Source organism: Lynx rufus, unplaced genomic scaffold (genome assembly GCF_022079265.1).
Source record: "Lynx rufus isolate CCGP_SWC_20201006 ecotype Redwood Valley unplaced genomic scaffold, mLynRuf1.p SCAF_3, whole genome shotgun sequence".
NCBI lineage: Eukaryota > Metazoa > Chordata > Mammalia > Carnivora > Felidae > Lynx > Lynx rufus.
Window position 1 is genome coordinate 41,748,877 of NW_025814845.1, and position 144,179 is coordinate 41,893,055.

At 37.2% G+C, this 144,179-nt stretch overlaps 2 protein-coding genes and 1 pseudogene across 6 annotated transcripts; 2 read left to right on the forward strand and 1 right to left on the reverse strand.

The window, feature by feature from the left end:
* The first annotated feature begins 13,287 nt into the window (after window positions 1–13,287).
* On the forward strand, window positions 13,288–29,809 carry EXOC1L (exocyst complex component 1 like). The gene is made up of 3 exons (XM_047091040.1): window positions 13,288–13,408; window positions 23,345–23,475; window positions 29,543–29,809. Exons 1-3 carry the CDS (start codon window positions 13,288–13,290, stop codon window positions 29,807–29,809), a joined length of 519 nt encoding a protein of 172 aa, XP_046946996.1.
* A 7,737-nt stretch (window positions 29,810–37,546) lies between these two features.
* LOC124520686 (60S ribosomal protein L7a-like) lies at window positions 37,547–38,373 on the reverse strand (annotated as a pseudogene).
* A 14,137-nt stretch (window positions 38,374–52,510) lies between these two features.
* EXOC1 (exocyst complex component 1) lies at window positions 52,511–114,343 on the forward strand. 5 transcript variants are annotated; one of them, XM_047091121.1, is made up of 20 exons: window positions 52,517–52,634; window positions 54,265–54,473; window positions 57,078–57,211; window positions 63,551–63,681; window positions 66,778–66,937; window positions 71,579–71,766; window positions 74,296–74,523; window positions 74,728–74,860; window positions 75,723–75,832; window positions 83,685–83,834; window positions 89,385–89,490; window positions 93,819–93,863; window positions 95,374–95,537; window positions 96,091–96,198; window positions 97,956–98,032; window positions 98,561–98,789; window positions 106,798–106,981; window positions 108,806–109,005; window positions 111,371–111,565; window positions 113,410–114,343. In XM_047091121.1, exons 3-20 carry the CDS (start codon window positions 57,088–57,090, stop codon window positions 113,560–113,562), a joined length of 2,685 nt encoding a protein of 894 aa, XP_046947077.1. In that variant the 5' UTR covers window positions 52,517–52,634; window positions 54,265–54,473; window positions 57,078–57,087; the 3' UTR covers window positions 113,563–114,343. The 5 variants fall into 5 exon arrangements, with proteins under 5 accessions (XP_046947080.1, XP_046947077.1, XP_046947076.1 ...); XM_047091120.1 differs by lacking the exon at window positions 54,265–54,473 and having other exon boundaries at window positions 52,518–52,634; XM_047091122.1 differs by lacking the exons at window positions 52,517–52,634; window positions 54,265–54,473 and adding an exon at window positions 52,676–52,800.
* The last annotated feature ends 29,836 nt before the right edge of the window (window positions 114,344–144,179 follow it).

Consider the following 144,179-nt stretch of genomic DNA (forward strand, 5'->3'; position numbering starts at 1 on the left):
ACTGCCCCTCCTAGGGTTAGCTAATTTCTATGGACTCTTTTTTTTTTTTTTTAAGATTTTATTTTTAAGTAATCTCTATATCCAACATGGAGCTCAAACTCACACCCTGAGATCAAGAGTCACACACTCCACCAGCTAAGCCAGCAAGATGCCCCTCGGTTAGCTAATTTCTAAAGATGGTAAACAACTAGCCCATGAGCAAACCAACCAACTGCAAAGCCCAAAGCCCAATCATTTCCTTTACCAAACCCTCACTCACCAAGCCAATATTCCTCCTGCCCTAAATCACTCCAGGGCCGGGTACTAGATAGCTTCTATAGCCCAGAGCCTGTAGAAACCACCCAAACCACCCAATCCTAATAACATGCCCTGCCTTGCCTTTCTCAAAGACACCACAATAAAGGCTTGTACTCAGGCTTTCTCCTCCTTCTTCCACCTCCTGACCCACCCTGATGCTTCCCATGTTGCCCTGCATAGAATGCTGTCTCCTTTTTCCAGAGACCTATGAAAATGAACTTTTCTTCCTTCATGAGAATCATGTATACATCTGTGTGTTTTACCATGTCTGATTAAAAACAATCCTAAGTACATTTTTCTTTTTTTTAATATGAATTTTATTGTCAAATTGGTTTCCATACAACACCCAGTCCTCATTCCAACAGGTGCCCTCCTCAATGCCCATCACCCACCCCCCTCCCCTCCCTCCCCCCCCCCCCACCTCGCCATCAACCCTCAGTTTATTCTCAGTCTTTAATAGTCTCTTATGGTTTGGCTCTCTCCCTCTCTAACTTTTTTTTTCCCTTCCCCTCCCCCATGGTCTTCTGTTAAGTTTCTCAGGATCCACATAAGAGTGAAAACATATAGTATCTGTTTTTCTCTGTATGAATCATTTCACTTAGCATAACACTCTCCAGTTCCATCCACGTTGCTACAAAAGGCCATATTTCATTCTTTCTCATTGCCAAGTAGTATTCTATTGTATATATAAACCACAACTTCTTTATCCATTCATCAGTTGATAGACATTTAGGCTCTTTCCATAATTTGGCTATTGTTGAAAGTGCTGCTATAAACATTGGGGTACAAGTGCCCCTATGCATCAGCACTCCTGTATCCCCAAGTACATTTTTCAAGACATCAGCCAAATAGCATTCCTCCTCAGAGACCTGACTTTCAGCTGCATGGGGCCTCTTCTCTAAGTTTCTAAGTTTTAATAATTTCAACCTCTTTCCTTCACTTCCCCACAACTAGAGGGTGGTACTTCCTTTTGCAGCTGCTACATCTATGACACAGTGCTTCTTTTACTTTTTCAGTTAAAGATTCTTTTCCCCTAGTCAACAGCTCTTCATAGTAAACCTTCTCTGTCAAAGTAACTGTTATGTTTTCTGTCTCTTGACTAGACCCTGATGAATACACAATTTTATGGTTAATCCTGGCACTTGGGTTTGCATCAGGGCTTAATAATTTATCAATAGCTCATGAGATATTGCCAAGGTAGGGGGGAGGTGTGTGGAATAAGCCCAGCCAGTAAAAATTCTGGGAAATCAAAGAGATCCAGATTAACTTTTGATGTGTCATTCTCAAGAAAATAATGCTAAATTTCTCATACTTGCCAATTCCTCATCTTATGCAGCTATGATATTATAAATCTTCACCTTTTATTAAATCAATACAGGAGACATATCCAAGTCTCTATTGTCAATAAAGGTCATGATACATTTCTAATCTTATGAAAATCAAGAGGATTTCAAAAACGTATGTCTTTGTCAGTTGGGCCACTATAACAAAATACTATAAATGGGTTGGCTTATCAACAAACACTTACTTTGCACAGTTCTGGAGGCTGGAAGTCTGAGATCAGGGCACCAGTAGTCAGGTCCTGGTGAGAGCCCTCTTCTGGATTGCAGATTGCAGACTTCTCTTTGTATCCTCACATGGAGCGAAGACAGTAAGCTATCTGTCTTGCCTCTCCTTGTAGGGGCACTATTCCCATCAGGAGGGCTCTACCCTCATGACTTAAATACACTTCCAAATACCATAACATTGAGAGTTAGGATTTAACATATAAATTTGGAACATAAACATTCAGTCCACAACAACGTGTATAACATGACACCTATTATTGTGATAATGGGTAATGGGAAATACAGTTATCCCCAGGTTATCAAAAATTTGCATGAAGCCACTTTGCTTTTTATGAAGGACCTACATTATTACCTGTTTTTGCTAACTGAAAGAAATCCAAAGAATATTTTCCCTTTTATGAGAAGGGGATGAAAAAAATAGCATTCAGCATTTGTTTCCCAGCAAGCCATTATATAGGCAACGTGCACCCCAAGAAGCAAAAGTAGAACCACCAAAGTCCTTCCCCAGGAAGTACACTTGGCATCTCAGCATCAAGCCTCCATGGCTTTAAACTATGCCTGTGAACATCCGTATTTTATCTTGATTTATTTTGTGTATCCATCAGCAAATTGTGTCTCAAAGTATAAGAAAGCCTAAGAGAGGTTATTTTGGGGGTCTGGGCGTGCTCATATAAGTTAAAAATTGCCTCTTTGCTTTTCACCATTTTGGCTTATAAAAGGTTTCACAGGAATGTTCTACTTGCAGATAGGGGAAACATGTACTCTGGAGTAGGTGGCTAAGTGCTTGGGTTCTAACCCAGCTATACTGGGCATAGACTTGGTAACCTGAATTGGTAACCTTGGGAAAAGCATTAACTTCTCTGAGCTTCAGTTTCTTTATCTGTCAAATAGGATTATTAATACTAATTATTTTACTTACTTTATAGGCTTACTCGATTTCCTAAATATTTAGAGGTCACCTATAAACAAGATCTTATGGTAGGCATTCCATGATGTACAGAGACAAGTAAAACATGTACTCTGCCCTCAAGTTTATAATCCAGTATTTTTCTATCATTCAACAAACACTTGTAAAATACTTCCTACCAGCACCATGCTAGGAGCTAAGAATACAGAGATGTCTTCAAGGGGCTGAGAACCTGATAGATAAAATAAAGGGAGAGATAACAAGAACAAGAGGCAGAGTGTGCAATGAAAGGTTGAAACAAGTCAGTGTGACATTTAAAGGAATAGAAACCTACACCTAGTTGAAAAGGTAAGGAGAGGCTTTGTGGGTCTCATGGCATTTGAACTGACCATGAACAAAAACCTAAAAGAAGAAAAGATGAAGGGAATGACCTGAAGGGTGAGCCTAGTTAGGGGTCATAAGAGCTTGAAGTGGAGTGGAGATGGTAGAAATCAGACAGAAGGAATAAATATAAGTGATATTAGATGAACAATGCTTGGAAATCCACATGGGAAAATTATAATAGTAACTGAGAGTTATGGACGAGGATACAACCATGAATAAGGTGAGTGTGGCTGCTGTTTTCAAGGACCTATAGATTGATTAAGAATAGTAAAATTTTTTAAAGTTCCCCTAATATGGTCTCTGTTTTAAAATATAGTTTAGACATAGAAAAATTGGAGGTTTGGTAAGGCTGACAGACCAGGAAACAATTGTCATTAAAAAGATGGTTTGTTATATTCACAGATCCCAAGGGGAGGGGCCAAGCATGCCACACCACAGGGGGCCACGCAGGGAAGCCCCCCTGGGTCTGTCAAGAGGCAGAGGAAGAGGGGGGAAGCATGGGCAAGAGTCTTTACTGTGGTTTCCATGGGGAGAAATGAATGAGGCAGGGTAAGCAGGTTTGGGATTGGCTCATTTGATTAATTTCAGTGGGCTCTGGGATTTAGGAGCTGTCCCCAGATGCCTGGTACTTGGCCTTGGGTTGATTATGGCAGGTGGCCCTATGTAAGAGAGAGCCTGATAAGGAAGATAGTGAGGGTGTGACCCCTGCAGGGTCAATAAGGCTCCAGATGTCAAAGCATCAGAATACAGAAAATAAAACACATGATTAATACAATCTCCTTAAAAATAGGGGAGTTTATTTAGTTTTGTATCCCTGGCATCCACCACAATACTTTGCACACAATATGGAAAGACTTCATAAATATCTGTTTAATGATCAGGTTAACATATCCTAACTTCATGAGAGTTGGACAGCTCTAACACACCCTCGGGCATCAGCTCCATAGTCACTTTGCTTGGGAGATCTGTTCAGATTCCTCAGACCAAGCTGGGCACCCCTGCAGTGGATACTTACTGCAATGTATCTCCCGGATCCCCCTCCAGCATAGGAGAGCGGACAGCAGACAGCCTTCAGAGACTGCCCTCGGGAGATTGTGAATAAAAGTTAAATAAATAAATGATCCTTTTAAAAATTAAAGATACTATTAAAAACTAAAAATGAAAAGTAAATAATATTTCTTTTGTGGTAAATCTACTTTATATCCTAGTTAGTGTTCTTTCAATTTCAAGAGACAGAAATCCAACTCAAACTTGCTTAAGAAAAAAAGGCAGGGGGCGCCTGGGTGGCTCAGTTGGTTGGGCGGCCGACTTCGGTTCAGGTCATGATCTCGCGGTCCGTGAGTTCGAGCCCCGCGTCGGGCTCTGTGCTGACAGCTCGGAGTCTGGAGCCTGTTTCAGATTCTGTGTCTCCCTCTCTCTGACCCTCCCCCATTCATGCTCTGTCTCTCCCTGTCTCAAAAATAAATAAAACGTTAAAAAAATTTTTTGAAAAAAAAAAAGGCAGGGGGGATTTATTGGTAATATGACTGGAAAACTATCTTCAGTCATGGCAGCTCTCCACCTTCATTTGTCTCTCTTATCTATTTATCTCTATGTATGACCTCATCTTTGTTTTTTGTTTTTTTTTTTTTTTCCAACTGAAAATAGCCTCTCTCTGTTTGGGGACAATGGCCTCAAGCAGCTCCAGCTTACCTTATACTTAACAGCTCTTGATCCAGCAAGAGGAGAGAAACCATCTTCTTTTTTCCCAGAATCTCTATGTAAGTTTCAGAGGAAACTGCGAATCCTGTCTGGAGATAGAAGCCACACTGGTTACTTGAACAGAGAGCAGGTACAAAATAGCAGTTACTAACTTTAAACTAAGGATGGGTGAACAGTGAAAGACTAAGGACTAAAGGAGTCCCCTCCTCATCAAAAATGAGATTCAGGCCTCTTTGGAGAGGGCATGGCTAGCATGAGAACCAGAAGTTTAATGGTGGTCAAAGAAACTTGCCACAGGGTGCCGGCCAGGACCAAACAATGGAAGCAGCTTGCCATTGTGGGAGGGTGTAGTCCAGCTGCAACTGGTCTGTTAAAGAAATTAACTGTTGCCAGAGGGTGTGGGTGGCTGCAGAGGAGGAGAGCATGGCCTGAGGATATAGGTAGAATTGCCCTGCTAGCCACTAGGCTTACACCCTAAATAACAGTAATAATGGAGGATTAGGACCTGGAAGGGAATTAGCTTCCTGCTACTATTGCCTTGCAGGGTCACTCCATTGCCCTCTACTGATGAACTTTAACGTTCCACTAGTGGGTGGAAGAGAAATGTTTACAGGGCCCAACTTTAAGATCACAAAGCGAGGCAAAGAAGGATGGATTTGGAATTGACAGACAATGGTTAGGCACTTTCCTGCTTGGATCATATGTACAACCCTGAACCAATCACTGTGAATGAAGACTTTCATTAGCTAAAACTAAGCCAGGGTCACATGCTCATGCCTGTGCAGTGGTCGAGCAAATGGCAGCGGGAGCAGGCCCACTGCCACACAGGGAATGACTTCTCCATGGAAAAGATGGATTCTTCTACCAGAAGAAAGGAGAGTGCTAGGCAGAGAGAAAAAAATAGATACCCTTTGTATGTTGTATGTTGACCTATATATGTCCAGTTACATTTGGAGTTGCTGATATAGGAAAGGGAAAACCAAGGCCTTTCCCTAGGACTGATAGCTACATTTTAATTCATTTAAGAGACATTTATTAAGCACCTTCTATGAGAGGAGCTCATCTTACCAGTCCCAAACTACTGGCATCTTTGTGGACATGGGTTGAATTAAAAGGCCTAAAAATGAAAAGGCAGTTAAAAAAGGTTGAGACAAGAAAACAATACCTTTGTTTACAGGTTAAAATGTCCTAAGAAATATATCTACAACTGTGTAGCAAAGTTTTTAAATACTACTCCTGGTTGAGTTGGAACAAAGCAGTATGGCCCAGTGGTTCAGAGCACAAATTGTAGAGCAAGACTGCCTCCATTCACATCCAGCTCCACTACTGTGTAAGATTGGGCAAGGAATTGCCAACTTGTGTGAAAGTTTTCTCATATGTAAAACTGGAATAACAATAAGACCCACCTCATCGGAGTACTGGGAAGATTAAAGAAGCTAACATCTGTAAAGCCCTTAGAACAGCACCTGGCACATAGTAAACTCTATACAACTATTATGCATTTATTATGAATTGGCTATTATTAGTTAGATATCATATAATGTGATTTCTCTTAACTAATTTGAAGTCCCCTTATCTCCAAAATTAGAAAAAACCTTGCTTGAAAACTTAACTACTATATGTATATTAGCATCCATTCTATAGAAATAGTTTTATTATTTTCACTACCTTATGACATTGAGACATTCTCTTTATGAACATAAATCATATATTCTATGGATCCAAATAAAACCAAACAAAAACTTGCTCTTCATGTTATTCTGTAGCATACAGACGAAAATAGAAACATTTTCTTTATAACCATTCTTTAAATGTTTGTGAAATTGTATGAAAAGACAAATTTTTCCCTGAAAATAAATTTTTGTATATATCTTGTCAAAATAATATTTTTTATAAGAGTACTTTTGGAATTTCCTTTTCTTTTTTGCTTTTAAAAGGAAACTGCTTCTATAAATCCATTGTTTTTAAATGACACTAGAACATTCCGAGCAAGAAATGTACTCCATCTCTGGCTGAGTCAGAGAAACCCTCTCCTTAATGAGGACTCTGGCACTGACTGTGAACCACTGAAGCTATTCTATTGTGACATATTCTGCAATATTAGTGATAAACTGAAGTCTGAGGGATCAAGTATCTCAGCAAATCCTCATCAGTGAATGTTAGAATGTCGGGGAAGGATGGGCACAAAAAGAAGGAATTGCATTTCTTTTCCTTTCAGGGATAGGGCTGTATTCTCTGATAACTCTTACAACAGAGCTATGGGACCATGTGGAGCATCCATAACTGGAAGAAAACAAATGGAAACAAGACAAAATGCCAGACAAAGTACATCTATTTGGAATGTATCCTAAATCATCAGTGTGTGTGTGTATGTGTGTGTGTGTGTGTGTACACGCACACACACACACACACACACACACACACATACTGTCTTAGTCCATTTGGGCAACTATAACAGAATACCATAGACTGGGTGGCTCAAACACCAAACACTTATTTCTCACAATTCTGTAGTCTTGGGAAGTCCAAGATCAAGGCGCTAGCAGATTTGGTGTCTGGTAAGGGCTTGCTTCCTGGTTCTTTTCCCAGTGTCCTCCTCAGGGAGGGAACAAGGGAGTTCTCTAGTGTATCTTTTATAAAGATAACCCCATTCATGAGGACTTCAATCCATGACCTAATCAACTCTCAAAGGCCTTACCTCTTAATTTCATCACAATGGGAGTTAGGATCTCAACACATGAATTTCAATACATTCTAGTCCATTGTATACACACACACACACACACACACACACACACACACACACAAATATTCCTAAACTAGAATTGCCAAGAAGTACTTTGATTGAAGAACAAATATTTCTTGGATTAAGTAAGATATGATATGATACCATAATAGAATTTTTTGTGTAAAAAAGATTAAATATTTTGATACTAATATTGTCCTGTTTCCTACAAATAAAAGTTTGAGAAATCTAACATAGAACTGGCATTTTTCTTTTTTTTAAATATAATTTATTGCCAGATTGGTTTCCATACGACACCCAGTGCTCATCCCAACAAGTGCCCTCCTCTATGCCCATCACCCACTTTCCCCTCTCCCCCACACCCCTATCCACCCTGTTTGTTCTCTGTATTTAAGAGTCTCTTGTGGTTTGCCTCCCTCCCTCTATGTTTGTAACGATTTTTTTCCCCTTCCTTTCCCCCATGGCCTTCTGTTAAGTTTCTCAAAATCCACATATGAGTGAAAACATATGGTATCTGTCTTTCTCTGCCTGACTTATTTCACTTAACATAATACCCTCCAGAACTGGCATTTTTCAATCTGTATATAAACAAACATTAAAAAGCATCATGTTCAAGACTCTCATAATGGAGAAGATTTAGTTATAGTAACATTTTATTACTAATGACATTCTTACCAAAGGTAGAAATAATAAATACGGGACAGAGATGCATTACCCTCTTTGTCAAACATTAAGGAGAGCTAAAATGCTTCCACAGAACACTGTTTCCTCATGGGGAAAATGGGGACAATCATATACCTACCTCTTAGCTTTGCTGGAAGACTAAATTAAACAATGTATATTGCAAAGGCCAACATTCAGAGTCTGGCATTGATTAGTGCTGATAAATAGTATTTTCCCTCCTCTCCTGGAGGGCAGTCCAGGACTTAGTGATATGAGGGCATACACAACCACAGCCTTGTGCTTAAGCAAAAGAGATTTGAAATACGGGTCTAGAAAGAAGACACAGAGTTGGGGCCCAGCCTGTATTCACAGTGTTTACCACTACTTCATCGTGTACCTAGAGAGCAGCCTTGAGAAGAGCAGAACTTTGGCAAACAAACTCCCAACTCGGCAAACTCTGAAATTCCAGAGGGCCAATTAACTACTTGAGCCCTGAGCTCTGTGCAAACCGACACTCCTATAATTTGTGAATGTGCAAAAGGGAGAATAATATTATCATTTGTGCACATTATTATCCTGTAACTTATGGACAGGTAGACAGGTAGAACACTTACTCCTAGCTATTTTAAGCAAATAAATAATTCTATGGTTGCAAGGGAATGTATAATTTTAAAGACTAGGTTAGAAGGTGATTAAAGCAAAATTCCAAAACTGAAAATTGAAAGCAAAATAGTTCTTTAGTTTCTGGGAAAAAAATAGTAAGAATAAAATAGATCTGGACTATTTACAGATTAGATTTTATAGTCCACTCTTCTAGTTGTGGGTCGTGTAGAAACCAGGCTTCTGTTCCTCTGTGAGTCTTATATGCAAGAAGGCCTTTTCTTCTGAGTAATCTGTCTCCCTGTACACCAACTGGGCTATCTCTATATAGACATAAGCTTCATTACTTTACCCAGGATGGTGGACTGGCTGGGCCTCATTAGTGAAACAGTAGCTACTAAAAATTCCTTCTCTGTAGGAAATATATTTAGGAGATATTGGAGTTAAAAATAATAAGTGTTCCCAGAAAAATGCCATTTTTCCCAATGGTTTCTTCATCATCATCCCCATTGACAATTTCATAGCATTTCAGAAAATAAATTTACAGACTAGAATAGTCTTTGGCCATGAGGAAAGAATGTTTTTGTAGCTCTATTAAATATTTCTTTAAAAATTATTTTTTAATGTTTATTTCTTTTTGAGAGAGAGACAGAGCATGAGTAGGGGAGGGGCAGAGAGAGAGGGAGACACAGAATCTGAGGCAGGCCCACAGGGTCTGAATTCACAAACTGTGAGGTCATGACCTGAGCCGAAGTCGAACCCTTAACCGACTGAGCCACCCAGGTGCCCCAGCTCTATTAAATATCTAAAAAAAAAAATTTTTTTAAGTAATCCCTATGACCAACGTGAAACTTGAACTCATAACCCTGAGATCAAGAGTCACATGCTCTACCAACTAAGCCAGCCAGGCACCCATTATAGCTCCCTTAAATATCCTAATGAACACATTTGGGGGTTGTATTTGTTACTTTTCTATAACATCTTCTGTTGATGCTAGTTTCTAAAAGTTTAGTACTCTATTCCTCTGAACTGACAAAGAACTTAGGGTCTTTAAAGATTTTCCTTATTTCCATTGTTGATGAATTCATCAACAATGGAAATAAGGAAAATCTTTGAAGACAATTCTTTGAAGGTTGAATCCTCTGATTCTTTATAACTTAGATAATGTTTTGATAGATTGGTCTTATAGGATGATTTAGAACCTTAAAAAAGACATTTATTAGCACTTTAGTATGAATTTTTCCCTATGACTGTCAAATCAATACAATAAGAATATTCACACCAATGGCAAATCATTCCTGAACACACTTATTGATAGCAAACATTTCAGTTTGGAACTAAAAGGTCACTATGTCAGTTCCTGAACCTCTAATTTCAACATTATTTAAAACCATGCTGGAAAACATAGCCACTCTTTTTTTAAGAACTTTCAGAGAAAGTTGTAGTATTTCCTTCAGAAGTGCAGTTGAGACTCTCACAACTAATGTCCATGCATCCATGGCAACAAGAACAAAGGGATATTGACACAGGATAAATCACTGGTAAAACTAATAGCTGTCTACTCCAGCTATGAGGATATATAACTGCAAAACCAGCTAGGCAAAAAAGGAAGGAAGGAAGGAAGGAAGGAAGGAAGGAAGGAAGGAAGGAAGGGGCAACTGGGCCACCTGGATGGCTCAGTTGGTTAAGAATCTGACTTCAGCTCAAGTCGTGATCTCATGGTTTGTGGGTTCAAGCCCTGTGTTGGGCTCTGTGCTGACAGCGCAGAGCCTGGAGCCTGCTTCAGATTCTGTGTCCCTCTCTCTCTCTGCCCCTCCTCTGCTTGCACTCTCTCTCTCTCTCTCAAAAATGAATAAATGTTAAAAAATTTTAAACACAAGACTGATTCAATTATTTGTCCTTTTAGTAAATATTTACAGATAAATTGAGTGAATAAATAAATGCAAGGATGTCTATAACATGCTAGACACTGCATATCACATATCCTGGATGTATGGCAAGCAGGAAGAACATGGTTCCTGCTCTCATAAAACTTACAGTCTAGCAGGAGAGAAAAACATTTTTAAAAATCACATAAATAAATAAATATCTAATTGAATTTCAATGACAATGCTGTTGATGAGTGTTCTGATTGTCATACCAGTTTTTTGGGTTTTTTTATTTTGTTTTTTGTTATTGTCGTTGTTCTCCATAAGGGAAGTAAAACACCCAGGAAATAATTTTTCAAGTGCAAAAGAGGGAAATAATGTCTTCTCTGAAAGTCCCCTTCTGTGATGTGGGCCCATTATCTCATTCTCTAGGTGGAAGTGGAAAGTAGTTGTATCCTATTGACTCTACCTTCCACCTTTCACATCCAATTAGGTGCCACAGCTTATTGATATTATCATCCAAATATATCTTATGTCTCTATATTCATGCCCTTTTCTCCATTTCTATATCTAAAAACATAGTACTAGTTCTTCAGTACTCTACCCAAAGTGTTTTACTAGACTCCAAAATCACAAACAGAATAGGAGATATTAAAGTAGGAAAGGACCCCAGAGATCGTTTTTCAGATGGGAAAACAGAGGCTCAGAAAGACAAGTGTCTCACCCAAGATCCCACAATTCAGCCTAGCCACAGCCATGTCATTAATTTTTCTTTAGAGCAGCAAATATGGAAGCCATGGAACACTATTCACTGCATGCTTACAGTCACTCCCAGACTCTTCTTCCTTGTTAGAAACTCCCCTTTCCCATAATAGGAACCAAAAATGACAAATACTTGCTTGCTAAGGATGGCCAGGTGACCCAGCTATGGCCATCAAGATGTAAAGGGAAGTCTCTGTCTGGTTTTTGAGAGTTGCTTCTGACATAAAGAGAAATCAAGAAGAGCTACCAACCCCTGACCCCCTTTCTTCCTGTTCTTGGAGCTGAACAACAGCAGCCTAAGGACAAAAAGCCAACAGCTGAGAATTAGAAGGACACAAAGCACTTGGGACCCTCATCTATAAGCACTGAGCTTGCCTTGAACCTGCCTACTTGCAGGCCTCTTATTATGAGAGATTTTTTTGAAGTCTTTCCTACTTATAACTCCATGTCATGTGTTCTGTTACTTGCAGCTGAGTGCACCCTGGATGGTCACTGCTTTATTTCTTTATATTCCAACTAACCCTCTAAGCTCTACAGGAGCAAGGAAATGACCTATTTTTTTCATTGTATATTCCCAGTTCCTAGAACAGATCCTGGCATAATATCAACACTTGAAAAATATTTGTTGAACGAATGAATGTCTAAAAAAAAATCTTCACAGGCTATTTCTATAGAATAAAGTCCAAAGGATTAATCAAGGCCCTTCCTGATCTGGCCTCGATCTGTCTTTCCAGCCTTGTCTTTTACTTTCATACATGCTACCTCTCAGGAAAACTGGACTAGTTCTCGTCCTCCCAAACACACCCTGAGCATTCTGATGCAGGGCTGTGGCTCACAGTGGCCAGTCTGTGGAATAGGCTCCTCCCCCTCCTACACTTCAATACTTTTCTCTCATCCTTCAAGCTCCAGATCTTCTCCCATAGCGCTTCCTCTGATACTTTACAGGTACAGATATCTTTTCTATGTTCCTTTTTCTTCTGTGCCATTTATCACTTTTAAACATTCATGATAATTATTTGGTGTACTCATCTCAATTAGATTATGAGCTCCTTGGGGACAGAAAATCCACCTTCCCAAGAAACAAACATAAAGCTTTGTCCCGGCAGATACCTAGTACATTTTTCTTTGTGAGTAGGAGAATGAACAACATTAAAGTGAGCCCATTGAAAAAATAATTTGGACCCAGGAGTTGGTGCTGACTTTTGCGGAAGCAAAGGTCTGGATGAATTGCAGGAGGGGAGAGGAGGGCAAGGGACTTGTTGGAAGTGTCAGGAGCAAGCACTGATGCTTTGTCTCCTGCCGATGACAGCAAAGTTCTTAATGGAAGATGATCCCAATCAATAGGGCCAGACAGCTGATTTATATAATGGAATCAAGCTGAAGCAGTGGTCTTCCTCTGCAGAGTGATGTGAAAGGGAAAAGGCTACTAGACGAGAATAACCAAGGGACTCCACAAGTACAGCTGCTGGTGTTCAGAAATGTGTTCCCCATCAGCAAACCACAGGAGAGCTCCAGAGAGCAGCCTACTTCAGCCTGGATGCTGAGGAGGGACGGTGGGGCGAGTGTTGCTGCTGGATTTTGGCTGCAGCTGCCGCTGCCGCTGTCATTGGGCACGCACCGCAGTGAGGGGTCTGACCGCATAGACTGTTCTGCGGAGCCTGGGTCTGGCCAGGAATGAGAAGTTAAAGGGCGAGGGCTGGGAGGAGCAAACCCAAACAAGAAATCTAGGGAGCAAAAGGAGAGAAAGGGTGATCTCGAGCCAAGACATCAGGCCAAGTGGAACTGGAGGCAATGTCATCATTGGTAAAGGAGGACTTGGAGAAGAAACTGTTTAAGCCACTCTCCCAGAATCTGTACGAGTTTATTGAAATAGAGTTCTCCGTCCAGGACAGGTATTACCTCTGTGTGTCAGGTAATCTATTCTTTCTGTGATCACTTCAAAATGTAAATAACCCCAAGGTGCCTGGGTGGTAGAGGGACATTTCTGTGTTTGTTTTCCTGTAAATTAACAGCACGTGTATCTTCTGATGATAGAGCTTAACTAACTATGCCAAGTTTAGGAATTTGGATGCCACAGAATTTTGTTTTCAGTGCTAAAATGGAAGACAGAAAAATAATATCGTATCAAGAATATTTTGATTAATTGTTCAGAATGAAAGTGGGTTTGTGTTTTCCTGATTTGATTATTTTGCCTCCAATCTTTTATTTAATTCACTTGCATGGTATGCAATCTTAATGTGTAAGAGCTCATCTTAAAAAATTCAACAGAGAGCTTTCTGTATATTTTTAAATACAGTGGAGAATTGAGTTATACAGCTCTATTTCCAACCAGTTCAGACAACTAGGATTCTCCTTTTTCATGCTAGGAAAAAAAAAAGACCTTTATTTTTCTTCCTGGTAGTTTATTTTGAAAGGATTTTTAAAAATCCTTTCTCTTCTAGGAAGTATGCTCACAGAAACAATACTCTAATCGTAGAAATTAGTTCATGAAGATGGTAAGGGGCTGCTCTCTATTTAAAATATGGATTTTTCCCCTGTGTTTTTAAAATTCACAAAAATTGTCCAAATGTGGGAATAGGCTTTTGCACTTAATTATGATTTGCTTAACCTGTAATGATTATGCTGAATTTAGACAGAAATGCTTGTGCCATTATCAAACTTAATGTACAGCATTCCCTTTTCCCAATCCCTGTCTTTTAATACTTTTCAGGGGCTTAGGAGGAAAGAGCTCAGAAACTCTAAGTGTTCATTATGGACTTTCTTTTTTTAAGGCACACACCTCAGTATTTTCAGAAAACAACTTATAATTCTTTTCCTGATAATTGCCTCAGAAGGACTCTCTAAAGTTGTCAAGACGGAGTACTGTGAGGGAAGTAGAACAGATGTAAATGAAGTGCTAAGAATTTTTTTTAATTCTATCATTCCTAAATTCCTAATAAGAACAATATTTACTCAATAATAAGAATACTAATATTTATCTAACACTTTACTTAGCATAGTTTGCTGTATAAATATAAAGTTTGGGGACTTGGCATATCAGCAAGGTAAAAAACTTAATTGGCCAGGAAAAAGAAAGAAATCAAATTATGGAAGAAAAGTCAAGTGAAATAATTTTAGAAACTGTATCATACCCATGAAATCACTATATCTTAAAGCATTTTGACTTACTATATTAGAGAAGATGCTTATTCCAACATTAATATTTAGTAATTGTATTCCTACTATGATCTTCTTTATAAAGTTAATTACCCATCATGTATCATTAGCATACACATATTTTTAAGGCAAACTTATAAAAATAAAATAATCATAACAACGTATCTAACTTACCAGATATATCTTAATTCCTCCCTGCAACCATATAATAAAATGAAATTATTCAATCTGGCATGAAAAAAAAATCCCCTAGAATTAAACTTTTGAAAATGGATAATGTCTTTTCTTTCTGTTGTCATTGAGTTCTAGGAAAAATACCGTGGGCTGGGGTTAACTGCTGGTTTTTGTGTTTTTTGTTTTTTTTCTCCATAAGTGACATGAATCCTTTTAACAAGGATCAGAAGGTCAAGGGATTAGCACTGTTAACATGGGTGAAGGCACCCTCTTTAGGGTTCAATTTCCTCATCTGGCAAATGACCAAGTAGAGAAGGTGATCACTTTTATTAGTAAAATTCAATGACTCTCCTGTGTAAGAAGAAAAAAAAAAACCCACCACAAGGTCCTCTCAGATGTGAAGAGAAACAATATTGTGATATTTCACATAAAAGTTAAGATTATTAGTCATATTTGTTCACTAGTTTTTCATAACTCTCCTCTATATCACATCCATCAATCTGAGAGCATTTTCCCTAAGTATAATATCTATTTATGACCATTTCAAATACATACAGGCAGAATGGTAATCTAAAGTGAAGACCAATGATGATTGATAGACTTTAATCTTTGACCCTGCTTTACTCAGAAAATTTCTATCGATATGAATCAAACAGGTCATATCACAATTATCGAGGCAGGTAACTCCAGATCTTGGCCACCTTCGCAGAGTAGAAACACTCATAGTTATAATTTTCTCTTTACATCCTATAATCTAGCAGTTATAAATTTGCAAGAATCAAAGGCTAGAGTAGCTGAATTCCATCATGCATTTTTCAAACTAAAGAAGATATGTTTCAAAAAGTTACATTTTCTTTTTCTTTTCTTTTTTTTAATTTTTTTTAATGTTTATTTATTTTTGAGACAGAGAGAGACAGAGCATGAACGGGGGAGGGTCAGAGAGAGAGGGAGACACAGAATCTGAAGCAGGCTCCAGGCTCTGAGCTGGCAGCACAGAGCCCGACGCGGGGCTCGAACTCACGGACCGTGAGATCATGACCTGAGCCGAAGTCAGACGCTTAACTGACTGAGCCACCCAGGCGCCCCAAAAAGTTACATTTTCTATATATCTGATCAGAATCTGTCTTTTGGAGGGGTCTTACAACCAGATGATTGTGATTTACTGTTATCTTGATCTTTTACCTAATTGGTGTAAAAAATCAGATGTCATGAACCAAATCTCCCTCTCTGTATTTTGTCAGGATTCACATTGAGGATTTACTGGCACCTCAGAGTTTGTAAGGTCATTTCTCCTTGGGATTAGCTTCCCCTAGCCTAGAACATCATTATCCACATCGGTTAAAAGCAGCACTTCTTATGGAGGAGGGAGGAACCTATAATATGCAGGCACTAGAAAGGGATAAGTCACTTGTGCAATGGTGAGTGCAAATGAATTAAAGAACTTTTGAAGGACTTGAAAGAGTATATAGAGCTTTTGCCATAATTGAAGGAGAAGGGCGTGGTAGAATGGATCCTGGAATGCTTGGAGTCAGTCAGATCTGGTATAAAACCTGACTCTACTTTGCCCACCTGCCAGCTGTGAAATTCGGGGCAAGATAATTAACCTCCCTGGTCTCAGTGTTGACATCTCTGAAATGGAAATAATAACACCTACATATGCACATAGTGCTCTCTTATTAAATCCTAACTAGGAAAAAACAAACGTGATAAATTATGCTCCAAAGAAACAAAATAAAAGGTAGGGTTAAATTTTTTAAATATACAGAAAAATATATTTACTGTGAAAATGTATGCTGAGATATAGTTATATAGTCTATACTATAAATACTTTAATAAAAATAAAATACATACTGAACATGTATAAGTATGTATTTAATATATAATGAAGAATATATATTATATATTTTATAAATAAAAATTATATACATATTCAGATGCAAGTTATTTCAAGTATTCCTATATACTTAGAAAAACATTTTCATTCATAAATACTAATTTGAAAATAAATGTCATTTTCTAGATATGAAAACAGTGTGTATAAGTTCTCTATACATATTACATTTTAATGTTAGAACAGAACTTCTCTGTGAACCAGAGAATCTAACAATTTTGTCAAGCCATTGACAACAAGAATGGTGACAATTAGAGTGTTAAATAAGAATAAATTAACAAGAAAAAACCAAAATATTAGAGACTGCGTGGCTTATAAACAACATTTATTTCTCACAGTTCTAAGAACTGGGAAGTCTAAGATCATGGCACCAGTAGATTCAGTGTCTGGTGAGGAACTACTTCCTCAGAGACCACCATCTTCCCCGTAGCCTTACATGGTGGACAGGGCAAGGGATCTTTCTGAAGTCTTTTTGTAAGGGTTCTAGTGCCAAATCACCTCCCAACGTTTCTGTCTCCTAATACCGTCATCCTGGGGGTTAGGATTTCAAAAATGAATTTGGGGGAACACAAACTTTCAATCTATAGTACTCAGTAGATCCCCAAAAATGATTTTATTAAAATATTTCTAGGAAAAACATTATTTGAAAGTTGCTTTTTTAATGAAATCAATAATAGCATTCTCAACAACCCCAAGACATCATCAATATATTGAGACATTTTCACTGAGACTTTCTATCTTTTATCTTGTGGTAGTTTTTTCATATTACTTAATTTCAATGATGGAAACAATTAGGTGATACTAGGATTGTAAAATAACAGTCATTTGTTTATTTAAAGTGTTTCTGTGCAGCTTAATCGTGAGCTACTGTTTTTCTTCTATCCTGTAAAATTATATTGGTTCAATTAGCCAACGTTCTTTCCATTTAGCCTTATAAATGATAGTGACTATTTTACCATAGTAATAGAGGCAGTTATTCATGGAAGTGTTTATTTTGAAATTAACAGTGAAAATAAATGATTGGCATGAAGTTAAGATCGTAATTCTGAAAATGCTAAACTAAAATATTAATATTGAAACAAGTTATTCTGAAGTTCTCTGGGTCTCTAGATATTACTCACTAAATCATAATTACATAATGACACCTCTGATGTTACTAAAACCAACTCTGTAACATTTTGACTATATAAACACATTTCTGTTTTAAGACAATGTGATAAGTTTTCACTTTGCCACTGCATTAATGTGGATATGGCCATTTAATTTTAGCCAGCAGCAGAGCACAAGTATGGAAATTAAGGATTGGGTCCACTCCAGCCTGAGTAGACTTCTTTGACTCTTGGCTGAACACAGTTCCTGGAGCCTCCTTGACTCCAGAGGAGGCTACTTTTGCCAAATTAAGTAGTCTGTACTGTCTCTCTGCTGCATCATTGTATCAAAAGGTTAACTTTTAAAGAGGCTTATTTTCTTAGTTTGTTAGTGGGACAGTAACCGTTAATGTAAGAAAACTTAATAACCAACAGATTCTACCTTCTCAACATCTCTTTTCATCCTTTACAGAACTGCCCAAGAAAACTTTCTAGAATTTAAAGCTCAGCCTATTTACCTAAAATCCTTCAGTGACGTCCCTCCCCCCAAGTTTCCCCTCCACTCACAGAGCTCTCAGATTAACATTTGAACGCCTTAGCTTAGCATTCTAGACCCTTCTGGAACTCCCTCCTGCCTAACCTGCTTCCTACCACCTATCCACCCTCACACTTCATGCCAACATACCAGATATCTACCATGACTGAAAAGGGTCAAGTATTTCATGCTTTTGTACACATACTATTCTAAAACTTCCTCTACCCCTTTCTTCATTCTCTTAACTCCCACTGCCCTGTACAACTCAGATTACCCCCTTCAAAAAGCTCTCCCTGACCCCACCAGTCGGATGAAGATGTCCTTTCTTGATTTTCCTGTATTACCTGGTCCATGTCTCATTCATGGCACTGTGATACTGTGTTTTCTTTCTAAGCCCCTACTCTCTGTAATCTCAGGGACAGCAGGAATGGTGCCTTATGGGAATTCACTTTTTCCATGCCTAGCACAGGGCTTTGCACAAAAGGGGCACTCAAATATTCATCAAAATAATGAGATGAATCAGTGACCCTATAGACAATTGGCTAGTTATCAAAACATGTAGATGAGGCAGCGGAATTTGCTTCAAATTACATTTTCATATAGTATCCAGTTATTTCTCCGCATAAGCATCCTCTCCCACACTCTAAATAGCAAGTGAGACAGCTAGCCAGAACAAGAACATTGTCCTTTGGTTCTGAGGTGCAGCCTTTGTCTGAACAGACACAATGTCTTCCTGGTGGAAGGAACTGCCTTCATCATCTTGTCCTTAATAAGTATGACAGAATCAACTCTGCCTCCACTGCAACGCACCATGCTAATGGCTTCTTTTCTAAGCCTTTCCTCTTCCCAAAACTAACATCTAGATCAGTGGAAAGGGACCTTTCTAGAGCTGGAGAAATGTACATGGGCAGGAACCCACAAATTTTTGCACACCATTTGTTTTTTTGATGCCAGGTTCAGGTCTTCTGTTCTGGATCCTTTCCGGGACATGCCCCTCAATCACTCCCTTTGTCCCCCAAAATACACGATCCCTACTCTTCCAAACTCTTGGAATATATGATCTAAATCATAGCCTTTAGTCTCTTTCTGTTTCTTGTTTTAATCCTACCTAACCCTGGAACTGGCACACAGTAAGCTCTCAGTATTAGTGCATGATGGAGATTCCTGCAAGTTGTCTCTGCCTTCACCATTCCAGAGAAACTGCCTTCAGGAAAGAAGTCAATGGCATTCCCCACACCAGATTCGGTGTCAGGTCTGAACTCTGCTTTACCCAACAAAATGACTTCACGGGATGATCTCCAATTTTTTAAATTCTCTGTCCTTATGATTTTCATAGCATTGCATTGTTGGGCTTGTCTCTTCCCACATCATCTTCTCAGACCTCTCTGCTGGCACGTTTTTCTTCTCTGCTCTGTCTCCCTTCTTTGCTCTTTTCCCTATGAACTTGGTCTTGGAAACCTGTCCACACAGAAAAATTCCAAGTCTGTATCTCCATTCCTAAACTACAAACTTCCAGAGCACCTGGGTGGCTCAGTCAGTTAACCATCTGACTCTTGATTTCAGCTCAGGTCATGATCTTAGGGTTCATGAGTTTGAGCCCCACGTCAGGCTCTGTACTGACAGTGCTGAGCTTGCTTGAGATTCCCTCTCTCTCCCTCTCTCTCTGCCCTTCCCCTGCTCATGTGCATGCTCTCTCTCACTCTCAAAAATAAATAAAGTTAAATTAAAAAATAATAATAAAGATGCTGCCTAAACTATAAACTTCCATCTCCTTCTTTTCTGAGATAGTTTATGGACACCTCATCTGTATGTCAAAAACTAAACTTATTATTCTGCCCAACCAGCTCACCCTCCATACTTCCCTGTTTTGGTTTCCATCAGGTGTTGTCAGTGCCTCGTTTGAAATCTTACTCGGATGTGCCATGTCTATTTCCATTACCCACATCCTGTGCCTGGATTACAACAACAGTCTCTTACACGAAATGAAGCACTTTTAACAATTACAATTACTGCAAACCATCCATCTATGTCCTTTATATACTTTATCTTAAATTGTTACACCCTGTGAGTTTGTAGAACTCTGATGTCTACTTTCCAACATGAGCAATGGAGGTTTAATCTCTCCAGTCTCCAGACATGAAGTCAATTACTCAGACCACACTGTAAAGAGTGGCATCATGATTTGCATCAAAAATATCTAAAGCCAGGGGCGCCTGGGTGGCTCGGTCGGTTAAGCGTCCAACTTCGGCTCAGGTCATGATCTCACGGTCCGAGGGTTTGAGTCCCGCGTCGGGCTCTGTGCTGCCAGCTCAGAGCCTGGAGCCTGTTTCGGATTCTGTGTCTCCCTCTCTCTGTGACCCTCCCCCATTCATGCTTTGTCTCTCTCTGTCTCAAAAAAAAAAAATAAATAAACGTTAAAAAAAAATTAAAAAAAAATATCTAAAGCCAGAGCCCACTAAGTCTTGATGCCTTTTCCAGGGACCTCTAGTCCCTCCTTCTTTTCTTCTTCAATGTATCTTGTGCATTGCTGCTTCCAGAAAATACTCCTTTAATGGGGGCACCACTGTACTAGCCTCCTGTTCAAGGAGAAAAGAGACTTATGAATGTGTATAACTGTATGAGCTTTCACAGAAAAACTGACAGAGTGCCCTCTTCTTAGATTTGTCAACCTGCTCAGACTCCCCTCTCTAGAGGACTGAACTCACTCAGCAGCTCTAAGCTCAACTGGTTCCCTTAATTTCAGTATCATTTGCACCTTCAGAGGATGACTACCCTCTTCCCCAGCCCCAGTTCTGGAGCCCTCGCTGCCCAGGCCAGCATCACAACACTTCCACCAGGCAGAGGATTCAGATACCGCAAGTCCTCAGTGGTTTCTGTCCCTTTTCAAATCCATAGATTTTCAAAACATTTTCACAATCTTCTCAGACTAGTTAATCCTATTGCTCACCATATCCTAATACCAACCAATCTATACACTCCACTTTCTCTAATCCTACCTGGTGATGTTTAGTTTCTATTGTCCATTCATTTCCTCATGCTGTCCTTCACCTATAAACACCTTCAAGTATCATCTCTGCCTTCCCAGATAGGACCAATTTTAAATCCTGTATCAAATTCTATTTCTCCCATAACTATAGTTATTGTTTGTATATAAACCATAACTGTAATTATATAGTATATATAGTATATAGTTATATAACTATATAGTTATATAGTTATAGTTTCTCCCTTAACTATTCCAATCCTCCCCCTTCTCAGAACTCCTGTTGAACATATATAGTCTGCTGTACATTGCTTATCTATCATTATGATTATATCACAATGTATTGCTTTATATCTTCTTAACTAGGAGGGCATGCCAAAGTGGCACTTTCCAGAACCAAAAGAGAGTTCCTTAAATACAAACTCCAGTCTCACTCTTAGAGGACAGAACCAGCTTGCAACTTTCTAAGATGTCTAAGTGACATCCATCTTGAAAGAAGTTTATAGATATTCATTTCCCACAGCTACTTCTTTGTAATATACCTGTATACTTGGGGTGCCCTTGTGGCTCAGTTGGCTAAGCGTCTGACTCTTGATTTTGGCTCAGGTCATAATCTCACAGTTCATGAGTTCCAGCCTGGCATTGGGCTCTGCATTGACAGCGTGGAGCCTGCTTGGGATTCTCCCCCCACCCCCTCTGCCCCTTCCCTGCTCGCTTTCTCTATCTCTCAAAATAAATAAATAAACCTTTAAAAAGTTTAAAAAATAATATACCTGTATACCATTATAATATATATTTTATGTGCCTCATGTGTGTTAGCAGTCTAGAGGGCAGGAACCATATCTCATACTTGTATCCCTCTGGCATCTGTAATAACTCTATCAGGTAAATAGCAGGTACTCAGTAAATACTCCTTTCTTAACTCATTGATAATTTTCAATTCAGGAGTTCTAACATCAAATGTTGATTCTTCTAATGTATTGTTATGAGACCAAAGACAATGTTTTTAAGGCCAAGAAAGGATTTTCCTCATTTTTTTCCCACAATTAAATAAGCAATGACTTTCCCATACCTTTCAAGATATAATACTCAAACTTTCTGTCTTAATGGCACATTTTGAATGCTAACATTTGGAGACATGCTAGAGAAGACTAAAAATCTCAAACAATACGGGCACCTGGGTGGCTCAGTCGGTTAAGCATCTGACTTCGGCTCAGGTCACGATCTCGCGGTTTGTGAGTTTGATCCCTGCAAGTTTGAGCCCTGCGTTGGGCTCTGTGTTGACAGCTCAGAGCCTGGAGCCTGCTTCAGATTCTGTGTCTCCTTCTTTCTTTGCCCCTCCCATGCTCATGCTGTGTCTCTATCTGTCAATAATAAACGTTAAAAAAAATTTTTTTTTAATCTCAAACAATTCCAAACAGGTCAACGGTAGCTGTGATGCCCACACTTCTCCATCACAAGTCTCACATCAATTTTTTTTTTCATTTTTTTTCACTGTAACTTTAAAAGAGAAGATACAAAGTAGTACTCGTATGGTCACTCTTCAACACTGCGTTGCTGTGTGAGCAGAACTGTTTGCTTTCCCGACCTCCCCACTCTCTCATATTGTTATAAATTAAAATTCCAATTTGTTCTGGTAAATACCTTGGCATTGACTGTATGCTAAAGCAAAGCCTCTTACTTCCTGCCAGGAGTCGAACCCCATTGTCCACCACAAAGCTCAGAGCTGAAAGCACATAGCTCAGTGCTCCATCTGACAGATATTACCACTGGCAGTCACAGCAGTCTGTAGCCACAATTGTAGCAAAAATTAAATTAACATATGGAGCAAATTGGGCATACTCATGAAGGCTCAGATACATCAGGGTTCATAATTGGGGTGCCGATATAACATAGGCTCAAACTCATTATATGAAAAGGAGATACATAAATACCAAAAAAGTATTAAAAGTATAACTTGATGAATAATTTATTGTCTTCTAAGAGTTTATGTAAACTGAGTGTTTTTTTCTGTCCTACAGTGACCAAAAATGAAGAAGTAAAAATAATTATGGTGAAACACTACAGAATAGGCTTAGATGAAAAATATGAAGTAACAAAAAAGTGGTCTTTGAACGATCTGCAGATGATTGATGGAAAAGAAGCAGATACTGTAAGTGTTATGTTTTGTAAGGGAGATGTGGGATCAATATGCCAGAAATCTTTATGTTCAATATCCTCTTTCATATTCTTGGCATGTACTAAGTGTTAAGATGACATATTGTTTTAAGTGGCTGGGTTATTTGGCTGGGATAATCTACTGGGTTTTTTTGTTCTGTTTTTCTGAGTTTAAGCTTGAATTTTTGTCTATTAAATTTAAAAACATCTTTCCCAAGGGCTTGTTAACAGGTTAAACACAATCTGCCAGTCAGTCCTGAAACTTTAAATATTTGATGGTTTCACCCCACTCTCTCCCCACCCCAAGTTCCTCCATTAAATTTTGGGAATTCCTTTCTCATCTTCTTGAAACTGCTGTCGGTTAGCCACTTCATCCTCCAGAAAAACCAATAACTCTTAGAAATCCTACAACCTTGGAGACGAAAGGGGGAAAATGGCGTATGTGCCCGTCTCTCCACGTGACCACTTAATAAGTGGTTTCCTATCAGTCTCTCCTTAAACTCTTCCACTGATGGGGAATGTGTTACCATTGAGGAAGTCCATTCAATTTCTGATTGCCATACTTGTTTTTAAATCTCCTACTATGTTTAACCAACATCCACTTCACTCTAACATCCATCCATCAGTCCTGGTTTAACCATTTGGAGCCATGTAGAGAAAATCGGATCCTCTTTTTACATAGCAGCCTTTCCAATATTTGAAGATAATTATAATGTTCCCTCAGGTTTTCTCTTTTCTAGGTTAAGTGTACCCATTTTATTCTTTAAATAACTTTCATATGAAAATCAAATAAGATAATATGACAGGACAATACAAATGCTAAGAGGTCATAGCATTGTTATTTTTACTCCCCCATGCCATTGCTTCAACACCCTTCACTACACTATTTTCTCTCCTCTGGAATGCTTCTGCTTTTCCAGAATTAAATACAATACTTTAGAACTAGTGTGACTAGTTTGTATTTCCTTTGATCTGAATTCTTTACTTCTATTAAACACTAATCTAAAACCTCAGTTCTTTTGTGCATGAATTACCATTTAACCTGATCTGCCATACCCTCTACTTGCATAGAATAAAATTTAAATAAGGGTCCTTGATGATCTGGCCCCTTTATTTCTGGTCATTCCCCTTAACCTGTATACACCCACAGTGTTTAACCACTGACTCTTGAGGTTTATAATGCCCAGTCACCTCCATCTTTCACCCCATTCCCAGATTCCCCATTGGGTAAAGTCCTACTCATGCTTCCCTTCCCCCATTGCATTGTGGATGTAAATGTGTTATAGACATAATTCTACAAACTGCAATTGTTGACTTACTGTATGTCCCCTCTGGATGGAAACCTCCTGAAAAACTGAGACCATTACTTTTGTTTTTGGTTTTTTATCTTTTATCGTAGCCTTCTGCCTGATAGATAGTAAGCACTCAGTAAGAATTTGTGTTTTTGGTGGATCAATTAGAATTTAAGCTTTTTTATTCTTTTTTTTTTTTTCAACGTTTATTTTGGGACAGAGAGAGACAGAGCATGAACGGGCGAGGGGCAGAGAGAGAGGGAGACACAGAATCGGAAACAGGCTCCAGGCTCTGAGCCATCAGTCCAGAGCCCGACTGCGGGGCTCGAACTCACGGACCGCGAGATCGTGACCTGGCTGAGGTCGGACGCTCAACCGACTGCGCCACCCAGGCGCCCCTAAGCTTTTTTATTCTTAATCCTAGTAAATATCATATCCTTAGTTTGGCCTATTGTTCCCATCTATCAAATCTTTTAATACTTTTATTTTTTAATATTCCCTGTAGTATGATGCAGTTTTTTTTTTAAATGGGATTTTTGTTATAAAGCAATTACAATTAAATTTCAGTAGGTAAACAAATGTTCTAACGGAAGTTGAATTTATGGTGGTTAGAATGGTTTGTTTACTCTTGTGTCCCTCTGTTCTTTTTTTTTTAATTTTATTTTTTATTTTAATGCAGATTTAATGAGCACAACATTTAGGATTTCATTCAAGTCAATAATAAATACAATGAAGCAAGCAGAGCTAAGTGCCATCTGGGTAACCTCTGGGTAATTGAAAGGTTACTATTACCACACTTGTAGTACTGCTTAGTAAACTCACCAGATGCCAGGAACCACATGAAGGTCTTTTCATATATAATTTCACATAATCATCACAAAACCCCAATGAATTGGATTCTATTATTACATCCAATTTTTAGACGAGGAAAGTGAAACTTAAAGAGATTAATTGACTTGCCCAAGGTCACAAAGCTATTCAGTGTTTTGTGGGTGGAGTCAGACTTTACCCAGAAATCTATTAACATGTCTTCTTTGTACTGCTTGTTTAATGTCTCTATGTATTCATATATTCACTCATTCATTCATTCATTCATTCATGGAGAATTTGTAGTATCCCAGGCTTTGCTAGGCTTTGAAGATAGTGGTGAAATAGACAGACATAAGCACTTAATTCTGCCTTCCTTACTTATTTACTTGATTATCTAGTCTGAATTCCTGAATTTTGCCCTTATGATATTTACTGAAATCAATACATGCTATCTGTTATTACCCTGACATCACCTAGGAATCAATCGTATTTTAAAAATTTGGTGTGTTTGGCATAACTTCTTGGCGAAAGCATGCTGGATTTCATTGCTTTTTTTCCTAAGTACTTACCTAGCATTTTTCTGATAATACATTCTACCTAAAAGTTCAATACTTAGGAAATAGTTAAGCATATTATTGCATATCAATAGCTGGAATGTCACACAGCCATTAAAAATCATGTTTCCACAAGAATGCCTCTGAACACAATTATTCACCACTGAATAAGTTTTTTAAAAGTCGGCCAAATACAAAACTTCTTTGTATTATTATCTCATTTCGCATATTTAGAATATTGCTTTTTTTCTTACATTTGTTTATTTTTGAGAGACAGAGAGAGACAGAGCACAAGTGGGGCAGGGCAGAGAGAAAAGGAAACACACAATCCAAAGCAGGCTCCAGGCTCTGAGCTGTGAACACAGAGCCCAACGCAGGGCTCGAATTCAAAAACCGTGAAATCATGACCTTAATCAAAGTCAGACGTTTAACCGACTGAGCCACCCAGCACTCCTAAAATATTGCATATTATTGAAAACTGAAATCTGAACTTTAAATTTGAATACAAAAAATACATACAGGTATATGTATGTGTGTGTGTATAGGTATATATGAAAGACACCAGTGCTTTAATAATAATTATCTCTGTGTGATAGGATTACATATTTTTAAAATTATTGTTTCTTCTTTATACTTTATGTACTTGCCAAAATTTCTATACTGCATCGAATTTTATCAGAAATCCATGTCAAGTTCACTAATCTAGTTTCAGGAATTAACCATCCCCACCTCATTTTTTTGCCCATTTTTCTTTCCTTTCTCTCAAATTCTCAAATATTGCTGATGTCATAATGACTTTCTACAAGCTTGGTTAGTGCCTGGGGTTTCATTCAGCAAGGCTGTCAACTTAGATTCCATAGAAGCAGCTCACTGTGCTCTATTTTCTCCTCATGTCCTGGCCTTAATTCCATCCCAATCTTGTTGATTCTTCCCTTTCCCATTGAAGATCATCATCTTTGATAGTGAACTAGATACAAAAGAGAAGCTGAGTGTTTCTAATTTTCTCACCCTTTATGACCTCAAACTACTGAACTACCAGAAAAAAAAAACAAACTATAATATCCACAGTGCAATTCTTTTAAAGATGAAATGAAAATATCCCAGGTGTTCTGGGAATTTCTACTTTCTCTCTCTTGGAATTGAATCCTCAGGAGTCAGCAGTTATTATATTTTTCTCAATAGCAATGGTACAGCTTTAAATAGAACAATTTTGAGCCAGAGAGTTGTCAACTTTAAAATGGAATGGAATTGAAATTGAAGTCAATTTATAAAGCAGAAATCAAAAGGACTGGGGATTTGGAGAGTGATGTGGTATAACAGGAGAGAGGATGGTGTAATAAAACATGGGGCTGAGTTGATTGAGATCTTGGTTCTTATCCTGCCTCTGCCAACAACTACACATGTGACCTGGGCTTCACTTCTCTGGAAACTATTATCCCAGCTATAAACAAGAGATCACTGAGTGGTCTATGAGACCCCCTTTTGACTCTAGGATTCTATTGAAAGAAAGAACAAGAGAAGGGAGGAAGAAAGAGAGGGAAGGAGACTTATATTCTATGTACATGCCTGCTTAGGCTTCATTTATTAAGCTAAAGGAGAAAAGTAATCTCCTCTGAGTATCTTAAAAGCATAACCGGATATTTTCTACAAGATAAGGAGCAAACAATTCAGTAAGAAAACTATAAAGCGTGTGATTAGTATCTGATAATGGAATGGGTGTGATTTTCTTTTATTGAGATTTCCTGCAGAAGTGTCTTTCAAGCTGCAATTATGACAGCCAGGAAAAGTTTTGCAAGGTGTGGTTAAGGAGAACAATGCATTTAAAATTACAGCACTTCTGTACATTCTTTTTTAAAAGCATTGGTTTTTGTTTTTTGTTTTTTGTTTTAATTAATGGTATAGGGATGCCTGGGTGGCTCAGTTGGGTAAGCATCCAACTTTGGCTCAGGTCATGATCTCATAGTTCACGGGTTCAAGCCCCGTGTTGGGCTCTGTGCTGACAGCTAGAGCCTGGAGCTTCTTTGGATTTTGTGTCTCCCTCTCTCTCTGCCCATCCTACACTCACACTCTGTCTCTCTTTCTCTCTCTCAAAAATAAACGTTAAAAAAATTGTTTTAAAAAATTAATGGTATAAAACAAGGTGGTATTAACACCAGTATCACAATTTGGGGTGGGGGGAGCAGGTTTGGGAAAGGGAAAGTCCTTATTATGTAATTTATATAATTAATCTTATGTAAAATTCATAGCAACCCTTTCTTAAATGAGCAAAAAAGTGCAGGTCAGGTCAGATCAGATAAGTACTTTGTCTATGGTTACATCACAGATTCAAAATGGTTATCTAACTTCAAAACTCATATTCTTTCTCCTGCCTCCTGCAAGAATTTTCCTACTTAAAAAACAAATTGCCAAAATATAAGCTGTTTGTATGTAATATTTAGATACTAGATGGTAACTAATTATTAATAGTCTGCTTTGGTCTCTTTCTGCCTTCTTGTCATTCAAGGCATTGTTTACCTCCACTTCTCTTTTTGTCAGACTACTTCAAATCAGTTCAACACACATTTGTTGAGAACTTAGTAGTTGCCATGGCTAAGCACCAGGAACACAAAGATAAATAATTCAAAACGTCTGCCCTCAAAAAGAAGGGTTAGGCAGGTAATGAATATGAAAGCACCTAGTAAACTGAAAAGCACATTATAAATGCAAGGTATTGTTGTTACTAATATTAGTAACAGTGGCAATTATTATTATTTTAACATATAGGACTTAGATGAGGTTTGATGTCCACTTTTTCTCAAAACACCTCCACTAGAAGTAGAGCAACAGTCTAGAGGCAGTTAATCAACAGAGGCAGTCTTGAGTAATTTCACAGTTTCAGTCAAATGATTTAATGATCCTTGCTATTAACTTCTAAGGTAATTCCTTGCTATTAACTTCAAAGTCAGCAAGTTGGTGATTTGTAGCATGCCAAAGGCTACTCTTGCCATCTTGTATTTCCCCCCTTCTACCATTGTAATGGCACAAGGGACCAACCTCCTAGTAAAGAAAAGGAGAATTTTTTTCTCCCCCCCCACCTTAAATAAGTGGATTTATTCTCTTTTTCCATCCCTATCCATCCTCTCATCTTCCCTGGGAAGACTTGATAACTGTGCATTCTTGGACATGTTTTGTTTGGAAAATTGAAAAATCACAGATGCTTCCAGAGTAATCTTTCATATTGTTGTTTTTAGAAGAAATATGTTTAAAGCAGGTAGCTTTGGAAATCTCATTTGTAGATTTTAGAAATATGTTTGATACTGATACTTTATGATCAATAAGCATGTACAAGAGAACATGAGAGAATCCCCCAGGAAATCTAACTACTTTCCTGGCTACAAACAAAATCACATCTCTCTTTTTCCTCTAGGACAATCCATTTTTTGATCTGCACTTCAAGAAAGTGTACAGTTTGGAAGCATATAGTTGTGCTTCTAAATATGCCTTTGCTCGAACTGTGAATAAGCTGAATCATGCATATCTTAAGAAGGACTTGCAGATTGTGAACTTTGATTCTACTTACATTAATGATGATTCCATTTGGTCCTCAAACAATAAGGATTGCTTGGTTCTTATGAGAATATGCTTTTATGCTTTCAATCTAGTATGCTTATCCCTGTGTCCCCTGCCACTCTGAAGATATATACTATGTTCCTTCATCTGTATTCTATGAAAATGGTTCCCTAGATAAATACTGATAGTCATGATTTTGCTTTTCCCTTCATCAGTGACTATTATTTATATGAAAATAAAGTGATGCTTTGTGAATTGCAGTGGGATGTGTTTTAATGCAATCATTCAACATTTGGGACTTTTGCCTGTGTGTTGCTTGGTAACTTTGGAAGGAGTTGAATGATTTTGTCTATACCTCTATTTTACTAAAAGCATCAAAGTATCTTGAAAGGCCTAAATAAATGGAAAGACATTCATGTTCATGGATAGGAAAAATTAATATTGTAAATATTAATATTGTAAAGATGTCTATACTACCCAAAGCAACTACAGATTCAGTGCAATCTCTATTATAATTCCAACAGCTTTTTTTTTTAGCAGAAATGGGCAAGTCAGTCCTCAAAATCATAGAATTGCAAGAGGGTCTGAATAGTCAAACAATCTTGAAACAGAGGTACAAAGCTGAAGGACTCACACCTCCTAATTTCAAAACTTATTACAAAGCTACAGTAATAAAAAATTATGGAACTGGCATAAGGATAACCATATAGACCAATGGGATAGAATTGAGAATTCAAAAATAATCCAAACATCTATGGTCAACTGATTTTTGATAAGGGTGTCAAATTCATTCAAAGAGGAAAGAATAATCTCTTAAACAAATGGTGCTAGATAACTGGATATCCCCAAGCAAGGAATGAAGCCCCTATCTTACAGCATACACAAAAGTCACCCTAAAATGGGTTAAAGACTTCAATGTAACACCTGCCACCATAAAATTCCTAGAAGAAAATATAGGAGTAAATTTTCAGGACCTTGGATTTGGCAAGGTCTTACACTATCAAAAGTATGAGTAACAGAAGAAAAAAATTGATTGGATTCATCAAAATTGTTTTTTACCAAAGGACATTATCAAGAAAATGAAAAACCAAAAAATGGGAGAAAATATTTGCAAATCATATACCTGATAACAGTTTAATAACCAGAATATATAAATAACTCCTGCAACTCAGTATCAAAAAGACAAACAACCCAACTTAAAAATGGCTCAAATAGACATTTCTCCAAAGAAGATATACAGTAAGCATAAGAAAAGATACTCAACATCATTAGCTACAGGGAAATACAAATTAAAACCACAATGAGATACCACTTTGCACCTACTAGGATGACTTTCAAAACAAAAAACAGAAAACAAGTATTGTTAAAGATGTGGAGGATCGGTGCCCTCAATGTAAAATGGTACATGTTTACATTGTTTGTGGGGATGTAAAATGGTACAGCCCCTGTAGAAAACAGTTTTATACTTCCTCAAAAAGGTAAACACAAAATTACCAAATGACCCAGCAATTTCACTCCTAGGTATATACCCAAAGGAATTGAAAGCAGGGGCTTGAATAGATGTTTATACACCAGTGTTTACTGCAGCATTATTTGCAACAGCCAAAAGATGGAAACAACCCTAGTATATATCAGCAGATGAATAGAGACACTAAATGTGGTCTACCCATACAGTGGAATGTTATTCTGCCGTAAAAAGCATTGATGTTCTGGTGCATCGGAACATGTTGAGAATGTGCTAAGTAAAATATCAGACACACACAAAAAAACAAATATTGTATGATTCTACTTATATGAAATACCTAGAATAGGGAATTTAGAAATAGAAAGTAGATAGGAGGTTACCAGGGGTTGGGCAGAGCCCAAAATGGGGAGTTGTTGCTGAATGGTTACAGAATTTCTGTTTGGGATAAAGAAAAAGGTTTGGAAATAGATGGTGGTGATGGTTGTACAACATTGTGCATGTAATTATGCTGAATTGTACAATTACAAAATGGTCAAGAAGGTAAATTTAATGTTATATATATTTTACCATAATTTAAAAAATAATAATGTAATATGCTACAAGTCATTGAATTGTACACTTTAAATGGATGAATTGTATATAAATTATATCTCAATAAAGCTGTTAAAAAAAAGGACTACCTTTAGTCTATTAGAAGAAAACATGATTGAATTTTTTATGAACTGAGAGTGGGGAAAAACTGCTAGCTGTCACTCACATCCAGAAATAACAAAGAAAAAGTGATTAATTTAACTACATACATATAAGAAGACTTTGCATGAAAAAAACTATAAATAATCAAATAACAAATGACAAATTTGGAAAAATGCAAATTATAACAATATACTAATATTTTTCATAAATAGAGTTCTCCTAACTTGAGGGATTAAAAAGACCAACAATGCAATTTGCTAAAATATTAGGAAATGAGGGGCACCTGCGTGGCTCAGTTAAGTGTCGGACTCTTGATTTTGGCTCAGGTCATGATCTCACAGTTTGTGAGTTCAAGCCCCACGTTGGGCTCCATGCTGACAGGGCAGAGCCTGCTTGGATTCTCTCTCTCCCTCTCTTTCTCTCTCTCTCAAAATAAATAAATAAACTTTAAAAAATAAGGAAATGATACAAACAGACATTTCATAAAAAAGAATTGCAAATGATATTTAACCATATGAAAAGATGCTTAACCTTGCCCATGAAAAGAGAAATTTAAATTAAATCTACAATGTGATCTTGTTTTTCACCTATTAGATTGGCAAAAACCCAAAACTTTAACAGTATTTCGCTGGAAATGGGAAAACAGTTCCTCTCATTCATTGCTGTTGGAAATGCAAAAGGGTACAAATCCTATAGGAAAAGAATTTGGCAATATTTTACGAAGTTACATATACATTTACTCTTTGACCCAACAAATTAATTTTTTCTCCAGGACTCTATCCCAGAGATATTTTAGCAAAGATATAGAATGACACATGCATAAGGCATGTGACCTTGTTTATAAGAACAAAACTTTCAAATAACTCAAATATCCATTACTAGAAGATGAATTGCATAAACTATGGCACTAACACACAATACAGTATCATGCAGCAGTACAAAGTAGAAAATAGTGAACGTTTCAGGTGCACGCTGAGTGGGCTGTTGGCATGGGAAGCTGTAGGTGGGCTAATTAGAAGTAGGGTATCCTAGGTGATTGACTAAAGACACATATTTGGCTTTCTCCAGTTGGTCCTAAGTTAGAAGTGGAGGCCAAAATAAGGGAAGTTGTCAATTATTAATCAAGTCCAGGCCATTTGGGGCCCATTGCTACAGGGTTATTATTTGACTTTCTAGACTGACTGCTACAAACAGTAGTTTGACTTCCTAGATGGGTTATTGCACTTACTAGGTTGGCTTCCTAAGACGGTTGCTGCAAGTCAGAGTTCTATTTCCACATGTAGCCTGGCCATTGCCCATTGCCCATTTACATATTCAGAAATATCTTTTGTTTTTAATGTTTATTTGTTTTTGAGAGAGAGAGACAGAGACAGAGACAGACATGAGTGGGAGAGGGGCAGAGAGAAATGAAAATAAAATCCGAAGCAGGCTCCAGGCTCTGAGCTGTCAGCACAGGGCCCTACGCAGGGCTTAAATCAATGAGCCATGGGATCATGACCTGAGCCAAAGTTGGAAGCCTAACCAACTGAGCCACATGGGCACCCCATATTCAGAAATATCTTAATTATGGTGGTAGTCACATGACTATATCTTGTCAAAATCCACTGAACCTAAACCATATTCTGAAGTTTAAATTGTTAGTCGTAATATCGGTAATGTTATTTTGACACAATTATGAGAGTATTGAGTATTATAAGATAAAGCATATGTTACGTTAATGTCATTAGAAACTGAGATTTCAAGCTTAAGAGAGAGAATACACAAGAATAAAAATCAAAGAAATTAAAACCCTGAAGGAGTAAATTTAGCTGCAAATATTAGTATAAACTTATTAATAGAAACTGATCTTTTAAAAAATAAGCACGCATTTTCTAGATTTGTCCACTCAGACCTTGAAACAAAGACATCACGAGCAACGAGCATCTTAGCATTCAGGAGTCATCTATAAATACTATTCCTTTTTTTTTTTTTAATGTTTATTTACTTTTTGAGTGAGAGAGAGAGAGAGAGAGAGCATGTGCACAAGCAGGGGGAGGGGCAAAGAGTGAGGGAGGCAACCAAGCAGGCTCCACACTATCAGCACAGAGATGGGGTTCGAACTCAAGAACCATGAGAACATGATCTGAGCCAAAAGCAAGAGTCAGACCCTTAACCCACTAAGCCACCCAGGTGCCCTATAAATACTATTTCTTACTGAAAAGAATGAAGACTGCTTAGAGAAATTACTGATTCTAGGCCTGGGCAAAAAATGTACAAGGTGAACATGGGACATCCTGATACACCAGGAAGAAAGGAAGCTATCAGAGTTGATTGGGGTCAGTCAAAGGACACAGGAGCCAATTTGAAGTAGCTCCCACTGGCCTAGGGTGAAGAAATCTGAGCATAACAAAGAAAATGACTATAACAGAATGAAACAGCAAATATATATGAATTTCATAATACTAAAAAAACCTCATTTATTGTCATTGGAACATCTGAAATTGATAAAGGAAAGATTCAAGCATATATCCAGACTTTTCTGTAGGAACTGTATTTCAGGTAATACATGATAGAAGATTTAAAGAAGAATTCCAAATAATAAATGCAGTAGGACTGCTGGAACTAGAAAATTGCCATTTTACAATCTCTAATGAAATAATGGATTTAGGCAACAATTCTCAATGACTGTTAAAACCATCAGGGGAAAGCTTATGGGGAACTTTGTAATGAAGGAACCAAGGTGACACCACCTGAACCCAATAAGCAATCTTAGTATCACTACAAATGAGTCAGCCAGCCTCAAGTACTCATGATGTGATGAAGTACGAAGTGCCCAGCGCCACCAGTGGAGGAGTCCTACTTAAAAAATGAACCTGAATCCAATCAATCTTCTAGGTCTAGCCACTGGATTAAGGAAATATGGAGAAGGAAGGCATAAGCTAAATGACACCCAAATACAGAATGTGAAATTCTGTAGCACCGGTGACGTGGTTTCTCTAACAAATCAATTTTTTTTTAAGTGTGGAGAGTGGGGAGGAGCACTGTTTATGATTATCTTATTTCTTAAAAGAAACTTAAGAAATATAATATCCAAATACACGTGGACCTGGTTTGGACCTGATTTGAATATACCAAGTATAAAAAGACAGTTTTTAAACAGGGAAATATGAATTTTTAGAGTATGACATTAATAATTAATGTTAATTTTGTTAAGTCTGATAAGGATGTGGTGGGTATGTTTTATTAAAAAGTCCTTATATGATGAGCATAGGGGAAGAGAAGGAAAAATAAGATAAAAACAGAGAGGGAGGCAAACATTAAGAAACTCTTAAATACAGAGAACAAACTGAGGGCTGCTGGAGGGAAGGTGGGTGGAGGGATGGATTAAATGGTGATGGGCATTAAGGAGGGCATTTGTTGGGATAAACACTGGGTGTTAGTGTAAGTGATGAATCACTGAGTTCTACTCCTGAAACCATTATTTTACTATATGTTAACTAACTTGGATTTACATTTTAAACAGTGACAGGGGAAAAAAAGTCCTTATAAATTAGATAAGATAATTATATGCTAGGAGATTTACTGGTGAAATGTCATGGAGTGGGGATTTATTTTCAAATACCCCAGGTTTAGCTCAGGTCAGGATCCCAGGTTGTAGGATAGAGCCCCATGTCAGACTCCACATTGAATGTGGAGCCTACTTAAGAGTCTCATTCTCTCTCTCTCTCTCATTCTCTCTCTCTCCTTCTTCCCCTCTTCCCCACTTGCACTCTCTCTCTCTATCTCTAAAATAGAAAAATATGTATAGGATTGGCATAGTCTTACTGAAATTGGATTATGAATCCATGGGAGTTTATTATACCAGTCTCTCTACTTTTGTGTACATTTAAAATTTTTCATAATAAAACATTTAAAAATACTTGCATCTATCATTCTGAAACAAAGGTTGAAGATCACTTTGAAATACCATTGTCCTATAAAAGGAGGCAGAGTTCCTTGAGTAGGGCTGGGCAGGGAAAATACCAGATGAATCCAGAACATCTTGCGTGGTGCCAGAGGATCAAGAAGCACTCAAAAAAAAAAAAAAAAAACAACAACAACAACAACAAAAAAACAACAAAACATGGATGAGGGAAAAAGACTCAGGAGACTTGAAATAGATCCCAATGGCCAGGGCTGGAACAATTTGAACAAAACTAATAATGGAAGTATTGGAACACAACCCAAAGAATAAAGTAAATATTAAAAAAAAAAAAAGGGTAAAGTAAGTATCTATGAGCACATACTGATAGAAATGAATGAATGAGGGGAGAACGGAAAACTTTTCCTTATAGTATAATTCCAAATAATAAAAGCAGAAGGAATGAAGGAAACTAATAAATATATAACTAATAAATATAGAAAAATAAGAGAAGTAGAAAATCACCATTAAAACATGCAATAATAATTGCTGTGGGCAAGACCAACAGATGAATGCTAAAATTAGTGAGTGAAAGTTTAAAGAGAAATAGGATGTTTTCACAGCCTCAGAGTGTTTCCCTTAAAATATTCATTGACTAAAAAGGGGAAAAAATAAGAATTTTACAGTGGCAGATACCATAGACACCCCCTTAGCCAGGGAATCAAGGTTAACATCACCCATAGTAATAATGGGACATATCAGTGTTGTGTGCCCGACATGTTGCAGAGAAAGGCACATCACCTCTGTACTATTCTTCCCCCAAATCCATAACATTATTATAACCACAAGAAAACATCAGACAAATCCAAATTCTCTGAGAGACATTCTACAAGGTAACACTCTTCAAAAGTATCAAGGTCATGAAAGATAAGGAAAGATTGAGTGTACTAGTTTGCTAGGGCTGCCATAACCAAGTACCACAAACTGGCGGAGCTTATGCAACAGAAATTTATTGTCTCACAGGTCTGGAGGCCAGAAGTCTCAGGTCAAAATGTCATCAGGATAGGCTCCTTCTGAGAGCTGAGAAGGAGGGATTTGTTCCAGGTCTCTTTCCTTGGCTTGTAGATGGCCACCTTCTCCTGGGGCCTCCACATCATCTTCCTTCTGTACACATCTGGGGCTACATGGCCTCTTTTCATGAGGACAACAGTCATATTGGATTAAGGCCCGGGGTGCCTGGGTGGCTCAGTCGGTTAAGCGTCCGACTTCGGCTCAGGTCATGATCTCGCGGTCCGTGAGTTCGAGCCCCGCGTCGGGGTCTGTGCTGACAGCTCAGAGCCTGGAGCCTGTTTCAGATTCTGTGTCTCCCTCTCTCTGACCCTCCCCTGTTCATGCTCTGTCTCTCCCTGTCTCAAAAATAAATAAATGTTAAAAAAAAATTTAAAAATAAATAAAAATAAAAAATAAACATATTGGATTAAGGCCCATTCTAAGGACCTCATTTTAACTTGATTACCTCTAAAAAGGCCCTATTTCTAAATAAGGTCATATTCTGAGGTGCCTGGAGCTTAGAGCTTCAACAAATGAATTTGTTGTGTAAGGGGAGACACAAATTCAACCCCTAACACTTATGAACAGATGGCTTAAGGGGATGTGACAACTCAGTGCATTGTGGGATCCTAGAATGGATCCTGGAACAGAAAAGAGATATTGGTGGAAAAACTGGCAAAATCTGAATAAGATCTCTAATTTAGTTAGTGATATTATACTAAGGTTAATTTTTTTTGAAACAGAACTTTTTATTACTTTTATGTACAGACAATTCAACAGCACCCACTTAGCCCAGTTTGGTGGCCAGTACTTTAGCCTTTGCCTTTTCCAACTTAGCAATTCGAGCCACTGACTTTGGACCCAGGATATTGCCTCCCCGGCAATGGTGGATCTCATCATATCTGTCATTGTAATTGGTCCTAATGGCTTCCACCAGCTTAGCCAGAGCTCTTTTGTCTTTGGAGTTTACCTGTATGAAGGCAACAGTGGTGCAGGTCTTCCTGTGGAGCAGACGCCCCAGCCTGGCCTTCCCCTTGATGATGCAGTAGGGAACACCCATCTGATGACACAGGCAGGCAGAAAGACAACCAGCTCAATGGGATCCAATCATGTACAATCACTACTAGCTAAGCCTTCTTGTTTCCCACCAAGCTGGTGATGGTTTTAACCCCAGCTCGAAGGACAGGCAGCCTCTGAGTGGGGACATCCCCTTTGCTGGCAGCTTTCTTCTCAGCCTGGGCCAACAATCTCTGCTTCTTCTCTTGCTTTGTCTCTGGTATGTACCTGTGGGCCAGCTTAAGCAGTTGAGTAGCTGTTTGGCGTTCCAAGGCCTGGGTAAACTGGTTAATCGCAGGAGGCACTTTTAGACATTTATAAAGAATAGCCCACTGCCGCTGCAGCTGGATGTAATGGGGCCATTTGACAAAGCAGGTGAGGTCCCTTTTGGGCTGGATGTCCTGTCTGATGCCAAAATTATTGGGCTTTTTCTCCTTTTCTCAAACAGGGGATTGACCATCTTCTTGGCCTACTGCTTCTTCACAACAGCAGGGGCCAGGGCTACCTTCTTTCCCTTGACATTCTTTCCTTTTGGCATCTTGGATGGCTGGAAGAGAGAGCTAAGGTCAATTTCTTTTTTTTTTTTTTAATTTTTTTAACGTTCATTTATTTTTGAGAGAGACAGAGTGTGAGCAGGGATGGGGCAGAGAGAGAGGGAGACACAGAATCTGAAGCAAGCTCCAGGCTCTGAACTGTCAGCACAGAGCCCGATGCGTGGCTCAAACCCACCAAACATGAGATCATGATCTGAGCAGAAGATGGACGCTCAACTGACTGAGACACCACCCAGGTGCCCCTAAGGTTCATTTCTTAGTTCTGAGAATTGTAATATGGTTATATGAGATGTTAGCATTGGGGGAAGCTGGATAAAAAATGTGGAGCTCCCTGTACTATCTTTGCAATTTCTCAGGAAGGCTAAATGTTTTCTAAAATAAATTTTTTAAAGCCCTATATAAGTTGGTTTCTATGAAGTAGCTAAAAGATGAACAAGGCCATCATATACAGACAGCATCAAAATGTGGAAAAATGAGTTAGTGGTGTCTCACTCTCTGAAACCAAGTTACTTACTTGCCTAGTTGCATTGAAAATGGAAATACTGTCTAGCTGAGTACAACCTTGAGTACACCTTTTAGTCAAAACAGGCAGTTCAAATGATGATATGCTGGAAAAATCTCATATATCCCGTGCCAAGTCTTATGCTGTCCTTTCCAACTAATAAAAACCAATCCATATAGCTCACATGTTTGCTTCTCAGGTAAAGAGTTCAGATTGTGGTTAACAAAAGTGACCACTTCCTATATTGGAGTGATGTCTTTATGGAAGAGAATAAAGATAGTATCTTATTCACCTTTGGATTATACACAGGAGGCACTCAAGATCTATGTATTTGTTTTCTTGATATGTAATTCTTATAAAGGAATCTGACTTTTTAGGTACTTACTAAAAAGCTGATCACATTAGCATTATTTTGTTTCCTCTCTCTCCCCTTTGCTTTTTCTGTGTTCTTTTTTCCACTCTTTTTTTAGTTTAATTCCTCATCAAGCTAAATGTCTTATTTCTCTACCCTCTGTTTTGTTTTAGACAGTGAGAGAGAGAGAGAGGGAGAGAGAGAATGGGGGAGGGGGAAAAAGAAGAGAGAATCTCCAGCAGTCTCCACACTCAGGGTGGAGCTAGACATGGGGTTTGATCTCATCATCCTAGGACATGACCTGAGCCAAATTCAAGAGTCAAACACTTAACTGATTGAGCTACCCAGGCACCCCTCTCTATACTCTGTTCTTAAATATGTTTTCTTGTACTCCTCTTTACCTTAGCCACCGTAAACAGTTTGAAACTCCCACAGCATAGTTGCCAAGACCAGCAGAGTCACCCATATGAGCATTCAGGTTGCACACCACACAAGAGCACCACATCTAAAGGGGAATTTTGGATCACTCAGCTGAGTTCTGGAGCAGTGGGGGAGGCTCCTCCTCCATAAACCCTCATGTGCACTCATGGAAATCAGTTACCTAGCACACACTCTACCCTTGACTACATTCTAAGCATCAGGAGGTAACAGCTATTTTCACACTAATGCCATATAACAAACAACTATAAATTGGAATGGCCTAAAAACAATAAGTATCCAGCTCTTTCTCATGCATTTTTAGGTTTACTGAAATATGGCTGATCTAGGCTGGGCTTGGCTAAATGGGACCGGGGTGGCATCCAACTTTAGGTTGAGTTCAGGTTTGCTCAACATCTCTCTTCCTCCTTTGACCACTGACTACCCAAAACTTTTTCTTCTTGTGGTCAAAGACAGAAAAGCTTTGAAAGAAAATTTTTTTAAAGACATGTCCAATTGCACAAGCACATTTCAAAGTTCTGCTCATATAATGTCCACTAGCAAACCAAGTCAAAGCAAGTAATTAGGCCAAGTCCAAAGTCAAATTGCAGGCCAGTCTACTCCACTCACCATGAGATCGTATCAAGAATATAAATGTATATAATAGGAATATAGGTGAGTAATAGATACCAATACCACAATCTAACAAACTTCTGTTGGAAGCCTGAGTCCTTCTGGCTTTGTTTCCTCACCTAGATGGATATAGGGAGGCTGGATGGAAGCACAGAATGCATTATGTCTGCCTGGGCTCTGGAAATCTCTCTCAGGAGGAGTTATTCAGGTTGTGCAATAATATACTATCTAAAATTAAAAAAATTTATTTAAAAAAATTAAAAGGTGTGCTTTATTAAGTTCATACCAAGGCATTGCATGGGCAAGAGAGTGATAGCCTCACAAGGTGGATACGCCCAGTGGTCATCAGTTTTCATTCCAAGGTCCTTTAAGACATGATGAAAAGCTGTTCCTCTTTGGGTTCCTCATGGCACATAATACAGGGCCTGCCCCCACAGCTGTTTTACAAATAAAAAAGTTAGATTTCATTTTGAAAACCAGATTTATTTTTTATAACAAGGAGACCTAAATTTTAAAGGTATTTCTTTTTTTGACTTTTTTTTTATTTTTGTCATACTTCCCATTTGCAAGTGATACACATTTTTTTATCCTTAAGCAAGTAGCAAATAAGTCTATGATCTTGCAAGTCCACTAACTTGTTACCCTTGAAGGCTAGCTGTGGGAAGAACTTGGAAACTTTCAGTTCTTGAATAAGTGGAGCCAAGTCCTGATAAAAGAGAACTGATGGACACTTTGGCTACTTGTTTCCACAAACTCTGAGAATATTTCATTCATGATATGAGAGCAGCCATTTTTCCCTTCTTGGGAAAGTTTGAGCCAGGAGATTATTAATTACTATAATTATTTCTCAGATATTATATGTATGAATGCTTAAAGGGACACATTTTTTCAGTCTTATGTAGAATTTTTAATCATCCAATTCTCTATTTTTAAAAATCCTATTAAAAGAAAACATCAGTAAGAATAATGAAGATTTCTAGGGGCTGGGGGAAGAGGGTGAGGGGGAGTTATTGTTTAATGGGTACAGAGTTTCAGTTTTGCAAGATGAAAAGTTAGGGAGATGAACCTTGGTGCTGGTTGCACAACAATATGAATGTACTTCATACCACTGAACTGTACACTTAAAATAGTTAAGATGGTAAATTTTATGTTAGGTACATTTTATCACAATTTTTAAAAATTGGGGAAAAAAGAAAAACATTATTGGAAATGTTAAGAAAATGAATAATCCACTATGCTTCCAAAATTTTTCCTACCTTAAACAACTCTTAAATGAATAACCAGACAATATAAAAATCATAAACTGTACTGGGGCTCTTGAGTGGCTCAGTTGGTTAAGACTCTGACTTCAGCTCAGGTCATGATCTCATGGTTCATGAGTTAGAGCCTCAAAACCGGCTCTCTGCTGTCAATGCAGAGCCCACTCTGGATCCTTTGTCTCCCGCTTTCTCTCTGCCCCTCCCCCACTAGTGCTCACACACTAGCGCTCTCTCTCAAAAACAAACACTAAAAATATATACTGTATATTTAAAAATCATAAACTGCCCTGATAATTAACACTGATAAGAATATTAAGTCAAACAAAACACTTGTAATTCTCCACCAGTACTGATATTGACAAGCTCCATTTGTTTTACTGTCAAGAAAATATAAAATACATTTTGTAGGCATCCATAGATTTCAGAAAGAAGTCCCTTATTTCAACCATGCTGATGGAAACTTATTTCAGGTGGGCTAACTTTTTATTGATGGCTGGTCCTAATATCAAGTTTTTGTACATTGTTCTTGTATAACCATTCCAGGCTGGACAATTCCCTGCAGGCCACATTTACTGAATCTCTCATGACAGTTGTACTTTCCTATTTCATGGTTTGACTATCCCTTTTTTGCTCACTACCAATTTTAAATATTCTGCCTGGAAGACTGAAGTTAATGTGAAAAAATAGGTAATAAGCTTACTATAGAAATACTGGATTTTATATACACTTCTAAGAGGAAAAAAAGTCTTGGGGACTCATTTCATACCTCTTCTAGGAAGTCCTTGATCTCAAGGGAGTTGATTAATGGTAAAAATTAATTATCTATACTCCCTGCCCCTGAATAATGATAGTAACAACAGTCTTACCTTTGTATAGTTTAAGTGCTACTTACTAGAAAGTTACTTATTGACTATTTTTAATAAAGCCTTATTACTTAGTATATATGAAAATATATCTTTCCTTTGAATTTAATCCATAAAAACGATAAACAATTTAATAATGTCTTGGGATAAAGGAGGGATATAAGTTTGAAGCAGATGGAGTATTCAACATTAAAACTGATTTTTAGCAAAAATGAGTATGGTCAAGCCCATGTACTCATTTATATTTCCCTTAATTTGCTTATGCTTCTAGGGTGCAGGTCTAGGCTTGCCAGTGGCATTGTTTCTGAGTTCCCCAAGTGCAGAGAGGAGAAAAATCCTATGTCCATTACCTGATCCGAGTATATTAACAAAGTCATGCTGAGAATTATTTACCTCTACTTCAAGTCAAAATATGTATATTTTGGTCCATGGTGGCCAATTCCCAGAAGAGATTCAGAATTAGATGAGAGATGATCTCTGCATTCCTGAGAGAATTTCTCTGAATGTGTACAGGAAACTTAGCACCACGCCCTTTATTGTAATATCACCCCACAATATGTGCATTGAATAAAGCAACTGTATTTAAAAAAGCTTGAGAAGGGATACAGGAGTGCTGATGCATAGGGGGAATTGTACCCCAATGTTTATAGCAGCACTTTCAACAATAGCCAAATTATGGAAAGAGCCTAAATGTCCATCAACTGACGAATGGATAAAGAAGATGTGGTTTATATATACAATGGAATACTACTTGGCAATGAGAAAGAATGAAATCTGGCCACTTATAGCAATGTGGATGGAACTGGAGAGTGTTATGCTAAGTGAAATAAGTCAGGCAGAGAAAGATACCATATGTTTTCACTCATATGTGGATTCTGAGAAACTCAACAGAAGACCAGCGGGGAGGGGAAGGGGGAAAAAAAAGTTACAGAGAGGGAAGGAGTCAAACCATAAGAGACTCTTAAATACTGAGAACAAACTGAGGGTTGATGGGGGGTGGAGAAGAGGGGAAAGTGGGTGATGGGCATTGAGGAGGGCACCTGTTGGGATGAGCACTGGGTGTTGTATGGAAACCAATTTGACAATAAATTATATTTAATATTAAAAAATTAATGTTAAAACCTTTATAAAAAAAAAAGCTTGAGACACAATGTGATTCTGCAAGCCAATCTTTGCCTTCCTTGTATCTGTATGTGTTACTGTATTATTTTCCTATGTTGTTCAAATGTGTATCTGTTATCTAGCTAATATTTATTTTTGATATTTATTTAATTAATGGTGATACAGGTAGTTCTCATTCTCATTTAGTGGCTCCCTGACTTCCTCCTAAAGAGCTGCAAAAAAATGAAAAGTATTATCAGAGGATACTTACATCTGCTTCTAATAAAAACTAAAACAAACACCAATTACTATGTGCATAATAGTAGACACTATTCTGTCATCCTGATACTTCTAAAGCCATTTATAAAGAAAGAATCTGGAAAGTGGAGCACAGTGATTCTCATTGTTCCAAAAAAAAGAAAAAAATTACTTGGATTTCTTTGTGTTCATACTCATGGCCTGACAGCTCTGAGAAATTGTTCTTGCTTCCTTAGACAGAAATGTGCATAATTGAATCATAATAAAACAATGCTAAGAAAAAGAAAAGAGAAAAATCCAAGTAACTGACATACTAAAAGTCCCCAAATTTAGAAATAAGGAAAAAATGAAATTATATAAACTCATAGGATTTCTTCAAACATATAAAGACCTCTTGGCCTCATACTTAATCAAAATCAATCAGACTTAAATTAAGGGACAGGTGGACTGCCGTACAAGTGGGTCATGCGAAAGTTCACTTGTGTGAGATCTATGGTTTCTCACTAAACAAAGTCCACAAAGCCAGTTGTGCTATCCACTCATTGGTGTTTCATCAGGCAGAGCCCTGGAGACAGCAGCACACTTCTGTTCTTCCTCCCTCAGGGATTTTAAGCATGGAGAAAGGGATTCCCCTCCTGCCTCCAAAATGTGGAAAATAAGTGCAGCTTACTCTGAGTGCTCTGAGATCATTAAGAATCCACAAGTTTCACACCTCTGCTTTATCGGAGCATAGTATCAAGGGAGGAAACAATTAACTTCAGTAATCCTGCCAATATTGTTATCATCAATATTCACTACTCTTGGCCATTTGGAAGAAACTTTTCCCTTGGAGCTTTTTAATGATAGAAAAATTATTTCATGCTATCCAAACATGAGATTGCTGATTGCCTCATATATGTCAGTATATGTGGCCTTCTGTCTATGAAAAGGAAGCAAGATCTCGGAGCCTGAGTGACTACTATACATTTTTTAAGAACATCAATATACCCAATTTAATCTTCTAAATCAATGAATAACAGCTATCAGTTATTGAGTGCTTACTATGTGCCAAGCACTATGCCAAGTGCTTTATAAGAAATATCTCAGCAAATTTCATGACAGTCCCAAAAGATGGGGATTATTATTTTGAATTTACAAATGAGGAAACTGAGGCTCAGAAGAATTAAGTAATATACCCTGTGGTCATTAAACCAGTAAAGACCAGACTTGAACCTACTTGTGCATGACCCAGTGATGATGTATTTCCATCAGTTTATGTTGTGTCTCAGGTCCGCTTGATGCAGAGGATTATAGTAACATAAAGGGATATTCATTAAAATACTACTACTACATGCTTACTATGTGTCTTAGGCTAAATAATGAATCTGTGCCTCCAGTTTCTAGTCTTAAAATGAGGATAATAAAGATTCTTACCTCACGGGACTGTTGTAAAGACTAAATTAATCAATACACGTAAAGCACTTAGAATAGTACATAGAACATAATAAGTGCATTGGTATGAGTTCTAGGAACTAGAAATACATCAGTGAACAAAAAAAATAAAACTCCTCACCCTCATAAAGCTTCATTCTAGAGAAAGAGAAAGAGCAAGTAAACAAATAACATATATGTCAGGATGTAATGTTATAGTATTCCAGGATGTAGTAAGAACCATGAAGAAAAACAAAGCAAAAATGGAAGATAAAGAATGCTAAGTTGGGATGCTATTTTAAATAGGGCTATTGTGGAAGCCCTCATTGAGGTAACATCTAAGCAAAGACTTGAAAAGGATGCAGTAATGAGCCATGCAGATATTTAATGGAAGATCATTCCAAGCAGAGGGAAAGGCAAGTGCAAAGGTCCAGTTTGCCTGGACCTTTCATGGAACAAGGAGGTCTAAGGAACTGAACTCAAGTGGTCAACTGGAGTAGTCCCAGTGGACAGAGAAAGGAGCAGATAGTGTAGGGTCTTGTAGGTCATTGTAAGAACTTTGGTTTTTACTCTGGAGTGACTGGATGATCCTGAGCAAAGGGTAACACAATTTGACTCTTGACTCATGTTTTAAAAAGGATCACTCTGGAGGCTGTGTTAAGAATAGACTGTAGGGGGGCGCCTGGGTGGCGCGGTCGGTTAAACGTCCGACTTCGGCTCAGGTCACGATCTCGCGGTCCGTGAGTTCGAGCCCCGCGTCACGCTCTGGGCTGATGGCTCAGAGCCTGGAGCCTGTTTCCGATTCTGTGTCTCCCTCTCTCTCTGCCCCTCCCCCGTTCATGCTCTGTCTCTCTCTGTCCCAAAAATAAATAAACGTTGAAAAAAAAATTAAAAAAAAAAAAAAAGAATAGACTGTAGGGAGATAAGGGTAGAAAAACAGAGAGCATAGGAGGCTGCAAGGGACAATATGGACAGCAGTAATTCAGGAGAGACATGATACTGTCAATAATCAAGGAAAGAGTAGCCATGGAGATGGTGAGAAGTGGTCAGATTCTGGATGTACTTTGAAGGTAGAACCAATACAATTTCTTGAAAGATTGGATGTGGAATGTGAGAGAAAGAGAGGAGTCAAGGACTGGCCTGAACAGCTGCAAAGACAGAGATACCTTTAACCCGAATAGAGAAAACTGAGAGAGAAGCTGTGTTTATTTTTTTTTAATGTTTTATTTATTTTTGAGAGAGAGAGAGAGAATGAGCAGGGCAGGGGCAGAGAGAGAGGGAGACACAGAATCCAAAGCAGACTCCAGGGTCTGAACTGTCAGCACAGAACCCGACGCAGGGCTCCAACCCATGAACCTTGAGATCACGACGTGAGCTGAAGTCGGACACTTAACTGACTGAGCTACCCTACCCAGGCACCCAAGAGAAGTTGTGTTTAGAAAGCTTTTGTGCATCATTTTAAATCCTTCCAGCCTCACCCTCTATTCTAAGTATTGGGCAGTAACCAGTTCTATTCAGATATCAACCACCTTCTCTCGAGAGCAATATAACAACATCTTGTCTCTCTCACTCTTTGCTTATAGCATGGGAAACCTGAAGAAACCAGCCCTCCACACCCACGTGCAACTAGAAGCATGTAATGCAATCATGACCAATGGTAGACAGGAAGTGATGGATAAATGTTTTCCTCTTTCTTCTTCATTCCTATGAGGAATTCTGAAAGACATCCCATAAGTGCCTTCTGGCTGCTCAGAAGGTACCATGGGATCAATCAAAGTTGTCCATGGTATAGGTCACCTCAATAATACTATTTTTTCCTCTTTCTCTATTTTATTTCCCTTGTGCCCTCATTCTATTCCTTGAACTCATATTCTCAAATAAACCACAAGCATGGATGCCTCTGTCTTAGTCTCTGCTTTCAGAGGAAACCTGGGCACTACAACTGGCTCTCGAAAGGAAACTGTCAGTATGGGATTTTGGAGGCTGATCCTACATCACTGATCACAAGACAATAAGGGCCCCTGCTGGTAGTAAGTGGTTGGTGGTAAATTTAAAGTGGTGATAACCCCTGGCATATAGTAACATCACAATTACCAAGACTCTCAACTGTAGTAGATTGGAATAAGGTGCAGACAGAAGATGAAGCATTGGATTATATGGTAGATATGGTATTTCAGCATCATGAAAGCAATAATAATTATAAGATGGGCTGATGTCTGCTAACAGCTTTGGAGATCTTAACAAAAGAAAATGACAGGGAGTATTCAGTCAATCATGGCACACTGTGAAAGCCACAAGGCCCCTAGGGCAGTGTAGCCACAAAGCAGACGTGCTAAACATCAGCTCCCACATATAATCATAAGGGTGGCAGAGCTACAAAGAAGTCTTAATGCACAGCCTTAAAACATCACTCATGACAAAGCCAAAGCCCTAATAAGAAAATAATGGAATCCTGAGATCTAGAATGAGGACATTTGTGTGGACATGCTTTATACTCTTACACCTTCAGATTTTTTGTTATCCTCTGTGCCAAAAGTCTCCTTTCTCTTGATAAAGGAGAGAAGCCTTTCCTTGTCCGGAAATGCTGCAAAGAATATATCTGAGGTAAGTGCCTCCTAATATAACCTTATTTCCCTCAGTATCTACACCACTACCCTCATTACCTCAAGTCTGTAACCACAGTCAGATCTCAGCACATCCTTTGTACGGGGTTGCAGTCTCTGCTCTAGGAAGAACTAGACCAGCTTTTCTCAATCTCAGCATTTATGACATTTGGGCTGGACAATTCTTTGTTGTGGAGGGCTGTTTTGTGTGTTGTACACTGTTTACAGCATCCCTGGCATCTACCCACTAGATGCTAGTAGAATCCTCCCAGTAATGTCAACCAAAAATGTCTCCAGACATTACCGAATGTCCCTTAGGGGTCAAAATCACCCCAGTGTAGAACTACTGAACTAGACTACGTTATAAGGAGTTGCAGAACTGCTAACACATACCAATATGAACTGGAGGGATATCTGTGAGAGTGAATATTTAGAGTGCTAAGCCAGAGGGATCAGGTTATAAGGCTGTATATGGGAGAATGTATGACATTGGGCTATTCACCTATGATTCTGGATTTAATGTTTTGGCAAGGACATCCGGAGTCAGTTCTAATACACAACCTTGATGTCTCCCTTAAAGCTTGGATATGATGATGGCCTGTGCTAAATGAGATGTTATAACAATTTTGAATGCGTATGGAGAAAGGAATCAGAGGACAAAGAAACAGAAAGATCAGATATGACTTTACCACATGAGACTGAAGAACCATCACTAAAATACCTTTCTTAGAAGTAAGGATATCAGAATAAACTTGTTGGAAAACTAAAGTACCCATCACTGGGATATGCTCCCACAAGGACTGTGATACAAGTTACCTAAGTCTCAGGTCATTTGTTCTAGAAGTTCTAATGGTGCTATAGAGATCTATGATAGATGAAGACACTGGGTGAAATTTCTGTAAAGCCCCTAATAAGAGAGTTGCAGTACAGGTCCCTCATGTTCTGCAAGGCCATGCCTTCTGAGGCAGAGAACTAGTCACTGGGAAAACTAGAGCTATTTATCATGAGCTGAATAGTATCGGATACACCAAATCACAAGCACATGGGCACAGCAACTATCTATGAAGTATGGAAATGGTATAGGATTGAGCCTGAGCAGATCCAAGAGAAGAGGAACCTACATGACTAGGTAACTCAGACTACTGGCACTTACTTCTATAGCACTGACATCTGTTCATCAACTCATGCCCATGGCCTTTTGGGAGTTCCCTATGACTACCTAACATGGAATTAAAAAATTAAACTTGGTTCGCAGATGGGTTGGCATATTATGTTGGTAAGTAGGCAAAATTGGACTGCTGTTGCACTACAGCTCCACTCAGGGATGAATCTAAAGAACAAAAGAACAAAAGAATCTTCCCAGCTGCCAGAACTTAGGAGAGTGTTCTTCCTTTTTTGCTTTATATAGATAGAGAAATGACCTGAAATACAAATCTTTACAGATGTCTAGGTTTTTCTGTCTTGCTTGCAGTGACTCTGCCAACATTCCACAATCACCAGAATTATTAAAACATTCCTGATCAACATTATCTCAACTAAAGAATCCATTTCATGGCCAAAAAACCTCAAACAACAAAAAATAAACAAACAAAAGAAAACAAAACAAAAACAAAAACCCAAAAAACAAAAAACCGCCAACTGACAATATACACATGACCATGGAATCCACTGATATTGCAATATCCCTCATCACTCAGAAGAAGCCAGGCTCATAAAAATGGTGGAATAGCTTGCTACAAATCCAGTAATGTTCTTTTTGGGATTGAGGTGTTGTCCTACAAGATGTGGTAAATGCTCAAAACCAACCGATAAGGAGTATCCCTAACAGCTAAAGACATGGCTCCAGAGGGGCGCCTGGGTGGCGCAGTCGGTTAAGCGTCCGACTCCAGCCAGGTCACGATCTCGCGGTCCGTGAGTTTGAGCCCCGCGTCGGGCTCTGGGCTGATGGCTCGGAGCCTGGAGCCTGTTTCCGATTCTGTGTCTCCCTCTCTCTCTCTCTGCCCCTCCCCCGTTCATGCTCTGTCTCTCTCTGTCCCAAAAAAATAAATAAATGTTGGAAAAAAAAAAAAAAAGACATGGCTCCAGAAACCCAGGAACTGGAGCAGGATTGGTCCATTTTATCAGTGACTCACCTACAGATTTATGTTTCTTGAATCTCAAATTTAGGTTTTGCTAGATAATAATAATTAGTTCTCTAGGGGTTGGGAGAGGGTTATTTCCACCAGAATACATAACATGCAATAGAGTGAACTTGAAACTCTCACTATTACTGGGTCACTTCGGGCTCCATTCTTGCCTTCAGTAGACAGTTTGAGACTCATTTCATGAAAATTCTCAGAAGGTCCTAAGAGATCAAGAAAACATTCAAGTATGGTGATGACCAATTAAATAACACACCATTATATTGCCTCTCCCTCTTTCTTGTTTTACTTACCCCTCCTCTTCTTTTAGTCTTGCTCCCTGGGGTCAAAGCCCCAAATAAACTACTATACACAAGCCTTTGTTTCAGCCTCTACTTTGGGGAACTCCAAGAGGGGAGAGAGGAGAATTTAATTTTTGGACCCAGAAATTTGAAATGCTTGACAGATATGCAAGTAGAAATGTTGGGAAAGCAGTATACATAAATCTGGAGTTTAGGGAAGAAGTCCAGACTTCTGAAATGCAGTTCACTCCCCAACTTTCAAAAGGGCCATAAACATACAGGTAAAAAAAAAAAGCATATTTTTCAGGACAAAATAGTACATGTGATTCTCACATAAATAGTGGCCACAGTAAGAGTTCCAGTACTGAACACAAAGGGCCAAATGGATCTTTTTAAAGATAGGACCAGGGGTGTCCAGGTGGCTCAGTCGGTTAAACATCTGACTCTTGACCATCTGATTTTGGCTCAGGTCATGATCTCATGGTTTGAGATCAAGCCCCGCATCCAGCTCTGCGCTGATGGCATGGAGCCTGCTTAGGATTCTGTCTCTCCCTCTCTCTCTGCCCCTCTCCTGCTCATGTTCTACCTCTCTCTCTCTCTAAATTAATTAATTAATTAAACATTAAAATTTTTTAAATAAAAAATAAAGATAGGACTAGACAGATCCTGCTCTTAGAAGGAAAATCATTCAATGAAATTGAAAAGCATTCTAAGTAGCATTAACTTGAGCATATTAATCTCAGTAGCAAATAGGTCATTACTAATTCTGATTTTTTCCACCAAATTATATATTCAGATACACAGTGAAAGATACTTTGCACCTTATTTTTTCCTTTATCAATGAATCCATAGTCGACAGAGTGAATCACTCCCTTTTTTGCAGGTCCACGGTAGTCTCATTTTTCTATCTCTGTTGTGGGATTTACCTCACCAAACTGTACTTTATCCATGTATTTAATTCTGCTTTCCCAATGAAAGTGTGCCCTCTTCTGAATGGGATCCCTGTTTTTGGATCTCCAGCACCTGACACAGTGCCTGGCATAGAGGTGGCACTGTTTGTCAAATAGATGAATGTAGGCATGAATGGATTCCTGTGGAACACTTGCAAAGGACTGTGTTGAGCAGGAGCAAATAAATCACACCTTTAAATTCTCAGCACACTTATCTGACCTGTACATTTCTTTGGTCACTTATATTGTGTCTTATTTTATATGTATTTGTTGTACCTACCAAACTGGAACTTCTTCAGGGTAGGATTCATGTCTGAATCATTTCTGCACCTGTATCAAGGTGCCGGGCATAAAATAAGTGCCAGGAACATAGAACATGAATTACTTGCTTTGCAACCAGCAACCTTGGCATCATTTGTGCTTCTCAAACTTATATGTGCACAAGTGTCATCTTGTTAAGATGCAGATCCGAATTTAAAAGATTAGAAGTGAGCCAGAGAGGCTGCAGTATCTAAAAAGCCCTCAGCTGATGCCCAAGCAGCTGGTCTGAGGACCACACTTTGACTATTAATCTCACTACATCAATGGTTCTGGACCGTAGTTGCATATTAGGACCTTTTTGGAAGATATTTAAAGTAGAGAGAGAAGGAAGGAAGGAAGGAAGGAAGGAAGGAAGGAAGGAAGGAAGGGAGGAAGGAAGGAAGGAAGGAAGGAAAAAGAAAAAAAAACCTGAAAAAAAAGTACGGAAGTCTGGGTCTCACCCCTCAAAAATTATTTTTTTTTAATTTTTTTAATGTTTATTTTTGAGGGAGAGAGAGACAGGCAGAGCGTGAAGAGAGGGCGGGGGGACAGAGAGAGGGAGAAACAGAACTTGAAGCGGGCTCCAGGCTCCGAACTGTCAGCACAGAGCCCAACGCGGGGCTCGAACTCAGGAACCAGCCGTGAGATCATGACCTGAGCCAAAGTCAGACGCTTAACCGACTAAGCCACCCAGGAGGCCCCCCTCAAAAATTCTGATTTAGTTTATTTACAGTCTCCATGCTATAAGTAGAAAGGATCTAGAGTTAACAGAGCTTTACATATACAAAAAGGAAAACAATCAGAACTCTTCTTAAATTAAGTCGCGGAGAATACCTGAATAACTCTTCTAAAGAAAGTAATGTCACACAATCCCAAATTCCGAAGTGTCGTCAATCTCCGAGCAACAGAGACCCCGCCCCTGCCAATCCTTGATACGCCCCTCCAGCGAGACTTTGCCCCGCCTCACCACGCCCATCACCGCCTGGCCTTCCTTCTCTACGGGGTCGACTTCCGGCGTGGTTTGTCACGTGCCCGGAAGTGGGAAGTGGTGGCGGAACGGCAGCTCCCTGGTCACGGCTAAATTGACGGACTCATCCTAGTAGCGGTGGCCGTCGGGGCCCTGTCCTGTCTCCGTCTTGGAGGACCCGCCTCGGCACAGCCGGGCTCGGTCCAGCCTTGTGGTAAGCCCTGGGCCGCGGCTGCCCGGTAGTTCCATCGGCGCGGAGAGACTAGCAGACAGGCGGGCGCCAAGGTCTGAGGCAGCGTTTCAGCCCATCTGTTGGCTCCGCGTCCGGGGTCGGGTACCTCTCACTCCTCTGTCTGGCCTCCCTTTCGCCCCGTGTCTGGGTAAGGCGCAAAGCCCGCTAGGAGCATCCACCAGCTCCCTGCTGCCCTGCGGGCTAACCGCAATCCTCACACATCCCTTCCTGGTTTCATCCATAAGAACCAGATTTCACTTGTGCAAAACGGCCGTGATCGTTTGTGTTTTGGCGTGGACCAGGAGAGGAGGGCGTAACAGTGCCTTCTTTGTCCAAATACACATTTCTTCTAAATCTTTAAGGCGCATTCCCCTGTCTTTGTGCACAGTTTTCTGGATGACAATGCCTCCGTTTGCTGTGTTGTCTCGATAGTGTACGGGGCGCAACCCACGCGGGCACTCACATTGACAAACTCTTTGTCACCCTGTGTAATGGTCCAACTGAGTTTAAGGAAACAAGAACCAACACAGTAAGCAGTGGCTGACTGCTTCTGGAACGTGGTCAGACGTGGATTCTTTTTTTTTTTTTTTTAATTTTTTTTTTTACATTTATTTATTTTTGAGAGACAGAGACAGCATGAGCAGGGGAGGGGCAGAGAGAGAGAGAGAGTGAGACACAGAATCAGAAGCAGCAAGCTCCAGGCTCCGAGCTGTCAGCACAGAGCCCGATGTGGAGCTTGAACCCACTAACCGTGAGATCATGACCTGAGCTGAAGTCAGAAGCTCAGCTGACTGAGCCACCCAGGTGCCCCGAGACGTGGATTCTTAAACCCGGAAAATAGCTTTAGAGGATTTCTAGTGATTTATTCCCTGACTTACACGAAAATACTCTAAAGACTCGACCCTTAGGATGTAAATGCCACGAAGGCACGGCTGTTCTTGTCTTCATGAACATGTCTGTCATACTCGCTTCTAACCTGGAACAGTGCATTGCCCTTAGTAGGCATCGGTATTTGCTGAATAAATAAGGGTGCCATAGTGCTTTTCATTATGCCTAGCTCCTTTATGAGGTATAACCAGTCCTCTCTTGCTTTACACTTACCTTACACTCAGTTGTTGATTTTGTCCAAAGAGGGATGGTGTGGTAAACGTTGGCCACTATCAACCACTCATTTGACCAGTTTTTATTATTCAGTTCAGGTTATCTCAAGAGGTACTTGCTGACTACGTAAGAAAGAAGACAGAACCTTGCTGGAGCACCTCTTCCTCTCTCTTTCAAGAGAGTTCTTGAGATCTCTGAGCTTATGATCTCATGGACCAATTGGACTGCAAGTGCCTGATTGTTTAGTAAATAGGGAAGTTCCTTAGCAATTGAAAGAAGAGATCAATTTGGATTAAGATGTTTATTGAATCAATTTCATATAAACCATGAAGTGTAATTAGGGTTTGGTTAGATGATATTCCCTGCATGGAAAAGCACCTAAGCAAAGATTTAAAGACTGCACTGAGCAGAGGGCTTGGAGTGGAAGATTTGTATATGGGAACCTTAGGAAAATGTTGAGCGGTGGCATGTTGTGATGAAAGCTATGTTTTAATATTATTTGTTTATCAAGGGTTTGGAGATTGCGGAAGCTTGCAAAGAGATAACCTTTGGACTTGGTTGATGTGAACCTGGATTAATGTGTTAGCAGTGGGAACAGAAAGGAAGGGTAAATTATATATAGATGAGAAATCAGCAGAACGTGGCAGCAGATTTCGTGCTGACAATGGAGGAGGATAATCAAATATGACAGATTTTGAACCTGGACATTTGCTTACAAATGTGAGTTGGAAAGGGAAATCTTAGGAAAACTATAGTTGTCATGTTATTTGGTGCTATCATTTTGCTTAATTTTGAAATGCCTGCTAGGTCTTTGCCAAGTTCTAGGAATACACAGATGAATAAGGTATGATCTTTTCCTACAAAGAGCTACCTTTAATGTGGGAGAGAATTCAACTAACTAGAAATTATGGTTTGTAAGTGCTATGTTAGCTGAGTAGAGGGGAAGTGTTTGAGAAATATAAAAGGAATTATTCTTCTTGTATGTGTGATTATTTCACAGAAGAGGTGACATTTTAGCAGGATCTTGGAAGAATGGGTTGGAATATTTAGGGGAAAAAGAATACCAGGAAAAGGAAATTGCATGAACAAAGCCCAGAGATAGAAATGTAAAGTGGCCGTTATGCAGTGTATCTTGGACATCGGGTGGAGTAGAGCTTTTAATGCAGTGTCTAGGCCCTAGAACATATTAAGTGATTAGTAACATGGACACAAATTTTTTGCAATAGGTGGAATAGAGGTTAGGATGGGTGAAGATGTAATGAGATGGAGAAGAAAACAATTGGGGAAAATTGGCTTCTATAGCCTCTGCAGGGTAGATGGTGACATCATTTGCAGAGAGGGTGGAGGCTGACAGTAGAGTTGGGAATTGAAGAAGGTGAATAAAGATTTGCAGCACACTGATGGGGAGTAGGAAGGGGTCCTCAAAGGAAGTGTTAAAGGATTGTGGAGCAACACTGAAAGTCTAGCTTTGACTGGATTTAGATACTTGTAATGAATGCAGTGAACATGGACATATGGCCTTCTTGAGTGGTATATGGTATCCCATGAGAAGTGGAGAAAAATACAGTTCATGGAAATTGATAAAACATGGTGAACAAGTCCACAGAGTAAGATAATTGAAGGAGACAGTGTGGGTGAATGCTACCTGCAGGCTAAGTGGAAAAGAAATTAAGTTTGGAGAGGCCAGGTAGATGATAACAGGAAGGAGAGGTAGGTCAGAAGACTAGAGGCTAAGATGAGGTGCAAAAGGAATGAAAGTTGGAAAATGTGATTTTTTGTGAGAAAAGCAATTTTCTGAGTTGGAGCAGAGATCGAAGTTTCACAGATTGAGTAAAGTATAGGTGATAACCTAGTTTCCAAAAATGGCATCATATTGTAAAAATTCATTCTGTGTCATTTATTTCAAACTCATAATTTCTTCATTATCCCATATAAAGGGTGTTAGAAGTTAATTTCCTAAGCACGCTTACCTGTATGAAGTATTACACATTTACATTGGAAATAGTAATATATACACAAATATATATATTTCAAAATAAAGTTGAAAAGACATTTTTAAAAATATCTAACTTAAGTTGATATTTGAAAAAAGACATTGAGTTAAGTGAGAAAAAGGAGGTAAGTGGAAACCTATTTCTTTATGATAGCTTTATTGAGATATAATTCATATGCCATAAAATTTACCCACCTAAGCATATAATTCAGTAGTTTTTAGTATATTCACAAGGTTATATAACTATCAGTACTAATTCAAGAACATTTTCATCACCCAAAAGAAACTCCTTTCTCGTTAACAGTCACTCCCCATTTCTCCTTGCTCCTACCCCTAGCAACCATAAATCATTCTGTCTTTATGGGTTTGTCTACTCTGAACATTTCATGCAAACAGAATCATAAAATATGTGGTCTTTTAACTGGCTTCTTGCACTTAGCATAGTATTTTCAAGTTTCATCAGTGTTGTAGCATGTATCAGTATTTCATTTCTTTTTAATGACCAAATAACATTCCAATGTGTAGATATTCATTTTGTTGTATCAGTTCATTAGTTGGTGGATATTTGAGTTGTTTCTATGTTTTGTCTCTTGTGAATAATACTGCTATGAACATACATGTACAACATTTTGTGTGGATGTATATTTTCAGTTCTCTTGAGTATATACCTAGGAGTGTGGAATTGCTGGATCATATCTTAATTTTATATTTAACTTTTTGAGGCACTGCCAAACTGTTTTCCAAAGTGGCTGCACCATTTTACAATCACCAACAATGTATGAAAGAGTTCCTTTTTCTCCACATCTTTACCAACACTTGTATTTTTAATTTTAGCCATTCTGGTGGGTATAAAGTGGTAGGTAGATACATATTTGATTTTGGTTTGCATTTACCTAGTGGTTAATGATGCTGAGCATCTTTTCTTGTGCTTATTGGCCATTTGTGTATTTTCTTGAGAGAAATGTCTATTCAGATCCTTTGCTCAGTTTTTAATTGGGTTATTTTTTTTATTGTTGAGTTATAAGAGCTCTTTATATAGAAAATTAATATTCAAAAATTGAGCATGGGTTTTTTTCTTAAAAAAAATTTTTTTGTATCATAGTATTTGCTAAGCACTTCTAAAGATTTTAAAGTTTGATAACACTGGTTCTCTAATTTCCTTTCCAAACATAAAGCTTTTTATTTTTATGGTATAGATATGTTGATGTATTAAATCATTCTTCCTATGCTTATTAGCTATAATAAGATCATTTTTTAAATTACAAATGGGACAATGAAGGACAGAATGATTTTGAGAATAAGCTTAATATCTATACTCTCAATTTTTTTAGCTGATTAAAAATGACAGCAATCAAGCATGCGTTACAAAGAGATATTTTTACACCAAATGATGAACGCCTGCTGAGTATTGTCAATGTCTGCAAAGCAGGAAAAAAGAAAAAGAACTGTTTTCTGTGTGCCACAGGTGGGTATTTAGTAAGAAAAAGCTCTTGTTTGGCATTCTTTTATTGTTTTAGTCCCTAGGGGACTTTTCCTCCTTGTTTTTAAAATTCTCGTTGTCTCTATAATTGGAAAAACTGTTGGGCCAACAAATTCATTTTTTTAAATTGTCTTTAATTAAGGGGCGCCTGGGTGGTTCAGTCAGTTAAACATTTGACTCTTGATTTCGGCCCATGTCATGACCTCATACTTCGTGAGATCGAGTTGAGTTGGGCTCTGCACTGACAGCACCAAGCCTGTTGGGATTCTCTCTCTCCCTCTCTCTCTGTTCCTCCCTCCCTCGCTGCCCCCCCTCTCAAAATAAATAAATAACTTTAAAAAATTGTCTTTAATTAAATATTGAGTAGATACCAAAAAATCTATGCCATATATATAAGGTGTGAAGACTAGCCATACAGTGAACACGTGTGCTCACTACCCAGTATAAGAAGAATATTACCATTACCTTTGAAGTGTCCTGTGTGCCCTTTCCATTAAAAAAAAAAAAAAAGTTGTTTTTTTGTTTTTTGTTTTTTTTTTTGAGAGAGAGAGAGAGAGAGCACATGAGCTGGAGAGGGGCAGAAAGAGAGAGGGAGAGAATCCTACGCAGGCTCCAAGCTGTCAGTGCAGAGCCCAATGTGGGGCTCAAACCCATGAAACCATGAGATTATGACCTGAGCTGAAACTAAGAATCCAATGCTTAATCGACTGAGCCACCCAGGCATCCCCTGTGTGCCTTTTCCTAATCCCATTCCCTTTCCTCACTTATTAAGAGGTAACTGGTATCCTGAATTTTGGTTTAGTCTTTCCTTGCTTTTCTTTATCATTTTACTATCTGTCTGTATTTGTTTGTAATCTCAGATAACATATTGTTTAGTTTTGCGTTTCTTTGAAATTTGCATGAATTGAATCCTAGTGCATATATTCTTTTGTGACTTTTTCCACTCAGCATTGTGTTCATGTTCATGACTTTTATTTCCGTTCTTTCATATAACCATAATTCTTTGATTTTCACTCCTATGAGTGTTCTACTCTATGAGAGTACCATTTATTTACACATCCTACTAGTGATGAACATTAGGTTTGTTTTCAGGTTTTACTGTTTAGACAGCCCTTCTGTGAGCATCTTTGTCCTTGTCTCTTAGTGTATACAGGCAAGAAGTTTCTAGGATAGATACCTAAATGTGTGATTGTTGGATTATAGGTATGTGAATGCTCAACACTACTGTACTACCAGATTTTTTTCAAAAGTAGTTACACTGGCTTTCAATCCCACAAGCAGTGTGTATTTTGTGTTCTTTCCCCACATCCTAGCCAAAACTTGGCTTTGACAGACTTAAGCGTGTGAAATATCTCATTGTGGTTTGAAATTTCATTTCCCTGTTAATAATGAATTGATGAATTAAATCTTTTCATGACTTTATTGGCCACTTACTTTCCTTGTTTTAGAAATTTGTCTTAAAGCCTTTTGCTCATTTCTCTCTTGTGTTGGTTGTCCTTTTACTAATTTGTACAAGTTCTATATATTTACTGATTTTATGTTGGTTATATGCATTCCAGTTTGTGCTTTGTGTATTAGCTTTTTATGATGGCTTTTAATGAAATTTCTAAGTTTAGTAAAATCAAATCAATCTGATCCTTTATGGCTTCCGCTTTTGTTTAAAAATTTTTTCAATGTTTTTGAGAGAGAGAGACAGAGCACAGGCAGGGGGAAGGGGGAGAGAGAGGGAGACACAAAATCCGAAGCAGGCTCCAGGCTCTGAGTTGTCAGCAGAGAGTCCAACATGGGGCTTGAACCCAGAAACTGTGAGATCATGACCTGAGCTGAAGTTGGATGCTTAACCAACTGAGCCACCCAAGTGCCCCTCAAATATAAGTGTTTAAAATATACATGTATGTATATGTATGTATAATACATACATATACATACATACACACTTCCCTGGAGTAATAAAAGTATTCTCCTACACTGTATTTTAAGATTTTTATAATTTTGGGGCCCCTGGGTGGCTCAGTCGGTTAAGCATCCGACTTCAGCTTAGGTCATGATTTCACAGTTAATGAGTTCGAGCCCCGCGTCGGGCTCTGTACTGACAGCTCAGAGCCTGGATCCTGCTTTGGATCTGTGTCTCCCTCTCTCTGCCCCTCCCTGCTCACACTCTGTCTCTCTCTCAAACATAAACATTAAAAAAAATTAAAATTTTTATAATTTTGCCCCTCATGTTTTAGTTTTTAATTTAACTGTGTCCGTGTTTGTAGTGATGAATGTGAGTGTGCCTATTTCTGGGTTCTCTTTTATATCTGGTTTTTATTTTGTCTTGTTTTGATTGTTTATTTTTCCACTTATTTTAGAATCAATTTGATAAGTTCCAGATTTTGTTGGGATTTTAATTAGAATTGTTTTGAATATGTTGTTCAGTTCGAAGAGAACTTGCACTTTCATAATATTGAGTCATTTTGTCAATGGACAGGGTGCAGTTCTCCATTTATCTAGGTCTTCTTAATGCCTTTCAATAAGTTTTAGCGTTTTAAAAATTCTTTTTTTAATGTTTATTTATTTTTGAGAGGGAGAGAGAGTGAAAACAGGGGAGAGGCAGAGAGAGGGAGACACAGAATCTAAGGCAGGCTCCTGGTTCTGAGCTTGACAGCCTGATGCAGGGCTCGAACTCACGAACTACAAGATCATGACCTGAGCTGAAGTGAGATGCTTAACTGATTGAGCCACCCAGGCGCCCTAGTTTTAGAGTTTTAAAAGGCTTTCAAGAAGTTGTATAGTTTTTTTTTTTTTTAATTTTTTTTTTTTCAACGTTTATTTATTTTTGGGACAGAGAGAGACAGAGCATGAACGGGGGAGGGGCAGAAAGAGAGGGAGACACAGAATCGGAAACAGGCTCCAGGCTCTGAGCCATCAGCCCAGAGCCCGACGTGGGGCTCGAACCCACGGACCGCGAGATCGTGACCTGGGTGAAGTCGGACGCTTAACCGACTGCGCCACCCAGGCGCCCCAAGAAGTTGTATAGTTTTAAATGTTTTTCACCTATGTTGTATTTATTCCTAGATTTTTTGATATGATCATAAATAATTTATTAGCATTAATATATTTTTGAAGTTTATTTTGAGAGAGAGAGAGAGAGTGAGCATGCACATATGAGCAGGGAAGAGGCAGATAGAGGGTGAGAGAATCCCAAGCAGGCTCCATGCTGTCAGCCCCAACTCCGGGCTGGATCTCCCAAACTACAAGGCCATGACCTGAGCCAAAATCGAAGAGTCGGATTCTTAACTGACTGAGACACCCAGGCACCCCAGCGTTAATACATTTTTAAAACTTTAATTTTTTTAGAGCAGTTTTAGGTTTACAACAAAATTGAGGAAGGAGGTACACACATTTCCCTATACCCTCTGCCCCCACATATGTTTGGCTTCCCCCTTTATCAATACCACTGGCAACATTGGCAATAATTTGTTACCAAGAATGAAGCTACACTGACACATTATAATCACTCAAAGACCATACTTTCCCTTAGGGTTCACTCTTGATGTACATTGTATTGGTTTGGACAAATGTATAATGGCATGTATCCACCATTGTAATGTCACAGAGTATTTTCACTGCTCTAAAAATCCTGTGTGTTCTGCCTGTTCATCTCTCCCCCAGCCCCTACCCTTTCCAACCACTGTTCTTTTTACTGTTTGCATGGCTTTACCTTTTCTAGAATGTCATATAGTTGGAATCAGATACTATTTAGCCTGCTCAGATTGGCTTCTTTTACTTAGTAGTATGCATTTACATTTCCTCCATGTCTTTTCATGGCTTGATAGCTCATTTCTTTTTAGCACTGAATAATATTCCATTCCTGAGTGTACCAGTTTATTTATCTACTCACCTAGTGAAGGATATCTTGACTGTCAATTTGACAATTATGAATAAAGCTACTATAAACACCCATGTGTGGATTTTTGCATGGACATAAGTTTTCAACTCCTTTGGGTAAATACTAGGGAGTATGATTGCTAGATCATATGGTAAGAATGTGTTTAGTTCTGTAAGAAACCACCAAACTCTCTACCAAAGGGGCTGTACTGTTTTGCAGTCCCACCAGCAATGTTTGAAAGTTGTTCCACATTTTTGTCAGCATTTAGTGTTGTCAGGTTCTAGAATTTGGCCATACTAATAGGTGTGTAGTGGTACCTCGTTGTTTTAATTTGCATTGCCTTGATGAAATATGGTGTTGAGTATCTTTTCATATGCTTATTAGTTATCTGTGTATCTTCTTTGGGGAAGTGTCTGTTAAGGTCTTTGGCCATTTTTTAATCTGTTTTTTGTTTTGTTTTGTTTTCTTGTCAAGTTTTAAGAGTCCTTTGTATATTTTGGATAACATTCCTTTATTAGATGTGTCTTTGGCAAATATTTTTTTTTTTTTTTGCAGTCTGTGGCTTGTCTTCTAATTATTTTGATGTTGTCTTTTGCAGAGCAGAAGCTTTTAATTTTATTGAACATTAATACATTTTAAAAATCATTTATTGTTAGCATCTAGAAATAATTGGTTCTTTATGTGGATTTCTATATCTATCAATCTTGCTAAACTTTCTTATTAATTCTAATAATTTGTCCATAGACTCTTTGTAAATAGTGATATTTTCTTCCTTCCTTTATAGTCTTTATATTTTTTATTTATTTTTGTTACTTTTGTCTGCTGGTTAGGACCATCAATACAGTGATCTCAAAGGGATTATCATATATGATAATTGCAGTTTTTTTGTAGCTATCCTTGACGGTACTAGGGAAGTTCCCTTCTATTCCTGACTTCTTACTTTTTTTCTTTTTGGTTTTATCATGAATGGATGTTCAGTTTTATCAAATGCTTTTTCAAATCATTGAGATTATCATATACTTTTCTTCCTTAATTTGTTAGTGTGGTGAGTAATGGTACTTGGTCTTTCAAATAATAAATTGAGTTCTTGGAGTAACCTAACTCAGTGATGATGTACTATATGCCATCTATTATAGCATATATTATTTTTTTATGCACCACTAAAAAATGCTGCAATATTACTTCAATTGTTAAGACATATTCTGATTTCAGAGATGTTAAAATGTGGGAAAAAATGTACATCTCACACTTGGTAAAATATTATCTTCTGTATATGCCCCTTGATTAAGTTTGCCAATGCAATATTTATTCATAATTATTTGTACATTTGTAGTTATAAGATTTTTCACCCATGTTCATTAGTGACATGGTCTTGTAATTTTCTTTTGTATACTGTCTTTGGCCTTGCAACCAAAGTCATAAGGTAAGTTGGGAGTGTTCCCTTTTTTTTTGTACAGTGGAATAGTTATGTGCATTTGGAATGTTTCCTTGGAAAGCTTGGCAAAAGATACCAGTAAAACTGTGTTAGACTAAGTTTTCGGGAAGAGATTTTTCACTTCACTTTCTTTAGTGGTTGTAGATTTTCTATTCTTAAGTCATTTTTGGTAATTTACATTTTTTAGAGATTTAACCACTTCATCTAAATTTTTTAATGTATTGGTATTCACTCCAATCCATCCAGTATTCTGCTGCTAGAGTAATTTTTAGAAACAAGTTAGAGCATGTCATTTCCCCAATTAAAATCCTCTAAGAGCACCCCTACAACCTCAGATAAAGGTCCTTTGTGATCTGAACTTTCATCTTTTTTGGTAACTTTGTTTCCATCCACTTTATTACATGTATAATCCATACTGAACTACTTATTGTTCTCTGAATCGGTGTTATGCTCTTTCAAACCCCTTTGGCTTTATGTATGGCAGTCATTCTTTAGAGCTTTTTTTCTTTAAAAAGTTTATTCATTTATTTTGAAAGAGAGAGAGTGAGCACATGTGTGCCAGAGGGGCAGAAAGAGAGAGAGAAAGAGAGAGAATCCCAAGCAGGCTCTGCACTATCAGCATAGAGCCCGATGTGGGACTCGAACTCATAAACCGTGAGATCATGACCTGAGCCGAAATCAAGAGTTGGATGCTTAACTGACTGAGCCACCCAGGCACCCCTAGGACTCTTTATCTACCTCATACTCTTCCTTCAAAACTGGTCTGAAGCTTTACTTCTCAAGGAATCTGCCTCTCTCTGACCCTGTCGTCTGAGATTTAGATGTTCCTTTGATACTTTGTGCATCCCTCAGTCATAGCATGTGTTAGGAAATACTACTCCTAACTGGTTTAACATAATATATAATACTGGTTTAGTATCATGTACAGGCACCTGACAACTGTATTTGCAATGAGTAAATGAATGGATGAAGAGTAAGTGAGTGATTATTTCTAGTGAAAGTACGTTTTACTCAACAGTGACAACTGAACGCCCCGTGCAGGTGAAGATGGTCAAAGTCAAGAAATCCGACAAAGGAGATTTCTACAAAAGGCAGATTGCTTGGGCCCTTCGAGACCTTGCTGTGGTAGATGCCAAGGATGCTATTAAAGTACGTTTTTTTTAGTTCTTTGACCTGTGTTCAGAAAGTGTCTTTCATCTTATAACACAGTATTATGTCTTCTAAGATGACCTACACTTCTTGTTTTGTGACCCTCTGCTCTGCCAACTAAGCCGGAATTAGTTTAAAATGTATCATTAAATCTTTCATTTCCCACACCTCAGTCTCAAGCAACTAAAATAAAAACGTATGTATGTTTCATTGTTTTTACTTTTTTTGAGCTACAATTATGTTTGTGCACAAGTTATGTAAACTGGAGCAAAATAACTAGGTGTTTGTATATTTAGATTAGATTATAGATTTATATAGATTTATATAGATTATATATTTAGTATAAAGTCCATATATAAGTATACCTTTTAAAGTGTCGTGTGAGTGGGTTTTTAAAAACCTTCATTGTTTTGGTAAAACTTAGTTCAAAATGGCGTGTAATACTATAACCAAAGTGAATCTTTCTTAGTCTTCACAAATTAATGTAAAATCATCATCTGAGGCAACCAGGCTGGCTTTTTGAGACCATGTTTTCATATTTGTGGCTCAAGTAAAGGAAGCAATAGTGAGTTAAACACCTTATTTTAAGGAACTTAAAGACTAAGATATAAGAATGTAAATATTACACTTCTCACTTAAGCCACGCTCAAACTTTAAGAAAGTTGAATAATGTGACAGTCATGTGAAAGGACCACATTTATTTCCGACAAGTCAAGGCTTTTCACAGCAATACCCTTTTTTCAAAGAAACCAAGTGGAGCTCTTCTGGTTAAGTTAGGTTTTCCTTACTCCTCAGCCTCTCTAACCTTGCCCCTCATCTTCCTCTGCAACCAAAGGCACCTCCAGGGATCTGGGAAATGTTTTGTGATGGGCTGATAGCAAGGCTTACATTAATGTAATTTCAGATGCCCTTTGATTTAACCCTTCCAGTCTCACACATTTATTTTTAAAAGGTCCAGAGACGTAAAAGCTACCTCCGTAGAATAATCCAATAAAATAAAAGCCTGACTTTGTCCTTATCCTGGGACAGACTTCTGGGGAACTAAAAGCTGGACAAAATGACAGGCAGTTGAGTCAGGTGCAAAATACTTCTTAAATGAAGCAAAAACAACTTCAGGGGAGCTTCATGTATCTAAAATATGCAATTCAGAATTCAGATTTCTAACATGTAGAGAATGCCTTTCTATAAGTATTTTAGGCACAGTGGGCCATTGCTTTATCCCTAAGGGGTACCCAAAACACTTCAATAAACTATTTAATAAATTCTGTTACCATGGGAAAAGATCAGGAGTAGAGACTTTTTTGGTAGGTTTCTGGTTAAGAGAAAATACTGTAAGGGCTTTTTAGAAATGCGTCTTTATTAAAGAGGCTTTTTCCTTCAATAGTTTTGCACTTTATAACCCCATTGACTTGCATAATTCACTAACATTGCTGATGCTTATTTGAATGCTTTCTCACAGCTGATGCCTCATTGCTCGCTTTCTTAATGGATTTTTTTTTTCATTTTATGTAGGCACCTTGGCGTGTGTACACTATATATGGATATAAAACATAAAATTTTTATACATAGCCTAACATTAGCCATTTAGTGTCACACATTGATTTGTGTGAGTGTTGCCACTGGAGCACTCAGCTTCTTTTATGGCATTATGGGAAATATTCCCAGGGAAGAGATCATTTCCCATCAAGTTTTGGATTAGTTGCCAATACTCTTAGGTTTTTTTTATAAGTAATAATGCAATTACCTCTTCATTATAAATGCCAGTTTTTTATCTTTTGATGCTCCAATTCTGCCTATTGATCTAATTAGTAGTTCCATGCTACCATAATGCTATTGTTGTACCAGCTCAAGTCCTGATACCTAAATTATCCCAAGTTTTCACAGTGAAACTCTGATATAACTTCACTTACCTTTTAGGCATGTATTTACATTTTGTCCTTCCGTAAATAACACTTTGAATTAATTGAATATTTTATTATCTTCTCGTAGAACATTAAGAACATTTGAATCTATTTTTTAATTCCTTGGATGTGAAGAACAGCATACATCCATATGTTTTCATCTTTTATATGACAGGTGATTCTACATTCAAGGGAGAAATAGTAGGCTGGTGTGAAGTTACTGCTGCAATGAGGTTTAAGAAATAGAGCATGGTGCACTTCTCTCACAAGAGTTGAGCTTCTTTGTCATTCGAAAGAACTTCCAGGCTAACCAGAACTTTTTATTTTTGAGGCACCTTTAATTATTCTCTATTTTCAAAATTGAGAACTGAATCAGTCCGTGCTTTTCATCTCATTTGTTCTCGGAAACCACACTGGGATGTAGATTGTATTTTTTCTCACATGTTGTGTATATAGAAGATATATTCTTTACGAAGGATTTAGTGTCAAATTACAGTTATGAATAATAGTGCATTATCAAAGGATAGGTATGACTCTAAAACCCCATAGGCAATTTAAAAAGAAAAATTATGACCACATCAAAATTGGAGACCATTGTCACCTCATAGACTAGGAAGCTGGGACACAGAGCTTTACCATCTTAAACTTCCACTCATATACTTCAGGGGCATAGGAAGGAAATTACTAAAACACTGTGTTGTTTTTTTTATCCAGCTTCTTTTGGGAGGTAAACAAAGTTTTTCCTATAAATTGAATTCTCTGAATCATTCTCTATAAGTCACTTGGCTGATTTTTTTTTTTTTTTTTAAGAAAGTTGCTTTTTTTTTTTTAATTTTTTTTTCAACGTTTATTTATTTTTGGGACAGAGAGAGACAGAGCATGAACGGGGGAGGGGCAGAGAGAGAGGGAGACACAGAATCGGAAACAGGCTCCAGGCTCTGAGCCATCAGCCCAGAGCCCGACGCGGGGCTCAAACTCACGGACCGCGAGATCGTGACCTGGCTGAAGTCGGACGCTTAACCAACTGCGCCACCCAGGCGCCCCTTGGCTGATTTTTAATGGTGATTTTTTTTCTTTAAGAAAAAGCTTTTCTTTAAGAACAGCTTCAGCTTTTCATTTTATTGAATGTCAATTTTATAATAATGAAAAAGGGATATGATCAAAAAACAATATCTTTTGTATATTTTTATTTCAGGAAAATCCTGAATTTGATTTACACTTTGAAAAAATATATAAATGGGTTGCCAGCAGCACTGCTGAAAAGAATGCATTTATTTCATGCATTTGGAAATTGAATCAGCGATATCTCCGGAAGAAAATTGATTTTGTCAATGTTAGCTCACAGCTCTTGGAAGGTAAAGTGAAATAAAAATGTATATGTAAAATCAAGTATATCTACAAGTGTATATATAATTTGACATTACTCAAAATTATTAGAACACTGATTTACCTTATATTGCGAAGGAAATGAAAAATAAATTTTCTTATTGCATAAGTGATACTCATTATAGAAATTGATACATTAAACTAACTAAATAAAAATCACTTATAAACTTAATTCTCAGAGATAACTGCTGTTAGCGTTTTGTTAGTCTTCTAATGTTTTTTCTATGCATGTTTAAACACTTTTAAAATAAGGAAATTCACATTCTGTTTTCTAACATACTTTTTTTTATAATGAACATTTTCATGTTATTAAATACATTATTTTTAGTGGTACCATAGTATTCCATTTCATGGATATACCATAATTTATTTAATCATTTATTTTAAAATTTCCAAATTTTGCTTATTTTAAACAGCTTTGACATGAATATCCTTGTAGCTGTGTTTTTGTGCAGAGTGTAGGTATAGTAATCAAGAACACAACTTGAGTCAGACTGATTGGGCTTAAATCCTGGTTTTGTTACTTACCAATTATGTGACCTTGGGTTATTCTATGTTTCAATTTTCTTTATCTCAGAAATAGAGATGGTAATAGTATCCTCCCTGTAGTGTTGTTGTGAGGACTGAGTGACTTAACATATGAACATGATGAGAACAATGTGAGGTATATAGTAAGTGCTCAATAAATAGTAGCTATTATTATTATATTATCAGGGTAAAATTCTTAGACATGAGTTAAATAGGATATTTTTGATCAGTGTTTCTTCAGGGATGTTACTATGGATTATTTTGTGTTATAAGACAAAAACTCTACTGTTACATATTAAAAGTGTACAGTAAGATTTTATTATTTTAAAATTTCTTTCATAAAGACATAAACATTGTAAGAACATGGTTCTCTATGCTTTGGGGATACAATTTTTGTTGTATTCTTTATCTCAAAGAAAGCAGTTGAAATAACAGCCAGTATGCAGGTGGAAGTTGTTTCTCCTCTTTACTGATGAAAAAACAGATTTGTCCTGCATAATATATATTAGAAAGAATATTTAAATTTGTCCTAAGCTATATATTAGCATTTTAAAATAGGACCTTCATTCTATTTGGTTGAAACATCTGAGGTAGCCAATATTCAACCATTTTGACCTATAAAAACAGCAGCTTCAGATGCTTCAAACTGTTCATTTACTTAGCCACTTGCCTCTGTCTTTTCCCTATTCTGTTTTACTTCTTCCTTTTCTGTTTGACTGTAGATATTTCCTCTGAAATATAGTACTGTATTCTTTCCCAACACTTAGTAATTAGTAAGCCCGTTACTGGTTTCAAATTTTTTTTTTTTTCAACGTTTATTTATTTTTGGGACAGAGAGAGACAGAGCATGAACGGGGGAGGGGCAGAGAGAGAGGGAGACACAGAATCGGAAACAGGCTCCAGGCTCCGAGCCATCAGCCCAGAGCCTGACGCGGGGCTCGAACTCCCGGACCGTGAGATCGTGACCTGGCTGAAGTCGGACGCTTAACCGACTGCGCCACCCAGGCGCCCCCCGTTACTGGTTTCAGGTTTGATGCTTGAAACTGGCAGAGGCAAGTCACATCTGTTAGGTCTTGTGCTACGCCCACCAGTAGGGCCCCTGTGTAGGAGCCCGCAGGGCTGGCATCTCACCAACATTAGACCCCAGTGTCTTGGCAGTTTGAGTATGTTGAGGGAATGACCATCAAGAAATAGATGGTAATTTTTCATTCCTTGAATAGTGGTTTAATTTGTTTTGAGTGGCATTTATTTATTTATTTAGCCGTTTCAGGTTGAACAATTTGATGAGGGAATGATTGCTATTCTGTTTTTAATTGTTGTGTATCTCCAGAAGTTATTCATTGCCTACGATGTGTTTTAAACCAATACATTTTATTGAGGCAATGGTATGGGAAAATATGTACGCTACCTGGTTTCCCTTATTAAGAAATATTACCATAACCAGTGAGAAGAATATTGCTGTTTTTTAGAACGAAGTGTCTAGCTTTTTTTAAAAAAAAAGAAAGGCATTTAATTTTTTAGGGCCTAAAACAGTGTAGACATTTTCATGTTTATAAAAGTTATCCCTAATTCAGATCAGTTTTAGGAATACTGTGAAGATCCTTAAGGATCTCATTTTGAAAATAATTTCCTGTAAACCAATTAACTGTTGCTTTGGTTTAGTGGAGTTCAGAAAATATCTTTTATTAATGTTTGCACACTTGTTTTAATGTTTTAAAGAATTTTTAAATCATAGCCGTTGATTCCCATTAAAATAATAAATGTGTCTAAGCTTTGGATGATAGTAGAAAACAAATAAGAAATTATCACCATCTACTTTTAAGAGATAAATAATCATCCAAGTAAGATTTCATTGTGAATTCTAGCAGTGTCGACTTTAGTGGTTTTTTTATTGGTGACAATTGAATGTTTATGCTAGTAAGTGGGGCTTCTCAGCAGAAGGTTTTTAAAGGAGGATTTTGTTAGCAGTTGAAGTAGAGTCAAGTTTTTGTTGGCTTTTTCTTTTTCATTATTATAACCAGATTTAAAAAAAAATCTTTGACTTGAATCCTGAAAAGCCAGTTTGAACTGGTATCTCATGTGGTTTTTTAAAAAATTGTTCTAATCTCGTCTTTTCTAACAGTGTTTTATGACTAATCTATTGTGAGGGAATGTCTGGGTAAAGTTTTTGGGCCTTGAGTGAAAATAACTAGACTAAATGCATGAGTCACAGCTGACCTAAAAATATTCCCAGGAAATGATCTATTTCCCAGTTTTCTCCAAGGACTAGTCAGTGCTATGTCTTAAAAGAAAGAAAATAGAAAGATAAATTTATTTTTAGTCATTATCAGAAAAAGAATGAGGGAATTAACTCTGGAAATTTAGCTTCTATGGATCTTTTCACTTTGTAGTTGATTTGGACATTGTCTTTTAAACTTCAGGGTATCAGAAGTTCAAATGAAATATGGGTAGTATTTAAAAATTTTAAACCTGTATACTTTTCTACCCAGCTAATATTCTTTGCTTACTTTCCTCTGCTTTTTTCATACCTTTTTACTCTCCAGAACTGCCTAAAGTTACAGAAGGTGCGTAACACCTTTTCTTCTTATTCTATTCCATATATTTTTACTACTTGCCATTGTTATGTACTGTTGTTTGCATATTTTATGAAATTGTGCATAGGGACAAGTTTATTACCACAAAATCCATATAGTAATAAAATTAATGATAGGATTCATTATTGACCTCCAAAGGACTATTTCATGGAAGAGAAAATACTTCTGAAGCCGTTATGATCACTTAAAGTATTTGTTTATTTTAAATATCCACTTGTGTAAGGAGCTGTACAGAATGATTTGGGCAGTTTCTGCCCCCTAGTGGCTAATAAACTGTCAGATATGACAATTTAGCATTTCCACAGTGAACTAAAATGGACTTGTTCAGAGGACAAGGAGCTAAGTGATGCCTGTCTGAAGAACTTATATACTGTAATCTGTAATTGCCTGTACCAAAAGTTTTATTCCCCTCCTTTTTTTTTTTTTCTGGGACATTATCTAAGACTGCCAAATTATTTTTCTTAGGAGTAAATCATTTATTACTTTGAATTGGTTGTTTTTTTTCTAGAACAAATTAACATATGCCAAGTCATGCTGAATATAAATATTCATTTTCATACAAAATAATGAATATTTAAAGTGTCCAGAGGTTGTGATTTAAATTGTGTCCCGTTAAGTTTATGAAAATCAGTAGCTTTATTTAGTTTTATTTAAGGAGTAAAAAAAAATTTTTTTTTCACTTTACCTCTCCTGACCTCAAGCTTTACATAAAATTCCACTAGCTGACTGTATTTTGTCAAAAAATTGAATTGGAACATTTATCCAGAAGACATCTCACATTTCACCTCTTGGTCTTTTGTTAAGACATGAAGACCATTTAAATTTTTTTAATTTCAAATAGCCATATTATTGTTGCTCTTGTTCCTACAGACTTGTTGAGAATGTTTTTATACCTGATCTTTAGAAATTTTATCAATGCATATGAAAATTTTTTAAACAAAGAAAAGGAAAATTCAGTTAATATTTTCAGTACCCAAAATGTGAATGCATTTTTCATTTCAATTAAAATTTATTTGAAAAAAAAAACATAATAAGGACAAAAAGAACAGAAGAAAAATGTTACCCAGGGGAAAAAAAGGAAAGGAAATTCTTTTTTATGTGTCCTTTATTCATAATCATTGTTTTATTAGTGCAACAACCACCTCACATAGGAAAAATAGATTGGGCACATGTTTTGTTTCTGGTTTTGTATTTATTTTTTTTAGTTTAATTATATTTGGGGAAATTGTACTAAAGCCTGTTCTAACACTTATAAGTGAGTGAATTAGACTGCATGCTTTGTATTTGTTATAATAATTGTTATAGTAAACATTATATTAACATATGCAGTCTTTCATAAAAATAAGAGGTTTTTTTTAATATTCTAAATCATTTTTTCCTATTTTTCAGCCATTAAATGTGACCTGTGCTTATAACTGACTATAAGTACCATGTTACTGTCCTTCCTACTTTTTTACTACTTAATTTTTTATTTTTACCCTTTTAAAGAATCTGTTCCAAGTGGAGAAAATCAGAGTGTGACAGGAGGTGATGAAGAAGTAGTAGATGTTTACCAAGAGTTAAATGCAAGAGAAGAGCAGGATATTGAAATAATGATGGAAGGCTGTGAATGTGCAATCTCTAATGCTGAGGCCTTTGCAGAAAGGTTGTCCAGAGAGCTACAGGTGCTAGATGGGGTAAGACTTTTTTACAGTCTGTGAGTGAATGATGTGTAGTGGATTGAGAAGACTGGGGATCTTCAAATTTTACTGCCTTAGTACTTAAGCCTTTATAATGTGATTATTGCCATCTTTCTCTGTAAGCACGTTACCAGATGCCATGTGTCTCACTGTTCTTGTTCAAAAGACAGAAGCATTCCTATTAGTCAGGCTAGTGAAGGCAGTTGGCTGAGGTTCAGGATTTGGGGGGTGGCTCTTGACATGAAGTGATGGAAGTAAAAAGTAGCCAACCAGAAACAACTTGGGGGTTGCTTCCCCCCAGTCTCTGAAACACCACAGAACAGTCCAGTGCAAAAGAGTAGCATTTTTGTGGTTGGGAAAAAAATATATAGGCACAAATTAGAAATAGAAAAATTAGGGGCACATGGGTGGCTCAGTCGGTTGAGCATCGGACTTCAGCTCAGGTCATGATCTCACAGTTCACGAGTTCAAGCCTCGCATCAGGCTCTGTGCTGACAGCTCAGAGCCTGGATGGAGCCTGCTTCGGATTCTGTGTCTCTGCTGCCACTCATGTTCTCTCTCAAAAATAAATAAACATTAAAAAAAAAAAAAAAGAAATAGAAAAATTAGGTTAAGATAAATCATTTCATTTACCCAAAAGGAGCAGAATAAGTGTAGTGAAAACAAGAGAGCCAGGGAAAAAGGGGGTTTGGCTCCTCTGCTAAAATGTTTTAGGATAGCTCTTTTTAATTTGCATGCATGGTTTCTGAGTCAATAAACTAAATGCGCATCTTTAGAAAGTAAGGAGCTAAAAGATATAGCTAAAAATAACACCACTAATGTGAGAAAAATCTAACAGAAGACCATGTGGTATTTTTTGTTTTGTGTACACAAAGTAAGCATTTAAGAAAAACCTCAGAGAATGAGGAATATTTTAAAAGCTTAAAGAATTTGGGCATTTTATATATGAAAGGTACAAAATTTATGAGATTACATGAATAGTCCCAAGTTTACAAGTTTATAAAATTCACTCGAAGCAAAGCCTAGAAGAAACTTCAAGATGTTAAAGTGGAAATTGTCCTGGACAGGTTCAAGCCCCAGGTCTGCTACTTAAGAGATATATTCAATGGCTCTGTACTCTGCTGACTCTTACAGTTGGGCTGTACTTATAGTTGAATTATTATGAATAGCTTATAAAATAATGTGTGTGAAATTACAACATATCAACTGTGGAATGAAATTCTTTTCATCCTTGTCCAAGTTTTTTGCTCATACCATGTTACCTGCTTTCTTAATGTGGCTTGGTGGTTTATGTTTTTTCTTTTTTTTTCTTTTTGTAATGTTTGTTTATTTTTGAGAGACAGAACATGAGTGGAGAAGGGGCAGAGAGAGAGAGGGAGACGACACAGAATCCGAAGCAGGCTCCAGTCTCTGAGCTGTCAGCACAGAGCCCAACGCGGGGCTCAAACTCACAAGCCGTGAGATTATGACCTGAGCCGAAGTTGGACGCTTAAACTGACAGAGCCACCCAGGCGCCCCTGGGTTTTATTTTCTAATTAATATTGCATATATGTTCCAAGTTATCATATTGCTTTCCAATTTTATTTTGGATTTGACAGCTTCCATGTTTCAAGAAATTTAGAATCAGTCAGAATCACTTAGAAAACAATGATAAGGGGATGGTGATTTGTTATTGTTTTGCCCAGGGAAAAAAATATACAGTAGTTGCAAATGAAAGAGAAAAGAGGGGCACCTGGGTGGCTCAGTCAGTCAAGCAGCCCACTTCAGCTCAGGTCATGATCTCACAGCTCGAAGGCTCATGAGTTCAAGCCCGACATTGGGCTCTGTGCTGACACCTCAGAGCCTGGAGCCTGCTTTTGATTCTGTGTCTCCCTCTCTCTCTCTGCCCCTCCCCTGCTTGCACTCTGGCTCTCTGTCTCTCTCAAAAATAAATAAACATTAAAAACAAAATTAAAAAAAAAAAGAAAGAAGACGATAGAAGGAGCTATCTTATGGATATATAGTCTCTGGTCATGTGGTCTTATGGTTGTGGCTCTTCCACATTCTGTAAATACTAATTGTACTATAGTTATAGATTAGTTCTGTGTATCCTCCAAAGACTGGTATACCACTGCTACCCTCTTGACCAAGGTATTACACAGGTGATTATGCTTTTTTTTTTTTTTTTAGCATTTTACAAAAATGTTAAGAAGTATAGAAAATTTAGCTAGTGGAATTGGAAGAAGTGTCAGAACTGGGAATATATCAGCACTGATGATACATTGTGGGACAGAACCCTACTTGTGAAATCTGGGGAAATATAAAATACTGAGGCATGGATCCTAACCTTGATAGAGAGGCAAGTGTATCTTCTTGAAATACCGTGTAAAACGTAGAACATAATCTTAAAGTGATAAACTAAAATAAATGCATAGATATATACCAATCTGTGTTACTCAGTTCTCAAAGGGATTTAGAAATATTTCATCTTAACGCTTATTTTATATGTTCAAATAATAAGAGTTACTTTTGTTTTTCACTTTGTAGGCTAACATCCAATCAATCATGGCCTCTGAAAAGCAAGTGAACATCCTGATGAAGTTGCTGGATGAGGCTTTAAAGGAGGTAGATCAGATTGAATTGAAACTGAGCAGTTATGAGGAAATGCTCCAAAGCGTAAAAGAACAAATGGATCAGATCTCTGAAAGCAACCACCTAATTCATCTTAGTAACACTAATAATGTAAAACTCCTGTCTGAAATAGAGTTTCTTGTGGTAAGTATGTTTGTAGATTGCCACCACCAACAAAACAAAAAATCTAATGATAATATATAAAACCCATTTGTAAAAATGTTCTAATTTCCCTATGAGAATAGGATTTAAAATAATTCCAAAGACTTTATGATAGGATTGAATAGCATGTTACCTATAAATTTCCCAAAATTACATGTGCAGATGGTATATTTATATATATTCCAGAACCACATGGACTTGGCCAAAGGTCATATAAAGGCCCTTCAGGAAGGAGATCTTGCTTCCTCCAGAGGCATTGAGGCCTGCACCAATGCCGCAGATGCCCTTCTACAGTGCATGAATGTAGCTCTTCGACCAGGTAATGTTCATTAGAAATGACAAAATCTGACCAAGAATCTGAGACTAAGCCTGTAACTTGGTATAAAGTTTTGACAAGAAATACACGAGGCAAGTAGTTTAGGGTGACTTTAGTATTAGCTCCTCAAACAAGCTTCCCTTATTTCCAAATATGTTTCTGTTGGTACCAAAAACTTTTTCATTTCAGTTCCTCTGACCATCAAGGACTCTAGTTAACACCATGATTTTTCTTTAGTACGGTCTGTAGAAGCTAGCACAAAGTAGATACTTTGATTAGACCAGAGAGCATGAGGTTTTGCTAAACCAGTGGCTCCAAAACTTCAGTTTGCCTCAGAATCATGGAGAGGGCTTGTTAAAACACATATTACCAGGCCTCACCCCCAGATTCAGTAAGTCTTGGGGAAAGCCCTACATTCCACATTTCCAACAGTTCCCCGATGATGCTTGGAGAACCACTGTGTTATATTTTTTTCTCTTGCTTACTTTTCTTTATAAAGCATACAAATAAACCAATGAAACTTTGGGTTCTTCAAAACTGCAATTCAGATACTATTATAAATGTGTTCATTGATGGGGCACCTGGGGCTCAGTTGGTTGAGCGTCCCACTCTTTGGGCTCATGTCATGATTCCAGAGTCATGAGATCAGGCCCCACGTCGGGCTCTGCACCAAGCATGGAGCCTACCTAAGATTCTCTCTCTTTCCCTCTGCCCCTCTCCCCAGCTCACACTTGAGCTGTCTCTCTTTCTCTCTCTCTAAAATAAAAAAAAAAAATTTTTAAGAAAATTTTTAAAAAATGTATTCATTGGAGATCAGAGAAATCTTTTTACGCATTGAATCAGTCAAGAAATATTGTGATTTCAGGCCATGACATGCTCCTGGCAGTCAAACAGCAACAGCAGCGTTTCAGTGATTTGCGAGAGCATTTTGCCCGGAGACTGGCCAGTCACCTCAACAATGTTTTTGTTCAACAGGTAATTTTATTTTATTATTAAAACTGGCATGTTTCTGTAGCTACTTAATATATTACCTTAAACTTAAATTTCCACAAAAATATAATGTGTTTATTGGGATCACAGTATAATCCTTCACAGTTTTATTTCATTTAAGATTTTTAAATAAGACTTTTAAGTATTTGCTCATAGAAGTACATTGGGCCTCAACTGCCTCCTTAGGTAGACAGTCTAGTTCCTTCAGCTAAAACTTTCTGATTCTAGAAATCAAATGACAATGCTTACTTGTTACATATACATTTAAATGTTCTTATTTATAAAAATAAGTCCAAACTTATATGTTTACTGCTTGGCCTATTTTATTTTTCAATATTTTGAGGTGAGAACCAGGACTTGATTTGGTAGTTTAAATGTTTCATTGGCTCTATGTATTTATATATATGAGGAAAATGACTATAGCTCAGTTGTAAATTCCATTTGATTTAATTTTTATATGAAAAAGGAGGTTATAATTAAGGTTGTGGCAATAATACTACTTTTAATAATATTAAGAGTACCTTAAAGGGATTTGAACAGAGGGTATTTTAATCTGCCATAATAAAATAGGTTTCTTATGTTTTTCATCTCTTATTAGGGTTATTAGACAAAAAAAAATTAGAGAAATTTTGTTTGTCAAGAAATGCTGTCTGAAACATTGTATTCTTACTTTGTTTTCACTTTGCAGTATTCTAAAACAATTGTATTTACTATATTTTATTTCCAATTAGTTTACTCAGGCCCTCCTTCAACTCTATAACAGGTCCTACTTTCTTTCGGTGCCTGTGAGTACATCAAATTTGGCTCAAGCTTCTCTGATTCTTTTTTTTTTTTTTTTTACCTCTAAAGTTTGCTAAACTTAACAGCAGCAGAATCTTTATAGATTATAACTTTACTGACTTAAGCTGCCTGTTAACCATATTTATAGCAGGTTTTTCATGTCCCATAGTCAAAAGTTTATTTTGGCCAAAAAGGCATTTAATCTCATTCTGCTTGCCTTTCTTCCTGTCATTCTTTCACTCATTCACTCCTTCATTTATTTAGAAATCATTTACCAGGTGATTGGGATGCATACCAGGCATCTACTTGGGATACACGAGAGGCTAATCCTGTCCCAGAGTAGCTCACAGTCTAGGGAAGGGAGATACAGATATACTCAGGTAGGGTAAATGTCCTCATAGCAGTAACATATGCAAACATAAAGGAAGACCTCCTAGCTAAGCATGTGAGGGAAATATTGGGGAAGACTTTCTTAACGTTTCATTTGACCTGAAAAGTATCAAGAAAAAAGTAAATCCAGAAGTCACATAGTAAATACTAATGACATTTTTCTTACATTAGTATTTCAATACCTATTTCTGCACAATTCCATAGTTTTTAAAAATGACATTGTTGATAGTGATGTTATCCACATTTGTAGATGGTATTGGAAATACCAGTAGGTAAACAGTAGTCCTTTCTACACCCTTAATTGTTTGTTGTAACATGCAGTTATTTATGATTTTGCCTCCTTGCCTTATAAACTAATGGCTTTGTTTAATATGAATGCTTCCAGTTCTGAAAATCTAATGTGTATTGTTATATGTGAGTGATGCATGTTGAAAAAAACAGAATGTTGCAACAACCTGGGATATGCTGAAGAAAGTGGTGGAGGAGGATGTCCCAAATATAGAAAAGAGACTTTCTGTGTGTTGAATTCAGTGCATCAGGTCACCTAGCAAAAGAGTTGGGAAGTGGGTATCTCTATTCCTAGTTGTAGAACAAACTAACTGGGAAAATTTGATTACCATATTATAGTACATTTCTTTGTCAATCACCAGGTTTTCACTATGTGCCTATTAAATACTTGCTGAAGTCCACATGTAAGAATAAGAAATGGCTCCTAAACTCGAGATGTTTATAAGGAGTCATTAAGACTAATGTACTTAAAGCTCTATAGCAATGCGTATATTAAATTGCTAATTGTATGACTACATATACATAGTTTGTGTATGTGTGTGTGTCTGTGTGTATATATATATGTATATATACATATGTATATATACATATGTATATATACGTGTGCTAAAGGTTTAATCAAAAGTGAGGTTACTGAGAATTTAGTCAGATATGACATCATGGATAAGACAACACTTGAACAGAGTCTGTGCAGTGAAGTTTTTGGCAAATGTGTATATATTCAACATGTGTAACTTCTGTACAGAAGAATACAATAATCTGTTGATCACATGACAGTAATATAAAATCATTGATTTCCAGTCTTTTTAAAATTCATGCATCAGTAAAATTTAAAAAAATAAAATTTGGAGATTTATCAAGTCACCGATTTTTAATTTTACCAAGTAAATACTTTTAAAAAGAAATCCTGACACCCACTATCTTTTTATCTTGGCACTAAAAAAAAGACTATGATTTCAGACTTCTAAAATGAATACATTTCCCTTTATGAGAAACTCTCTTCTATCCTTTTGTTTCTTAGTGTTGTAGGCCAGTGAAAAGCATCTGCGCATCTGGGAATCATTGATCCAGAGGATTCTATCTGTGATGCAGCTTTCGTATTAGTACTATCCACATGGCTGTATTTTAATGAAACTTGAAATGTTATTCTCTTCTTACTATATACACATATATAGTCATATTTTTAACAACTAACTAGATTCTTTTGGCTCTTCTAGATCTTACACACTCAGCTTCCATTGAAATTATAGACTCTTACCCATAATTTTTACATTTACTAGGGATTTGTGTATTAAGATATTCAACTAGCAAATTAGGTCAGTTACACTAATTAGGATTCTGATATTGAAAAACAGGCAATCAAATTAAGGCTAGTGAAATTGAGGAAATAGTTGCATCAAATGTATGTCCTTTAAAAAATTCTTTTGGTTGTTTTTTGAAATATTTGGCTTGAAAGGATAAGTGCTCTCTGCCCTTCTTTGTCCCCTTTGGGTCCACAGAGACCTCATAATTGTGTACATTGTCTTTTGCAATAGGGTGAGAAATGATTATGCACTGAACTAAAAGTACAATCAGGAAAGAGGCTCCTGGTGGCACAGTCGGTTAGGCTCAGATCTCTGCTCAGATCATGATCTCACAGTTCGTGAGTTTGAGCCCTGCATTGGGCTCTGCACTGACAGTGTGGAGCCTGCTTGGGGTTCTGTCTTTCTTACTCTCTGCCCCTCTCCCGCTTGTGCTCTCTCTCTCTCTCCGTCTCTCTCTCTCTCTCTCACCTCTCTAAAAGTAAATAAATAAACTCAAAAAAATTTTTATAAGTACAACCAGAAAAACTGAAGTTGTAAGGGGTTTGCTATATGCTTAAGTTTGGGAATTTTTCTTCCAACATGTATTTCTAGAAACATCATAATGCTAAAATAAAGCCTGTAAAATATATCACTAATATTCAATTCATTTCACAAAAATTGTTCCCTTAAACATGTTTCTTCTCAATTTTCTAAACATGGGTTAATGATCTATAGTTAAAAGCTTAGAAAGAATTATGATTATTTAAGATCAGTTTTTGTGGTATTTGTTGGAACTTTGTTCAGATTTTTTTTTCTTTGAGAAAACAGAAATAAACATGCCATAACACAGAAAGAAAGAGTTCCCAAATCTTGAAAATTTATTCAACACTTAACTTGAGTGTATCATTTCTGTTTGAAAATCAGTATAGTAAAGTGGTTAAGAGGAGGACGGTGGAGCCAAACTTTCTATATTCAAAACCCTGACTTTGCTACCTCCTAGTGGGCTGACCTTGGGCAAGTTAATTAACCTCTTTGTGCCACAAATTCCAGTAACATATACACTAATGAAAATTTATGATGCGCTAGGTTTTTAGAAAATATGTTTGTCTTAGATTAGTTTGGATAAAGCCTACCATATTGTTTTAAAATTTTGTTTATAATAGAGTTTTGGTATTTTTAAATGAGGAGAAAAGTACTTTGCAAGGTTATTATGAACATCAGAATTTGTGTATATATATGTAGAGAGAGAGACAGGGAGAGAGAGAGGGATAGAAACTAGCGTGGTGACAGGCATTCAATAAATTGTTATTGTTACTAACTTATTATTACTTAAAATAAGCAATTTTAACACTGTCTTCATTTTTTACTGTATAAAGAATATTTTTTGTTTGTTTGAAATTGTATTTTTATTTATATATTTTAAGAAATAAATCACTGGTTTATTTGTATGGGAATATCCAAATTGCTGCACCACTAAAACCATAGGGCAAAGCAGAGCCTCCCTACCTCCCATTCGTTTTTTTTTTTTTTTTAAGAATAAAGTGGTGCACACATGAGAGTTCTAGAAGTGACAGTTACCTGTATTACTGATTGAACAGTTTAAAATTTTAATTTACCTATTTTCTGTAGTTATTTTAGAACGATTTTCTCTAAAGTTAAATCTTCCATTAGCACTAATCACATTTAATCTATCTTAATAGTAATAGTTTGAAGGTAATGATGTTGTCTTCATAGTAGAAGGGAAATTTTCAGGTGATGGTGATCTTAAAATGCTGTTTGCAAAAGAAAGCTTTGAATAGTAATATGTGAAAGAGCTTTGTAAACTGTAAAATCCTCTACAGACATTAATAATTCTCCATTTTTAGGGGAGGGGAAGGTTTTTAAAAATATTTTTTAATGTTTAGTTTTGAGAGAGAGACTGAGGGTGAGTGGGGATGGGCAGAGACAGAGGGAGACACAGAATCTGAAGCAGGCTCCAGGCTTTGAGCTGTCATCACTGAGCCTGACATGGGGCTCAAACCCATGAACCACAAGATCATGACCTGGGCCAAAGACGGATGCTTAACTGACTGAGCCACCCAGGCGCCCCAGGGAGGAGAAGGTTTTTAATTGAAGAACTTTTCCTGACTCTAGATTAGATAATATAATGTAACATGTAATAGCCTAAGTGAACAGTTTTAGGAGAACGTAAACAATGGTTTGGGGGCATCTTGGTGGCTCAGTCAGTTAAGTCTCTGACTCTTGGTTTCAGCTCAGGTCATGATCTTATGGTTTCATGAATTCAAGCCCTATCTTGGGTGCTGCGCTGACAGCAGGGACCCTGCTTGGGATGCTTGGGATTCTCTTTCTCTCCCTTTGTCTTTGTCCCTCCCAGACTCATACTGTCTCAAAATAAAATAAACTAAAAAAAATTTTTTTTAAACAAAAACAATAATTTTGAGTCTTGAATCACTGAGAAAAATTAATGAAAAAGATTGTTTTGGATGATAAGAGATGTCTAATATTGTTATTAATAAAGAATTTTAAAAATAAACCTATGGCAACTGTGATGAGAGATGAAGTATAGTCCAGTGATAATAACTGTATATTTTATTTAATATTATTAATTTTGTTCATATTTATTGTTAAGTCTTTACTTCACAGAAAACATGTAGATGACCAGGCATTCCAAATATATAGAATAGTTCCATTTTTCAACACTGTAGCTCTTAGTCCACAATGATTCTTTTGGAAAATGTGATTGTTTTATATTCAGTCAGCCATTCAAAAAAGAATGTTCACACAGGTCCATGATCCCTTATCCAAAACTATTGGGGTCAGCTGTCTTTTTAGAATTTTTCAGATTTTAGGAAAGTAATATAGTATATATACTGTATATTACATAACCACTCCAGGAGGGTCTGGAGCTGGGCTCTGTGATTAGGGACACAATAGTCCAACACCAAAAAATATGAATAGTTATTCTAAACAGTATAAACAGCCTCATGTCAGTTCAGGTCAGGTTTTGCCATCAAAATAGATTTGACACCAAATTTACACTGAGTTTTCCAAGCTTTTTGTATTTTAGAATTACAGAAAGGGATCGTGGACCTATATACACAGTATACCTTGTATATAATGTCTGTGATAGCTGTGAACTTGTATTGTCTCACCCTTTCTGGTTCTTATTTTGAATTGGTCATCTAGTTTTCTGATTAACTTTTCTGCTATCTCTGGTCAAATTTCCTAAGGTAGATATCAATAAGATTAATCTTAGAAATACATAGGGGCACCTGGGTGGCTCAGTTGGTTAAGCAGCCAACTTCCGCTCAGGTCATGATCTCACAGTTGGTGAGTTCCAGCCCCGCATCAGGCACTGTGCTTACAGCTCGGAGCCTGGAGCCTGCTTTGGATTCTGTGTCTCCCTCAGTCTCTGTCCTTCCCCCACTCACATTCTCCCTCTCTCTCTCTCAAAAATAAACATTAAAAAAATTTTTAAAGAAATATATTGATTGTTCTATGTAGTTTTATATGTAATTTCTATATAATGTGTCCTTATATTTATTTCCATTTTAAGTTGGGGATATAATCTCACAAGAAGAAAATTCTCCAACAGACTGATTTGAAAGCTTTAATGAAGAAGGAACTCAGATAATGATATTTTATTGATGTGTCTTATACTCCTATCTTTCTTATTCTAAAGGTGCTTCTCAATTACTAGAGAATTCTTTGTTTCCCTCATCCGGGAATTTTTTCTGGATACTGTGTATTTAAAAGAAGTTGTTTTAAAAAGTCCATAACCACTAAGTTCTTATTTTATGTATATAGTAAAGGAAATAAATTAGATAGAAGAAATCTCTTTTAAAAGAATTTAAATTCAGCCAGTTTATGTCAGCTAGTATAAAACACACATAATTGGGTTTAGGTAACTTTACTAGGAAATGAATTAACCAATCCCAGAACTCAGTCACTGTGTCATTTTAACAGAATGATAACAAATAACTTCTGACAAGGCAAATTAGATCAAGTCAGAATGATGTCAAATAAATCTGTCTTTTTTTCCCCTTTCCTTATTCTTGGGAACTAATATTTTCAAGGGGAATCAACTCCTTTAATCTTTCAGCTCTCCATCTCTTAGACCCTGGCTTTGAAGTCCATGACAAATATTGATCCAATAATAGAGAAAGAGAGCTAGATTGTTTCAAAAGAGGGCTGGAGAGATTTTATTGTTTTGTTTTATATTTTAGATACCAGTAAATAATCGGCATTTGCAATTTTTGAGTCTGCTTAAAATGATTTTTTAGATATGTTTTTAAAAGAAAATGGAAGTGAGACTCACATGACTAAGGTTCCAATTCTTGCTTTCCTTCCTTGCGACCTGAGCAAATCACGTAACTCTTTAAGTTTCAATTTCCTCTTCTAGAAAATAAGGCTGTTGGATCTGATGATCTTCCAGGTCTGTATTTTTCAAAACAAAGTCAGGATGCATCATCTAAGACTGTTTGATAGCTTACTAATTTATTTACATAAAAGGGTTGTCAAGGTCTTAAAATAAAATCATGGTGTATTTATTTAATTACTAGAAAGATTAAAATTATACTATTATTAAGGATTATCCAGGAAAGCCTAGGATATCATCATCTGTGGTGCTTCCTAGTTCTAAAATTCTGTATCCTCTATGTTTTAACTACTGTTTTTAGTACTGTATATTTCTAATAGAAATACCATAGATGCTGACAATTTGTTTTGAATGACTTCCCTATTTATTGTGTTTCTCAATACAGTTGTATTGTGAAGTTTATTTGCTTGGCAAATTGTAAAATGAGATGGTATGGGAGAGAAGAGCTTGATTAAAACATTTATTTTCAATTCTTTAGAAGATAACATGAGTAGTTTATCAGAGTGCCATTCTTGCATGTTTATGACTATTTATGGTGATAGTGTTCAGTAAGCTTACACAGGATGATAATAAAAGACAAGTAAGTACTTGGTTTTTATCTTGCTTCCTATCTTCCTTTGCTTTTCTTTGGCTACATTTGGTCATTTTTTAGAATTTTCAATTACAACATGTTTCTTTGTACTGCCAATATATTTATTTACTTATTTACTCACTCTAGGGTCATGATCAGAGTTCAACTCTTGCTCAGCACTCTGTTGAACTGGCTTTACCCAATCATCATCCATTTCATAGAGACTTGCTTCGATACGCCAAGTTGATGGAGTGGCTGAAGAGTACAGATTATGGAAAATATGAGGGACTAACGAAGGTATGAATTTGATATCAATTACTCACCGAGTAGGGAGCATAATCTTCTAGAATCAAGAGGTCATGTATTCAGCTCCCCACGTGACATTTGAAGTATTAGTCATGAAACAGAAAATAATTGAATTTCTGAGTGCTCATTTGACGAGGCAGAACATTTATTTCATTTCTTGGGTAAAGAAGAGCTAAATTTCTAACTCCAGTTTAATATAGTAGTATGTGGTACTGTGGCCTTAAATTTCAGTTTAGTTAAATACAGTAATTATTTCCTGAGTTTCTTTATATGCAATATAGAGAATATGAAGATGTCTAAGTGTGGCATTGCCCTCTAGGAGTTGATAATGTGTTTGATTAAGCAAGTGCAGGTTGCCTCTTTATGAAGCAAGCGTATCACTATTCCAGGCACACAGGGCCTAACAAGCAAGCCCTACTTCTGAAGAACCTTGTATCTGACTGGGAAGAGCAATTATACTTAAAACAATCAGCAAAAAATTAAGTGCCAAACTGAAAATGAGTTTAGAGAAGAGAAATCCGTGTCCTAAAGCCATGGAGGAAAACTTCACGGCAGATATTGGATTTGAATTGAGTTTTTAAATAGTGAGTGGAATTAGATAAACCAAAAAAAAGAGGAAGGGCATTCCAGGGATGGGGAGCATGCAGACAAAGGTGGGAAAATAGGACTTTTTTAGGGCAATGAGGATGCAAGCCCATCTGAAGTAGAAATTTCATATTCTGGGGCAGAGAGAAATTATGTTGAAAAAGATAAGCCATGAGACGTAAGACCTAACAGCATTCTTCATACATGGGGAAAGACTAGGTGAGGCAAATTAATTAAGAACATAATGTAATAATTCAGATGAAATCCAAATCAGGAAGATAGTGGTAGGAATAGAGAATATAAACCAAAAGAAAGACTCCAAGGTTGGAAGAAACAGGATGATGCCAAACTTTTCTAGGTTTGGAAACTAAGAGAACAATACTATTAACATCAGCAGTTGGAGAAGATGAGTCACTTCATTCATATATGAATTGAGCACCTGCTTTTTTGTTAAGTAAGTGCTAGAGATACAGCACTGAAGGAACCAGGCAAATGTTTGCCTTCTCATAGCGCATGTTGTGGTGGAGAAAGACTGGCAAAAAAGCTAGTTGTATATTAGAAGGTACCATTGAATGTTCTGGAGAAAATAAAGCAGGGAATGCCGGGACTGGGGCAGGTGTAGTTTTAAATAAGGCATCGAGAAGGTGATATTTGAGCATAGATTTTAAAAATAAGCAGGGGTGAGTGGCACCTGGGTGGCTCAGTCAATTAGGCGTCTGACTCTTGATGTCAGCTCATGTCTTGATGTCAGGTTCATGAGTTCAACCCCACATTGGGCTTGACGCTAGGCATGGAGCCTACTTAAAAAAAAAATTTTTTTTTTTTTAATTAAAAAAAAAAAAAAAAGCAAGGGTGAGGGGCGCCTGGCACCTGGCTGTCTCAGTCAGTACAGCATGAGACTATTGATCTCAGGGTTGTTCAAGCCCCATGTTGGGTGTAGAGATTATTTTAAAACTCTTAAAAAAAAATAAGCAGGGGTGAACAGTGGGAGTTTCTTGAGGAAGGCTTTCCAGGCACAGTACAGGTATCCTATGGTAAGAGCATGCCTGATATACTGGAGGAGCAATGAGGAGGCCAGTATAGTTGGAGTACAAAGGGCCAGAGACAGGACCTTAGAAGAAGAATGGAGAGAGGTAAAGCAGGGTGGGACAGATGGGACAGATCAGGAAGGGACTGTGTACATTGGTAAGGATTTGGCTTTTACTATGCAGGAGATGGGGGAGGGAGTTTGGGTGGGCTTTGAGCAGTAGAAATACATGATCTAATTTAACTTTAATAAATGGCCATTGTGGCAGGAAGCCATGGATACAATACTTTTCTGGCATTTCTGCTGTGACCTTTAGTATTGAAATTAACCATGTGACTTAGGGAGCTAAAAAATTGCTACCTAATTCAAATATATAAATAGCCATATTTATATGTCAGATATAATAGCAGTTTACCTAAAATTCTAAAAATACCTTGAAAAACAAGTAAAATATTTTATCTATATGTTTTTATGAATTTGGAGTTCAAGACAATAAATTTAAGGTAGAAGCTATTTTAATAGTTAGTAATAATTTAATTATGTGGACAACATGACCTTAAAAGATGTTCTTGAGTTGGAAAGAGTAATGTGTTGTTTCTTGAAGTGAAAACAAAAATATTGAGATTGTTCATATAAAGTCTCTTCCCCTCAACCCATGTGCTTACGACCAAACATTTCCTAACAGAAGTTAGCTAGCAAAATCATCTTATTTTTGCTAGTTTTGCTTGCAGAAATTTTTCCTAGTTTTATTCAAAAAGTGGTGCTCTCTTTTAGAGTGTTTTATAATGAAGATTATTCTTTCTTAGGAAATTAATATTTATACACGAACCCATTTTATCTTCCTACTTACTGAAATAATTATTACAGCTTCCTCTAGTCTCAGGTTCATGCTTTGTGAGAAGGCAGTGGAGTAGGTAGAAATTTATGAGAACTATGATGATAAGAAAAAAGCAGTTGGTACAGTCCTACCAGTATATCAGTATGAACACATTTGGCAATAGGACATTCTTGTAAATCAGTCTTTATGTATTTTCTCTTCAAAGTGCCTTTGCTCATTTAAAGTAAGATCTGACTCCCCTTCTAAACTGAGATCATAAGAAAGGGGACATAAACCTTGGTAAAAAAAAAAAAATAATACTTTTAAACTATAGTTTTAAAAATGCTTTTCAAAGAGACTATGAATATTCTAAGGTATGTATGTACATCTTATCTGGCTAGCTATTTTAGGTAAGATTATTTTTGTTCCTCAGAATTAGTCTTTTAAGTGTTCTGCAACTCTACTGTTGTGTTATATTTTGTTTTGTTTTGTTTTCATTCAACAGAATTCTGATTTGGAGATATCTTAAAGAAAAGTATTTACAGTACTGGAATTCTTTGCCTTTTGAAGTTTTAGGAGGATTAATATTTTGAATAATTAAACATTATTATATCTCCTTAAGAGTTTTGTGCCAACAAGTGCTTTGTCCCCTAGTCAATATTCAAATAAGTAAAGTAATCAATAAGCTTTTTGCCTAATTGTGTTCTCAGTGAGTATTATTGCCCTATCTTTATATATAATGTAGTATTCATGAATGTAATTTAAATGAAGAAACAAGACAATAGCCAACCTGGCAATGATTTATGGAGTCATTCTCTCCTCACAGTATATTTTTGATTGACAATATTAATGAGCTTTTTTAAATGAAATTGACTTATTTCCCAGGAATGTTATTTGATCCTGTGGTTTGAACTTTTGACAGACTGTATTTTACCTCATAATCTAATTTGGTTGCTGAAGGGTTATCACAACCAGGATTTTATTAAAAAGGAAGAAGGAAGAGAGGAATGAAAGAAGGAGAGAAAGAAGGAAACAGACAAACCAGTGCTTCTTTAATAAGAAATAATAATTAAATCCAGATACTGTTTGCACTTGGTTGGGTGTCCGCAGCTCACACTTTTTGGCAGGAACAAAAAAAGCCTGTTTCACATTCTTAAGGGATAAGAATCACAAGGCACTGCCCCAGCTCTACTTATGACTGAGTCTAAGGAAAGCCCTGATTTTTGGTATACATAATTAGAGCTTATGGAAACTATCTCAGCTGCTCGGATTCCTTCCTCCCCAGAACTCTGGCCCCTATCTGTGGCTCTGAGTTATTCATGTGGGGTGATTAATATTAGAGATGGTCTATCCATGCTTGGGTAGGAAATGAGCTCTGCTCTCCTAATAATCTCCTGAGGTTCACAGTCAGTCTTGAAGATTCTCAGACATCTTCTCTCAACCTCCATTCTACATTTGTGGAATTTACCTTTTGGTGTAAAGAGAAGGTAAAATATAGAGACCTCTGTAAGACTACAGCCAGCACAACATAAAGTTGAAGAGACTGCCTGAGACAACAGTATTTAAACTCATGACAGTTAAATTTAAGGTGCTATATACAAGGTGCTAAGAGGCACCTCACGAGAGACTTCCTTCAGAATTTGGTAAATGAATGAACTGATGGTCACACCTGTCTGTGGCCTTTCCCACCAATGAGTTCTGTTACATACTTGGAAAAAAGGTATCAAGTCATTAGAGTTGCATTGGGAAAGGGGATGATTTTCAATAGTCTGTTCTTGTCACTATTTTCTAGATACCAGAGGAGCTGTTTTGAAATTGTTTAAATTGCTTGGGTAGTAATGTGTACTTTAAGCAATTTGGATATTGGAATGCAGTCTGTTATGTTGAGTTATTTAAGTAGAAGCCACTGATGAAGATTTTACAAATTGTGTGAAACTAATTTCCCATTTGTCAACTATTTACTGATTTGCAGTGATCAAGATTTTTATGAGAATTTAAAATTGAAAAAAATGAGACATTGAAAAAGTGTGACAGCCCAATGAAATAGGAATTAATTTTAGGTATATTTTAATTTTATGAGAATTTTTTTATGAGAATTTTTATGAGAATTTAAAATTGAAAAAAATGAGACATTGAAAAAGTGTGACAGCCCAATGAAATAGGAATTAATTTTAGGTATATTTTAATTTACATTTTTAATTTTTTTTTTATTTTTTAAAGCTTTATTTATTTATTTGAGAGAGAGAGAGCAAGCATGGGCAGAGGAGAGGGAGAGAGAGAATCTCAGGCAGGCTCCATGCTCAGCAATACAGAGCTGATGTGGGGCTTGATCCTGTGATGCTGGGATCATGACCTGAAATCAAGAGTTGGACACTTAACCGACAGAGCCACCCAGGTGCCCCAGTTTACATTTGTTTTTAAATTTATGCAAAGATCATGGGAAAGACTTGCCCGTTTGACTAAGTTTTAGTGCAGAGACTATGTGAGAAATATATATGGCCTACAAATTGAAAAAAGCAGGATCTATATACTATGTTTCACCCAAATACTATTTTATAAGGATAATATAAGCTTGTAATATTTTATAAGCAATGTAAACCTACTCTAAAACTGAATGTATTAATTTGAAATAATAAAGGAAGCTGAAGCTTAGATTCCCTGATAAATTTAAAAGAATAGCCAAGTATAGATTTTCTGCCATGGATTTATTTAAATTTAGTCCACTGTATATGCATTTAATTTAGGACTTGGAAAATATATGGTCTCCCACTGTTGAAGAATCCTTCCTGAAAGCCTAAAATATTCTTATATCCTAATAAGCAGATATGATGAAGAAATGAGTTTGAATGCTAAATTATAGATGTTTCCATTTGAGCTAGAATAAATCAAATTTGTTTTTAAAAAATAAATTTTTTGTGAAAACTATAACGTGCTAATTAGAATTAAATTAGTTATATTTAATTTATACTTATAATTTTTATAATTTATAATTTATTATAATTATTATAATTAAAATTATTTATAAATATTTTAATTTATAATTAAATTAATTATGTATGTATATATACATATATTTTTTTTAATAAGAAGTACCTGTTACTTTTATTTTAAGAATTACATGGATTATTTATCACGACTGTATGAGAGAGAAATTAAAGATTTCTTTGAAGTTGCAAAGATCAAGATGACTGGCACAACTAAAGAAAGCAAGAAGTTTGGTAAGCTAAAGTGTTTTATTTATGACAAATAATTATAAGACTTTTTGAGCATAGTGAAAGAAGATATAGTAGAATTGACGAAAAAGTAAGTCTAATGTGTTGTTTTGATTTATAGATATTTCACAGAACAAATATTTATATCTGTAAATATGGTTTTTACTAAAATTCTGTAGTATATGACTTTGACAGCAATTGTGTATTCATGCCATAAATGAAAGCTTCTATTCATAGATAGCAGTTGACCAGAAAATGAAGTGTGATCTGGTAGAGAAAGTAGGAGGCTAAGAGACACACGTTGAGAGTTCAGTTTCTTCCTAAAAGACCTTTTGTAACAGTTGGGGCAAATCATTGATCTCTAAGTCATTGCTCTTTACAGGGAAATGAAAGTGATTCCTGGCTTCTTACTTCTCACTGGCTATTTTGAATCAAAAAGAAAGTTTGTTTTCTCCCCCATCAAGGGGCTATAAAACCTTCACTCAAATTTCTCCTGTGGTTATACCTTATTTTCCCAAAGAGATATTTCTCAAGCATGTTGTTTTTTGTTGCTTCTAAATATGTTAAGTCGACAGAAACATGTTTGAAAGGATAACCAGTGAAAGTATCAAGTTACAAGGAAGGTGATTTGCTGAGGCCACATTCTGCTCTTGCATGTACCCATCTCTGGAGTTCCTTTTGGATGGAGTTCTGTGCCTATTCAAGTCAAAACCTGGCCTTAAATGGCTACAATGTGTACTCAGTGTGTCTGCATAGTTCCCCTTTAGAATAATGAGTTTAGCATTTGCTTGTTGAAAGGAGCCTATGCCCTAAGCAACTTCTGGTAAACAGGAGACAGGATTGAAATTGATAGCACATCTTTCCATTCTTTTCTTTAGGACAGAGAAGACTGTCTTTAGTGGGTAATTATCTGGTAATTCATTGTTGTTGTTGTTTTTAACACTAATATATCGATTATACTAGTCCAGACTTTTGAAATGTTTTCAATCTGTGTACAAATATGTTATACTTAGGTAAAGATACTGATGAGAATCTTGGGACAATAGGCTTTTGGAAACAGAAATGCTAACTCATCCTAAAGGTTAATTGTTCTTAAACAGCAGTGTGTTTATATCCTTGTTAATGTTTCACTGTGGATATGTTATGCTTTTTTTTTTAGTAAGCAGCATATTAATTCAGTTACATGTTTAATGTTTTCATTTAGTATATTTGTCACCACTTGTTAGTGAACCATTTTATTTTGAGAGAATTCTTCTACAGTTATATGAAAACAGGAGGCAAAAGGGAAATCTTTCTAAAATTATCTCTTTAGGAGGTCATTAATCCCAGTATCATAATAGTTTATAAAGCCTAAGATTCACACTGAAATAAATGACATAATAAAAATATAATTTAAATCAAGTATAATAGTATCTTAATGGTTTCATTGCATTAACTTGAAAATTAATTTTTTTTTACTCCTAAGAAGTTCTTAAATTATCTTGTTTAAAATATTTTTAAATTAGAAGTTTAGAAGGCACTTTTATAATTTTAAAACATCATTACAATTATATCTCTTCTTATGTATCAAATTATAACAGGAGAGTAATTTGTGATGGTTGATGGTACCAGAAAATTAGTTTCAGTGATTTTGATATCATTAGCTACAAGAGAAAATAAACTAAATAATAAACAATTCAGAGGACAAGTTAAATACAGATGACTTAAGAAATTCTAAATAAGGTAGAATGAAATTTTTTAAAGTGCCTTTCAATGATTCAAATTATGTTTAAATCAATTTTTTTTTAAATTTTTTTTTAACGTTTATTTATTTTTGAGACAGCGAGAGACAGAGCATGAACAGGGGAGGGGCAGAGAGAGAGAGAGAGAGACACAGAATCTGAAACGGGCTCCAGGCTCCGAGCTGTCAGCACAGAGCCTGACGCAGGGCTCGAATTCATGGATCGTGAGACCATGACCCGAGCCGAAGTCGGACACTTAACCGACTAAGCCACCCAGGCGCCCCAGTTTAAATCAATTTTTCATAGTAATTATAATTAAAATAGAAACCTGTAGTTTGGGAAAGATAACTTTTACATGAATCAAAAGTAATTATAAATAAAATTTAAGTATTTTTGTTTTTTACTTATTCTGAAACTGCTGGGTCAGAATAGAAAGACTGAACGTACTTTACAAAAGGAAAGGTATAGTCAATATAGTCATAAAGATTCAGGGGAATACTCTTTGAACCACTCTTAACTCAACTTTAACATCACTTTAGTTCAAATAATTCAGAATAATGTTAAAATACCAGTAAATATCTTTTCTTTGTGATAGGTTTTTATGTAGGTCATTGCCTTTTTTGATTAATAGGTTTACTTTGATAAAACTCAGACGCATGGAATTTTCCCCCAAGAATGATATTTTGGTGGCGTTTTCTCCCCTTTGTATTCTACAAATGTACTTAATGCAATGGCAGGCAAAGGAAATTTAGTAATTATTTTTTAAATTACTAGTTTTTTTTTCTATAGCTAAGATAACACACATACATATTATTTTAGTCCATTGGACATATACATTTGCATAATTAATGCCTCCCTTGTATTTAATCTTCCAAAATCTTAGAAGTGGTATGTCAAAATTATTTTTCATTCTGTTTCTCCACTAAGCTAAGAATCTTGTTGATTCCTAAAGGAGACTCGAATACAAGGCTGAATTCAGTGCTGGCTAGAAAATAATAAATATTAATTACCCATTATGTAATAAGCACTGCTAGGTACTGAGAATGCAGCAATAAGCAAAGACCCTACCTTCGTGAAGTTTACAGTCTAGTGGGGATTATTTAAAGATATTTAAAAGGTTACTTGAATATTGTTGCTTTTTTGCTGATAAATAATGTAAGCTTTTGTGAACCCCAAATTATAATTAAGTGACCTTACTAGTAACTACATAATTTATTGGCTACCAAAAAAAAAGTGTATGAAGTGTCAGGCTTTGCTCTGAAACTGGTGAACTTAGTATAGTCACACCCTAAGGCCACCAGAAGGTACTGTTCTGATTGACCAGCTAGCAGCTCCAGCAAAACCCCTGCTTGCCACTTTAGTGTCCAGCCTTGTTATTTCATACTCCCTTGAGCTTATGCAGCTAGGGCTGGAACGATATATATATCCCTGGTATGACAAGGTAGTTGTTTTTACTCAGGCTTTTGCCTTGAAGTTTGGCAGGGATAGTGACAGTTGACACATTATTCTCTGTTTTTGAAATATTTCTAGATTATAGTTATATTCTTTTAATTTTCTCTTTCATTCTATAATTTCTTTGCCTTTCACATTAACTTCAAATTTGAGTTTAGAATTTTTCACAAGATGATCTCTACAACTGATCTAATAAATATTATATAGAGAGAAGTTTTAGAATAAAAGAAATGCCAAATGACCCTAAAGGAACTCAAATTCCTATATTAAACCTGTCCCTTTGGCTTTACCTTTCCATCCTCCCATCTCCTGATAATTAGTATTTTGATAAATACTTTTCATCCTAGGTGTTCACAAAGCCAGCTACTAAGTAGTTCAGCTTTATATTTTCAAATAATTTTAAAGCCCCACTCAGGTAATTTTTTATCAGATGTAGTATAACATTATGTAGTACCATGGAGACTCAGGAGTTTTCAGGGAGCAAGATATGCTCTTAATGTCTGAGTCTGCAACTTCATTCTAATAAATTTCCATTGTATTAAACTTTTACCCAACCTTATGATCTCACTCATACGTAGAATTTAAGAAACAAAACAAACAAGCAAGGGAAAAAGACAAACCAAGAAAGAGACTCTTGATTAAAGAGAACAAACTGATGGGTTACCAGAGGGGAGGTGATAGGGGGATGGGTGAAATAGGGGATGGGGATTAAAGAGTATACTTACTATGATGAAATAAAATAAAATGATTTTTACAAAATTAAAAAAAAAAAACCCACTTTTACTTGAACTGTGTTTTTTTTTTCCTAAAACCAAAACTTACAAATGTAGTCTTTTAAATTTAAATATACTAGCTGCATAAACTTAAAAAAAAATCATTTAAAAGTGTTGGGAGTGGGGGCTGACAAATACAGATTTTTTTTTACCTGAATATTTGAATAAAAACAATACATTAGACTAGTAAAGTTTTTTTCTCTCAGAATTTGTCAACCAGTAGCTGACCCAACTAAACATATGTTGCACCTCTTGTTACTTGATGCTCATGGTTCTTTGCATGTGTCTTTTAAACTAGAGCTTTAACTTCCTCTTGTGCATGGTTTGTGCAAATTGCAGTTTATTAACTTGTCTTTGTCTTTGATGCTTGCAACCTAATCCATCACAGCTACACTGCCTCGAAAAGAAAGTGCTGTCAAACAGGAAACAGAGAGTGAGTATGCTTAGTGTATTAGTAGGTATTCTCAATGCATGTTTGTTTAATGTCTAGAAATTAGTTTTTTGTCTTGACAAAAGTTACACCAAAAATATTAATTGCTCTGAGTTGCCAGGTGTTGATTGGTGAAAGAAAAGCAACATGATGGTAGTGGTATGGCTACATTCAAGAAATATAGTTAAAAATATATGGTGGGCAGTCAGGAATTTGTGAAAGGCTTAACCATTCAACTTCTGTTTTCAGGCTGTGTTTAAAAACTATAAAAATTCTTACAGATATGGTCAGATTTTGCATAATGAAACTGAAGTTTATGTCTTTAATTGTCCTTATTGTATCTTTATCTGTCCCTTCTGACCATCAGTAAATAATACAGGTTAACTGAGAAATATTTTAGAAGATTAAAAATAATTATTTATATTCAATTCTGAATAAAAATATTACATTTTCTTATAAAAATGTAAGCCTTTAATGCCTCGATGTATGTAGAATGTTGTCCAGCCACATTGTTCTCATTTTTCCTCATGGTTATGATGGATACCTATGTTTATAGCTAACCAACGATGTCCCATATTATATAGTTCATGGTGTATGTATTATATTTTAGTTGTATTTTAAATGTAACACGTTTCCAGGGTTGTTGTTGTTTTCTCTCTTCATTTTGTTTATTTTTTATTATTTAAAAAAAATTTTTTTTAATGTTTTTTTTGGAGAGAGAGAGCGAGAGCGAGCATGAGTGGGGGAGGGTCAGAGAGAGAGTGAGACACAGAATCTGAAGCAGGCTCCAGGCTCCAACCTGTGGGCACAGAGCCCGATGTGGGGCTCGAACTCACAAACTGTGAGATCATGACCTGAGCTGAAGTCAGATGCCCAACCGACTGAACCATCCAGGTGCCCCCATTTTGTTTAGTTTTTGAAGAACTGTAGTTAATCAGTTCACTTACTATAAAAGCAGAGTTTCTGGGTTCAGGAATGTGTTATGTCGAATCATATGTAATTGACTTTTTATAGGGCAAGAGTGATCAAGTATCGGCAGTTTGTATGGTTCAATCCAATATTTTCATTTTTAATGCAGAGACAAGTAATATTGGGATATGGCTGTTTTCTTCAGAAATAAAAATGTCATGTTAGCCAGTACACTAAGGAGTCATGGACCTTCATCCATTTTCATGTCTTTTGAGTAAGAAGGAAATCTTCATCTAGTTTAGTCTAGAAATATCAGACAACTTTGGTGAGACTGGGCAGGGTATAGATCATGTGATCTCTAAGATCCCGTCTAGTCCTATTCTGTGGATCTGTGTAGTTTTGCTGTTCTTACAATATACTCAGGGATAGGACACAAATATTAATGAAGGAGCAGGACACTGTACAGCCTGCCCCATGTGGTAGACTTGTGTGATAAGTAATACGAGCACTGGAAGATGAAGACAGTGGAGGAAAGAGCCCTGGTTTACGCTATGGGTCTTTTATTCGTGAAGGTCACAACTTTCAAAGTTTTATTATTTCTTAGGTCTTCATGGAAGTTCTGGGAAATTAACTGGATCCACTTCTAGTCTAAATAAACTCAGTGTTCAGAGTTCAGGGAATCGCAGATCTCAGTCATCTTCTTTGTTGGATATGGGAAACATGTCTGCCTCTGATCTCGACGTTGCTGACAGGACCAAATTTGATAAGGTAAAATAAAATAACAAGTACTTCTTAAACATTAACATTAGTTTTCTAACAGCAGTTTGTAAGTGTGTTCAAAAATTTGGGCTCTGTTGTCTCTTAATTAACTATATATTACTTTCCAATTGGAATCTGAAAAAAGTGCTAGTCAAATGGCAACTGAAATGTGTATTATCAATTCATTGACTTTTAACAGCTTTATTAAAATTTACTATAAATCATTAAGTGCTTGTATCTTAAGTTCTTTGAGCCAACTACAAAGTAGAGAGGAAATAATAGCTTTTATGAAGCTAAATTATTCTCAGCAGTGCATTAAGTTTAAAAAGTTTATCTCTGTGTTCCTCTTTCTAGATGTCAAGTGAATAATTGTTGTGAGTTTTATTCTAGGTACGTCTGGCCCTGTTATGCCTTGATCCTTCTGCTTCGTCCTATCAATCTTGGAATAGTTTCTTTTGGAATTCTATTGAGATTATTATAGATAAAGCATCTGTGGTCCCTAAGTGCATTGAATGTGCATGATTTTTTAAGCATTTGGTGCAGTTAATTTTGTTTTCTTCAGATCTTTGAACAGGTACTAAGTGAACTAGAGCCCTTGTGTCTGGCAGAACAGGACTTCATAAGTAAATTTTTCAAACTACAGCAACATCAAAGTATGCCTGGAACAATGGTATGGCTCACATTTATTTATTGGCTAATATTTATGATCTGTAGCATAATTGGCCTTATTAATTTATTGTCACAATTTCAAATCAGAACAGAAAAAGAAAAAAATTTACGATGTAAGGATGTTTTCAATAATTTTTATCATATCACGAGATAACAAAAACAGTGATAGACTTTGAGCATCTAATTTAATACTCCAGACTGTCTTAGGCTTAAATATCCTCTAAATTAGTGAGGGTGGAAAATGTCTGAATATAAGACATTTTGTAAAAGACATTATTCAAAAGAAATTTTAGCATTTTAGTAGTCACCAAGAAAAAATATAATTAAAAAAAAAGATATTTGAGTATATAAACCATGGTCTAGGAAAAAAAAAGAAGAAGAAAGAAAGAAGCCTCAAATCTGAATCTTTCTTATGTCTTTGCTACTAACTAGCATTAAGACCTTAAACCAATTGTTTAATCCCCAGTTTTCCTCATCTGTACAAGAATATAATAATAATGCCTGTTTAGCATGCCTCTCAGGTGGCATAAATGTAAGAAAATAAAATGAAAGACTGCTGCAATATTTTGAAAAACTTAAAAGCACAATGCAAATAATTTTTTTTTAAAGTAGGCTCCATGCCTAGCATGAAGCCCAGCACAGGCTTGAACTCATGACCCTGAGATCTAGAGTTGGATCCTTAACCGACTGAGCCACCCAAGCGCCCCAAATAAAGTGATTTTTTTTTTTAAGTTTATTTTAAGAGAGAAATGGCGCAAGTTGGGGAGGGGCAGAGAGAGGGAGAGAGAATCCCAAGCAAGCTCCACACCACCAGCGTGGAGCTCAACGTGGGACTCAACCCCGTGAACTGTGAGGTCGTGACGTGAGTTGAAATCAAGAGTCGGATGTTGGGGCGCCTGGGTGACTTAGTTGGTGAAGCGTCCAACTTCAGTTCAGGTCATAATCATACTGTTTGTGAGTCTGTGCTGACAGCTCAGAGCCTGGAGCCTGCTTCACATTCTGTGTCTGCCTCTCTCTCTCTGCCTCTCCCCTGCTCGTGTTCTGTCTCTCTCAAAAATAAATCAACATTAAAAAATTTTTTAAAAAGATGTATGTGTCTCCCTCTCTGTGCTCCTCCCCCACTCATGCTTTGTCTCTTTCTGTCTCTCAAAAATAAATAAACATTAAAAACAAATAATAGTAAATAAAAAATAATAAAAGAGTCAGATGCTTAACAAACTGAGCCACCCAGACACCCCAATGAAATGATTTTTAAATTAAGGTCACCTTAAAAAACAGAACCAACATAAAAAGCAATCTAAAATGAATGTTGTTGTAGATGATGATGGTAGAAATTTGCTTATTTGTTAGCCTCTAAGAATTTTTAATAGCATTTTTTAAATGCCAGAGTTTTATTTGAATGATTGATGAGATTTCTTTAATTTTTAAAATTGTCTTAAGAGTTTTTTCTGGTTTTTTTGAGCTGCTCCCCCACTCCATTCCCACACCCGCTCTGAGCCTCCTGTATCTCCTCTGTCCCTGCTTTCCCTTCCTGTACCCACACACAAGCACAACTCAGCCTACAATAATTCTCAGATCAAATCTAAGAGCAAAACATCTCATAAACATTCTTAAGCAGCATACTAAATTATACAGTTTTAAAAATCATTGGTTTTCATAATGTATTCTCTCCTAGGAATTTTAAGACTGAGCAGGCTTTTGCTATATAGTCAAATTGTTGGTCTTTTGTTATGTAAATTACCTGAATAATTTTTGCAGACTGAAGCAGAGGACATAGATGGAGGAACATTATCCCGGCAACATAATGCTGGCGCGCCACTGCCAGTTTCATCAGAGTATGTGTTTGTTACTATCTGTCATTTCTTTGGGAGGAAAAAAACCTTAAAATTGAGCCTCGGGGAATGCCACTCCAATGGCCGGGAGGTGGCGGTGGGGGGGACCAGATGACTCTGGTAATGTGACTGTACTCAGAGCACTGACACGTGTACCTAGTGTCTTCTTGATGTCTTACTGAGTTAAAATCAGTCCTGACTCTTCTTTGCTCTGGTAATCACAAAAAAGTGCAATCAATTTTGATGTTTGCTGGTAAGAAGTAGCATTTGAATTGCATATTTCTCAGAAATTACAAAGCACATTTCAGGATCCAGCTTTACAAATGACATCAAGTTATGTTTTGAGTAATAAAACTTAACTTCAAAAAAATATTTTTATGTTGGAAACTGATGTAGAATAATTAGTTCGTCATTTTTGGACATTTTTAATTGAAGTAATAAATTTTAGTCATTCTGTATGTATGCAGTGGATTAAAGTTAAAGATGAAAACACTTGAAACTTGTAATCTGTTTTGTATGTTTTCTGAACAGAAAAGATATGATCCGCCAAATGATGATTAAAATATTTCGCTGCATTGAGCCAGAACTGAACAACCTAATTGCGTTAGGAGACAAAATTGATAGCTTTAACTCCCTTTACATGCTTGTCAAAATGAGTCATCATGTGTGGACTGCACAAAATGTGGATCCTGCTTCTTTCCTGAGTACTACATTGGGAAATGTTTTGGTGACTGTCAAAAGGAACTTTGACAAATGCATTGTAAGTTTTTTGGTTTTTTTTTTTAAGTAACTTAGAGTTCTAATGATTGCAAAAATAGGTAAATGTATTTAAATCAAGAGATTTTCAGCTTGCCATTGGGGGATCTGCTCTTCACATCCCTCAAAGCCCTGAAGCAGGGTGTCGGCTGCAATTTATATGAACAGAGTTTGATGATACTATACTGGCTACTTTCCCTTCTACACTTTGAATCTTGGCAAGTTCTGGAGCCCGTGGCGTAGAGGTAGCAGCTGCTTCAGAGATCCACTAGGTCAACTGAAATCTCAGTTAACTGGGGCACCTGAGTGGCTCAGTTGGTTAAACGTCTGTCTTTGGCTCAGGTCATGATCTTGTGGTTCATGAGTTCGAGCCCCGTGTCGGGCTCTGTGCTGACAGCTCAGAGCCTGGAGCCTATGTCTCCCTCTCTCTCTGCCCCTCCCCAACTCATACTCTGTCTCTCTCCCTCTCTCAAAAATAAACATTAAACAAAAATAAAACACTAAAAGAAATCTCAGTTAACCAATTAGGGACCACAGATCACATGAAACGGCTGAAACTATCACTTAGATTTATTGTTGTTGTTGTTTTTAAAACATATTCTAATAAGAAAATTAATAATTGGATTATTTTAGTTGTTTAAATTTTTATTTAATTAGTTTTATTAGTTTACTAGTTTAACAGCTGTAATTAATAATCATATTGTTCTATTTTAAGAATACATTGTTCTTATAATAACTTCCAGTAATCATTATTTTCTTCCTTCTAGAAAAAAAGAAAAATTATTAGCTATATTTGTCTGCTAGGTTTTGGTAAGTTTGTAGGTATGAACTGGGCTGTGCCAGGTTCCAAAATAAAAGGTTCATTTTATTAATGTAGCTAATATGTAAAATTTGATGGCTATCATTTGAATATTTCTACTATGTAACCTCTAAGATATATCCAGTTCTTGAATACCCATAAAATAATGGGAGATAAAAACATTAAGGGCAATTAAAATCCATATTATTCTTACACTTTTTAAAAATAATATTTATTGAGTTTTTAAAGTATGAAGGCAGTATGTATGTGTTCACTATAGAAACTTAAATGTCACCTCAATAGACTTTGTTAATCCTCTTTCCTTACCACATGATTTCACTTGGGATTTTAAATACTTTGAAATTTGACCACTTAAGGCTTATCCTCTTCCCTCTTCCACCTTCCCCAGAGGTGATGATAAACTTGGAGGTTCTGACCACAAGCTGAGAGCCAGAGGGAAAAGGAAGAGCTGCTGAAGACTAAGATAATGAGTCCTGTGTGACATAGCAGGAACACTAAGTCATGAGAACACTATGCATTTCCAGATTATGAAGGCTTTGTTGCTTTTATTAGTAAAATATAACTTTATCTATCTGTCTATCAGTCCATCTGTCAGCCCAACAGAACATAATTGTTAAAAGCCTAGGATGTAGTGTCAGGTAAATGTAGATGTGGGTTCAAATGAAGTGCTGAGCACACTGCCTTGCACAGCAATAAGGCCTTACTAACTGATGGCTCATAATGGCGGTGGTGGTGCTCACGCTGCTGCCAGTGGTAGTAATTAATAATAGTTTATTAAAGAATGTTCATGTTATTCTCAAAACAGAGCAGTGGAGAAACAAAGCAAAATTAACTTAGACAAAGGTGCAAACTCAAATATTTTCTCATAAAATTGCATATATTTCTAAAGGATCTATCTTTTGTCACTATAGGGAAGGATAGTTCCTTCTGCCGCCTCTCATCTCTGTGTCTTATTTTAACTCCTGTCTTCTCAGTGTCTGGTGGATTGTGTGTACTCCATAAGTGTTCTATGTTTTGGTATTTGGGACAAGATTAGGACCTAAGGCAGACCTTGAATGGGTCTGTTTGTATTGAGCCAAAAGCATGAATGTCAGATGGCTGTAGAAAATGGGATAGCGCCTGCGTTTGGCTCTTCATTTGGTGGCCAAGATCAAAGTATCTGGTGTTCTTCAAAGAACAGGACTAAGAAAGCTAGCCTAGCCTGAACTAGAGCTAAAATAGGAAGTAAGTGACATATCAAGTACTACCAAGCTCGGCTCTGCGGTCCTATACATTCTTACCTGTGCTTAATTTGCTTTCCAGGATTCCTCACTTTAGTAATGCGATTTGCGCCCTTAAACCTTTGAGAGTGATGTGATTTGGTTAAGTTGCCAAGAACAAAGCACAGATAAGCCTCACATGCTATGTGCCTCACATCAAAGTTATAGTCTTAATCACCGAGTAACCTCTGTGTTGAGTAATAAGCTGCAAGTAATGTGTACAATGAGCTTGAGAGAAATTTTATTTTTATAAGATTTAGTTCATTGATGGCTCTTTTTTTTATTTTACTTTTTTATTTTTTAAAATTTACATTCAAATTAGTTACCATATAGTGAAACAATGATTTCAGGAGTAGTTTCCTTAATGTCCCTTACCCATTTAGCCCATCCCCCCTCCCACAACCCCTCCAATAATCCTCAGTTTGTTCTTCATATTTATGAGTCTCTTCTGTTTTGTCCCCCCTCCCTGTTTTTATATTATTTTTGTTTCCCTTCCTTATGTTCACCTGTTTTGTCTCTTAATGTCCTCATATGAGTGAAATCATATGATTTTTGTCTTTCTCTGACTAATTTCACTTAGCATAATACCCTCCAGTTCCATCCACATAGTTGCAAATGGCAAGATTTCATTCTTTTTGATTGCCGAGTAATACTCCATTGCATGTATATATGTGTGTGTATGTGTGTGTATGTGTGTGTGTATCACATCTTCTTTATCCATTCATCCATCGATGGACATTTGGGCTCTTTCCATACTTTGGCTATTGTCGATAGTGCTGCTATAAACATGGGGATGCATGTGTCCCTTCAAAACAGCACACCTGTATCCCGTGGATAAATGCCTAGTAGTGCAATTGCTGGGTCGTTAGGGGAGCTCTATTTTTAGTTTTTTGAGGAACCTCCATACTGTTTTCCAGAGTGGCTGCACCAGCTTGCATTGCCACCAACAATGCAAAAGAGATCCTCTTTCTCTGCGTCCTCGCCAACATGTGTTGTTGCCTGAGTTGTTAATGTTTGCCACTCTGACAGGTGTGAGGTGGTGTCTCATTGTGGTTTTGATTTGTATTTCCCTGATGATGAGTGATGGGGAGCATTTTTTCATGTGTCAGTTGGCCATCTGGATGTCTTCCTTGGAGAAGTGTCTATTCCTGTCTTTTGCCCATTTCTTCACTGGATTATTTGTTTTTGGGTGTTGAGTTTGATAAGTTCTTTATAGATTTTGGATACTAACCCTTTATCTGATATGTCATTTGCAAATATCTTCTCCCATTCTGTCGGTTGCCTTTTAGTTTTGCTGATTGTTTCCTTCGCTGTGCAGAAGCTTTTTATTTTGATGAGGTCCCAGTAGTTCATTTTTGCATTGATGGCTCTTTTCTTAAATGAATGCATTGTTTCTATTCTACGAGTTACAAAGTCAGAAAAGACAAATGTCATTTAGAATATTTCCTTTTTTTTTTTTAATGTTTATTTATTTTTGAGAGAGAGTGTGAGTAGGGAAGAGGCAGAGAGAGAGGGAGACACAGAATCCAAAGCAAGCTGCAGGTTCTGAGCTGTCATCACAGACCCGCTGTGAGGCTCAAACTCATGGACCGTGAGACCATGGCCTGAGCCGAAGTCAGACACTCAACCGACTGAGCCACCCAAGGTGCCCCTAGAATATTTCCTTTTAATATTTAAGTATATTCATGCTATAATTACATCCTGTGCATTTTAATACCCCGCTGGGCGCACCGGGGTTGCTCAGTTGGTTAAGCTCCAACTTCGGCTCAGGTCGTGATCTCACGGTTTATGATTTCGAGCCCCGCATCAGGCTCTGTGCTGACAGCTCAGAGCCTGGAACCTGCTTCTGATTCTGTGTCTCCCTCTCTCTCTGACCCTCCCTCACTCACGCGTGCTCTCTCTCTCTCTCTCTCTCCAGAAAATGAAAAAACATCTAAAAAAATTTAAGTGCCACACTAAACAAAAATCTTCATGCAGTTTAATAACAACCATAGACCAGCATTCTAAATTAGTGCTCACTGTGTACCAGATGCTGATCTAAGCACCTGGCACACATTATCTCATCTAATCCTCACAACCTCCTCCCTGCTACATAAGGTAGATGCTCTGAGACGTTATGTTACTTTCTCCAGGTCAAAGTAATAGAGTTGGTATTCGTACCCAGACAGTCTGGTTCCAGTGCCTACAGTCTTACACTACCCTCTCTACTGCATTCATTTTTACTCTTCACAGTTATCAATACTGATAAATAAATATTGGAATACAAGAATACCTCAGAAATATTTCAGCTTCAGCTGGGCCAGGCTACCACAATAGAGCTAGTATTACAGTAAAGCCAGTATTGCAACAAAGTGAATGCACATGAATTTTTTGGTTTCCCAGTACATATAAAACTTATTTTTACACTATAATGTAGTCTATTTAATGTTCAATGTCTAAAAAACAATATATATAATATAAAAATATTTTATTGCTAAAAAATGCTGACCATCATCTGAACTTTCAGTGAGTTGTCATCTTTTCTCTGATGGAAGGTCTTGACTCCAGGTTTATGGCTGCTAAGTGATCAGGGTGATGATTACTGAAGGCTGGGGTGGCTGTGGCAGTTTCTTAAAATAAGACAACAATGAAGTTTGCCCCATAAATCAACTCTTCTTTTCACAAACAATTTCTCTATAGCATGGGATGCTGTTTGATAACATTCTATCCACAGAACTTCTTTCAAAATTGGAGTCAGTCCTCTCAACCCTGCTGCTGCTTTATCAACTAAGTTTATGTAAATTCTAAACTTAGTTCTAAATCTGTTGTTGTCATTTCAACAGTCTTCACAGCATCTTTAACAGAAGTATGTTCTATCCCAAGAAACCACTTTCTTAACTCATCCGTAAGAAGCAACTCATCTGTTAAAGTTTTATCATGAGATTGTAGCAATTCAGTTACATCATCAGGCTCCACTTCTAGTTCTCTTGTTATTTCCACCATATCTGCAGTTACTTCCTCCACTGAAGTCTTGAACCCTTCACAGTCATCCATGAGGGTAGAAGCATCTTCTTTCAAACTCCTGTTCATGTTGATGCTTTTGACCTCTTCCCATGAAACACAAATGTTCTTATTGGCATCTAGAATGGTGAATCCTCTTCAGAAGGTTTTTAATTTATTTTGCCCAGATTCATCAGATACAAAATCAAAAATATTTTTCTTTTTTTTTTTTTATTAATTTTTTTTTAACGTTTATTTATTTTTGAGACAGAGAGAGACCGAGCATGAACGGGGGAGGGTCAGAGAGGGAGACACAGAATCCGAAACAGGCTCCAGGCTCCAAGCTGTCAGCACAGAGCCCAACGCGGGGCTCGAACTCACGGACCGCGAGATCATGACCTGAGCCAAAGTCGGCTGCTTAACCGACTGAACCACCCAGGTGCCCCCAAAATATTTTTCTTAAATAATAAAACTTGAAAGTTGAAATGATTCCTTGATCCATGGGCTGCAGAATGGATGTTGTGTCAGCAAACACGTAAACACCATTAATCTCATTGTGCATCTCCATCAGAGCCCTTGGGTAACCAGGTGCGTTGTCATTGAGCAGTCATATTTTGAAAGGAATCTGTTTTCTGAATAGTAGGTCTCAACAGTGAGCTTGAAATAGTCCATAAATCATGTTGTAAACAGATGAGCTATCATCCAGGCTTTCTTATTCTATTTATAGAGCAGAAGCAGAATAAATTTGCATAATTCTCGAGGGCCCTACGATTTGGGGAATGGTAAATGGGCATTGGCTTCAACTTAAAGTCACCAACATTAGCCCCTAACAAGTGAGCCTGTCCCAAGGCTTTGAAGCCAGGCAGTGATGTCTCTGTACCTATGAAAGTCCTAAATGACATCTTCTCCCAAAATAAGACTGTTGTGTCTACACTGAAAATCTGTCGCTCAGTGTAGCCACTTTGATTAATGATCTTAGCGAGACCTTCTGGGTAACTTGCAGCTTCTACATCAGCACTTGCTGCCTCACCTTGCACTTTATGTTATGGAGATGGCTTCTTTCCTTAAACCTCATGAACCAACCTCTGCTAGCTTCATACTTTTCTTCTGCATCTTCCTCACCTCTCTCAACCTTCATAGAATTGAGAAGAGTTAGGTCCTTGCTCTGGATTAGGCTTTGGTTTAAGAGGATGTTGTGGCTGGCTTGATCTTCTGTCCTGACCACTCAGATTTTTTCCGTATAAGCAATAAGGCTAATTTGCTTTCTTACCATTTATGTGTTCACTGGAGTAACACTTTTCATTTCCTTCAAAAACTTTTTCTTTGCATTCACAACTTGACTATTTGACGCAAAAGGCCTACCTTTCAGCGTGTCCTCTTTTGATATGCCTTCCTCACTAGGCTTAATCATTTTTAGTTGTTGATTTAAATTGAGAAACGTGTGGATTATTCCTTTCCCTTGAACACTTAGAGGCCATTATAGGGCTATTAAATGGCCTCATGTCAATATTGTGTCTCAGAAAATAAAATTGTGTCTAGGCCTGAGGAGAGGGAGGGAGATGGAGGAATGGCTGGTTGGTAGAGTAGTCAGAATACACACATTTATTGATTAACTCTGCCAGCTTATACGGACATGGTTTGTGGCAAGCCAAACAAAAGATCATGCATCACAGAAGATCCTTACAAATATAATAATAATGATCAAAAAAGCTTGAAATATTGCCAGTTACCAAAATGTGACATAGAGACGTGAAGTTAGCAAATGCTGTTGGAAAAAAGTGAAGCGCAATAAAATGGGTATGCCATAATAATAAAGATAATATCAAATGGGTGACAGTGCTCCACAGGACTTTCTAATACTAATATCTGTAGCCTGGAAGTAATTACTTTTCTAAGCCACATGTCATTTGATTTTCAAGTTATACCCCCAAAATCATTTATGAAATTTTAGGTAGAAGTAAAAATGATCTTACAGTATTTAGCAGTGTATTTCTTACTGTGAATATATCTAGATCCTCTGAGAAGTACACAGAACCGTAATTGAATTTGTGGATCTTTTTGACCCAAATGTCTAGGTTTTGTCTATATGAGATACCCCTTTTTTATTTGTCAACATCGCACACAAGCACTTTGCTGAAATAATTTTAGAATAAGTAACTGATGGATACATGGAAAACTATATAGTATGTAAATCTGTAGTAGAAATGCCTGTTCTCCCTCTCTGTTCTCACACCCAGAAATTAAAGAACTGCTCTATCCAAACACAAAATTTAGGCTAATGAGAATTGGAAATGACTATGGTTCTCAAACTTGGCCACATGGCCACCAACCAGAAATAACCTAGAGGAATCCTGTGTGTGCTCTGTTATCTAGTCTGCCCCAAGATAAACAATTGCCTTATACTTACCTTTCATGAATAACAGAATTGTTTATTGCTTGTTTTTCTTTGAACAAATAAATACTTGAGGTTCACAAGGTTTGATTGTATCTTGTTTTAAATAATTTGGATTTTTTTTCCTTGATATTATTTTCTTAAAATATATGTACTTTTTTAAAATTTGAAGTTTTTATATAAGTTCTAGTTAGGATACATTTACAGTAAAATTGGTTTCAGGAGTAGAATTCAGTGATTCATCACTTACATATAACACCCAGTGCTCATCACAATAAGTGTCCTCCTTAATACCCATCACCCATTTAGCCCATCCCCCGACCCACATACCTCCATCAACCCTCCGTTTGTTCTCTATAGTTAAGAGTCTCTTATGGTTTTAATTTATGAAAATAGTTTTTCTTGGTTATCCCTATCGTATTAATCTGTAATTAGTAAACATCCAAAATGTTCTAGGTACTAAATTATGTCCTGCCACTATGATGTATACATTTGCTTATGACTATATGTTGTTTCTAAGCTGCCTGGCTCTTTCTCTCCCTTGCTTTCTGCCTAACATTAGAGTAATCAAATAAGGCAAATGGAAGAAGTAAAGATCTCAAAAAAGAGTAAAGTAGGAATTCTTCCATTTGTTGCTGAATTTGAAGAATTTGCTGGACTCGCAGAATCGATCTTTAAAAATGCTGAGCGTCGTGGAGATCTAGATAAAGCATATACCAAACTTATCAGAGGAGTATTTGTTAATGGTAAGCTTTTGTTATGTTCTAAAGAATTTTTTGGTTGGTTGTTTTCACTATTATGGTAATTCAAGTTGGAGGATAGATACATTCATTTTCCATATTCTATAGTCTTTTTTAACTTTCTGAAAGTAATTATTTCTTGAACCTGAAAAATAAAACCCATTCATATCCATCAGGAACCACTTCTATTTTAGGGTTCATATGGGCTTATCACTATGCAAAATTGAAATTCCTTTTTTAATCCCCAAAAATGACCTTTCAAAAAAATTTAAAAATTAAAAATGAGATTTTACATTTGCAGCTTAGCAAATGTCTGTGTAACCTTAAGCAAATCAATATACTTCTTTAGGCCTCAGTTTTCATTCCTGTCCCATAAGGTAGATTAATGCTAAAATACTATATAATTCACTGTCTTCCTGTAGTATCAGATCCCACAATTAAGTTACAGAAACAGTAGGATGTGCCATTTAGTTTCAGATAAATGATCTGATTGCATGTAGTCAGGAATTTTAAAAGCTGAAACAATTGACAGGAAGAGGAATCATCTTACCAATCACATATAACATTTTCGGTGGGATCAGGTCAAGGGAAAGATGGATAAATTACATGATTGGATGTTTGTATGGTTGAGATTTCTTTTGAAATTCACAGTAGCTTTTCTTTGTCTGATTGTAAAGTAATACATGCTTATTACACACCTCCAAAAATAAAAAAACAAATTTTAAAAATCAAGAAGAAAATAATTTGTAATCTCATCAGGCAGAGATAACATTTAATTTTTATCCTTCCAAACTGTTTAATATTTCTCCTTCATATATATATGTGTATGTTGAGTGTGTGTGTGTGTGTGTGTGTGTGTGTTCTTTAATATAACCTGCTACTCCATAATTCTAGTGCCTTTCCTTGTCAATTTATGTTATTACTATAATCATTTTCATGACCGCATAGTATTCCATGTGTTATTATTTATCAAATCTCCTATTAGTAAGCATTTAGTTTGTTTCTAATTTTTTGCATATATTTTTGTATTCTTGTCCAGTCATTTCCTTGGGGTAAATTACTGGAAATGGAATTACCAGGTCAAAAGGTTTGCATATATCTCAAGGCCTTTGCCAAATTGCCATACAGAAAGGTTAAACCAGTTTAGTGTTCTGAACGGTTGGTGAGAGTTTTCATCACATCTCATTAATGCTGGATATTAGTAGATATTATCAGTCTTTTTATTCTTTGTCGACCTAATAGGCTATAAATTGATTTTGTTTATGGTTGGTTTTTTTTTTTTTGTTTTTTGTTTTTTGTTTTTTTTTACCATGCAAGAGCTTTGAAATTTCATGTCAGATTTATTTATCTTTCCCTTTATGACTTCTAAGTTTTTGGACCATTCTTAAAAAGGTCATGCTATCACAAAAGTTGTTTTTTTTTTTTTAATTAGCTTTATTTTCCCTGGTACTTGTGATTGTATTTGTTTATTTATTTGCTTTCTACATTTTTAAGTACTTGAGCAATTTAGAATTTCTTTGGCTGAAAATTGCAAATAGGAATCCAGATTTAGTGTATTTGAAATATTTGTATATATGCAAATGTGTATATATACACATTTATATACACAGACACACACACACACACACACACATATATATGACTGTTTTAGAGTGATTTTTTAATTAGATTTAAGTGGATATGAAAACCCTTTAGTATATTTTATTAAGTCCAGAAATGTGCTTACTTCTTAAACTTACAAATGAAAAAAATCATGTAAATATTTTTATAGCTAAATATGGTCCTATTCATATCAAAATGTTATTGTATTTTTTCTCTTTTTGATTTTAGTGGAGAAAGTAGCAAATGAAAGCCAGAAGACCCCCAGGGATGTAGTTATGATGGAAAACTTTCACCATATTTTTGCAACACTGTCTCGTTTGAAAATCTCATGTCTAGAAGCTGAAAAAAAAGAAGCCAAACAAAAATACACAGATCACCTTCAGTCTTATGTCATTTACTCTTTAGGACAACCTCTTGAAAAGCTAAATGTAAGTATATTTTCATTCAGTGAATTTTCCTGATTTTGAACCTGTATATCATATATTTAGATATGAATAACACAAACATTCATACTAATTTGCTCATGTATTGATGCAAAAGGATAAGGAAGGAGGGACTCAGTTATCAAAGGTTCCAGTGTGCGAAGACACTATTAGGTGCTCTATACCTTGTTTTAATTCTTGCGAAAAATGATCTGGGCTAAGGTAGCATCAACCCATTTTACAAATGAAGAAACTGAAAGTAAATAAACTTGCTTGAAGTCATAATAACTGGCAAGTAGCAAAGCTGGGGGAATGAACCCTAGATTAGGCTTTTCCATTGTACCAGGTTCTCTTTTTTCCTCATAAATGGCTCATCTCTAACCCTAGTTCAAATGAAGATTTTGAAAACTTTATCAAGATAAAAGGAAAACCAAAAATTGCTTTTTTCATTACCTTTTTCTTTCACTTCCTTTTCTGAAGTGAGTCATTCTCCAGAGCATATTTGATTATTACAATTAAGAATGGATGGTTTTAGAGAACTTTACAATAGTGGAAGCTTCAGTGGACCCTTCTAGATAACTTTGTCCACAATGTGATTAGTGCTCTTTCATAAGTTTTTAACTTGAAATTAGAGCCAAAATATATATATGTTGTCAACAACAAATGCTTAAAAGACATTTAATCAAATCCACAACCAATTCCTTCTAAAACTTAAGAACAGACAGATATTATTTCTCTAGGGTAAAAGGTCTTTCTCAGACCTAAAGTCTACTTGGTACTTAACTGCAACATTAGAACCATTCCCTTTGAAATAAAATTTAAAGGAGAATCATTGCTAGATCCTTTAATATTTAACATTGTTACAGAAGCTCTAGCCAATGCAATAAGACCAGAAACATAAATAAAAGATATGGAAAGGAAAGTTAAGGTTATAATTACCTATATATAATAGGTTGAAATTACTGATCTATGATAAAGTAGCAGGATTTGAAATAAGTGTATAAAAAAATAATTTATTTCTGGTATGTTATAACAAGCAATTAAAAGGTTATGGAGAAACAGGGGCACCTGGGTGGCTCAGTCAGTTCAGTGTGTGACTCTTGATTTTGGCTCAGGTCATGATATCACAGTTTATGAGATCAAGCCCTACATAGGGCTCTGCACTGCCAACACAGGGGCTACCTGAGATTTTCTCTCCCCCCACCCCCGGTGCTTCCCTGCTTGCATGTGCACATGCACACACACAATCTCTCTCTATCCTTGTCTCAAAATAAACAGATGAACTTAAAAAAAAAAAAAGTTTATGTAGAAACAAAATTTTTAAAAGCACCAGGAATAAATTTATCAAAAAAATTATTAGCAAAAGCATAATAATTTAATGAAAAACAAATAGTACTTGCCAAGAAAATTTTAGAGAAAAGTAACGAGAGGAGATTTGGCTTGTCAGCATTAAATCATATTGTACAGTACTCACATAAAGGTGTGTCAATCAATAAAACTGCATATTTAAAAAACAAATATATTTCAAAGACGACCTGAAATGAATATTTGTAACAATACAATAGTCAGTATATTTAATATAAAATGCCTTTTTAAAATCAATAAGGAAAGCACTAAGATCCCAATGTATAAATGGGCAAGGGTTCTGAATATACTATAAAATATGAAAGCAGGTTAATTTCATTTATAGCCAAAGAGTCATGAAATAAAACAACAAATAAACCTTTTCACTCATCAAAATGTAATTTCTTTAAATTGTGGTAATTCTGATGATTATGTGGTAAGTAGCAGTTTCATGTCCTATAGATAGAAATATAAAGTGATTGAACTTGGAAGCAAATTATGTATTTGAAGAATCTTCAGAATACTTAAAATGATGCTCCTCAACTAAGGAATCATAGACCTTGAAATTTGTACTGGAAAGTAATCAGTATTGTGGGTAAATACTTTTGTATGAAAAATATTTATGACCACTGTGTGTACAATAAATTTCTTTTAATCGGAGTAGATTTTGCCAACTCTGAAAAAGTGAAAAATGTTAAATATCCAATACAGGAGCAATGAATAAATTGTAGTTCAGCCATTAGATAGAACATTATGCAGCTGTTAAAATTTATAGTTTGGAGAAAACAAAATATTAAATGGGAAATACAACATATAATATAACCTAATTTATATATTTACAAGAAAAGACTAGAAGGAAATCTCAAATGTTAACAGTGGTTATCTCTGAGTAGTGTGATGCATTTTTAATATATTTTCTGAGTTTAATACAGTGAATAAATACTATTTTATAATGAGGGTTTTTTTTTTTAATTTAAGTGGTAATAAAAGCAGTGCTTAGCCATTATTTCTTTTCATTTCCTTGAAGCATTTCTTTGAAGGTGTTGAAGCTCGTGTGGCACAGGGTATAAGAGAGGAGGAAGTAAGCTATCAACTTGCATTTAACAAACAAGAACTTCGTAAAGTCATTAAAGAGTATCCTGGAAAGGAAGTGAAAAAAGGTCTAGATAACCTCTACAAAAAGGTTGATAAACATTTATGCGAAGAGGAGAACTTACTTCAGGTATGCTTAGTTCCTTTAACCATCCTAGATTGCACATCTTTACATATATTGCTTTTCTCCAGGAGTCATCTAGAAAGGCTACAGATTTTCTATTTTAGTGCAGGAGGAAAGTTCCATGAATTATAGGCCAGATTAATGAGTTGTGAGGAAGAAAGGAACAACATTGATAATATAAGTTTATATGGCTATTCCTGTTTATCTTATATTTCTGCTTTATTGTTTTGAGACATTAGTTGTTCTGCTTAGGGCTGTGGGTTTTTTTGAGGTTTTTGTTTGTTTGTTTTTTAGATTTGAGGAAGGTAACTAAATGGAATAGAGCATAGTACAGCGGAGTGATGCTGAGCATGGGGGCCAGAGTTAGAAATGCAGCTCTAGATTAAGTTGTATGACTTTAGGCAAGTTGCTTAACTTCTCTGAGCCTCAATTTTCTTATTTGAAAAGTGGAAATAATACCTCCCTCATATAGTGGACACTACTATTATTGTCATTGCCATTTTACAGATGAGAAAATCAAAAGCTTAGGGAGGTGGAGTAACATGACCAAGATCTCATAGCTAACGGATGGTAGAGCCAGATTTAAACCCCAAATTGAGCCATTTTTCTTAAACCATACTGAAAGACCCAGACGTGAGTGAGAATAATTCAGATTTCAACATCATCAAAGGCTTCATGAGGGTTATTGCATTTGTGTCAGCCTCTGAAATTCAGGTAGGTACAGATAAAGCAAAAGGAGTGACATTCCAGGTGGAAGAAATACCATGAGCTAAAAGATGTAAAGCCAAAAGTGTAATACTCTTTAGCAAATAGACTTAAGGTGACAGGAATTTAGTATTTATGATGTTTAGGGTTTATGAGGAAAAATCCTGGAAGAATACTATCTGTTGGATAGTGATGATGGTCATAGCACCCACCCTCACCAGCTAGTCATGAGATGTAAATAGGATGATACATATATAAAGCCTTTGTACTGTGCTGATACACAGTAAGCATCAATAAATGTAACCTGTTATGGATGCCTGGGTGGCTCAGTCGTTGAAGAATCCAACTCTTGATATCGGCTCAGGTTGTAATTTTGTGGTTATGAGATTGAGCCCTACCTTGGGCTCTGTGCTGAGCATGGATTCTGCTTGAGATTCTCTCACTCCATCTCTCTCTGTCCCTCCCCTGCTCACACTCACTCTCTCTTTCAGAAAAAAAATAAACATTGAAAAAATAAATAAATAAATGTAACCTGTTAGTATTAGCTAATATGTCAATGTAAAATCAGATTCTGCCTTGATAGGTGTCTACATAGTTATTCCCACTGCTAAATCATAAATCCTTGGATTGCAGATAATCCATCTTGGTGTCCTTCATAGCATCAAGCAATGTTTTGTATCATCAATTTTAGCTAAAGAACTTTTTAAACTTTAATCTGAAAAGAAATTTAAGCATTAACTGTTGCATTCCATTTAATTACTAGTCTTAGTTCCATATATAATTGTGTAAATACACATCTGTATTGGATATTGTAGTAGATATAATAATGGCTAAAATGTAATGAGTGCTCGCTATGTCAAACATGTTCTAAGCACTTTACATACATGCACTCATTTAATCCTCACAAGAAACTTATGAGGAAGGTATCATTGTTACTACCCCGGCTTACAGATGAGGAGCTTGAGGCACAGGGTAGTGATTCAACATAATCAGGGTCACATATGTTCTAAGTCTAAGGAGCCAGGGTGCATGTTCTTAACCATTACACTGCTAAATTCTTAGAATATGTCTTGACATTATTTCTACTTAACTTGATTATATATTTTCATTCATAATTTAGTAACTTATTTTCATTTTTATAATAGGTGGTGTGGCACTCTATGCAAGATGAATTTATACGCCAGTATAAGCACTTTGAAGGTTTGATAGCTCGCTGTTATCCTGGATCTGGCGTTACGATGGAATTCACCATTCAGGACATTCTAGATTATTGTTCCAGCATTGCACAGTCCCACTAAAACAGAAGAGATAGATGAAAGAAGTGTCTACTATTGTGTGTGTGTGTGTGTGTGTGTGTGTGTATGTGTGTGGCAAGAAAAGATTTAGGTGCTAGGTTGCCCCTGCTGCTTTAAGTCAACAGACTGGATAGGAGGAGTGGGTATATGCAACTTCCCTTACCTGTGTAACTAATAACATGAGACTTCCCTGTTACAGGTGGTTGCTTGGCCATATGTGCTAACAGGGGCATGTGAAAGGAAAAACAGCAAATTGAGTGTCCCAGAAAGTGAAAGATAAATGAAAAAAACACTGGGTACACCAGACACTATTCAAAATTATCAAGTAACTGTCTTGAGAACCCAGACTTGAACTTTATGTATTATTAAATGTCAGGTAAATGGGTAATACCATACTACAAATATTCAAGAACAAAAGTACCAATTTATGTAGCAGTTTTATTTACCCAGTAGGTTGTGTACTAACTTAAAGCATTTCTCTCATCATAAAATGCCTTTAGCATTCTTCTGTAACTGAACAGAAAGTTTTCTTTTATTGCCTAGTTTCTTGTATTTGAGAATAGTTATCCTGTGTGTAATGCATTGAAAGTTCTTCAGTTTTCACCAATTCACTATTGCTTTCAAATCATGTAACTACTAAAATATTGTACAGAATTTTTCCCTCTGTCTAACTAATGTGTATATGGACAGGGATCTTGTGATGACCAGTTGTAGACTTAGATTTTGAGGATTATGTGACTCTGTGTAGCAATGAATCTGAAATAAAGACATTTTCAAAAAAAAATTTTTTCAGAAAAGTTAAAATTTGGTAATATCATTCTTAGATCTGTTATTTGCTATTTTTTTGTATAAAAGCAAATTCTTATAAAATCAGTAAACAAAAATTACATGTTCATTTACAATAAAACACTTAAGAGTATAATAAGAAAAATAAAACCATTTATAATAGCATCAAAAATGTTTAGTATTTAGGACCAATCTAACAAACCATTGTACTATTAACTGAAATGTATCTTCTCAGAATTCCTATGTGGAACCCCTAACCAGCATCCCCTCCCCCCGCCAGAATCTGATTAGAAATAAGGCTTTAAGGAGAGAGATTAAGGTTAAATGGGGTCATAAGTATAGCGCCCTGATCCAGTAGAAATCCTACCCTTGTAAGAAGCCACCAGGGCTCTTTGCCATGTGAGGACACAGCAGGAAGGCAGCCATCTGCAGGCCGGAAAGAGAGCTCACGAGAACCCAACCATGCCAGCACCCTGATCTTGGACTTCCAGCCTCCAAAACTGAGAAAATAAAGTTCTGTTAGTTAACCCACTCAGTCTATGGTATTTTATTATAGCAGCACAAGATGTATAAGACCTTTATGAAGAAAATTATAAAACTATTGAAAGATATTAAAGAAGGCCTACGTAAGTGGAGGAATATTTCATGTGTCCGTGTAAGAACACATAACATAGTAGAAGTGGCAGTTATCCTCAAATGTAAGGATTCAGTACAGATTTCCAATATTCTAGCCCTGTGCCTAACAAGCTTGAAAGTCGCCTCTCCAGTCTAACAAGTGAAAAGCTGAACAAACTGAAAAATCAACTCTTCTTAGATCTGTAAGAGAAGTGAGGTCACAAGGAAAACCACTACTACAATTAGAGAGATCCAACGGTAGAACTTACTGGAGCAGAAACCCACAAGCTGAAACCCACAGGAACCAGTGCCCAGGTAGGGAAAACTGAACTGTACTTAACAATTTGCTTGAGACTGAGTGTGGGTTAAGTCTGAGAAATAAAAATTCCAGGCATCCAGTCCTTGGGAGTCCCTCAGATATTTGTGAGTTTTACATCCCATAGTGCTGCTAGGTTCTCACAGTGAATATCAGAGAAAAATCCCCCTGTGCTTCTGGCAGGGAGGACCTGGGAGAAGGAAATATCCAACTCCAGCTGGCTTAGCCTTGTACATGGAGCAAGGGAAATACCCATCTTCAGTCCACTCTAGTCATCCTTTCCCACATAAAGGGGGAAGGAGGACTGAAAAGCGCAGGTAAAGTTCATAGTCTGGTTGTACAGGCTCACTGAAAGACTGAGACCTATTCATAGGACTATAGAACAGTCCCCCCCTCCCCACCGCCAACACCTCACCACCACATTACTAATGGCCTGTTTACAGCAGTTCCTTTTACCCAGTACATCACATCTGGCTATGAAGGAAAAAATTACAAGACACATTCAAGGCAAAAAAAAAAAAAAAAAACCAAAAAACAAAAAAAACAACAGTTTGACGACATAGAGCAAACATCAGAGCAAGACTCAGATACGACAGGGTTGTTGGAATTATCAGACCAGCAATTTGAAACAACTATAATTAAGATGCTGAGTGCTCTAATGGGTAAGATAGAGAGCATGCCAGAATAGATGGGCAACATATGCAGCGATGGAAATTCCAAAAAAACCCCAGGAAATCCTAATGATCAAAACACTGTAACAGAAATGAAGAATGCCCTTGATGAGCATATTAGTGGACTGGACACAGCTAAGGAATCTCTGAGCTTGAGGATGTCTCAGTAGAAACTTCCAAAGCCAAACATAAAGAGAATAGAGACTAGAAGGGGGGAAAAAACAACAAAAGCCTAGGATATCCAAAGACTGGGACAATTACAAAAGGTATAATGCGCATGTAATGGGAATACCAGAAGAAGAGAGAAAGGTGTCTCAGACTTCAAGTCTGGAGTTCTCTCTTGTCCAGCAAGAGAACGGACGCAGAATTAAATGCGAGAGAGGCTAATATCCAGGAGGAGACAAGAGTAAGGGTCATTGCTCCATTTTTATTAGGATCAGAAGGCTTACAAATGTGATGGACATGCAGAAAGAGTGAAACAGTGAACATTAAATCATATGTGAGAGAAAGGGAGTTTTGAAGATATCCAGTGTTAGGAGTTTGGGTCAAAAGAAAACAAAATCCCTGCACTGAGCAGATGACTGTTTACAGCAGGCATGAGGGGCCTCACATATTTGTCTTAACTCGCCTAGGGGATAAGACATGGAACATGCTACCTCAGGGTCAACAAGGCACCTTTCTTTTGGTAATTAGCTCCCCTCTGGGCAATTTCACCCTGCTCCCAGGGGTCTATAGCCCTGTTTACCTATTTACCTATTCTAGACATCCAACCTATGGAAGTGGATTTTTACTTTTGTACTATGCTGGGGGCACTTTGGCCCTGTTTACCTAATCTTGGATGCTTTCATCCTAAACCTTGTTAACCCATTGGTGCAAGCTCAGATATTTCCTAAACTTATTCCCCACAGAAAGGAAGAGAAGAAATATTTGAAACAATAATGATTGAGAAGTCCCCTGAGTTAGTGACCAACACCAAACTTGTCCACTGATCCAGGAAGCTGTTCCAGAAAACAAGAGCAGGATGAATGCCCAAAAAGCTACACCTACACATATCATTATCAAGTCATAGAAAATCAAAGATTAAAAAAAAAAAATCCTGAAAGAAGAAGAGGAAAACAAAGACCTCACTTCTTGGAGAACAAGGATAAGAATTACGTTTGACTTCTCAGAAACCAAGTGAGCAAGAAGAGAGTGGAGTGAAATATTTGAAGTATTGAGAGAAAAAACCCACCAACCTAGAATTCTATATCCTGGGAAATTATCCTTCAAGGGTAGTGAAGGAGAGAGAAAGACTTTCTCAAATGAGCAAAAATTGAGGGAATTTGTTGCTAGTACACTTGCCTTGCAACAAATATTAAAAGAACTTCTTTAGAAGGAAAATGATAGAGGTCAGAAACTCAGATCTACATAAACAGAGAGCACCAGAGGAGGAATAAGTGAATGTAAAATAAAAACTTTTATTTTTCTTGTTCTTAATTGATCTAAGAGTTTGTTCCAAATAATAATAGCAACAACATATTCAATTATTTATGTGTGTGTGTGTGTGTGTGTGTGTGTATATGTGTGTGTGCTTATGTATTTTATGTATAAGTGAAATGAATGATAGCAATGATACAAAGAATGAGAGGAATTAGGATTATTTTGTTTTTATAAAGTACTCTTCCTATCCCTGAAGTGGTATAGGGTGATTTGAAAGATTTGGATTAGTTGTAAATATATATTGCGAACTTGAGGGCAACCACCTGGAAAAGTTTAAAAAGAAGTGTAATTAATATCCTAAGAAAGGAGAGAAAATGGAATCATCTAAAATGCTCAGTTAAAACCACAAAAGACAAAAAAAAAAAAAAAGACAAAACTAGGAACAATGAACAAGTGCAACAATTAGAAAACAGTAACAAATATTGTAGCTACTTATTCAACTATATTAAAAATTATTTTAAATGTCAATGGTTTAAATGCACTAATTGAAAGAGAGATTGCCAGAGTGGATCAAAAAATAAGACCCAACAGGGGCGCCTGGGTGGCTCAGTCAGTTGAGCGTCCAACTTCTGCTCAGGTCATGATTTCATGGTCCGTGAGTTCGAGCCCCGCGTCAGGCTCTGTGCTGACAGCTTGAAGCCTGGAGCCTGCTTTGGATTCTGTGTTTCCCTCTCTCTCTGCCCCTCCCCCACTCATGCTCTGTCTCTTTCTCTCTCTCTCTCAAAAATAAATAAACATTAAAAAATTTAGGGGCGCCTGGGTGGCTCAGTGGGTTAAGCGTCCAACTTCGGCTCAGGTCATGATCTCGAGGTCCGTGAGTTCGAGCCCCGCGTCGGGCTCTGTGCTGCCAGCTCGGAGCCTGGAGCCTGTTTCAGATTCTGTGTCTCTCTCTCTCTCTGACCCTCCCCCGTTCATGCTCTGTCTCTCCCTGTCTCAAAAATAAATAAACGTTAAAAAAAACAATTAAAAAAAAAATAAGACCCAACTACAGGCCTACCTTGTTTTATTGCTTCTTGCTTTATTGTGCATTGTTCCAACAGCGTTTCCTCACTCCATGTTTCTGTGCACATCTTGGTAATCCTTGCAGTATTTCAAACATTTTCTTTTTCTTTTTTTAAATTTATTTATTTGTTTATTTATTTTAATTTGAGAGACTGAGAGCACTAGCAGGTGAGGGACAGAGAAAGAGAGAGAGAGAGAGAGAGAGAGAATCCCAAACAAGCTCAGCACTGTTAGCACAGAGCCCAACGCAGGGCTCAATCCCACAAACTGTGAGATCATGACCTGAGCTGAAACCAAGAGCCAGTTGCTCAACCAACTGAGCAACCCAGGCACCCCTCAAACCTTTTCATTATTGTAATATTTCTTACAGTGATCTGTAATCAGTGATTACAACTTGCTGTTGGCTTAGATAATGGTTAGCATTTTTTAGTAATAAAGTATTCTTTAATTAAGGTATATCCATTATTTTTTTAGACAATGTTATTGCATACTTAATAAACTACAGAAGGGTGTAAACATAACTTTTATATGCACTGGGAAACCAAAAATTTCATTTGACACATTTTATTGTGATATTTGTTTTATTGCAGTGACCTCAAAAAAACCTGCAATTATCTCCAAGGTATGCCTATCTGTGTTGGCTGTAATAAACCCACTTTAAATATAAAGACACATATAGATTAAAAGTAAGTGGATGAAAAGGATGCCTGTCTGCCTCAGTTGGTGGATCATGTGACTCTTGGTCTTGGGGTTGTGAGTTCAAGCCCCACGTTGGGTGTATAGATTACTTTAAAATAAAATCTTAAAAAGATAAAAGTAAGTGGATGAAGATATACCATGCTAACATTAATCAAAGCAGGAGTAAATATATTAATTTCGGACAGAGGACTGCAGAGTAAGGAAAGTTATCAGGGATAATGAAGGGAATTATATAATGACAAGTCAATTCTCCAACAAGACATAAAAATCCGTAACATGTATACAGCTAACAACGGACCATTAAAATTCATGAGGCAAAAACTGATGGAACTGCAAGGAGAAATAGATGAATCAACCATTATAGTTGGAGACCTAAATCCACCTCTAAAAAAATAAAATATAAAAATAAACCCACCTCCTTAAAAAATGGACAGATTGGGACACATGGGTGGTTCAGTCAGTTGAGTGTCTGACTCTTGATTTCAGCTTAGGTCATGATCTCGTGGTTATAGGATCAGGTCCCACACCAGACTCCACACAGAATAGAGCCTGCTTAAGATTCTCTTTCCTTCCCCCCCACTTACACTCTTTCTCTCTCTCAAATTAAAACAAAAAACAAACAAACAAGAAATGGACAGATCCAACAGGCAGAAGAAAATCAGCAAGGACATAACTGAACTCAACAACATCATCAATCAGTTGGACATAATGGACATCTTTAGACTGCTCAGCAGTAGCAGAATACACATTCTTCTCAAGGTCATATGAAACATTCACCAAGATAGACCACCTTCCGGACCATAAAGTGTACCTTGATAAATTTTTAAAACTAGAAATTATATAGTGCCCACTCTCAGAACACAGTGAAATTAAACTAAAAATCAGTAACAGAAAGATAGGAAAATCTTAAAATACTTGGAGATGAAAAATTCAATGCAATTCCAGTCAACCTCACAATTCTTTCAGTTTGGTTTTATTTCTATGGGAACTGACAAGCTGTTTATAAAATGAAAGAAAAATTTATATAAAATTTATGGCAAAAGAAAAGCTAATGGCCAAGATGCTCCTGAAGAGTGAAGTAGAGTTTCCATACCAATAATTATAATTAAAGCAGGATTGTTATTGGTACAAAAATAAATCGACCAGTGGAACAAAACTTGAGAGTCCAGGAACAGACCCACATAAATATGGATCTTTACCACACATGTGCCATGGAAAATCAGTGGGGAAAGGATAAATTTGGAGTAAATGGTTCTGGGACAGGCTATCCATAAGAGAAAATGTAGGAATTAGCCCTTACCTCACACCATGTACAAAATGAATTTCACATGGATTTAATTCCTAAATGTGGTAGGCAAAAACATAGAATTTTTAGAAGACAGAATAAGAGAATATCTGTTTTACCTCAGGATGAAGGTTTTGTTAAATAAGCAAATGGCAAATCATAAAGGAAAAAAAGTAATAATTTTGACTTCATTAAATTTAGGAAATTACATTCAACTTTTGATGAAAGTGAAACAACAAACCACAAATAGAGACAATAACTACAACATGTTTAACAACAGCCAAAACTAAAAAAACAAAAAACAAAAAACCACAAATCCATTAAAAAAAAAAAAAGACAAAGCAATAGACAAAACGGACAAAAGATAAACTTGTACAAGGCATTTCACAGAAGGAAAGGCAATGGCCAGTATGAAGCATTTGCCTTTATTTGTCATGGAAATGTAAATTAAATTTAAAAGGATTGAGACCACCAGAAAAACAAATGTTTCTGAAAGAATCATAAGGTGGGTACAATCACTTAAACAACTTGACACTATCTAGTAAGGTTAAAGATAAGTGTAACTTAGGACTCTCAAGTAAGCCACTCCTAAGCCCATGTTCCACAGCAGTAGATCTTACCCCTAACTACTATGGTGTGCTTATAAAATACAGATGCCTGGGCTCTCCCCTTCAGAAATTACATTTCAACTGGGACAAAGTGGAGCCCAGGCACCTACATCTTTTAAAAACACCCCAGTGATTCTGGTACTCAGTGAGTACTGAGAATCACTGCCATAAAGAGACTCATGTACTTAGGCATTAGCAGTCTTAGCAAAGACCCTATCAATACTGTTTGTAATAACAGAAAAAAACCTGCAAAAACCCAAATGTCCATCAACAGAATTAAGGTATACTCATTCAGTAGAATACCTGAATAGTAGTGAAAATGAAAATGAGTGAATTTTAGATGCTCACAACAGTGTAGACAAGTGTCAGGAAAATAATGTCAGATGAGAAAAGTCAATCACACAAGAATGCATGCAATATGATTCTATTAATATAAAATTTCAAAGCCCTCCAAATAAAACAATATGTTGTTTAGAGTTACAAATATGGTAAAGCTCGGGAAAAGCAAGGCAACAATGGCAAAATTCTGGAGAGGTGATTAAGGAGAAAGAAGGGAAGTGTTGGTATCTGGCAGGTACACATAGGATTTTAAGGGCATAAATTATAATGTTCTCCAACTGGGCAGTGGATATATGGATTTTATTTTATCATGATTCCTTATCCCTTACATATACCTTATAAATCTTATTTTATATCAGTTCAACATTTAACTGAAAAACTTTAAGTCAGATTTGTATGTATGTATGTCTTTATTGGTACACATTAGAACCTGAACATTTATAGGTAACAATCTGTGGCCAAAGGAAATCCCATGACTTGATCAAGGTCCAAGCTAAGTATTAACAGAGTTGCTACTCCACACACTAAATTCCCTCTCAAAGTGCTGACTTTGCTTTTCTCTATGGATAACAGGAATGATCCAGATAGAATATACATCACATCTAAGGACCAACACTGCCTAATATCTCCACTAGCAGGAAAAAGCAATGGATGACTCCCATCAACCATAATTTTCTGGGCCTTAAAGATCTATACTATTGTTTGCTAAAGGGGATAGGCAGAAATGAACAGTGAACTTCTAAACAAAATGCTGAAAATGATAACTTACAGGATAACTGTAGGTTAAAAAGTACCGAGAAAGTAAAAATGGCTATAACAGCTTGAATATGTAACAGAAAGATGTCAAAGAACTAGGATTATGAATCCTCATAGTTACCTGCTTTGGAATCTTCTGCATCTGAGATTTTCAAGCTTGAATGAACATATGAAACAAATGGGGATCTTACTGAAATACAGATTGTGATTCAACAGGTTTTGTCTGGTCCAAGATTCTGCACGTCTAGCAAGATCCCAAGTAACATCAATGCTGTTGGTCTCTAGGCCACAGTTTGAAATACCAGGCTTTATAATGTAGAGTTATATTATGTATACTTCTGAACAAATCAGGACTAATTGTGTTTTTCTTCCTTGGGAGACAGCTGATATTAATGCTGTGGTTTTAAAAGAGTTCTCAGGTTGCTAAATTTGGTGGCACTGTGCTATAATACTCACGCATCTAAATTCCTAAGTGCATATGATACTGAATGCATTTAGGACTAATTCTTATTTTCAAGAGGATGGGGGAGCAGTCAAAAGGCAGTGGGGTAGATGGAAAGAGAGAGTATGAAAGTATGAAAAAGATGGGGAAAGCAGGTACTAAGAGGCAATGGAGAATATAGCAAGCAAGACAAAGCAACCATCAATCTATGAGCAAATTGCTCAAACGATCTTAAGAAAGCAGCTTCTCTGAGATCAGCATTTCAGTTTAACTTGGTTATGCAAGATGGTGGGTTATTCTAGAAGTTAAATATTTGTCTAGTTAGCTAAAGGAAAGGATAGTGGAGAAGAAAGTAAGAAATTGAAGGGATATGCCCTAATCTGCATTTTATTCTTGTCTCCATTTAATTTTAAACAGCCTTTCCTGATCTTCTTTAACTTAAATTACATTGCCCTGTAATTCTTTTAGAACAGCCTATTCTTTTCTTCCTGGCACTTACTATAATTTGAAATATATTTGTCTTTTTACTTCTTGGTATTGTCTCCCCTACTTAGACCACAAGCTTTATGATTAGGATCAAGACCATTTTGTTCACAGGTATCCATCTACCACATTTAAGTACTTAATAAATACTTTAAAAAGTAAACAGGTAAAGCTTGAATTGTTAATTGATGGAAGAAGGAAACAGTCACTCATAGTTCTTTACTATTTCCTTCGTTATGTAGAGCACAACCATATTCTCAAATGTAGGTGCCATTAGAGCAGAGGCTCTCCCTGATTTGTTCACTGATTGAGCCCAGCACCTAATATGCTGCCTTGTCTTAAGTGCTCGCTAACTGGATGTTGAAGACTGATACTCATTCTAGGTACTGAGTGAAGGAACTATTATAAGGAAATTGACCCACCGGATAAAGAAAAATTGTGCTCTGCTCAGTTTTTACTTTATACACACAGGGTCTTGCAAACATAGTAGTACAAATTCAGCAAATGCTTGCTGAAATGAATTGAATGCATGGAGAACCTGTTAGAAAAACTAAACTAAACCAAGTAAACTTGAAGATGTAATTGGCTTTATTAAGTGATTCATGAATCAGGCAGCATCCTATCTAGAGAGTAGGGGGAAGTTCCAAAGGGCTACAGAAAGGGAAAGGTTTTTAAAGGCAGAACAAGAAGATCACAAACAGAAGAAAAAGGATCATTTCAGGTGAGGTCACCTTCATTCAGGGAACAACAGAGTTTTAGTAGGTGGATTACCTCATCTCCCTTTGGGAACTGAAGAGGACCCATGGGTCAGATTAGTGCTGACCAAAAAATTCCTGACTGACTGGTTAAAGGTTACATTGCTGGAGGGTTGAAACTGCAGTTAGGTTAGGTATTATTAGATCTTGGTTTGCTGACTTGGCCTAAGTGACACCATTTGGGGTCTATGGTTGAACGGTATCTTCTGTAGAGTCTAGACTTCTGTAAATTCCTCAGATAGCCAGTGTGGGTTGTGGGGTCTTCCTACTCTTTCTTGCTAACAGAGCTCTACTTTTTATAGGTTAGGAACATGGCCAAACAAAGGCAAGAAAATCAAGATTGAAATAAACCATTGGATCTCAACCTGCTGCATATTAAAATCCCTGGGGAAATGTTTAAAACTGATATCTGCATCTCACCTCAGACAAATAAATAAGAATTTCTGAAGGTGGGGCCCAGGTTTCTTACAAATTTCCTGGGTGATTATAATGGGCAGCCAGGGTTGATCTGGTCCAAGGCAGCCATGACAATCCTATTGTCCTTTGCCTATGTTTGGTTTAGAGGTTATGCATCCTTGTGACCCAGTTTCTGTCGCTGAGATATAAGAGAAAATCTGCTAAGAAGCCCTAGAAAAGATTTTCCACCTTGATGAGAAGTTTATCAGATTTATATAAGGATCTTAATAAGGTTATATACAGGATCTTTTGCCCTTACCTCGTCTTCTGTCTTCATGTATCATGATATGAGGAGATCGTTAGAGCTGCAGTTATGAAAAGGCATGGCGGATGCACTGAGATGACAGAGCACAAAAAGCAAGAGTCTACTTAACTCCGAACTTGCCCAGCCTTCTTGTTATGTGAAATGACCCAATGTCTTTATTATTTAAGCCACAGCTATTTTATGACTTGCAGGTAATTCCCTTTTTCTTCCTACCTATAATATAACCCTTACTCATTCCTTCATTCATAAATGCATCTATTTATCAAAATAAAATGCATAACAGTTAAGAGCACGAGCTTTGCAATCAGACAGCCCTAGGTTTAAGTCCCAGCCCTAAGAAGCTGTTACTAGTTGGGTGTCTCTCTAAGCTTTGTTCCCTCTTCTATAAAAACAATGATGCCCACTTTATAATTTTATGGTGAGAATTAAATGAAATAATATGCAGAAAGTACTTAGCACAGTACCCAGCACTGTACTCAATCAATGATAGCCATTGTTATTACATGCCTGCTCTGTACCAGAAGTTTCCTCTTGTTCCGTTACATTAAAAAAAAAAAAAAGCGTACCTATTCTGAATGATATTCAGTAATGCATTTGATTATTAAATAATACCTCAGAACTTCCCCAGGCACAGTAACCTTGTTATTCACAATTTATATTTTAGAATTTCCATTGCCTTTCCAAGTATGAAATCTATAACTGAATAGTGATTTGTTTTCTAGACACACTGTATGCAGAGAAAAACGTATTCAATCATCAGTAGTCTGGCTCCATTCATTTGCAATTAAAATTAGAAGGGGAGGGGCATCTGGGTGGCTCAGTCCAACTTCAGACTTCGGCTCAGGTCAGGATCTCACAGTTCGTGATTTCAGGCCACACGTGGGGCTCTGTGCTGTCAGCAGGGCCCACTTCAGATCCTCTGTCTCCCTCTTTCTCAGCTCCTCCCCACCATTCGTGCTTTCTCTCTCTCTCTCTTTAAAAAATAAATAAATATTTAAAAAAATATTTTTTTAAATCAGAAGGGTAGATGTGGTAGCAGACACTCCATTGTAAATTAGAGGACCAGTATTTCATTTCATGAAAGGTTTTGTAAACTTGATTTTACTACTCAAGTGAAGTATCAAGTTACTGTTTTTGCACAAATGAACTAGTACATTAGTTTTAAAGTCATGTGCCCCTTTTCCAAAGAAGACATCCAGATGGCTAACAGACACATGAAAAGATGCTCAACATCACTCATCGTCAGGGAACAAATCAAGACCACACTGAGATACCACCTCACACCTGTCAGAATGGCTAATACTAACAACTCAGGGAATAACAAATGTTGGCAAGGATGTGGGGAAAGGGGAACCCTTTTGCACTGTTGATGGGAATGTAAACTCGCGCAGCTACTCTGGAGAACAGTATGGAGTTTCCTCAAAAAATTAAAAATAGAGCTACCCTATGACCCAGGAAATTCTCTACTAGGTATTTATCCAGAGGATATAAAAATGCTTATTCAAAGGAGCACATGCTCCCAAATGTTTATAGTAGCACTATCAACAATGGTCAAATTAAGGAAGCAGCCCAAATGTCTAGCAACTGATGAATAGATAAAGAAGATGTGGTACGTATATGTGTATGTGTATGTGTACATACACATACACAATGGAATATTACTTGGCAATCAGAAAGAAATCTTGCCATTTGCAACAATGTGGATGAAACTAGAGTGTATTATGCTAAGCAAAATAAGTCAGTCTGAGAAAGACAAATATCATATGACTACATTCATATGTGGAATTTAAGAAACAAAACATGAACATAGGGTAAGGGAAGGAAAAATAAGATAAAAACAGAGAGGGAGGGAAACCACAGAGATTCTTAATACAGAGAAGAAACTGAGGGTTGCTGGAGGGGTGTTGGGTGGTGGGATGGGCTAAATGGGTGATGGACATTAAGGAGGGCACTTGTTGGGAAGAGTACTGGATGCTATATGTAAGTGATGAATCACTAAATTCTACTCCTGAAACCATTATTAAACTATGTGTTAACTAACTTGGATTTTAATATTTAAAAATTACTGTTATAAATAAATAAATAAATAAATAGTCATGTACCCATTTAGTACTTTAGGGCTAAGTAGAGAATGGAAGATATGCCTTTGTTTGAGAAGGAAGGATGAACTAAAAATCTTATTGGATTAATATGCAAATGCCCATGTGAACATTCTGAAGTGAGAGGTTTTAGGTTGGTTTCTTGTGTCCAACATGAGGAGAAATGTAGGAGGTTTGTACTCAGAAATCAAAAAAAATGTGATCATAGAATTATATGTGTGCATTAATGGCAAATATGTAAAAATAACATGTATAAAACAGTAAAAAGAATAGGTGCGATTGTCTGAAATTTTAGAGGATTGGGTTTAATCTCTTTAATGGTTATATTTGTTACTATTAATCATTAAAATTTTCTATTTAACTTTCATTGCACAATAAGTTAAATATAGGATGAAAAAATTCTTGCCCAAACTTTTACACTAATTTACTGGGTAACTTTGGGCAAGTGATTTAACATTTTGGGGTCTTGAGAAGCATAATCATGATTTTTTTTTTTTGCATTTGATGGATGATTTTAATAATGATATGTGCAAAAAGGTTTGAGGGTTCTTTTGGAAGAAAGTTTACATTGTTTCATTAGAATTTAACATATCTTGCATTTGCTATAATTTTTTTAAAAGCCTTTTATCTTTGGATTGGGTTTCTGGTCCAACAGCTCTTATTAGGTTACTTCCAAGGCTTTGCCAAACAATAACGAAGCCAATATTGATTCTCTGCAACTCCTTTGAGCTCAGCAGTGACGAGTCAATATTATAGCACTTAGAGAAAGAGAACTTTCTAAAAGGATTTCTAAGTAATGGAATAATATAACATTTAATCCAAAACATTATATGCTCTCATAAGAAAGTTTGTAGACCCTAAAATTTAATTTGAAAAAACATCTTTAAGTAGTGTGTATTAAAATTTACTTATTAAAACTTTACTTGGAATTTTATAAACCAAGTTTACTTTGAATTAACTATAGCTATAAATGTACTACTTCTAACTTGTGCTCATATTAATTCATTTCCATGTTTGTTTATTCAGGAGGCATAGTCTGATGTAAGATTAATCAAACCATAAAACTTATCACAGTCAACAGTTCTGTAAATAGAAAAAAAGGGGGGACAATTAATGGGAGTATAATAGACTAAACACTTTGTTACTGATGAAGCCTAACATGATGTGCCCTTCCCCTAAGGCATCATCCTAAGAATTGTGATTTTACTGCTTACTCAAGATCCCTCTGCCTCATATTGCTCTTCATAAGGGGGTATATAATTTATCAAAACACTCTAGAAATGAATTGAATTATTGCTCATTCTGTATCACAGTAGAATCATTCTGGATCCTGGTCACCATCCATCACAGCCCCTGTGCTCTATAAGGATTAGGCAGATGACTATACTAGTCAAACCCACCAGATTCTCTGTCTCTACCAGGAATCTGAATCCTGAGCACAGTGATAATTGGGTGGAATGAAGGCCCTTGGAGTTAAGTCATTCCAATGGTCATACCAAAGAGACCATCCATAAGTGTCTTCTCTAAAGACCCCCAGAGTTGTTCTGGTTTCTATTCCTCCCAAGGTCAGGTGGTTCTGTTTTCCTTTCTTTGATTCTGTGAATCACCCAATATTCTTTCCCATATTGGGGGCAGGGAGTGAAAGGATCACTTAAGTTGGCTGAAGTTAATTACTGTAGCTTGCAATCAAAGATCCCCAACTGAAGCAGGCCACAACATGTGTACACACAAAATCGAACACCACTATATAAGACAATAAATGATAGATGTCAAGTGACTGATACAGACAGTAAGTGTTATAATAGCTCAGAGGAGCTAGATATATCTGTAGTCTGATAAAGCCAAGGCAAAGAAGATTTTATAAAGGAAATGGGGCATACATCATCGAATTACTGCCACCTGCCCATTGGGCAGCATCCATGAAGATCAGTGACAATATAGCACTGAGCTAAGAGTTCAGACTCTGAAGCTAGAGAGAATTGGGCTCATATCCTGGCTCTGTCTGGCTATATGATCTCGTTCAAGGCAGTTAGCCTCTTTGTGCCTCAGCATCCTTTATTTGTAAACTGGAAATTGCAGTACTCCTATCATAGGTTCATTGTAAGGGTTAAATCACATAACATTTGTAAAATTGTAGAATGTTATTTAACACAATGCTAATAAGCACTCACTCCATTTTAAAAAGAAATGAATCAATTATGGATTTCTTGGCAATGGTTGAGAAATCAAACTCAGCTGTCTTCAGAGTGAATGGCTGAAATGCGGCAACATAATTGGTCTAAGAAGATGACAACACATAAAAGGGATCCATTCCTCATCCCCCTCACCCTACCTCCCTCCACACACGCACACATTTTCTCAGGCTAGAGGGAGTGTCATCAAGGGCTTTGGCTATGAAGCCAGTATCCACTATTAAAAGTCTTAAATAACTAAAATTAATAAATTAACTTAAAAAGTCTTTAATAACTTGCTAATGTTATTTCATTAGCCTTTAGTTGTCTGTGAGATAAGCATTCTTGTCACTATTACCCATAGGCACAATGAGTAAAACATCTTCACTCAAACAATCCACACTATCACCAGAAGATTAAGAAATTGATTTTCATTAATTTGATATTTTCCCTAATTCATAAAGCCCATGTTCCTTTTATGTATGGCCCAATAGGACTAAGAAGGCAACTATTTTAATATTTCTTTTCATTAGGAAATCTTTCAGGATTTCCAGACAAAAATTACTTTAGCTTTCCTAAAGAGAAAAACTACTAAATTCTAAGCTCCTTGAGGGAGATGTCTGCCAATGAATACAATACATTTATAGGCAACATGCTAGAAGTATGTCCAAGATGAAGTAACTGGTTCTGGCTGGGACACATTAGGGAGCCTTCATAAGTCTTTTTGCTTCTACTCTGTATCATTCTCACAGAAACGTAAATGACATTTTAAAATATGAACAAATCACACTGACTTCCTTTTTTGTACCCTTTGTCCCATTTACTATAGCTATGTAACAAATGACCTCAGACTGCTGTGGGCAGGAGCGGGGGGTGGTGGGGAACCAGTTTTTATGTTCATAAATTCTGTGTCAGGAATTCAGACAGGACACAGCAGAGATAACTTGTCTCTGCTCCATGATGTCTGGAAGCTTAGCTGCTGCATTCAGAGGTTGGGGCTGGTATCATCTGAGGACTCATCCTCTCTCCTGACTGGTGGTTGAAGCTGGCTGTTGGTTGAGAGCTTCAGTACGTCTCCACATGGACCCTCCAGGTGATCTTTCTGTCAAGACCAGTTTGCATTTCATCACAGCACAGTAGTTAGGTCCCAATGGAAAGTGTCTAGGGAGGAAGGGGGGGTGGGGGGGGGACAGAGAGAGAGAGTAAAACTGTATTTTTTATGACCTACCTGCAAAAGTCAATGGTTTCATTTCTGCCATACTCTTGGTCAGAGAATGATAAGCCCATGTCTGGACTCAGACTGAGTAACATAAATGGGAGAGTTTCAATCATTTTGTGTTTTTTGTTTGTTTGTTTTTGTTTTGTTTTTACAATTTTATTTTTGACGACGAAGTAAGTATCCTCCTGTGATTCTTTTTTTTTGATGAATATAATTTATTGTCAAATTGGCTTACATACAACACCCAGTGCTCATCCCAACAAGTGCCCCCCTCAGTGCCCATCACCCATTTTCCCCTCTCCCCCACACCCCCACCCACTATGTTTGTTCTCTGTATTTAAGCATCTCTTGTTGTTTTCCTCCCTCCCTCTATGTTCGTAACTATTTTTTCCCCTTCCTTTCCCCCATGGCCTTCTGTTAAGTTTCTCAAGATCCACATACGAGTGAAAACATATGATATCTGTCCTTCTCTGACTGATTTATTTCACTCAGCATAATATCTTCCAGTTCCATCCACGTTGCTGCAAATGGAATGATTTCGTTCTTTCTCATTGCCAAGTAGTATTCCATTATATACATAAACCACATCTTCTTTATCCATTCGTCAGCTGATGGGCATTTAGGCTCTTTCCATAATTTGGCTATTGTTGAGAGTGCTGCTATAAACATTGGGGTCCACGTGCCCCTATGCATCAGCACTTCTGTATCAGTCATTTTGTAATAGTGTGTGGATGGGATTCATATTGGTGCAGCTATCTTTTGAAAATTCCATCTGTCATATTTTTCAATGGCCCCTTGTTGCTCTTAGAAAAATTCAAACTCTCTGAATAATCTGTGAAGTCCATGTAGTCTGGATCCCCACCTGTCTCTCTGAACTTGTCTCCTACCTCTCTCTCTTTCATTTCCTGTACTCCAGTCATACTTTTTTTCTGTTCCATGAGCTGATTAAACTTTTCTTTTACCTCAAATACTCTGATCCCAGATCTTTATAAGCCTGCTTCCTTGACATTCAGGAAGCTCATATGCCACTCCTCAGAGATGCCTTTCCTGGCCAGCCCTCCTCCTTCCATTATTCTCTGTTGCCTTACCCCATCTCATTTTTTCAGTCACCCATTAGAACCTGAAGTTAAACTATTCACTTATTTGTTTACTGATTTATTTTCTATCTCCCACCTATATTGCCCACTTAGAGCAGGGTTCTTGCCTATCTTACTCACCTTTCTGTCTCCAAGCCTAGAACAAGGAGGCTTGGCATATCACAGATATTCAGCACATATTTGTTGAGGGAACTGAGTGAATAAGAAGGAATGATATTCATGCCGAGCCTTAAAAGACAAGCAAGTGGGTTGGCTTTTAAAAATAATTTTACTGAACTACAACTCACATATCATACAGTTGGTCCATTTATTTATTTTCTATTTTTTAATGTTTATTTATTTTTGAGAGACAGAGAGAGCACAAGTGTGGTAGGGGAAGAAAGAGGCGGAGTCACAGAATCTGAAGCAGGCTCCAGGCTCTAAGCTGTCAGCACAGAGCCAGATGTGGGGCTCGAACTCACAAGTTGCAAGATCATGACCTGAGCCAAAGTCGGATGCTTAACCAACTGAGCCATCCAGGTGCTCAGAGTTGGTCTATTTAATGTTCACAATGTGAGGCGCCTGGGTGGCTCAGTCTGACTTCGTCTCAGGTCATGATCTAACAGTTCATGAGTCTGAGCCCCACACTGGGCTCTCTGCTGTCAGTGCAGAGCCTGCTTTAGATCTTCTGTCCCTCTTGTTCCCTGCCCCTTCCCCGCTTGTGCTCTCTCTCTCTCTCAAAAAATTAACATTAAAAAAAATAAAGTTTGCAATGCAATGGCTTTAGTATATTCACAGAGTTATACAATCATCACCACCATCTGATTTCAGAACATTTTTATCACCCCAAAATAAATGTCATGCCTATTAGCAGCCATTCTCCATTCTCTCCAATCCCTGGCAACCTCCGATCTACTTTTTCTATATATAGATTTACCTATTCTGGACATTTCAAATCAATAGCATCATACAATATGTGGTCTTTTATGATTGGCTTCTTTCACTTAACAATCTTTTCAGGCTTCATCCATGTTGTAGCATATATCAGAACTTCACTCCTCTTTATTGCCAAATAATATTCTATTTTATAGGCATGCAACATTTTCTTCATCCATTCATCAGTTGATAAACATTTGAACTGCTTTCACTTTTTAGCTATTGTGGATAATGCTGCTCTGAACACTTGTGCACATGTTTTTGTGTGGTCATATGTTTTCATTTCTCTTGGGTATATTATCTAAGAATGGAATTGTCAGGTCATAATGGTAACTATTTAAAATTAAAATTTAATTTTAGGGGCGCCTGGCTGGCTCAGTTGAGTCCAACTTCGGCTCAGGTCATGATCTCACGGTTTGTGGGTTCAAGCCCTGCGTTGGGCTCTGTGCTGACAGCTCAGAGCCTGGAGCCTGCTTCAGATTCTTTGTTTCCCTCTCTCCACCCCTACCCCACTCATGCTCTGTCTCTGTCTCTCTCAAAAATAAATAAACATTAAAAAAATTTTTTAATTTAAATTTAATTTTAAATTCCAGTATAGTCAGCATATGGTGTAATATTAGTTTCAGGTGTACAATATAGTGATTCAATACTTCCATACATCACCCAGTGCTCATCACAACAAGTGCCCTCCTAAACCCCCATAACCTATTTAACCCATCCCTCCACCCTTTCCCCTCTGGTAACCATCAGTTTTTTCTCTATAGTAAAGAATCTCTTTCTTAGTTTGTCTCTCCCTCTCTCTCTGTCTCTTTTTACCTTTGCTCGTTTTTTTTATTGTTGTTATTTCTTAAATTCCACAAATGAGTGAAATCATATGGTATTTGTCTTTCTCTGACTGACTTATTTTGCTCAGCATTATACTCTCCAGCTCCACTTGTGTCATTGCAAATGGCAAGATTTTGTTATTTTTTTATGTTCAATAATGTTCCATTGTATTTATATACCACGTCTTCTTTTTCCATTTATTTATCAGTGGACACTTGGACTACTTCAGTAATTTGACTATTGTAAGTAATATTGCTATAAATATAGTAGTGCATGTATCTCTTTGAATTAGTGTTTTTGTATTTTTGGCTGATTGGATCATACTCTATGTTTAACTTTTTGAGGAACTGTCAAACTGTTTTCCAAAGTGACTGCACTGTTTTACATCCCCACCAGCAATGTATGAGGGGTCCAATTTTTCCACATCCCTGTCAACACTTGTTATTGTCTATATTTTGGATTATAGCCTGGTAAATGTGAGGTTGTATCTCATTATGGTTTGTCCATGTGGATGTTTATCGATTCCTGATGGATGTTGAGCATCTTTTGAGGTATTTACTGGCTTTTGTATACCTTCTTTAGAGAAATACTTATCCAAATTTTTGCCTATTTTTATTTTTATTAAGTTTACTTATTTATTTTGAGAGAGAGAGAAAGAGCAAGTTGGGGAAAGGCAGAGAGAGAGAGAGAGAGAGAGAGAGAGAGAGAGAAGGAGAGAGAGAGAGAATCCCAAGCAGGCTCCATACCACAGTTCAGAGCCCCATGCAGGACTCGAAACCATGAACCATGAGTCGGATGCTTAACTAAATGAGCCACTCAGGTTCCCCTCTTTTGCCTATTTTTAATTTATCTCTTTATTATTGAGTCATAAGAGTTCTTTATACATCCTGGATATAAGTCCCTTAACAGATATATGATGTGCAAAAATTTTCTCCCATTCTGCAGATTGTCTTTTCACTTTGTTGGTGATATTGTTTATAGCACAAAATATTTTCTTAAAAAAATTTTTTTATTATTTATTTTTGAGAGACAGTGTGAGCAGGGAAGGGGCAGAAAGAGAGGAAGGCACAGAATCTGAAACAGGCTCCAGGCTCCGAGCTGTCAGCACAGAGCCCGATGAGGGGCTCAAACTCACAACCCTCAAGGTCATGACCTGAGCTTAACTGACTGAACCACCCAAGTGCCCCTAGCACAAAATATTTTCTTTTGATAAAGTTCGATTGATCCATGTTTTCTTTTTTCACTTCTGTTTTCGGTGTTGTCTCTAAGAAACCATTGTCTAACAAGCAAATGTTTTTATATTTCAGGAAAATTTGGTGGGAGAGAGATATAACAATGATGAGGGGAAGCCATCTGATAAAGTCATGAGAGAACGAAAGACCCAGGCAGGGTGTTTTCAGAATTCAATGTGTCTCGAGGCAGAAGGAGAGGGTGTTGTCTACAGTGCCCAGAATATGCAGGGATTTTACACAGAGGAGGGGGTGGAGATTCAGGAGTCATTACCATGGGGATAGTAGCTGAATTCACAGAAGCCCAGTATACTGAGTAAGAAGGGATGAGCTCTGAGGCTTGAACCCTAGGGGGCACAAACATTTAATGGGATCAGAGAAGAAAAAGCTCACAACAGAGGCTGACCAAAGAAGTGGGAGAATACTAAAAGATGTTGTGTCACAAGGATCAAGAAAGGAGCAGTTTCCAGAAAGAAAGGTGTGATCAACAGTCAAACTAATGAAATAGTTTTCAATGATGGTTAGTAAGTCAAGGACTGAAAAAGTCTACTGAATTTAGTATTTGGTTGGTCATTGCTGACCTTGGTCAAAGCATTTCAGTGCTTTAGTAGCAAAGAGGAAGCCAGACTGTGGTAGAATTGAGTACAAAATGAGATAAAGGATACGTTTACAATATAGAAGGACTACTCTTTCCAGAAGCTTGATTATGAAGAAAGGAAGAATAATGGCCCAGACAGGGATCCAGAATCAAAGCTAGGACTTTACTAAAATGATCTTGAGTGGTGCCTGGGTGGCTCAGTGAGATAAGCATCTAACGCTTGATCTCAGCTCAAGTCATCATCTCATCATTTGTGGGTTTGAGCCCCATTGGGCTCTGTGCTGATGGTGCGGAGCCTGCTTGAGATTCTCTCTCCCTCTCTCTCTGCCCCTCCCCTTCTTGTGCACTCTCTCTCTGAAAATAAATAAATAAACTTAAAACTTCTTTTAAATAAAGCAATAAATAAATAAAATAATCTTGAGCTTGTGTACCCATCAGAGTTCTAGGTATTTCAAAAAGAAACGAATTTAATTCATTAAATTATGTGCTTAAAAAATGAATGGAAGGTCCAGGGAGTCATAAGTCAGAGGGCCACCACTGACTTTCATCTTCAAGATCATATCACTTCAGTGGCAATCCATGGTTTCCACCACTGCTACCACATAGCTGCCAGCATCATAGCTTTCCTACTCTGAGCTAGTAATAGGGAGGAGACAGGTACAGGTTCAGAAAACCAAGTCACCTGTGGATGCAGGAAGTAGATGCTTACTCCCTCTAGTAGCAACCTAAACATATCTTGGTTAGAAAGAAAGCTCTACTTTCTAGATGGCTAGTAGTTTGTGATTAACCTTGAGCACTATGTGTGAAGCACTATGGTAAGAATGTGTTATTCAGTTTAATTCTCGCAACAAGCTCACTTAGTGAGGTCAAACAGTTTTCCCAAGGCCACGCTGCTAAGAAATGATGGAGCCACAATTCAAATCCAGGTCCTATTATCAGATGTGCTTCTGTGACCGTGCAAAGAAAGAGATGTCTGCTATCTATCCACTTGGGACACAGCAGGGAAGAGAGGCTCCTATCCTCAATCGGTCTTCCAAGATACTGGTTTGGAATCCTCCAAAATGACCTGGGTTGAACCCCATTACCAGTCCTGGAAAGGAGACATAGTGGGTCTTGTTTCTTATTCTTGCACCAATAATCTATTCACTAGATTGGTATGTCTCTTTCCCATCATAATCAGACTGCCAAAATTATTTCTTTTTTTAATTTAAAAAAGAATCATATTACTGCCTTTTAAAACATTGATGAATCCAATTGATCAATCACCAGCACATTCCATTTTACCTTAGCACATTAAGATAGCAGAGGCTGTATTGGCTATATGCTGTAACACATCAAAAATAAAATAAGCATGAAAGCTTTGGGAATTACTGGGATGGTATCAGATATTCACATAAAAGCCCAAAAGCCTTGATGAAATGCCTTGTCATCATCCAATCTTCATTATTCAGTATAATATAGCAAGCATTTAAAAGAACACTGTAAATAAATTAATCTTATAATTTAATCTCTGTTCTATTTTAATCAGATGTAATCCTATCAAGAAAAGCTCAAAAAGTGACTAAGCATCTTAACAAGTTTATATAATAGTAAAGTTTTTCTTAAAGATATTTTATGTAATCTATGTTATTTGATAACTTCCTATTCAATTATTTATTCATTCATCAAGCATTTATTGGTGACCTGCGATGCTACAGAGATGAGCTCAAAAACCTCATCGTGTAATGGGAGAGATAGACAAGTAAAAAGATTCAACCAAACTGCTTGTAGTCATTACCTTTAGGGAAATGAATAAAACAGGGGCCAGATCAGAGAAAATACTAGAATCTTCTTGGGGACTTGCACTTTGTAATCTCCTATATTGTTTGAATTTCTCCACTAGCATATACTAGTTGATAATTTTGAAATATGGTAAAATGTAGCTGTTAATAAGGTTAATATTATAGAAATTATCAGCATGATTTTTCTCTTTTGCTTTTCCAGTTTACACAAGACACCAACCAGTCTCAGGAGGAGATTAAGAGATTTGTTACAGAATGAGAACATTGATTGCATACTGGGTGCCAGGCACTGTTCCAAACAATTTACATGTAATGCAGAGGGAAAGATCAGGTTCTGACCTTCAAATAAGATTGTGCAGCCAAACAGCCTCAAAAAACAGGTTTTTGGGGCATCTGACTCTTGATTTCAGCTCAGGTCATGATCTCACAGTTCCTGAGATTGAACCAAGGCGGGGGTGGGGGGTGGGGAGGGCGTTGGGGGGGGTTCTGAGCCAACAGCATGGAGCCTGCTTGGGATTCTCTCTCTCTGCCCCTCCCCTGTTTGTGCTCTTTCTCTCCCTCCCTCAAAATAAATAAACATTTAAAACAAAAAACAAACAAACAAACAAAAAACAGGTTGTTGAATTGGGAGGGGATTTCCTAAATTCTTTTATTAACCTTCATCCCCCAACCACTAGAAACCAGGCCTGGTCGACTAGACCATTCTTTCCTTGAGTGGAGAAGACATCCTGTTGGGGACCTCTAACTACTCTGTGGTACAAGGAAGGTGTGTTACTAAAGAAGCAGGGAGGGAAGCCATTCCTCTTCAGCCCCGGAACTGTGGGAGGAAGAGAGCAAGGCAGGCCCAGCACAGACACTTGTGCTTAGTACGTAGTATGGCACTGGGGAAGACAGCAAGGGCAAAAGGAGTTCCTTCCCTCCCTTTGTCCATCTGAGACTCTGAGAAGAGACCTCATTGCAGGCTGCTTCTTGTCTACCAAGAAGGGCCAGCATGGCCAGGCAGAGAAATTTAATTTCAGAGTAACCTATACTTTCCAGATGGGACTGGGAATATCTGAGAATCTGGCTGGGAATCTCACAGTGCCAGTGAGTTAGGTGAGGGATTGCAGGATGAGATGGGATAAAATGGGAGTCATAGCCAGTCAGAGGATGTAATAGTGGGAGGAGACCAAGGAAGGCAGAGTCAGAAAGAGCCATCAGAAAGAGAGGCAGAAACAGAGAGACAAAGAGATATCCATGCATCGCACCAGCCACAGGCTTCAGCGCAATGCCAGCAATGTCAAGAGCATCTAAGTGGACAAGAGTAGAAGAGGTTCCCAAAGACCAGTGTTCCCCTTAGCCACAAGGTCAGGCAACTCCACACCTCCCCACATGCATACACCCAGTTAACATCTTGGAACTGAAAAGGTGGAAAATCTGACAAAGCTTTTATTTTCCAAGACAGACTAACATCACTTTTTAAAGGGAGTGTTTAAATTATTGGATCAAATTAAGTTTAAACCAGGAAAGGCTAAATGCTCATTGTTTTTACCAGCAGGGAGGAACGGAGGAAAAAGGCTGGATTAGTTAACAAAGGGACTACAACTTCTCCATATTTCGGAAATGTGGTATGAGTTAAGTTCACAATCCTGCTAAACAAATTTGAAAATCAATTATAATACAGAAAATTAAATGCTATGGAAAGGAGCACAGGGTGCTATGGGAGCTCTAAACAGGAGAAGTAATTGCTGTATTGGATCAGACCCATAGAGGATCCAGCCCAGGAATTGGTCTTTCCAGTGAAACCTCGAATGCTGAGCGCTAGAGTACGGAGCATGCTGATTTTGACTTTGCATTCCATCAACTGGAAAATTGAGGGTATTCCTTGAAATATCACCAGCTTCTCATAATATCCCATTACATATTTGGCATCCATTTATTTCTCCAACGCTTCTTGAACATTTTTATACATTTGCACCATCTCTCAGGGGCTTTTTGTCTCTGTAGAGGATATTTCTGAAACTTCTGTTTGTCATCATCCAATTTTGATGAGTTAGGAAGAGCGAGATAAGACAGGTTCTGTGTATCAGAATCTTCCTCTTCAAACAGTTTCCCCAACTTTGAGGGGAAAAAAAAAGAAGCCAAAGTATACTTATGTTCAAAGTACGTGTGGTTTGCTCAGAATGGCTCAAAATATACATTTTATTTCCTCACATGCAGTTCTTCCTCTTGCCCCTAGAAATAACTCCAGCATGACCCATGACTTTTTTGGTGTCTCTTAAGTAGAATAAGTCCATGGTCAGAAATTAAAATATCTAGTTCCCTGTCATAAACAAAACTTTAAGCATGGCTCAATGGTCAATGTTTCGCCCTTTCCTAGCTTGGGTTTGCTGCAGAGAGAGAAGATAAAGGGAAGTGGTCACTTACTTTCCCCTTTCCTGCCTCCATGTCAATTCCTCCTCTATCCAAACTGCTTAAGAAAGTAGGGGAGGGGAGGGGACAGGAAAGTTCTTACTTGACCAGTGTTGCTGTGAACCAATGTCTGCTCTCTAACCAGTATTTAAACCCCTTTCTTTTTTGTTGTGGGTGCTTTGGAAACCCTCCTCCCTTCTTCCCTAGGGCTCTCTAACCTGCAGCTCACTTGTGAAGAGTCAAGGCATCCCTATTCCCAGAGGTCTCTTACTCCTCCACCCTGGAACTGGCACTATCTCCAGCTTCCCTTCCTGCAGACCTTCCTGGACAGGACCCTTTCCTGTGAGGTTATAGTTGTAGACCACAGAAATCCCTCTAGATCATTTAAACAGAAGGGGCCTTCAACCAGGTGGTAGGAGGCTTACAAAAATTGTTTGGAAGGGCTAGAAGAACACGCTCTAGGCAAAGCTTCTAGAAATGGCTCCCACTGCCAGGATCACACCTCCTTTGTGGTCAGGAAAGCTTTCACCAATGCTGCAGGATGCTCCTGAAACTACCTCTGCCACCACCCATCCAAGCCAAACAGGTGCCTCACATTCTGCTGCTCATTCTCCTTCATCCAGTTCCTCATGTGAGTCTCATATGAGTGCAGATGACAGTGGGAATTCCATTCAAGGGAATCCATGAAACACAGCGCTCAGCTCTCTAGCCTCCCATACAGGAAGGCACACCAGGAGCCTGGAGCAGATACCAAGGGGCGCAATTCACAGGATCTGGTACAGGAGCCAATATCTTTGCTCACGTGAAGCTCATACCTGGTTGTGGGAAAGATACAACAAACTCCGAGAGGGTGTCCTCACCTCAGGATTCTCTCCTTTGCTCAAGGAACACTATTAAGTGGTTCCTTTAAATCCTCTCTCTCTTGATTTGAGATGAAGAGACAAGATCTCCCAAAATTCTTGGATCATTTTTTACATTCTATTCCATGCTAATAAACCCCTAATTTGGTCTAGGAATAAATCACAACTGATTCAGGCCTTCTTTGCCAGGGACCACTCTCAGGGTGGGCATGGGACCCAGTTCTGGCCAACAAAGGGAACTCTGCTAGGGGATTCTGGGAGACATTTTTCTCTCATATGGGAAAGAGGCCTTTGAGGCAAAATCCTTTTTCTTTTTCTTATCATGCAATCCCTCACTTCTTGTATTGGGTGTTTTTGCATGGAGACTGGTTTCTTAGAGTTGTGACAGCCATCCCAGGAGACAGTGAGGCAAAAGGTCTTAAGATAAAAGCCATCCACTGAGAAGAGAAAGTGGAAGAAGAGAAGTGATCAAGTCTTGATGGCACCACTGAACTGCATACCAAACCTGCTACTGTCAGGGTTTTTTGTCAAGTGAGAACATGAAACATTTTGATGACTTAACCAATTATTAATCGGCCATTCTGATAATCGCAGCCCAATACATGTTGACTGACACTGAAGCTGCCTGGGGACCCGTGATAAGTAAGAGAGAGAGAATGAGAGTCAGTTTGGGCCTAGGAAAAGGATGCAAATACAGCCCAAGTCAGCAAGTAAGTATTTTCATGTTTCTGCATAGTTAGGACTTTCTGAGCAGGTTTTACCAGAACCTGGGTTAAAGAGCAAGCCTTAGAAGTTAAAATATGGCTATGACAGAATACAATGAGAGAACTGAGAGATTTACCTCCCAAGACATATGTATTTACCTTTCAGAGGTAGCGGGAGGGGGGCGAAACCCAAACCAAGGGGACGTCACAGGAGTTATAGACCAGGAGAGGCTGCTGTTGTCTTTCCCCTGGAGGCATTTACAGTTGACTCTTGAACGATATGGGTTTGAACTGCTCGTGTCCAGTTACATGCAGATTTTTTTTAATGTTTATTTATTTTTGAGAGAGAGACAGAGACAGAGCACGAGTGGGGTAGGGGCAGAGAGAGAAGGAGACACAGAATCTGAAGCAGGCTCTAGGCTCTGAGCAGACCGCACAGAGTTCAATGCAGGGCTCAATCTCACAAACTGCAAGATTATGACCTGAGCTGTAGTGGGACGCTTAACCTACTGAGCCACCCAGGCGCCCCTACATGCAGATATTTTTTTGATAAATACAATACAGTACTGTAAGTGTATTTTCTCATATGATTTTCTTTTTTCTTTCTTTTTTTTATGTTTATTTATTTTTGAGAGAGAGAGAGAGACACAGAGAGAGAGAGAGAGAGAGGATGAGTGGGGGAGGGGCAGAAAGAGAGGGAGACACAGAATCTGAAGCAGACTCCAGGCTCTGAGCTGTCAGCACAGAGCCCGATGCGGGGCTCGAACCCACGGACCGTAAGATCATGACCTGAGCCAAAGTCAGACACTTAACAGACACTGAGCCACCCAGGCGCCCCCTTATGATTTTCTCAATAACATTTTATTTTCTCGAACTTACTTTCTTGTAAGAATACAGTATATAATACATGTAACACACAAAATATGTGTTAATCCATTTAATATTATCAGTAAGGGTTCTAGTCAATAGTAGGCTATTAGTAAGTATTAAGGAAGTCAAAAGTTATATATGGATTTTCAACTGTGCAGGAGGTCCGTGCCCCAACCTCCCATGTTGCTGAAGCGTCAAACATACTTATATTCCAGCAGGTAAGAACCCAGGACCTTTCCTTTCTCTTCCCAAGGAAAATGAGTGTACCATAAACAGCAAAGGTTTTTCTCCCTTTTTCAGGAAGGGAAGGGTGAGCGCTGTCCCTCTCAAATATAAACTCTCAGATTCTCAATTTAAAGGGGCTTACTCTCCTGCACTACAGAAACCAGCACATATTGAGCAACATGTGGCTTTCATCACATCACTTTGGGGGTTGGGCAAGGGAACCCATAGTTATTGATGTAAGTAATAATAACTTTGGTCTCTGCTCTGGAAACTCATGTTTGCCTTCAGGGTAATATAAATAAATATAGATATTAAAAATATATCAGCCATAGTAAGAAGACTGTGTATGGTTCTTTACTGGTGAATATGTGACTCAGTTACTAAAAAGGCTAACGTGATACTGGATTGTGTTGTATACAGTGAATGTGCTGTGCAGGTATATGAAGAGAAAAAAATATATCCCAGTCCTCAGTCCTAATCTGATGCAATCTTTTCTGGGTATACATTTTAGAGGAAAACAGAGAAACTAGAGTTTCTACCTCGAGAGAAGGTAGCCAGATAAGTTATGGACTTGGAGACCATGTCATTTGAGCAAAGGTTGAAGGATCTGGGGTATTCTGAAGGGTCATCATACATATGAGGGAGAAGATTCACTTTCTTCTGATTGCTCAGAAAAAAATGCTGACACTCAAGGAGAAGCAGATTTTAGCTTCATACAAAGAAGACTTTTTCTAAAAAAGCTTTCAGTGATGCACTGAGCTGCTTTGAAAGGTAGTGAGTTCTCTTATCATTAGAAGTAGGAGTAAGTGGGGTGGCCATGTGTTGGAGAGGTTGCACAGAAATCTGTATTTCTGTAGAAGTTGGTCTAATTGAACTTTGGGGACCCTGGCAACTCTGTGTCTCCACAAAGTTTAATTGGTCATCATCTGAATATTCTCCTTTTTGGCCATTGTCCTATAGAGTTCCCTTCCTTGACAGAGTTGTTTTCATTTCCAGACTTGAAGCCAACACTCTATCACTTACTTCGTCACTTCTGGTAAGTTAATCTCCTCAGTATAATAGAGATACCTATACTTCCTATTTCATAGGGTTATTAGAGAGATTAAAGGAACTAGTACCTGGAAAGCATGCCCAGCATTTAGAACAGAACCTAACAAGCACTTGATACATAATGATTAATATTAGTTTATTTGTATCTTTGCTTATTGTCTTTTCCTGCCTTTTACTTGGCTACCTACTCATCCTTCACACCTCCATTAGTTCTAATTTGTATGCCTCTTATTTTCAATGAGTTTGAGTCCTTGTTCACACAGAAAAGAGCCATGTGATGAATTACATGTTCATATCTTTGCTCATTTTAAAATCATTTTCCTACTATATTCTATTATTTATTAGTTATTTTGCTGTCAAGTTATAGGAGCTTTGTATATACTAGGTCTATGATAATCATTGTAAATATTTTTCCAGCTTATACTTTGTGTTTTGACCATAGATATTTGACCTGCAAAAAGAAAGTTTTTAAAAATACATGCTAGTGTTTATCAATCTTTTCATTCATGTCATTCATACAGAGCCCCTATTCCTCTATTCTTATTGACTCCAAATGGTGATTAAAAGGTGTAATCCCTTGCGCTAGTATTATGAAATGAAAAGTTCTGATATCTTTGTAGACACACAAAAGAAACTGCTATGTCATTAAGATGCTTTAGCATTCTGCTTTTAAAAGTGACCCTTTCTTGGAAATAATTTTCCAGTGTCTCTGCTGCTAAAGAACAGCTTCTCATAACATCTGATCACTTACACAGCTTGAGTGTCTTTTGTAGCCAAGTCACTGGAGGCTCCACTGCAAGGCTCCAGACAGACGGGAACTTATTGTAACCATTATCCTTATCTGCCAGTAAACATCAGGTTGCCAGCCAAACCACACACCTGTAGCAATAGGGAAACTGAGTCCCTGCTGCTTAAATAAGGGGACCTGAATTAGCTAGGAGTCATATTGACATTTTAGCTCCATTTCTTGGCAGTCACCAAAGAAAGGAAACTATGCTGCATTGGACTTGGTGTCAGAAGATCTGGTTCATTCAGCTCTGTTCAATTCAGTTCACCCTTCCTGACCTTTTATTAAGTGCCAGTCACTCTGCTTGGTTATAGGCAGAAAGAAGATCACATTAGTCTTCTGCGTAGTATAAAGAGCTCATAGTCTAACAGGGGAAACAGGATCATCATTGACTACATCAGTTAATGATATTCAGATACACAGAATATATTTTGAAAATACACAGAAGAGGGGCAGGTATCTGGGAGGATCAGTCTGATAATGCATCTGACTTTGGCTCAGGTCATGATCTCATGGCTCCTGGGTTCAAGCCCTGCATCAGGCTCTGTGCTGACAGTGAGGAGCCTGCTTTAGGTTCTCTCTCTCTCTCTCTCTCTCTCTCTCTCTGACCCTGCCCCATTTGTGCACTCTCTCCCTCTCTCAAAAATAAATAAATAAAAATATTTTTAAAAGAAAAAGAAAATACAGAGAACAAACCTGAAAAAAAACCCTCAACTTATCTCTGTTAAGTTTCTCCTAAACATTATCTGCACATACCTACTTGTTTCCTGGTGAGTTATTTTTATTCACAACACTTTTGACACCAGATGAGAGGTTTTTTTTCCCTCCTGACACCAAATACA

What these genes read in the sequence shown, in the direction of transcription:
- EXOC1L (XM_047091040.1), top strand. Translation starts at nt 13,288, where the DNA reads ATGTCATCATTGGTAAAGGAGGACTTGGAGAAGAAACTGTTTAAGCCA. An exon ending in GTATTACCTCTGTGTGTCAG is followed by an intron (nt 13,409 to 23,344) that starts GTAATCTATTCT and finishes TCTGTCCTACAG; the next exon opens with TGACCAAAAATGAAGAAGTA. An exon ending in ATGGAAAAGAAGCAGATACT is followed by an intron (nt 23,476 to 29,542) that starts GTAAGTGTTATG and finishes TTTTTCCTCTAG; the next exon opens with GACAATCCATTTTTTGATCT.
- EXOC1 (XM_047091121.1), top strand. Translation starts at nt 57,088, where the DNA reads ATGACAGCAATCAAGCATGCGTTACAAAGAGATATTTTTACACCAAAT. An exon ending in AATATGAGGGACTAACGAAG is followed by an intron (nt 83,835 to 89,384) that starts GTATGAATTTGA and finishes TTTTATTTTAAG; the next exon opens with AATTACATGGATTATTTATC. An exon ending in CCACTGCCAGTTTCATCAGA is followed by an intron (nt 98,033 to 98,560) that starts GTATGTGTTTGT and finishes TTTTCTGAACAG; the next exon opens with AAAAGATATGATCCGCCAAA.